The following is a 121,896-nucleotide window of genomic DNA, read 5'->3' as shown; positions in this document are numbered from 1 at the left end:
TTTCATTAATTTTCATGCTATCCGCAAAGAGTGAAAAAAACTCAGTGACGTTCAGGCTGTAATGTGATTGGATATCAAGGCATACATGATCTAAGTAAACTATTGTGCTTTCTCCAATAGTGTCATGGTCCCTTGTATCTTCCAATGCTAGAAACTTCCAGGCAGGTGTTTTGGAGCTAAACTGCAGGACAGTGGCCTTCCAGTAGTGGAGTTTGACACATGTGATGTAGTGGAACATTTCTAGAGTTATCTATGAATCTTAGAAAACGTTAACTGATGTCAAAAATATTGTCTTTGTAAACTTTCTCTCATCTCACTGGAGCACCAAACAGAATTATTTTCATGTCATGGCAAATAAATAAATAAAAACTGGTTTTGATCATCATATATTTTGTTTATTGCATGAATCTTAGCATGACATTAACTGCTTATTGAATCTCTAGTCAGGTTAGCAGTGCTCAGCTCTTCTGGACAGACGGGTAGCTGGCAAAGACGGTAGTCCAGTAGTAAACCTTGCGCGTTCTCAACATCTGCTTCACACTGTTCTTGTTCATATTGCCGTGGATGTCTAGGTACTTATGGCCAGTGCTGGCAAAGTCGGGCCAGGCTACAGGAACACTGGACTCACCATTGTTAGGGTCACTGTGAGGGAGAGAGAAAGAGACACTTTAGCTATCATTATGCACCACAAGTGCACAAGGGTTATTATACTTAACTAAAACCATTCAAGAATATTTTTGTTACTTACAAATGTTCATATATTAAAAAATATATATTTCATGTAGTTCAACTTGATCTATTAATAACAAACTAATTGTAAAACTGAAATAAATATTACGCAAAAGTTTTTTAATATATTTTTTCCTCTTATCCATTTTTTTTTAACCACCATATCCTTTAGAGGCTTTATAAAAATTACTAAAAATATAACGGAAATTAAAACGAAATTAAAAAAAAAAACAACAACAACTATAATAGTATTTTCATTCTCCAATATTCAATATTGGCACCAAATGGAATTGCACAACTATAGAAAAGCCTTGTACTATAGTACTCTTATATATATTTTAATTATTATAGTTGCTTCTACACATGAAAGTATTTGTAATTATTTTTATGTTTTTATACCCAGTTCGAGCAAAATTGGTCCAGTAGGCAATCATGTATCTGGAGACGTCACGGTGGCGAGGAAAGTAGCCCAAAGGAGTCTCGAACGGCTTCCCAAACACAAATTGCAGGTCTTCAGAGTGATCGGCACCCATCCAGAGTGGGAAGACAGGCATGCGAGAAGGCTCTGTGAACAGGTAGGAGTAGGTTCGTGCAGATCTAATGGAGAAAAAAGGTTGTTTTAAGGTTTCCACTATTCAGTTCACACTTTAGAGGTCAGTATTAGAAGATGAAGTCCGCTTACTTGGCATGGTCAGTGTGGGGGTACAGGGCCGCTTGGGTTGGCACCAGGAAGATGTAGTCTGTCTCCATGTCCACAATTGTTTTCTTAATATCCTTATCACTAGGGTTACTACCCCAATTGACGGTGTACTCCTGATAAGTTGCGACACCGGCGTCTTGTCCTCTTGCTCCAGACAGTGAAATCGAGAGATCCCTGACATCTTGCCTGTTATAAATCAATAGCAGTTGTAAATGAAGTTGACTGCACCTAGACAGGTGCAGTTTTTTCTGCATAGGGCTCATCGGTTTAACCCTTTGTTGAAAGGCCAGTTGCCTTTAGCTTACATCACAATTTTTTCCAGAAAACAAAGACTGTCATTTTAAAATGTGTATATTCCCATACACTAAAACATACTGTATGTACTGTTTAAAAATTTGGAATCAGTACGATTTAAAATAAAATGTAATGCATCAGGAAAGATGCATTAAATTGATAAAATATGTCAATAAAGACACTTATAATATTACAAAAGATTTATTTTTCAAATAAATATTGTTCTTTTGAACTTTCTATTTTATCAGAGTCTTAAAAAAATATTAAGCTGCACAACTGTTTTTAACATTGATTTAGGGCTGTGAAACGATTAATCACGATTAATCGCATCCAAAATAAAAGTTTGTGTTTACATAATATATGTGTGTGTAGTGTGTATAATTATTTTGGATAATTACACACATATGCATGTATATATTTAAGAAAAATGTGTTATTAATATATCAAATATTTATGTATAATATTAATTTTGTATAAATATATATAAAGTATATACATGCAAATATTTCTTAAATATATATACATGTGTGTGTGTGTATTTATATACAAAATAATTATACACACTACACAAACATATATAATGTAAACACAAACTTTTATTTTGGATGCGATTAATCGCGATTAATCGTTTCACAGCCCTAATTTAGTTTCTTTCACAAATCAGCATATTTGAATGATTTCTGAAGGATCATGTGACACTGAAGACTGGAGTAATGATGCTGAAAATTCAGCTTTACCAAAATATAAAACTGTTATTTTAAGTTGTAATATTTTACAATATTACTGTTTTGCTATATTTTTATATATAAAAAAACTACCTCAGGGAGCAGAAGAGACGTCTTTCAAAGACATTTTACCGACCCCAAACAATACAAAATATTGAATAAAATAATCAAAAATATATTGCTAAAATAGATGCTAAAATATGTTTAAATACAAAATATGGTTACATAAACGCTTTAGTTACTTACATTTCCTCATATATATTTTATTTTTTATCTAAATATATAAATCTTTCCAAAAAACGCTACACATTATTTGTATTTTAATATTTGATTTGAAATATATTTTCTTGCACCTTAAAGTAAATTTTATATTTTTGTAATTTTACCACTTGAAGGTTTTAATGATTGTTTTCGAAAATATATTCCTTAAGCTATACATTTTACAGATATTAAGCAAATGTTTGAAATATATTGGGACACAAAAAAAAAAATGCAGTATGGGTCTTCTAAAGCTTACTTTTGCCAACTTTTTACTTTAAATAGTACATTAGCATGTAGATGGCCTCAAAGCTAACGTACATAAACCAAAGCCACAAAACTTGTTTATGGGGTCTTTAAAAATTCTCAAAATTATTCCAGATGATGAATAAATGTATGAATGTAAATGAAAAATGAATAAATGTAGCACACTTACACAGAGGTAGACACCAGAGCATTGTTGATAGAGGGGACATCAACGGTAGCAAAGAGGTGGCCGTCCATGTCATTGACTCCAGCGATGTAGTCAATGTCAGCAGCATTTTGGAAAAGGGTGTCAGGCTCACCAGGGAGAAATTCACCATCGATTACGGGGGACAGATCCAGTTTGTGCACAATTGGATCTGGAAAATCAGTCATATTGAGTCATATTTGATCTTTTGACTTTGTGCAAACCTGCATGACTTTTATACACTGACTTGTTCACTGGGATTCCCAGTAAAAGAGTCAAGTCCCCTTTATTTATATAGCGCTTTTTACAATTCAGATTGTGATAACATGAAAATAATACAACACAGATCAATAATATTGTTGAATATTTAATGTCCCCAACTAAGCAAGCCAAAAGCCAAGGCAACAGTGGCAAGGAACCAAAACTCAATCAAGGACAGAATGGAGAAAAAAAACCTATGTACAGATTTTATTCAGACAGTTCAACTATTGCTACAGAAAGCTAGCCTGGCTTAGCCTGACTTCATCATACTCATATTCTGGTCAGAATATGAGTCTGAGACCACTCCGTAGGGCTTTGATTATGAGGCGTGTCTTAACTGAACCAGGAAAAAAAAAAAACTCTGCACTCAATTGGATAGTCGGACAGACCTACAACTAATCAGAGCAACGCAGTAAGTCAAATACTTTGCATATCACAGTTGTCAACAAAAGAACTTACTTATTTTAGAAGTAAAATAACGAGTGTTGCTTCTTTCACTTGGTCCTTCATGAGTGCGACCAAAGGAGAAACCACAACGACCACATGCTTTTCATTACATCCCATCTTCGTCAGAGCCAGCTGATAAGTTACACTTTTGCCAAATATCTTTCCGATTGACAAATGCCTTGATGGCAGTTTTCTGTTTGTCTATTAAAATTAATGGGCTGTCGATTAATTTTAAAAACAGACGCGAAAGTGGAATCTATACATCTCAATTCTCCAGCTGCAGTCATCTCTGAGGGAATCCAGTTAGCGCTCTTTTGATGATTACGTCCCTGCAGATCATCTGTCCATCATCGTATAAAGCCCGCCCTGGCAATCTGATTGGCCCGAACATTTCTTGCCTGATCATAACTACTCCTCAATGGATCGAGTCCAGACCGAACTTCCCGACCAAAAAATGTTCTGGGCGGAGTTCGGGCTGGCATCCAGGCTAAGCCTGGCTAACAACAGACTACGTCTCATTGACATGGAGACGTGATCTTGGAGCCACATGTTCATTTTCTTGTATTTGAGGCGTGGTTTACGAATGCCCAGAGCCGTTTATTGGGTGCTACGCATTTCTATCATATGCGTCTGTACGTAGCTCATAGCCAATCATTTCAATTCTATCAGGCGACGTATGTAGAGCCAAAGAAATTAGATGAGGAAGAAGACGATGGGTCAGAGATGTATTTGCGTTCTTAACTCCTTAGAACAATATTCAAGGCTACATCGAAAGGTAATTTCACGTCTGCTGCCATGTTGGATCCATAGGTATAAAAAAACTGCTTCGGTGTGTTGCATAAACGTCGTCATCGTCTTGCTGCTCCCTCCCCATTCTGTGATTGGTCCCCTCGCTGAGGCGAAAATTTGGTCCATGGTATCCAGACTGCCTAGCAGCGTGAATAAAATCGCGCTGCGCAAGGGGAGTACGGGGAAACCCAGGGTAATAGAAAGCATGTAAGGGCTAAAACACAAGCAGCCACATTTGAATATTCTTACCACTTGCAGATGTACTTAGTTCCACATTTCCAGCAAGAGTAACAAGCTTTGGATCTGTCATCTTCAGACAAGCCACCATCCCACTATCAGTGGGACATCCAACCTTCTTTGCGATCTAAAGGTGCACACACATTTTTGTTGTGATATTTATTCATTAATTATTAACAAACCAAAATCATTGAAATGCCAGTCAGTATTTGAAACAGAGAAGGCGTCTTCACTTAATAAACACTTGCAAGTGTACAGTAAAGTGTTTTGAAAAAGGGTGGGAATGAGATGATGCAAATCCCCAAGGATTTTGGGTCCACTGTATATCAAATGCTAGTACTGTACACAATGTGCTAGGTCTGTTTTATAATGGGTATTCAGCATTGTGGGACATTCATGAAGACGATGCTCACCTTCTCAGCAGCTTGTCGTGGATTTCTGTTGACGGCCCAAGGACAGAGAGCAACACCACTCTGTGAGATGGCTCTGCGGACCAGGCCCTTGTTTTTAGGGGAAAGAATCTGTGCAGGATGGGACACACAACAGACCTTAGAAGCTTCGACCTTTATTACAGAGGACCTCTTATAGTTTTTATTCCCATAATAAGCCCTCACGCAGACCTGTTGCTATATTTAGTGAAATCATTATTTTGCCAAATTATGAGCCCTTAAAAATAAGGAGGGCCGCTTCAACAGTTTGCATTATTGTGAAGACATTTTCAAAAATGACCTCGTCCTAGCAAATATGGCCAGACCAGCACATGTACACCCACTCATTAAAATGTAATACATAAGCCTGCAAGCAGAATATATATATTTTTTAAAGGGTCATGAAACCCCAAACCAAATTTTCTGAGATTATAACAGAGGTATGTGTGTTGAACACCATTGAAGACAATGTTAGCATCTGTTAGATTTAATAATAAGGTTAAAATGGTTAAATTTGAGTTTTTCCCCGCTTTTTTCGTCTTCCGGGTTTAAAATCTACATCGGAGCGGGTGACGTGGCCATGTCTCATAATTATTAATGAGACTGAGTTTTCTTATCCAATGAGAAGACACGGCCTCTTAATTATTCATGACACCACGTGGATCTTTCCAACGACAGACATGTTAAACTATCGCGTACGCGTAGGCAATCATGGGATGCAAGTATTTATTTTAATGGTGCAAAGTCCAAGTGCGTTGAATATGTTCCCCGCGATATTGCCAGGGCTAGACTCTGACTCTGCACGGTTGGTTTGCCATCAACCACGGACACATCTAAAGATGATCTAAACTATAGAGTGTGCCGCAAACATTTTCTCGAGAGAGCTGCGAGAAGTGAAGAATGGTGGACTTCGCCTTGTTGACAACTAATCCAAGTGCGTCTTGCGACTGATGCAGTATCCCGAGGACTTTCCATCCCTTCAGAGGTGTGTGTGTGTGTGTGTCTAAAATGAGAATTCATCCACCTCCGCAGAGCCATCTTTATTATGTAGTTCAGAGGACACGTAGACAATACACAAAATGATTTTTTCAAAATTAATTTTTTTTTCTGAAATGTATTTATAGTGTCTATATAAACCACTATATATTTTATAATGACATTATAATTATGCATGTAGCCTACATTAATATGTTTTAAATATAATTACGATTACTGTAGGCTAATATATGTAGCAGGACATTCAGTTACTTTTGAAAGGACAATAATAAAGTGTCGGTGTATTTCATAAGACTTTAACTTTGCCAGCTACATATAAAAATCTAGCATTTCCTCACGTTTTACCATTGCTTTTTAGTGACAGTCGATATGCATGGAACAGTGACGTGATGGCCATACCACACCCTTCTTCTCACAGCTAGCCATGCCCATTTAAGTTGCATTTTTCAAAAAGATTTTGAGCTAGACTTGAGCTGAAAGACAGGGTTTCATGACCCTTTAATTAATTTTTTATGTAGCACCTGGAAGTTTACGCTGGCTCCACCTGCTGATTCACCAAAGAGAGTGATGTTGTCTGGATTACCACCGAAAGCTCTGATGTTCCTGTGTACCCAAGCGATAGCGGCATGCTGATCCCACAGGCCATAGTTTCCTATCGACCAGGACATGCTCAGATCATCATTTAAATACTACAATCAATTAACCAACCCATACATATGCATACAGTACATATACAATCTCTATACAGAGTAGTCAAGTCATGCTTAGCTTTTGTTCATGAACCTTTCGCATTCCCCTGAGAAACTTTGCCAATTTTTTGGAAGGAATGCTACGGAGCCCCTAAAGTGGCATGGTGAAGGAAAATGAGTTGGAGGAAAAATTATTTGCCAATTATCTCCCCCTAGAAACTTTGCGCTCCAAATTTTAGAAACGCAAAATTTCTTGGGAGAATGCAAAAGCATTGACTTAATATTTTTGCAAAAGTTTCGCAAGCTAATGCTTTTGTGTTCTCCTCCAAAAGTTTTGCTTTCCGCTGAGAAATGATATGTTCGCTCACACAACCTTTGCATTCCCTCGCAAAACTTTTGCATTCTTTTGCAAAGTTTTGCGAGCAAACGCATAGTTTGTACTGGGAACAAAAACATTTTGAAAGTGTTGACACTTTCAAACATTTTGAATCCCCATATTTATGACTTATATTCAATTAAAATTCACCAGGTGCGTCAGCATCTCCGCTGCTGAGGAATCCGAGGGCTCCGACACGGTAGTTGAACGTCACCACGATGACATTTCCTCTGTCTGCAATCTCCTTTCCATCATAAAGGTAGTTGTTCAAGAAGTTTGCACCCATCCCACCACCCATCAGGAAGCCACCACCATAGATGAACACCATAACAGGCAAATTGGTAGACACTGCAAAAATGAGGTTTAAGCCAGACATATTTGTTCAAATGTTATTCTCAAAGGGCTAGTTCATCAAAAATGAAAATTCTGTCAAAGTTTTCCCATCAAACACTGCAAAACACCTTTGGACCCAATTGACTTTCATTGTTTGGACAAAAATGTTTTGCGCAAGTCAAGTTTGGAATGACATGAGGTTGAGGAAATGATGTTAAGATTTTCATTTTTTTCTGGTAAACGATCCCTTTAACATACTTTTTTGTCTTGTGAATTAGAACAGATTTGCATTACCAGAACGTCCGTGGGGGACCCAGATGTTCAGGTAGAGACAGTCCTCACTGCCCAAGACGTCTTTACCGATAATATTTAGCTGCATACACCTATTTGCGTACTCAGTGGCTTTCAGGACGCCTGTGCAGGTAGAGTCAGCAAGAGTACGCTGTTAATACATTCACTCACTTATTTTAGACCCCAGCTGGGCCATAATCAGTGCCTTAAAAGGTCTAGACAAGCTTGCACGACAGACAGGTATACACACCATCCCAGCCTGGGTGAGGAACTGGCTTCGCCAATCTGCCAGGTTGAGCAGCGAAAGGAATTCCCTTGAACACGTCCACATAGCGGAAGAGTCCAACACTACGACTCTTTCCCTCTACCATCCATCCCTCCCTCCGTGTACACAGATCCCAGCTGCAACATGTTCACAATTAAAATTGGCTAGAAATTGTAGCATAGCATAGTATTTTGAGCATTTTAGCCAATTACTACCACAGTGTCAGCTTTAGATTTCCTGCATTTCTATTCTCTACTAAAACTTTTGCTTCGGCTCGCGAAACTGCATTGCAAATACAGAATTTCTCTAGGAGAAGTAAAAGTTTTTACTTTCCCCTTAGGGGCTACTTATTAAAGTTAAAATAGATTAAATTTTAATCAAAAGATTCATAATAAGACTTAGTATAATTTCTTCTGTATTAAAGGCACAATGTGTAATTTTCGCCGCTACAGGTCGCTTATTTAAAAAAGACGGCGTGATTTCGCAGAATCATGGGAGCTCCTCTACAGCCTGAGGAAAACAATCCGATGGGACTCGGGCAGAAATCATGGATGAGCTAATGTATTAAAGATTTATTAACGTTACTGTAGTTTGAAGCCGGACGGGGCTGAAAACCGTTGGAGCGATTGCTAAAGAGACACACGGCTCGAGAGCAGTGGAACTTTTATTATGCTGCACCACTTCCTCTTTTTCCTTTTTTTTTTGCTGCTATGTGGCTACTATGAGACACTTATTGCACACTGCAGTAAGCTAGATGATAAATATTAGGCATGGTACTCGTGGTAAATCAAGAAAACGCAATTTAAACATTAACACTGTGTTGAGCTATATAAAAATTATTAGTTTTCTGTCAATGATTGTATCCAAACAGTTGCTCACCTGTCTAATGAAACACATAAAAGAGTCTTTGGTGTGTCCTTGGCTTTAAAATAATAAAACTGGAAATCGAGGGTAACGCTGGTGTGATGTCATTGATAGGCGACGCACGGACATGGTCCCTGTCTTGGTTTAAATTACTTATTTCTCTGGATTCAAACATTCTTAGAAATATTGGGGATAATGTAAGTAGCCTACACAAGTCAACAAAATATATAACATTTTTTTTTGTGTGTTTTTTGGATATTTTAATCCAAAAATCGTACATATTGTGCCTTTAATATAATACTTCACAATAACTTCATTATTAAACTAAACTACTACACTAACTGTAAAGCATAAAAAGTTAAACATATACGCTCAAACATTTAATAATTATATATATTTTATATATTATATTTAACTCTTTAAATCCCCAAATTGACTATAAACCAATTAAATACAAAACTTTAATTGAATTCACTGTAACTTACAGAAGCTGCATTTGATGTCCCCAGGATGAGGGCAACAGAGATGAAAACTTGCATCGCCATCATTAGATAATGGCTGCAAGTGTGGCACTGAAGGGAATTCTGTCCGCTTTTATAAACTCAAACGCAAATCATATCTCTCTTTGTTCCCAGGTGTTACAAAGTCATATCTTACCAAGAGTACACAGTCCTTTCAAGTAACTGGACAACATGTGTGCAGTTGTGTTTAGGTCTCACACAAAATTTTTGTGTTCATTAAAGCTTTGTGTAATGACAAAAACACATTTTCTGTTCCATTTCAGAGAAATATTTAAGAATGATAAAAACATTTGAGCCATGCACCTTAAAGAATAATTGCACAAAGACGTTTGCAATAAACAAATCAATTCACCATCTGACAAAATGGGTAAATGCAATGCGGGCTATTAGCCACTTTTATTTTCTCTATTGACCATTTCTCAGGGTTGATTTATTTTTTAAATGTACTTTCCGTATAAAAAAAAAAGTGTTGGCTACAAATAAAATGAAAGAAAAAAAAGTTTAGGGTTGGTATGATTTAGACATTTTTTTTAAAGCAGTCTTTTGAAAAAAGGCTGCATTTATTTAATAAAAAATTACTAAAGAATACAAAGAGGAATATTGTAAAATATTATTGCAATGTAAAAGTTCATATAAATGTCATGTATTCCTGTGCATTGGAAGCATAATTACTTTAGTCTTTGGTTCTTCAGAAATCATTATACTATGCTGATTTTAAGTTGTGCTGCTTAATGTTTGTGGAAATCAGGATGCATTTTTTTTCTGAATTCTTTGATAAATAAAATGTTCAAAAGAAGCGCATTTAAAAAAAATAGAAATCTATTGTAATCATGTAAAAGTCTTTACTGTCAGTTTTGATCAATTTAATGCATCTTTGCTGACAAGTATTTAAAACAAACTCACCCCAAAATTTTGAAATATATATATATAAATAATGGCCAGTAATCAGAAGAAAGAAATAAAAAACTATGCATAAAAGTATCCGAAATATAGAAAGAACAATTGTGTGACTATTTTGATACTGTAAATGAACTATCAGTTAATCACAACTTCTCTTTTATTACTGTATGTCAGATACTTTTTTGAAGAATTTGCACAATCAGTTAATTTGACAAAACCATTTATTATCCAACTGGGGAAAAAAAAAACCCAAACAAACTATTTTCTATCAGTGTCCAAAGTTGTTTTTTACATTTACACATTCAATCCTTTATAAGAGCCAGACATAAAACTAAAGCAGAATTACATGTAATCTGCAATCTCAGTTTCCATTTCGTTGTCACTTCCATCAGAAGGCTTGTAATCTTCATCATCGTCATCTTCATCTTCCTCTTCACCACTCTCAACAGTTTTGGGTCTAGCTCTTGTAGGCTTTTGGGTGGATGATGCTAGATCAACAAAATATCACGCAATATAAGAAATAAAGCCATTTTTATTTAAGAAATATTACTTTGCTGTATTTAATAATTTAATAACAATGCAATAGTTTCTTTGTGTGTGTGTTTTACCTGGGCGGTTAGGTTGGACGTGTTGCTGGATCATTTGAGAAATGATATTCCTGAGATCGTCGGCCGTGTGGGGCACACACCAGCCATCTCTCTCATCACACACTTCCTCTTTTCCATCATTCTTATGAATGATATTCTTTATTCTTAAAAGAAGAAAAAAGACAAGTGCTGTAAAGGTCAGGAGGAGTGGGATGGGTCTTTAAAGTGGATAAATTATTGAAAAGAAAAATAATCAACGTTCCAACCTGATCTCACAGGAAAACAAAACTATGTTACAAGGTAGCGATTTCCAATCAGTGTTCTTTTAGTGTTATTGAGAAGTGATTATGTTTTTTATAAATATTTTTTTATTTTTATATTTTATTAGTTTAATTTTAGTTAAAGTATTAGACATTTTGTTATACATTTTTGTCATTTAAAAGGTATACTATGTAACTTTCTTTTATCTAAAATTAACAAAATTTAAATTAGTCAATGCATCATAAGTCTTCTTCCAAAACATGTTTTTGTCTTACCATGATTCACTATGGTAAGCCTATTATAAGTGTTTATATTTATGCAGCTTTAGGTATTTGGACGGAACCCCAACTGCATTGGCACATCAACTGCCTTGAGTTGCTTGCGCTGGGCCGCTTTAAATCGCCACCACTAGGCAGGCACGTACTGGTCCGAACGGATAGCACTGCGGCCCTTGCATACATCAACCATCAAGGTGGTCCATCCTGTCGCAACCTGCTCACCATCTCCTCCTATGGAGTCAGAAGCATCTGAAGTCACTTTGTGCAATTTATATATTGGGCGTGCTCAATCGTGCAGCCAAGGAGCTCTCTCGACAGCCTACCCTTCTGGGAGAGTGGAGACTCTAACCCCAGGCGGTCCATCTGATTTGGAGACGCTTCAGACTTGCACAGGTAGACCTGTTTGCCTCTCCAGACACATCCCACTGGCAGTTGTTTTACTCCCTTGACCCTTGGAATGGATGCACTGGTACACAGCTGGTCCTGGGACGTATGCAAGTATGGTTTCCCCCAGTGAGCCTACTTGCAGTGTCAGGTCTTTCTAGTGGCCCCTTATTGGCCCAACCGGACCTTGTCCCCAGAACTCTTCTTCACGAGAGCCCCTCCCTGGCACATTCCTCTGAGGAAGGAATTAATTTCTCAGAGAAGATTCTAGACCTCTGGAATCTCCACATATGGTCTCTAGATGGGACGCAGAGGACTTAGGTGATCTACCCCAGGTGGTGGTAGACTCAGTCCTAGCTTTGCTCTGTCCGATCCATGCTTTGCGCCTGTACATGGACCGAAAGCAGAGCTTCAGGACCTCAGACCAGCTCTTTGTCTGTTATAAAGGCCAGCAGAAGGGAAAGGCTGTTTCTAAGCAGAGGATTGCCCACGAAGTGGATGCCATCGTCTTGGCGTACCAAACCCAAGGTGTGCCGTGCCCTCTCGGGTTGAGAGCTCACTCTACCTAATTGTTGCTTCAACCTGGGCACTGGCGCCTCGCTGACGATATATGTAGAGCAGCGGACTGGGCGACACCCAGCACGTTTGCCAGATTCTAAAATCTGCGTGTTGAGCCAGTGTCCTCCCGTGTACTCACCCCAAGTGGCCAGTGAACGCCGGGTAACCACACTGTGTCTCACTTGCTGCGCTATTCACCACCTATTGACTGAATATGTGCGCTTATTTTTGCTTTTCATGCCAGTTCCCCAAACCGGCGAACACTGTTGAGTTCCTCCACCACCCTCGGCAATCGAACGTGGCAGAGTATCCACACTCTAAAGTAACTAATGTGTATTCTTTCAAGGTAAGAAAGAACCTTCTTTACCTTGTCTTTACCTTGGCAGAGTCTGCTCTGCCGAATGTTGCCAATTGGCTGTATTTTTTTTCAAAAGACAATTTTTTTTAATTGTTTTAGTTTTAGTTAACTATAAAACTATAACATATGATGTTAATAGTACAGAAATGTATGATTAGAAACCAAAATTAAGGCCCCTAAACACACTCATTACTGGGGTGTTAGCAGATCATACGAAAACGTACTTACAAATGAGATTGTACGAATTAGCCACAAATTCATACGAATTAGCCACAAATTCACCAAAATACTTATGAATTGCAATGAGATTGTGTTGAAAGTTCTTACTTTTCTACGTCCAGATCACACAGCTGGTAGAACATCTGCCGGTATGGAGGGAGCATTCCCTCCCGGAAAATGTAGACTGATTCCTTGAGAGAAAGTTCCACAAAACTGGTTTAAAACGCTTCCTCGATATTAGCTGCTGATGAAGCCAAAATCCACTGTGATATAACATTTAAATTAAAAATGTAAAAACTGAAAATACCTTTAGTATGTACTTGGCAGCAGCAGGTTTGGGTCCTGAAGATGAAGAACTCTCCTGGGTGATGTCAGATACGCTCGCAGGTTGAGGAGCTAAAGAAGTGAACGAAACAACCATACACTACTATCATTTACATTTAAAAAGTTTAATACTACGCTACTATTCAAAAGTTTGGGCCCAGTACATGCTTTCATTTTTTTTTTAAATACTTTTATTCAGAAAGGATACATTAAATTAATCAAATGTGACAGTGAATATATTTATAATATGAAAGATTTCTATTTTAAATAAAAGCTGTACTTTCTATAATCCAGAATAAAATATAAAAATTTCCACAAAAATAGTAAGCAGAAAAACTGTTTTCAACATTGATAATAATAAATGATTCTTGAGCAGCAAATCAGCATATCATAACGATTTCTAAAGGATCATGTGACTCTGAAGACTTAATGATGCCTTCAAACATATTCAAATAGAAAACAGTTATTTTAAATTGTAAAAATATTTCACAATATTTTCCAGTGTTTACTGTATTTTTCCTCAAATAAATGCAGCCTTGGTAAAGTTAAAATACTTCTTTACAAAACATTACAACATTTTTAACGACCCCAAACTTTTAAATAGACATTAATCTCTTGAAGTTTTAGAACCCAAAACCTCTTGGATTTTAAAGGTCATAGAAGAAAAATTAAGTAATTATATAATGAACACCTTAAGGGGGACACTGTGTGCCAGAACATTTGTATCTGTGTTTTTGTACCTGTCTTGTTGATAGTGGTTGGGCGGCTGTAATGATAAGCGCTTCTCTTGGATTTCACTGGCATGTCATTGACACCAAATCCTACAGAGACAGAAAATTACAGGAATTATGCGTGTATTGTCCTTTGTACTCACATCTGGTGTCAAAAAAGTTTCTGCACTCTTATGGACAGTTTTGTATAGCAGTCTTGGCATGTTTAAGTCAAGGAATAAATCATACTTAGGACTGTTATGAATGTGTTTTGGATGATCTCTCACCATTTTTCATTCCGTAGCGGATCCTGAAGTCTAGAACCTGGTAGATTTTTGCTTCAGGTCTTTTTCGAGGATCGTATCCAAACCTGACCCACAAACTCCTCCACGGCCCTGTTAACTACACGTAAAAACTATTTTCATGTGAGGTTGTAAGATAAAGTTGCCATCAAAATTATTCACCCCCCATTGAAAATATTTGGTGGAAAACCACAGATTATCAGTGATCTGGAAGCTTTTTCAAGCAAGGAATGGGTCAAGATTGCAGTGGAAAGGTGAAAGAAGCTTCTAAGCACTTACAGGTTTATTGGAGGTTCTAAAGAATAAAAGATTTTGCACAAAGTTTTTGACTTTTGGGGGTTTAATAATAATGTAAATGGATATTTTTTTTACCCCATTAACTTTACATTCTCAGAATCACTCAAATGTGTATTAATACACTTTCTATTGTTGAATTGTTTTCATAAAATGTTATTGCAGGTCGAGGGGGTTGAATAATTTTGATTGCAACTGTATATAGTGTGGCCCACACCGAAAATATGGGAATCAAAATGCAATGCCTAGAAATAAACATTTTATGATTTTGAAAAACATGGAATTTAGGGTTACTTCTGAATAGCTTCTTGAACTTTAGTTCAGACAAACAGATTTTCCCAGCACAATCTCACACCATTGGTTGAACCAATGTTGCTATAACAGGCCACACTAACAAACAGAAAAGTTGATAGTGCCACTTAAAAAGTGTTTGTGCACCACTAATGGCTTCGATGGGTTAGAGACAGTATTTTAACACACTGCAAATAATACCACATTATATTTAAGTTTATTAAACGTCTAGTTGTCTCTACTCACCATGTAGTACGCCACATAAGGGAGGAGGTGCTTCATCTTCTCAGGGTGAACGTTGACGTTGGCCTTGACGGCATTGCGAGACCATATGGGTCTTTTCTCGAAAAGCTGCGGATGAATCATATTAATCAGTAGTATTTTCAAATGAAACCGCATTGGAGCACAGGTGGGATTATGATAAGATAAGGATATTTTCCCATAATATATACCCAGAGTTGTTGTCCAATAGTTGCTTAAGTTGACAACTTTTTTTTTTTTTTTTAAACAACTTATAGTTTTAACCTGTCACCTAGTTGTCAAACATCCATTCCCACGAAGCACTGAGAATTACGTAAACAAGTCTCATAACATACTGTATATGCACTCTTGTTCAAAAGTTTGGGGTCAGAAAGATTGTTTTAAATGTTTTTGAAAGAATTCTCTTATGCTTACCAAGACTGTATTTATTTGATCATAAATACAATTAAAACAGTTATATTGTGTGATTATATTAATACAATTTAAGCTGTTTGATATTTTAATGTATTCAAAAATGTCCTTTATTCCAATTAATTTACTTGAAATAGAAATAATTTGTAAAATTATAATGTCTTTACTGTCTCCTACTGACCACTAAACTTTTGAATGGTAATGTATCTGATTATTCTTTTTCTTTAATACTATATATATTATATAGAATATATTTCTTTAATACTATAATCAATTAGTACAAAAAAGTAATTTTTTTTTTTTAAATGTCGTCAGCTTCTTCATCATATGATTTTTAGTTTAGCCCCTCATATAATATTAAAAAAATATTTATTTTTTTTGCTTCAAATCAAATGTTCTGATCATCTTGGAGATGGTTGCTGTATTTAACACATTGAAAACAAGTAGAACTATTTTACCAACCTGTTTGAGTTGCTGCTCTACCTTTACATCGCTAGGATGGACGCAGACCTTTTTCCAGCTGGTCACTGCAGCTTCTAGAGGTCCTGATGGAACGGTCTTGTCATCAAAGTTGACAAAAATGGCATTGTTTGGTCGGCGAGCCCGATTCGGGGCAATTAGATGATCTTTGAGGAGAACAGACTGCATTGCAGTCTCCCTGCTGTTTATTGGGAAGCAGACAAATTATGTAATCAACAAATCAAACCACCAAAAACATACATACAACTGAACTTAGAACAGTTCAGATCATTTGCAGTTGTAACCAGTCAACTTTTCAGGTCCTACCAGTGCAATACATCTGGACGATAGTAATAATCCACAGCCGTGTCCAGGCGAGAGAAAATGGGAGGAGGAAGGAAAAGTGGCACAGGACTGTCATAGAATTCCTTCTTCTCAGGTTTGCGCAAAATGATCTTGTCATACAAAGACACCTGGCTGCCATCTGGATCACTGTGAGATGCCAGGTACTGGAAGTCAGCCATTCCTAAAGAATCAAGGTCAAAAATGTGTGAGTATCAAATGGATAGTCCACCCAAAAATGAAAACTTTGCCATTCGTTTACTCACCCCTATGTCATTCAAAATGATCAAAATGAATGAATCTTTTCCAGAGTCAACTCGTTCATTTCATTCGTTGAATGAACCAAATGACACACCAAAAAGATTTGTTCATTTTGATAAACGAGTTTGAACAGGAGAGTCACGAACACGCATCACAGAACAGAGCAAGGCAAGCATTTGAGCTTATAAAACCTAAACTTTGTTATTTTTTTTTTTTAAATGAGCGATCGTTTCGCTTGATAAGACCCTTATTCATCGTCTGGTGTCGTTTAAAGCCATTTGAACAGTTTGCAGTTTGCACTGAAACTGTCTTTTGGACCTTGAACCGTTTGGTTCCCATTGAAGTGCATTATATGGAGAAAAATCCTGGAATGTTTTCATCAAAAATCTTAATTTCTTTTTGACTGAAGAAAGAATGACATGGACATCTTGGGTGACATGGGGGTGAGTAAATTATCAGCAAAAGTTTTTTTTTTTTTTAAAGTGAACTACTCCTTTAACGTTTGTCTGTGATGCTTTTGATGTTTAACGGTGCCAGTGATAGACAGGTTAAATACTCTACAAGTCTTATTGTACAAAAGTTTTGACCCCCTCATTAAAAGCCTGAGACTTTTTGTAGTTTTGATGTTAGAAGAAAATAGTTGGATCAGTTTGAAAAAATATATACATATATATCTTGCCAAATCAAGTGTGGTTTCATTCTGATTAATCGTGAAGCCCTAATAAAAACTGTATTCATGTAGCATATAATTTAAAATAAAAAAATATCAAGAATAATAATATATATTTAAGTTGTGGTAGAAATTTCTTAAATTTATTTTTAAAATATGAATTCAATTATTTTCGAAAATACTAGCTGGTGAATGTAGACTTTTATACCTTGAAATTTATATGTGGTTCCTATAAGTCCCACTATCTCCATGCTGATTTGGGTCTCTGAACTGTTTCCTTTACGGGTTCTGCGGCGCACTCTGAGCAGTAGGTTGGTGGAGGAGTAGCGGTTTCCATAAGCTGGATGGCAGAAAGGATCTTTCGGCCGAAAGCGGAGTTCAAGTCTTTTAGAAGAATCTGAGTATGTCTGTCAAAAAAATAAAAATAAATAAATAAAAATAAATAAATCCCAGATTTAAATACATTCTAGAATACACATTTATTACCACTAATATATCCTCATCCAATAAAATTGGCTAAATTAAATGGAATAATTTGCTAATACAATTGAAAATCTTGTTAAATCTGACATATTTCTCTAGGTAAATATGTCCCAGATATCATATGATTTTTACATAATGTATAAAACACATCTGCTATGTTATTATTATTATTGTTATGTAGGGAGAGGTGTAATTAATCAAATATTGTTTAAAATCAGACCGAATAAAATACAATGACACAAAAAAGCAGTCAAAGAAATACATCTAAAAGACGTATTCCTTATGCCGTATTTTTAAACAAGGAGTCTTTTCTCCTTGGCTGTCATTTATATCAGCCATGTAAAAGATTAATGTAAGTCACAAGGACTGTTCTAGAAATCAGTAACACTTCTGAAATACAGCAACAAAAATTCAGATTCAGCCTAAATGAACACAGTCTAAAAGCATGTGTCTTTTTCATTTAAAGCATCAATGCAATATGATCACCTTGGACACTCCCTCTTCACCGCCAATGCTGTCCAGCATTCTGTCCACATTGTTTACGACTCCCGGGTATTCAACACACAATAGATTAGTGTCAGACAGAACAAGTGTTGCTGAATTTCCTGACACAGAAGCTGTATCTTTGCTTTCTCCTTCTGTGCGTGGGGAAGCCGGATTGTTTGTAGTCGTATGGTCCATTTTCACACAATTTTTGTTCGACGCTTATGCATACCGAAACCCCATCTTTTCAATGGTGTATTTCTATTAAAGTGTGTCTTGGTAAACAGTTAAAAGTGAGTGTACATGAACCTCTATGACATGAACGTGTCCGTTTGTGAAATTCATCCGGGTAGAACTTCAGGCCAGGAGAAGGAACGTTTGTTCCGGGCTCTCTGTGCGCATGCGCAGTAACAATCAGCAAGCATGGAGGACGTGAGCCGCTGAAGATTTTTACAATTAAAATCACCCTGGACTGAACCGCCAAATAAAGTAAGATTTTTGAAATTGCCTCATTTTTAAACGTATAGTGGTGTTGTAAAATGCAGTGTTGCTCTAATTAAGCGGCAAGCTTATGTTAATGGACATTGTTGGACACGACCCCCTCAATGACCAGTTGGAAAAAAAAAAAAACATTAAAAAAAAAATGTGTCGAAAACCAAAGAGCCATTTGTTTCGAGTATCTGGAAATTAAATATTTGTGCATCGCTATGATAATCAAATATATAGTTGCACGTAAACGTTTGGGAAAGAATTACACTGATGCAATCACTCGTAAACATCACTAGAGGTAACGTTAGTTAGTTGACACATTGAACTTTGTTAACGTTACTTGTTTTTGATTTATTGCCCAATGAGACATACATTAGCATTGTAAGAACCCCAGAAAGGTTTTAGTTAAAATGACTAATGTCTTATTGTAAATCATAATATAATAATAATGTCATATTATATATGGTCACACTATATGGTACAATAAGGTTCATTATTTGCCATTAGTTAATTTAATCTATTAACTAACATGAACTAACTATAAGCAATACATTTGTTATTGTATTTATTGATCTTTGTTAACATTAGTTAATATAAATTCAGCTGTTCATTGTTTGTTCATGTTAGTTCACAGTGCATTAACTAATGTTAACAAATACAACCTTTGATTTTAATTGCATATTAGTAAATGTTTAATTTAGGTTAATAAATGCTGTCGAAGTGTTGTGCATTCAACTAAGGTAGTTAACTAATGTTAACTTGTGAACTTTATTGTAAAGTGTTACCATATATATTATAAAATGATTACACAGATAGAGATGGTGCGCAGATCGAGAATTAGCATAGTATACTTCTATTGATATATTATTAAATTATTATACTTTATGTATGTTTATTTAACATGTATGTATGTAAGTGGTCAAATCGATTAATCAAGATAATCACATCTAACATAAAAGTTTGAATATACACACAAACACACACACACACACACATGCATAAATAAATATTTTTTTCCTTTAAACAGAGAAGGATGATGCGCAGATCGAGAATTAGCGTCCGCCCCAATGTGAAGCCCACAGGCCGAGCTCCGGTTGCTTCTCAAGATAATGTTCAGCCTCCCCAGGGTCCTGCTGACTCTGCTCCTTCTGAGAGGTCAGAGGTCATGCCTGAGAAGTTGAAGACTGACCCACCTATCGCATTGGGGCGGAGTAATGAGGAAGCCTCTCAGAGCAGGAGCTCTAATAACCAGTTGGAGGCCATTAGCCATGGAGCGTGAGTCTGAAACTAGTCTTATAAATATCAATCTAATTATGTCTATTAAACCGCAATTTTGTAAATCTGAATGTGTAAAATTTTTAGACTTTTACGATCATTTAATTGGAGTAAAGACTTACAGTATGAGACATATTTTAACTTTACATTTTGAAATGAAAATGTACATGCCAGGGACACACGACTAGCTGAAACATTCTAAGAACACGCTTACGGACCGAACACACTGAAGTTGTTAAGTGTGTCCTCAAAAATATAGATATTTTGATATGCATCAATACTGAAATACCGGTTCCAATCCTCCTTTCATGCAGTATCGATATTCAGAAATTCCAGTATCATGACAACACTGATGGTATTATTTTTGGTCCTGTGACTAATCAGTATTTCCATTATGGTTTTCACCAACTTTAACCATTTAAAATGATCTTTCAATGTGGGAAATACATTGTTTAAAGTTCAAATATCCCATTAATGTAGGTCTATAAACATGTTGGTTAATTACTTATTAGAGACAATACATTTTAGTTGTAGCAATTATCATAGGATACTGCTAAAGCTGCTTTAAAAAGTGTGATGTTCCTCAGAATTTTCTTTGTTAGGTTAGTTACTACTTGGACTAGATTTTGTTATGTCATGACTTTATGCAAGAGAGATTGACAGTTTTATCACTGATTCTTTGCTTTACAACAGGGATGTAGCATCTAAAAGTTCTGATGCCCAGGATTCAGCAAGCACCTCTGTGACTTCTGGCCCTCAGAGGAGGAAACGCTTCACAGCCCTGCCCAACTTAGCCAAACCACGAGCTTCTCCAGCCTCTTCTAGGACTCCTAAATCACCATCCAAGTCCCCTGTAAAACCAGTAACACTCAGTGAGACTGAAACATCAACCCCCACTGCAGAGACATCCATTCAGATACCTGAGCCTGGCCACAACTCCAGTGCACCTGGAATATGGAGACCTCCTGGAAGGAGCAGACAGGCCAAAGCACAGCCCATTCCTGAAGCCCCATTGTGGAATGACCAAGAGACAGAGACTCAAGAGGATGGCGGATTGGAAGACACTGTTGTACCGTTGACCGTCCAGCAAGGGGAGTCCCAACGTCCCCTTAGAACTTCCAAACCTGATACTATTTTGGTTCATGAAAACCCTCCAGAGTGTCCGGTTCCTCCTGCTGTGGAAGACATGGTCACACAGCAGGAGAGTGTTTCTGAGCCATCTCTGGGACAAAGCCAAACTGATGTGTTAAAAGAGAGACTTAAAGAACTTCAGCCATTGAAAATTCTTAATTCGTTAACAACTCTGAACGACCCGGCAGACATGGTCAGGTTAGCTCAGGCACGGAAACTTCGGGAGCTTCTTAAAAAAGAAATGAACAAAAACAAGGTGTGTATGTGCTTTACATTAGTTTGTGTTTAATCTGGGAAAAAGCTTTTGATATTCATAATATGTGTGTAAATATATATATATATATATATATATATATATATATATATATATATACACTACCGGTCAAAAGTTTTAGATTAGTAAGATTTTTTTATGTTTTTAAATAAAGTCTCTTCTGCTCGCCAAGGGTGCTTTATTTGAAAAATAGTATGACAATTTAAAATGACTGTTTTCTATTTTAATATATTTTAAAATGTAATTTGAAAGCTGAATTTTCAACATCATTACTGTTGCTGCTGATTACACATCAGTTTTCAGTGTCACATGATCCTTTAGAAATCATTCTAATATGCTGATTTTATGCTCAAAAAACATAAATTATTATTTTCAATGTTGAAAACAGTCGTGTACCATTTTTCCCCCCAAAATTCTATGATGAATAGAAAGTTCAAAAGAACAGCATTTATTTAAAATATAATCTTTTCTAACATTATAAATGTCTTTACTGTAACTTTTGATCAATTTAACTCATCCTTGATGAATAAAAGTATTTTCTAATTTCTTTCCCCCAAAAATAAAATATAAATTCCTACTGACCCCAAACTTTTGAATGGTAGTGATTAATGTAACAAAAGCTTTCCATTTCAGATCAATTCTGTTCTTTTGAACTTTCTATTCATCAAAGAATCCTGAAATAAAAATGTAAAAAACTGTTTTCAACATGGATGATAATCATAAATGTTTCTTGAGCATCATATTATAATAATTTCTGTAGGATCATGTGACACTGCAGAAGACTGGAGTAATGATGCTGTAAAATCAGCTTCGATCACAGGAATAAATTACACTTCACTATATATTCACATAGAAAAACACTGTTTTAAATTGTAATAATATTTCACAATATTACTGTTTTTTTTTTTGTTTGTTTTTTTTTTTTAGCAAATAATTGCAGCCTTGGTGAGCAGAAGAGACTTCTTTTAAAAACATAAAAAAATCTTACCGATCTTACCGAACTTTTGACCGGTAGTGTATGTATATTATTAATTGGTAAATAATGAACAAAAATAGTCAAGGCATGTTTTCCCTTAACTGATTTTCTTATGCTCCATTATATGACAATAAATACAGACATTGTAGTGAGTGACAATATTTACCTATTTACACTATCGTTCAAAAGTTTTTAAAATGTTTTTTTTTTTTAAGAAACCTGTTCTACTCACCAATGCTGCATTTATTTCAACAAAAATATAGTAAAAATTGTAATATTGTAAAATATTATTACAACTGCTTTCTATTTTAAAATATAATTTATTCCTGTAATGGCAAAGCTGAATTTTTTTAGCGTCATTACTTAATTTATTGTCACATGATCCTTCAGAAATCATTCTAATATGCCTATTAGCTGCTCAAGAAACATTTCTTATTAGTGTCTGTGTTGAAAACTTAATATGTGTATACATTAAGTTTTGTCCCAGGCTAAATAGGATTTTCATTGAATCACAACTGAATCAGTAGTGTAACCATGGCATATTTTGGGATTTATTTCAATGCTTTTAAAATGCTACTCCGACCTCTCCATTGACACTTGAATCTAGGAAGAAAAGAAGAAACCAAAGTTGGGAATCAAAGAACGCAAGGCACCTAAAGATCACACCAAAATGACCATGAGAGAGCTTATCTATTACCTGCCTGTTTCCAACCCGATGAAGTACGTGCTGTTCTTAATTCCTTTGTGTGTTTAGGAAGTTCATGTGAATGCAAGTGTTGATATTGGATTTGTGGTGCATGTAATGGCGTGTGCAGGGATTAAGACAAACTGATTATTGACACAGTGTTTCCTAGTTTTCAATGCCTTGTTTTTCTGCACAGGTCTTTCACTGATGAAGAGCAAAAAGCATCAGAGACAGAATTAGATGACTCTCCTACACCAACGTAAGCCTAATCACCCTGTCAATTTCCAAATAGTGCACATATGCCATTAAGATGTCTATTCAATGCTGGTGTTGTATTATTATTTGCTTTGCATAGAGGGCTATTTTAAAGGCTCCTAATTTTGTTTTGAAGGTCTCCTGCAATAGGTTTACATGCCTCCAAGTAAAAAAAAAACACTTTGATTTTCTCATAATATACATTGCAGAATCATCTTTTTTTTTCATTGTCTGAAACGCTTCGATTAAATGATTTGGTCTCTAAACCCCTCCTTTCCAAGAACCTACTCTGCTCTGATTGGTCAGACGGCCCAGTCTGTTGTGATTGGTTTTCCGCTTACAACTTTGCAGACCTATTTCATTCACAAACATCTTAATACTGTTATATGAATGGTCAAATCTGGAAAAGGTGTAAATGAGGGCACTGTATTAAAAATATGGCATTAAGTTTAAACCCTCATCAGAAATTCTTGTTTCTCTTTAGTTCTTCTAAGACTCCAGCTGTTCCATCGGTTCAGGAGACGGTGGAAGAAGATGCTGGTAATGAGGAAGATGAGGAGAGAGTGGACGAAACTCAGCCGGAGGAGGAAGAACCTATGGTAGTTCCCAGGGTGAAGGTGGCGGAGGATGGATCTCTGATTATAGATGAGGAGAGGTCAGTGACGTTCCTTTTTATTCTGAGCTGCTGTTCATGGAGAAGTGCAGTCCAGGAATTAGTAACGGTGAAGTGTGCAGTCTTTCCAATGTTAAAAGTTCTGTTGTGTGGGTTTGTTTAGTTTAACAGTCCAGGTGTCAAGGGCAAAAGGACCCAATCCGGCAGAAGACAGAGATCCCATATTTGAACGTGGTTCTACCACCACTTACTCCAGCTTTAGGAAGGGCACCTACACCAAACCCTGGTCAAGTGGAGGTCTGAAGTCACACACAGTGCAACTCTTAATTTAAAGTGTGTCGTCTATATTTAATTTATATATATATTTTTTTATGTCTATTCCAGAGACTGAATTGTTTTTCTTGGCCATAAGCATGGTGGGGACGGACTTCTCCATGATTGGTCAGCTGTTTCCACACAGATGTCGACTGGAGATTAAGGTGGTCACAATATATTTTGTGTTTTGTGATCTTGTATGTGTGTATTCATATCATGCCTGATAAAGTCATTGATTTCAAACTATTGTCCAAATGTTTTCAGTTGAAAAGTTACATTTTGTTTTTAAAGAAATCTCTTATGCTCATCAAGGCTGCATTTATTTAATCAAAAATAAGCAAAAACATTAAGATTCTGAAATGTTATTATAATTTAAACTAAATCTTTTCTATTTTACTAAATTTTAAAAATGTCAGTAATTCCTGTAATGGCAAATCAGAATTGCATAATATTTATTTGGAGACTGTGATATGTTTTGTATATGTTTGAATAGAAAGCTTAAAAGAACAGCATTTATTTAAATAGAAGTCTTTTGCAACATTATAAATGTTCTTCTTGAATGTGTGCCATAATAATACAAGCTCATCTTTAAGAGCCTCAATCACCATATACTTTGGTGTTCTCTTAATCCCCCAGAACAAGTTCAAGAAAGAGGAGAGAAATAACTCATGGAGAATAGATAAATCTTTCAGTAAGTGACCTTTAGTAGTTAACCTACCATCTAAAAAAAGAAAAATGAAATTGGATTCCTTATGGAATTGAGTATTGAGACAGTTGGCTGAAAATGAAGTAAACTGAAGTTCATTTTCAGAGGAGAAGCGACGTCTGGATCTAGATTTCTTTCAAAAATTGATGGAGCAGGTCCTAAAAGCTGAGGAAAATAAGAAAAATAAAAACAAAGAGCTCACCAAGTTGGCTAAAGCACAGAGTAGAGTCCACAGGACAGTAAAAGGTCAGTTTATTTTAACTTTTAATCTATTTAAAATGTAGGTTTTTTTTGGGCAAATTCGTATGTACACTTAAACTATTTTCTGATGCAGCGAAAAGAAAAAGAAAGGAAATAGACACTTCAGAGGATTCGGACAGTGACGTGGTTGCTGGAGAAAAGGAGAATGAGGACCTCTCAAATGATGGAGGAAGTGATACCACTTCAAAGAAACACAGGGGAAAAGGGACAAACACTCCACAGAGGAGAATCAAGAGGACAAATGGAGAGGGTATGCTTTAAGCCACAATGGGAAATATATTTTGTAATAGACCAAGGCCTGGTTTTGATTAAGCCAGGAATAGACCTTAGATCAATTAGGACACTTAAGTAGCTTTTATAAATGTGACTTTGAAAAACACTTTACTGGTCTTCATACTGAGACAAAACAATGGCACTGACATATTTTAAGTTATGTCACGGCAAGTCAGTTATAAAACAGCTCAAATATGCATTTTAGTCTGGAACTAGGCTTAACCCTTGCCTGTGATTTCTGGGGGAAGATTCTTCAAATCTCTGAAAAATATCTTGAGTTGGTTCAAAGTATATCTTCCAATTGAAATCACAGCCTGTGCATAGTAAATCTTACTGGCTGTCTTTTTTAGATTGTTTTTCACATTATTATTTATATAATTCTTTATGGCATTGATTATTGATTATTTTTATTGGTTAACATTTGATATATTTCATTGGATTGTTGCAGCAATAGATGAACCCGAGGACTGTGAAAATGCCACTTCTGATGGTCAGTCACAAGATGACAGGTAAGAATTAACCAAAATATAAGATTCAATCCTAACATTATTATTCATGCTTTTATTCATTTTTTTTCCTATTAAATGTGAGGTGTAGACTATCATTCAAATGTTTAGGGCCATGCTAATATGCTGATTTTGTGCTCAAGAAACATTTCTTATTATTATCAATGATGAAAATGTGAAAAATTGTGGAAACTGATACATTTTCTTTTAGGATTCTTTGAATAGAAGACTAACATTTATTTAAAATATAACTTTTCTGTAACATTATACATGTTTTTACTGTCACTGTGGATCTGATTAATCGATCCTTTCAGAATGAAGTATTAATTTCTTTCTGAATGATGACTATTATCTGAACGATGATGTAATTTCTGCACTACTCGTGTAATTTATGTAGGGGGTTGAAAATGATTCTCTTTCTAGCAGGTTAAGGGAAGCTGATTCTTCAGAGAATATAAACAAGAGTCCTGCTATTAAAGCAGCTCAGCTCAAGGGTCGATCCCAGAGACCGATCCAGAACTTTAGCCGAAGATGGGGAAACAGGCGTCCTGAGCCCAAAAGCAATACCCGGGAGGGTGGGACCTCAGTCAGTCAGGTAACGTTTTCAGCTGTTTAATGTAAGATTCAACCTGTGTATTACTGTACAAAGGCAGTTTTTTTGTGACCGTCTATTTTATCTGTCATTGTATGATTCACTCTTTTTAGGTGCCTTCAGAATTGATACAAGAGGAGAAGAATAAGCAGTCAAAAATTTTCCTTGAATCGGAAGATTTAGAGGAAGAACCTGACCTTAATTCTGTACATGAACAGATATTTAATAAACCAACCAGGTAAGCGTGACAATATTTAGAATATTTCAGTCATAACCCGGTTAGGGTTCTTAATACAATTTTCTAAAAATTATTTAATAATATTATAGTATTTATTTCTATTTTGAATTGACTTATATTTTTATATTTTTAGTTTTTATTTGAAATTTTCTTTTTGCAATTGTACAGTGTGTTCGTCATTTAAATTTTTTATATTTCTATTTAGCTTTAAAATAAATTCTGTTTAGTTTTAGTAATTTTAGTACTTCAGCTTAAACATATTTAATTTTAGTTAGTTGCCTAGGCAAGATTTCTTCAGTTTAATTGTTCATCTAATATTTGTGTTTTACTGCAAAACAAAATTATTTTAATTGCTTAATTTTAATTAACAATACTGTAATGCAGATAAAATTGTGAATAGATTTAGAATCTTGATAAATTATTGTGTTGGATGTAGAGCTGCTCTATTAATCTTTAAAAGATTGCTCGATTCAAATACCCACGTAACCTTATTCCTGGTTTTCCTCTCCTCCTGATTGATCAACTTGAGACCAATCAGCCCGTTCAACCACACACACCCCACAAATTGAGAGCTCGGGAGGTGCTTGATTCTTCAAATAAAGAAGATTGTATATAAATTATATCGCTATTCGTCATTCATTAAAGAGATTGTTCAAAAACTATGATTCATCCAGCAATCAAACAAGTGAAGTCTCTGAGTGAGCCATTAAATATTCATTCAAACTGATTTTAAGAAAACAGTTCTAATGAATTTATTTTATTTTTGATGATAATTTTTTTTTATTTTTTAGGCTTTGTTCTCCGGTCTTGTTTTTAGTTTTGCTAGTCATGCTAATAATTATTTCTCTTTTATTTAGGTCAGGAAGGATCCCTAAGCTCTCTCTGCATGTGATGCAGGCAGCGGCAGAGGAAGAGGAAGATGAGGAAGAGCTCTCTGAACCACCTGTGTCTTCCAAAACTCAGGGCATCAAGGCACCCGGCCGGAGGGCTAAATTAAAACCAGGCCCCACATTGAAACAGGGCATGCACAGGAGAGGGAAATCTAGACTGGTGACCTTACGGGCCTCTGGAGCTGAAGATGATGATGAAGAGGACGAGGACGTAGAAGATTGTGTCCTGAGCCAAGTGGACTTTCCTTCATACCCTGAAGAGGAAAACCAGGCATTTGTGCCAATGAGTCTACGCCCTCTACTGCCCGTTAATTCAGAGGTGGTAGAAACAATGGAAGAGGTTTGTTTTTGTATTATCTTAAAGGACCTTAGTGGAACACCCTTCGTCTCATATCAGTGTGGCTTTCTCTGTTCAAAAACTCCCCTGTTTGAATCTGATGATTTTCTTTTTTTGCATAAATTATGTTGTTATGGTTACTAGTATTCAAAGAATAAGGCCAGAAACATATTTTACACCAGGTGCCATAGTATTCTTGGAAAAAAAGTTGCAGAATTTTATATTATAATTAAAAATTATTTTGCTTTCTAAACACTAACCATGATTATTTTATTCCATTATCAGTTTGTTAGAATGAAAAGAAATCTGAATATAATTTGGTGGGGAAAATGTATTACTTGCTTAGAATGTGTTTCTGACCAAAGTGATGTTCAGTTTCGTTACACCATTTCTTTCATATTTATTTCTGCATGTCATATCAAAAACTCACAACCTTCCTACCTTTCATTGTCCTTCCCCTTTTTTTCTGTCACTCATTCCCATTGTCTCCCAGCTGGACATTTCTGTGAATGTGCCTGATATCCTTGGCACATCCCAGAATGCTTTGTGCCCTGAGATTTCATATGAGCAGGCGGCATTACCCGCTGGTCCTGTTACTTATGAACACCAGTTGGACCTGCTTGCTGTAAGTCTCCCCTGCGTCATTAATGCCCCTGTTTACTGTTGTGGTGTCCATTATGAACACACAATTTATTTGTCAGCTGAGTAGTTTGTTTTGTTTGTTGTAGTCTCTAATGAATTGGTACTAATTTGTGTCTGACTTGTTTTTAAGGATGTCATTGAGTTTCTTGACCCAGACCACATGGAAGGTAAGGTGAAACTCTCTCAAGCTCTCTTTCCACCATCTGAATGAACTACCAGAGGAGTTGTTATTATCTATATTAACTATGCATTTATGCCATATGTAGTCAAAAAGGTCTCCAATATGCAATGACATGTTATATTCCAACATCAAATTATTTGGGCAAAAAATGCACAGATACAAGCGTTTTCTGTTTAGATAAAAAAAAAAATTTACTTTACATAATTGTTCAAATAAAAATTCAAATAATTCTAACATTAAATATAGAAGAAATCAAATACGCCTAGTTTTCGGTTTCAATATTTTTATTTATTTATGACAAATTTGTTTAACTTAAGTTGACAGTCGTTTAAAACTGTTATAATATTGGGCCAAAAATAAGCTGATAGTAATCTAGTTTTCTTTTTGGATAATTCTCTTTTGTTTATGTTGCATTTATTCATTCATTTATTTATGATACATTTGTTTTATTACAATTTACATAATTGTTGAAATAATCTTAATAATGATAATAAAATACATCCTTTAATGTATGTATGATTTATGTGATATGATTTAATGATTTAAATGATACATACTTATATTATAAAATATATATTCTTTATATATACTTGATATACTGTAACAGGTATATGACGATAGTCATAAATTTTACTATAAATTAAATATCTTTATTTTTTTCCCAGTTGTTTTTGAATTACTTTTCCATAACAATTTGTATATGTGCCATCGACCAAACTTTTAAGAATGTTGTATGATATTGTGTGTCTTTTACCCAAAAGCTTTAATATTCTGGTGGTTCATAATGTGTACATCTTTCTTTCAGAATGTAAGGAGATCAACAATGAAGCTGCTCAGACTCTTCTGACCATCGGGAACTCGGCTCAGATGACCCAGACATCCGAAATACCCTGCACAGGTAAGAATAGCTTCATAATGCAACCCTCTTATTTGCCTGAATCCAAATGGGCACTGAAATTCGAAATCTTCATTAGAAGCGTGATTTAATTAAATCTTTTTCAGGTGAAAATGATATTCTTGGACAGTCAAGCATTGTACATGAAGAGGTGGTCCATGAAGAAGTTATCACAGAAACAGTCGGTCCTTCTGTAAGTTGCGAGTCAGAGTTGAAAGATGATGTCGAATTTTCAAGCTGTAAAACTCATATTCCAGAACTTTCTGCTGAAGAAACAAAAGAGGAGCCAGTCAAATCACAGTCAACTGATGCTCATCTTGATCCCATTCAACATGAGACACCGGATTTGGCTTGTTCCAATAGTGTTCCACCGCCTAAAATAGGCCGTTTCTCCAAACCCAATATTGGTAAAGGCCTGAGAACCAGACGAGCTCCACAGCAGAAAATCTATCCAGAACTTGTTACAGATTCTGTGGAGCGCTCTAAGGGTCCATCTGTCACGGAAAAGGATACAAATGCAACACAACCCATGCAAGAAGATTCAGTTCCCGTGGTTCCTACTTACCCTGAGGTACTACAGCTAGAAAAATCATCTGAAATAAGAGAAGATGGTCTCAATGTTGTTCCTGAAAGAGTGACTGAAGAGGATAATGGATCTGTGTCATCTCTGAAGAGAAAGAATGATGATAAAATCACAGAGGAAAAAATAAAAGCACAAGAAGAGGCGGGAGAATCACAACTGACTAATAGGTATTGAAACTGTAGTATATGGTCCATTTATTTATTTGATTCATTTAATTTCACTGATGCACTTAGTCAGTGATCTATCTTTTGTGATTTAACATTTAATTTAATTATTTTTGTAAACAAATACAATAAAATCAGTTAAAATGGTTCTTTGAATAGCTAAAAATGAATGCTTCCAATGGTGACGGTTCTATTCCCATGTTGTGAGACTGATATTCATGTGTCTAAAACATGAGTAGTCACAAATATTGTCTATATGTTGTGTGTTTCAGTGCGAGTGAGTCTCAGAGCACATCAGATGAGCCTGCTAAACCTGTCAGGAGGTCCCGTGGACCCAAACCTAAACCCAACCTGACTCAGACATCCAGACACACACGAACACAGACACAACACAAAACAGGTATTATAATTCAAATCAACAAGCCACTATTATCTAAAATGTGAACAGGCTCTAAACGTGTGAATCTCACAAAAATATATATTTATATTTAATAAATATTATATTTTACATAGTTAAAATAATCAAATTTTTGTAACTGTAATAGATCTTTTTTTTATTTTAAATAAAAACAGACAGTGATTAAATGTAATAAAACATACTTTCATGGTTGTAAAAAATGTTTTAATGTTTCTATAATAAATATTTTTTCTAATTACAGCAGGGATTTTATTTCTTCTTGCGATTTTTATTTTTAAAACGTGCATTATTGATGTAAAGAATTGACTAAAATTTTTTCCTAAAAACCATTCCGAGTTTTATTATACAAGATTTAATAAGATTTTAATTTTATTATGCAAGATTTAATTTAAATTATTTTTATTTATTAATATATGTGAAATCACATTTATGTTTAGGTTTCATGAGAATCACCCTTAGACAGAACAAATGTAAAAAAAAATCAAAACAAAAGTGCAAATATGATTTTTTTATGTTTGCATTTGTTTACTCAGTTATAAATGAGAAACTGCCTGCTGCCGAGTCTTCCACAAGCACTTTCACTAAAAGTCCTGACGAGGGTGCTGTAGTTTCCTCAGAATCGGATGTTTCCCAAAGTGCAGCACAAGAGGTTGCATCGAGCACTGTATCAGCACAGGTAAAATATCAGTTAAAACGGATATGACAAGTAGAATAATTACAATAAGGACATCGGAATAATAAATATCATGTGTTATGTCTCTTTAATTTAGGCTGTCAAAGATGTCACACCACTAGTTGTTTCTGAAGATGAGTCCAGGAAGAAAACTGTGGTCATGCTGGATGAGAACAAAAAGACCAGTCCAGTAAAAGTTTTTGAAGACAGCACTGTAAAGCATTTTGGATGTGAATCCGAAGAGATATCTGCAGAAGCCACTCCTGAGGAACCTTTGTTTATACTTTCTCTCACTGAAATCCCATCCACTTTAGATGAGGGGTTGGCCTTTAGGACAGAGCCCCTCCCAGTGACAGCGGCATCCGAGCTGCATTCTCACGGTCAAAGGTATAGTTTGCTTTAAACTGTTATCTGATGCTGTAAAACACTAAGACAATGCACCAAGTCATCAACAAATATATTGTGAGATGTCCTGGTTTCACCTAGTTGACAATTTGTTAACCAAATAAATGGAGTGTATATATATATATATATATATATATATATATATATTTTTTTTTTTTTTGTAAGACTGGCTTTCTGTGTTCTCAAATGTCAGTGTTTAAAACAGATTTAATTCATATATTTGCAAATGGTACCATATCCTTTTCCTTGTATTTATTTATTTTTTCCACATTCTGATTAATTTCAGTGCTAATGAGAGCAGGGAGGTTTCTCACCTTCTGATCACAGATGCTTTAGTTCCTGTGTCAGAGGATGAGGAAAAGAAAAGTGGAGATGGGGATGTGGACAAATGGAGGAAAGGAGGATTGAAACGCAAGACACCCGCCTCAGTATCTCAGGGGGTAATACATACATTTTGACTTTCTGTACTATTGATCCTTGATAAGTAGTCTAATAAGTGGCTAATAGTGAGGTCATTTCCTTTCCTAGAGTACCGAAGGTGAGAGTCTGGCTGAACATCATGGTGAGAACATTTTCAGATCTTTATGATTAAAAAATAAATGTATGGTATCATCTGTCAGCATGTTGTAATATCTGTTCATGAATTGCACATTTTCTTTATGACTTAGTAGTGGAATTATTGGGAAGCCCTGTGGCAGAGGGGACTAAAGATGAGAAGGAACATCTGGAGAAGAAGAGAAAACTACCTGAGAGAACCAGGAGAGGTAAGGGAGCTGAAATGACACTACCAATTTTTTTATGTTTTTGAAAGAAGTCTCTCTAAGGCTTCATTTATTTGATACGGTAAAAACTATAATACTTTGAAATATTATCATAATATAATATAACTGTTACTGTAATATATTTTGAAATGTGATTTATTCTGAATTTTCTGTATCATTACACCAGTCTTCAGTGTCACATGATCCTTCATCCTTTGTTCTAAAATGCTGATCTGGTGCTCAATTTGGAAAACGTGCTGCTTAATATTTATTTATTTATTTTATTTTTGTGGAAAGCATGATGCACATTTTTCAGTATTCTTGGTGAATATAAATTCAAAAGAAAAAGCATTTATTAGAAACAGAAATTATAATTATTTTTGTTGCATTACAAAACTCTTTGATGTAACGCATTATTGCTGAATAAAAGTATTAATAATGAAAAATAAATAGTAATACAATAAGTAATATATGTAATATATATATATATATATATATATATATATATATATATATATATATATATATATATATATATTAGGGCTGTGCAAAAATTAATTGCAATTAATCGCATCCAAAATAAAAGTCTGTGTTTACATAATATATTTGTGTGTGCTGTATATAATTATTTTGTATATATAAATACACACATGCATGCATATATTTAAGAAAATGTGTTATTCATATATAAAATATTTATATTTATGTAATATAGATTATGTATTTATATATATATATATATATATATATATATATATATACAGAATTTAAGCGCAAATAATTCTTAAATATATACCTGCATGCATAGGTATTTATATATACAAAATAATTATATACATCACACACAAATATATTATGTAAACACAGACTTTTATTTTGGATGCGATTAATCGCAATTAATTTTTGCACAGCCCTAATATATATATATATATATATATATATATATATATATATATATATATATATAATTATTATACAATACCATTTAAATATATTATAATATATTAATATATTTTAAAGTTTCAAAATATATTAATACTTTTATTCAGCAATAATGCATTACATCTATATATATATATATATATATATAAAATCAATAAAATTACTTAACATAAAAAGTTACTATTGTCACTACAGGATCAGTTATTGTTAAAAAAAACTCGCATTTGTTCACGTTTTCATCATTATTCGACACTCCACATTATCTACTTGTTAACAAATTATTAACTATGACATTTTTAAAAAAATCCTTTAAAAAATCCTTTAATTATATACAGTGTATGTCAAAGATTACATCTCATAAAATATGGGTTTCACCAATGACCTCTTCTGTGTTTAGCAAAGCTGCAGGTGAAACCCATCCCCATTTCAAGGCGAAATGCACGAGGTGTGGATGCTGAAGAGGAAACAGCAGCGCTCTCTTTAAAAGAGACTACCCCATTACCCATTTCAACACGAGAGACAAGATCAGTGCCAGAGCAAACTGTGCCTGCTGACGTTTCAACAACGGACAACTCGACATCAGCCACAATCTCAGACAGAGAAGCAAACACAGACCTCATCGCGACCAGCGATAGTTCTCGTTCACCTCAGCGAGAAAATGATCCTCAAGAATCTTCCCAGAAGGGTCCCTCGCAAGGCATCATGGGACAGGTGGAGCTCCCAGGCAAAGAGACAGTTGAGTTAGCTACTGGACCAAACTCCCAAAGTGTCAGTCAGATCACACCCATTGCCACGAGTGGGTCACTTACAAGGTGGCTGGCTCTTTTACAATGTCTTGATTTTGTTTTGAGGGTCTACTAGAATGTTTTTGTGATTTAAATTCATTATTGCAGCACCTCTCTTCCCAGTCTGGCTGTAACACTCTGTTTAGTTCCTGTTCAACCCCTTTGAGCACTTTTGGAAATGTCACAGATCTTACCATAACATTAAACGCATAAGTACTTTTTTATATATTGGCTTTGATTTCATCCCTAACGAATACAACGTTACAATATATATTTTATTTTTATTCTTCTTTAGACCTGGCAGAAGACCAAAGGGGTTCCTGTCCTTCATTTCTTCTAAGAGTACACAAGGACCCCCTACAGCTCATCGAGGGGCCAAACCAGTTCCCCAAAAACCAACAGTCAACACCACACGACCTGAGAGAAAACGGATAGCAGCCGGCCCTGTTACCATGGCAAAAAACCCTAATGTAAAGGGACCGTCACCAACCTCTGCTTGCACCACTGCATCTGTCATTGAGGTATCATACACTCTGATATTCCAGTACTTCTATTGCCACATTGTATATTGGTATTAATAGAATTGGATTTCATCTTTCTATGCTCAGCAGAACTCAGAAGAAGAACCCACCAGTGTCTCCAAGTACTTTTTCAGTGACATCTTTACTGAAGTTGATGAGCTAGAAGACCTGGATTGAGGTTGGAATAACGAGCCAGGAACAACCAAGCAAGTAGTGCAAATATAGATTGACATCAGTAGGGTGTATAGATGTGAATATGAAGTTTTTACCAAGAAGAACCACAACTGAAGATATGCAGTGAAAATGTACCTCAATAACTTGAAATATTTACAATGTCTTTTATTTTATTATATTTTTTCAAGGATAAGTACTAATTCACATTGTTAAACCAAATATGGTTTTGATACAGTTGCACTCTTCGTGATGTAAAGTTAACTGTGCCTAACTGTGTATTATTTGATCGTTGGTCTTAACCTTTTGCATTTTATTTCCAGTTATGAACTGGCAACATGTTCATTTCTCTCAGCCAATTCCTTAACATAATTTGGTTATACTTGTCTTTTTTCCCTTTGTCTTTAGGAAAGACCCTTTTTATTTTTTTTGTAAGTTACTTTATCATTTATTTATTTCAAGAGAAGTTTTGAAACAAACCTCCATTTTAAATAAGCACTGTCCTTTTTCTCCCAACTCTATCCTGTTTTGTGTGTGTTGGATTTTAGCATTTTCAACATATTAGCATATATTTTTTTTTAATCTTCAGCTTTTAGTCACAAAGCCTAGCCTTTGGTCAGTTTTATGCTGTTCATATTCGATTTTCATATTGTGTTCAAATGTTCTATAGGAAATGTTTTACTTGTATGTATTTGTAAATATGTTAATAAAAATGTTGTTATAAAGGTTGAAATTCAAGTATTGTCAGAATCTGTCTGAATATGGACATTTTTAAATATATACAATGTATTTTATAATGCGTATGTAGTTCAATAAGAACGTTGTAGCCGGAGATACTTCTCTCTGTTTTTGTTTTCGACGATAGTCCGAATATAAACACCATAGCCTGTAGGTGTGTAAGTAGTAATTTGGGATAAGACTGAAACACGGTTTGGAAAATGGATTTATGGTGTAGGCTACTCGCTTATTTAGTGCTTAATTTGTTTGTTGTTATAGGTTGTTGGTGGGAGTTTCGATTTGTAACGTTAGATGTCAGCAATATTCAGAATCAGTAGATTCAAATGAAGATTGGTTAGCGTGTAGATGTTTCTAAATTCTAAACTATGTCATGGAATTTGAATGGGTTTAATGGAGGATTCGTTTTTTGAGCCGTCAATCGCCCCCTGGCGGAATAAAAAGTCTGTGCCATTGGACAACTTAATTCACTACTAAACAACAACAATGGCGGCGCTGTTTCATTGTGTTTCAGTCCACAGTCTGTTTTCAGTGTGTTCACAACTCTAGGCGCCACCCATACCACGAACTGGTGAAGAAAAACACCCCGTTTTCCATAGTTGTTTCCACATGTCCAGCGGGATTTTAGAACAAATATACTAATGACGCATTTAAAGTATATATTTATACATTTGGGACGGAATTTATCTTTATTTTTAATTTAACAGTTTCACTTAGTAAACACTCGGTCGCTTTGGATGGTTGCTTGAGTTGGATTTTCAACATAGAGCAATAATGTTCTGCAGGAACCAAACTTCCAGAGCCACTGTGGCCCGCGGATCCGCGATGGAGATGGAGGTGAAGAGAGGCCGGTTCCGCATGAGTGTGCTGGAGGATTCCGCACAGGTGAGCGATCGCAGCAGCACACCTGCGCATGTGCAGAACCACAACAAACTCATCACAACACCACCGAAAAAACTCGATTTTAATGCGCAGGCGTTGCTCATTCATATCCCAGGTACGCGTACCCACATCTGGTACGCGTAGAATCCACATGGTCTGATCTGGGCCCATAGTTGCTGTCTGGGGACTTTGTTGAGTTAGTTCTTATTGGTATGTGTAGGCTATAAATTAGGATTATGGCTAAGATGGGCAACATTTTGCATTGGATTTCAGTCTAGTATATTTGGTAAGATCTCATTTTAGTGTGCAGGATTTTGTTGGAGGTTGGATTCAATATCGTAGTATAATTGTGTAGGCTAATTATTTATAACATGAAGTCCCCTATTCATCTAATAAAACATGGATCAGACTGCGCTACACCATATTGTTAAGGGATAGTTCACCCAAAAATTAAAATTGCATCACCATTTACTCACTCTAAAATTGTTCCAAACCTGTATGAATATCTTTGTTCTGTTGAACACAAATAAGCTATTTTAAAAAATGTCGAAAGCCAAACAGTAGCCTACTCCTTTGACTTCCATATGGAGAAAAAAAGTAAATAGGGTCCATCAACCATTTTTCAAAATAAATTATTTTGTGTTCAGCAGAAGAAAGAAAATCATACAGGTTTGGAACAATGTGAGGGTGAGTAAATAATGACAGAATTTTGATTTTTGGGTGAACTAACCCTTTAGGCTAAATCATGTATTCACTGACAGTACAAAGCATACTGTGGATTTGTTAGATTTGTTGTTGTTGTACAATCTCTGTTTTTTGGACTGATTTAAAGACTGACTTTTTTATTTGATAGCCTTGTGTTTTTAAGAATCGCTTTAATGTTTTTTTCCTCCTCGGCAGTAATCTCACACGTGCCTAGAGCTAGTTTCAGAAAAGTAACACTTCAATACACAACATTTCTCAGAGATCAAGTTATCTGAGCAGTGCTATCCACACTCATTTTGTAGCAACACTTGTCTCATTTGTACTAACTGTTGGCAAAAAGAAAAATGAGCAGCAGCAAGATTGAACATACTAGTCAGGGAAAAATCTTTAAGAGCAATTACACGTGCCCTATTCTTTGGAAGTGTGCCGAGATCAATCTTCAGTAAGTGCTTTTGTGTAACTGAATACTTTTAACCGCCCTCATGTCACTCTAAATCTGTATGGCTTTCTTTCTTTATTCTGTAGAACAGAAAAAGAGAATTTCGAAAGAATATTTTGAACACTTATAATAAAAGTGAACAAGGAGTGTGCCGTGAACCTCCTAATTAGAAGTAATTTAGTAAATATACAAGATATTTCAAGTCATTTGAACTTGACTTGAGGTCATATGGCATGCAGTAGAAATGCATCAATGCATCAAATGATGACAATTTTCATCTATAAATGAACGATTCCTTTAAATGCACAATTAGGAACTAGCCCTCATTAATATGAATACAATATAAATCATACTTCATAAATCACAATGACATTATTATTTGAGTCTTGTAACTTCATAATTAAACATAAAAGATAAAAGATTCCCTTATACTCAGAAGTATTGAAACTCATGAAGTTACCAGCTGTCTGAAATTATTCACAGTCATAGCAGAAACATTATCAGTTTACAGTCCATATCAACCCTTGTACACATTATCTAGGCCTAATCTTTTTTTTTTCTTCTTCAGATCCTTTGACACATATTCAGTTGTGGTTTGAGTACAGTGTGGATTGATAATTACATTGGTAAATTCCTTTAATTTGTTTGATTTTAATGCATAAATAATTTGTTTGGATTTATAAACCCTCAGATTTATTATTACCATAAATATGCAGTTTTTTGTGGTGATGAGAACACACACTTATATCACTCCATTTCAACTCTTACGTAACTGTGGCTCTTTACGTCACATTTGAGAGGATGTGAACAGATTAAAGAGGTATTTTACTGGCTCACTCACTGTATGTAGACCATAAACTTAGAATGAGTACAGAAATAGAAAACAAACAAAGGGTTTTTGTTTTAGCGCCGTTTAGCTTTTTGTGTTTCTTGCAGGCTGAATGTTTTCTGGGGCCAGTTGCATAAACATAGCCATTATGTTAAGACAGTGTCTTAAGGACTAGTATGGTCAACTAGCAGTTAGTTGGGGGTAATCAGTCTTACTGTTCGGTATCAAATTAGACCAATGTACATTTATGTAACTAACTTAAAAAAAGTCATGAACAGTCTTGAAGAAAAAAATGGATGACTAACTTGTAAAACTAGTCTTAGTAGTCTATGCAAATCACCCCAGAGCTCTCGGCTGTGTTTTTTTTTGGCACATTAGGAAAAATCTCAGTGCCGTGTTATTTTAGTATTTCTTTATGTACTATTAGAGTATTCGTATTTTAAATTCGCTTTTTATTTTTATATTTTCAGTTTTAATTTTGGCTTTAGTAATTTTGATAAATGCTTTTGTCATTTTAAATAGTTTTTGTTGTTTTTAATTATTTCTATTTAATTTTAGCTTTTAATTTATATTTTTTTTTTGCGGTTTTAGTGCTTCAACTCCAACTTAATTAATTTAAATTAGTTGTCAAGGCAACATTTCTTATTTTGCTAAGTTTTAAAGCTTAAGTTTTTAATCTGATGTTTATATTTTATTTTATTTTATTTTATTTCAATCAGGTTTATTTCAATTAACGAAAACTGACTTTAATTATAACATTATAACAGCACTAAGTTGTTAAATATACGCTAAGAAAGTAATTGCTACAAATATTATTTATATTTAAACTGACAGTTTATTCAAATGCAACTAATACACTGTAAAAAAATATATTCAAGATTTGTTATTACAACATTTTTTTCTTTTGTCAAATCAACTTAAATAATTTATTTAGTTCAGATAACTTATTATTTTGAGTTTCTGATGATCTCCTTCATTGTATTCACTCACTTTTTCCAGTTCAATCAACTTAAAATTTTAAGGCAACCAGGTTACTTAATTTTTTAAGTTAAACCAACAATATTTTTTTACAGTGTAAGTTTCATTTTTGGTCAATTCCACAAGCGAGTAAGCTGAGGCATGTGACAAAAGTATCTTGCTAATCTATACAATGGCTTAAAATTCATAAAAAATAACCCTGAATTGCACTTTCTGGAGGTAAAGATAAATATCCATACAGATTGCTTCATGAGACAAAAGACGTGCTTTTGGGGTTCAGGGCTTAGTCTTAGATCATGGCTTATCCAAGCTTAAACCCACTGAAAGCGCTGTCGGTATGTGTGTAGCTTAGGAGGATCATTTACTGGAGATAAAGAGAGTTCAAAAAGTAAAGTAGGTCTTTGACCATATGGCATAATCATAGTGTCATAATAATCATATAGCAAATAATAATAATATGTATATATATGTATATATATATATATATATATATATTTATATAGTTAACGTATAGGCCTATATATGTGTGTGTGTGTATATATATATTTATATATATCTGTGTGTGTATAGGCCTATACATCATTAACTAAAACTAAAATCACTAAAAACTTTTCTGAAAACTTTCTTATTTGATATAAACCTACAATAAAATACAAACATTAGGTAAAAAAAACTTAATCCCAACAAAAAATTATTTACTGGAATTAAATAAAAACTGAAAAAAAACTTAAATGAATAAAATGACAAAAGCAGATTACGTAATAACTAAAAATTAAACTAAAATTTAAAACCTAAAATAAATAAATAAATCTATAAAATGCCACTGATGTATCAGCCAACTTCTGCCATTTATTTGTTTGTTTGTTTGCTTTAATATGCATCAGACGCCGGTCAGGTAATGGTTTGGGTTAACTGTGGTTATGACTACTCTTGTGTCTTTCTCCATCAATCTGCAGGACTCAGAGGTTCAGAGGCAGATCGAGAGGGAGGTGAGGATCAGAGAAGGGACCTGTAAGCTTTTAGCTGCATGTTCTCAGAGAGAACAGGCTCTGGAGGCTTCCAAGACTCTCCTCACATCCAACAGCCGCATACTGGCCCTCATGACCCAGCTGCAGCGCATGAAGGAAGCCCAGGCTATGCAGAGAGCAGGACGAAGGTATATTCTTTAGGCTGGGGTATTGATGCATAGCGAGTTGGAGTAAAGTTGGACGGATAGATGATGCCTACCTTTGATCCATTTATTGAATGGTTTTTTAGGTCATCTGGTGGAGGGTCTGAGCGATTGCCTTGTACTGGAAAAGTAGCCATTTCAGGTGCGGTTACACACAGAGAAAAACAGAACATCTCACCATATGTAGGCTATATTTATTTACTTGGATTTTTTTAATTTGCTTATCCTTAGATATTCGTATTCCTCTCATGTGGAAAGACTCCGAGTATTTCAAAAACAAAAAAGGTGAGTTTGACAAATATATATGCCCACAAAGTCATTTTTGTCTTTATTTTTTCCACACGTTTTCTGTCTTTGTGTCCCTCTTGTCTCTGTTCAGAGCTGCACCAGTGTGCGGTGTTCTGTCTGCTGCAGGTGGGCCCAGAGATTCACGATACAGATCTCGTAATAGTGGACAGGACGCTCACAGACATCTGTTTCAATGAACCAGTGATATTGTGAGATGTGTTTCCTTTTATTTCCTATTATTTCTCCAGAATGAATGGATGACTTGTTAATTTTTTACTTTTTTTCATGTCAAAAATGTCTTTTAAATTGTCAATATCTCATCATGTCATATTTATTAGTGGCAATGCTTGATTAGTGTAGTCTTTAAATTGTATCTGACAAAAAAAATTCCCAATAGTTAAATAAATTATTATATATATAAATAATAAAGATATTTCAAGTCAAATGTCCTCTCTGAGTACTCATATAATGTTTTCATAGCACTGACGCACCTCCAGGCTTTGACCTGCGGGTGGAGCTCTACAGCTGCTGTGTGGAGGAGGAGTTCAGCGTGGGCTTATCCACTCGGAGACTGAGCCGGCTGGGAAGTGCCTCCAGTAAGAAGTTCTTGGCAACTTTGGAGACAGCAGCTTCCTGTAGTTCCCATGGTAGTAGAACCGTTTCGGGAGGAGGGAGTTCATCGGGAGGAGCGAGTTCACCCGGTGGCGAATCACCGGTTCTGTTGCCCACTCTGTCTGTACGGTGAGGTGGCAGTATATATGCAATCACCTAGAGAAATATCTCATATACCGTATATGTGTACAGTGTCTCACACATGGGGCTGCATCCGCCAAAACCAGTTTACAAACATAAACAGATGCATCTGTAATGACTGGCAGTACAGACAGACACACCTTGACTTATTTCCTTTCTCAACATTCAGTCTGTCTGAGATGAGGGCTAAAAAAGCAAAGCAGAGAAAAAGAAAGAGATGGATGGAGAGAGATGTTGAAACCAGTTAAATATTTTTAGGGTAAATCTCATAAAGCCTGCCAAGAACATGTCTGGATCTTTTTTCACATTTCAAAACATTTTTTTTTTAAATTTTTAATATAAAAATGAAATGTTGTTAAGTTATTTTCATGAGAATAAAGGACCACTTAAAATAATTATCTCTTTTCATTCTTATTATTTCATTATTTTAATTGTGATTATACATAATTATATTTGTATTTATTTTACCGTTTTTTTATTGCGTTACAGAATCATTACTGACAAAATTGGAAATTACAAACAAACTTAAAATTAAAAATGTAAATATATGCAAAATATGTACATTTTTAGTGAAAATTCTTTTACATTTTTTCTTGAAATGCCTCCTATAAGGTTGCACTTGATTAAAAATACAAGTTTTTATGATTTTTTTTATGTACTTCAACTCAAAAAATGTATTACTGTCCGTTCTAAATGTTTCAGTTTTATCAGAACTGAATATTTTGTTCTTTTAAAATCTTAATAAATGTGGTGTTCACCCTCAATACCACCTCTTGTCCTCAGGGGCCCTAAATATCACCTCCTGGCCCATACATCTCTGACCCTGTGCCACGTACAGAACTCTTTCCGAACCCATGACCTGACTATATCAGACGCAGGTAAGAAAACCCTTGATATTAATGTTCACAGAACCCATTAAATATGTGTTTTATGTATAACGTGGTCCAAAAGTCTGAGAATACAATTAAAATCTATGATCTGTAAAAAAAAAAAAAAAAAAATCTCTAACCGTCATCTGTTGTTCATGATCTATTCTCGTTTTGTTATCTGTTTTCATCTGTATTTCAGAGGACTCTTCGTTCTGGTTGCCTCTCTATGGTAATGTGTGCTGTCAGCTTGTGGCTCAGCCTCACTGTATGACTCAAGATGTCATGTGTGGAAAACTCAGAATTCGGGTATAAAAAAATAATTTATTATTGTAATTATTGTAATAAACGAACATTATTTTCCAATTCCCTATTCATTCAGGTTATGTATTTTTGTACCCTAGTCAGAGACCAATCCTGAGGACTGGAGAGACGTCTACGGGGTCCTGAATGGATCTGATTTGAAGTGTTACCAGCAGCAAAATGATACAGATTCTTTAGAGACACCCCTGTTTACTATTCCCATTAATAAGGTGAGGATTATCAATGCAGCAGTTGTAGTGGCATCTTTTAGTCAACAGAGGGGATTTAGATCATGTTATGTTATGTGAGTTATTCCAGGAAAAGGCTGTGAAACGTGCTGCATATGTCTTTCAGTCCAGTATTACAACATACATGGTTTTAAAAGTTGTTTACTACATGGTCCTACATGCTACTGCTTATGAAATGCAGAATTTGCAGAAACCAAGTGTGTGCATACTTTCTTTAGGAAACTCGTGTGCGTGCCACAGAGAGAGATCCGGCTTTACATACTCAAAGTATCACCATAACCAACCAGTGTGGCGAAAAAAACACGTATACAATTGTCACGCGCACACCTGAAGACACACATAGCTGGATGGAAGCCTTCTGGCAGCATTTCTATGACATGAGTAAGTACCACAGCTTCCTAGAATGGTAATAAAGCAAGAAAGATATTAAAGCAAAGATCAGTGCTACAAAATGACTAAAAAATATAACGAAATCTGCAGATATCTATCTATCTATCCATCCATCATAAAATCATAGCTCTGTCCCTCATCACTATCACTAAATCATTCATCACAAAATGTGTTTTTGTCACGTTTTGCAAACAACACCCTGTCTCTGTCACTCAACACAGTGTTTGCTGCAGACACAGATACTCTCACTCTTAAAGGGATAGTTCACTTTGAAATTAAGTTTTGATATGTTTTAGCTTACCTCAAGGGCATGTAGGTGTCTTTGTTTCCACAGTATTTTTGGTCAAACCGTTGTTGTCTTTCAGTCATACACTGGAGGCTAAGGGGGTCCACCAAAAAGCATGCACAGAGAAGTCAAAATTAAACATGATTTAATGACTCGTGAATGTAAGTACACACTGATGGCCTAAGACACGAAACGAGCGGTTTTTGTGAGAAAACGAACAGTATTTATATTGTTTTTACCTTGTGTAATCACAGTGACGTCCAAGTGATCTGAATCAGTTGTGCAATGTCCAACTGAACCGAACTGAATCAGTTCAATTTTACGCCGGAAGTGATCGCTTGCGTGTGACGTCACTCAATATTTACACGGAGATTTCGGAAGTTTTACCTTTTACTAAACATATTTAGATGTATCGAAATCGTCTTCCATTGCGGTTTCCCGTATATCTGAATATGTTTAGTGAAAGGTAAAACTTCCGAAATCTCTGTATAAACAAAGAGTGACGTAGGCGCGCAAGCGATCACTTCCGGCGCATGCGCAGACCGAAGCACCCGTGCAGTCAGATCATTTTGTCATGGTTATGATTACAAGTGGTAAAAACTATATAAATTCTGTTCGTTTTCTCACACAAACCGCTCGTTTCGTGTCTTAGGCCATCAATGTGTACTTACATTTATGAGTCATTAAATCATGTTTAATTTTGACTTCTCTGTGCATGCTTTTCTGTGCCCCTTACCCTCCAGTGTATGACTGATAGACAACAACGGTTTGACTGAAAAATGTCAAAATTGAAAATACTGTGGAAACAAAGACACCTACATCTTGGATGCCCTTGAGGTAAGCTAAAACATATAAAAACTTAATTTCAAAGTGAACTATCCTTTTAAAGGGGTCATCGGGTGCAAAATTCACATTATACTTTTAGTGTATACTTTTTATATAGTCTTATGTAATTGCATAATGCTAAATAATTTTCTGTATTTATGGTAAGTTCAATCAAAAGTTCAATTTGCAAGGCTTGTTTACCTTCTTATTAAGGCAATTTTATTTTAATATTAATTTAGAAATGTATTAATTTTGCTGGAGGGGCCTCTGTATTTTACCAGAGAAACACAAATGAGAAGAAGTCTCACTTATTGAGTATACAATTAGTGAAAGTTTAAAATGTATTGCACATGCAAGAATTTTAACATGCGACTTTGAACTTTGAAAGGAATACAGGCTTGTTTTCTTAGAGTGTGATTGAATGGTGCTCTGGCGACATATTTTTGAGACCAGTTAGGCCTGACTTTTCTATTGTGAAATCTGCATTTCTGGGAAGGTGAAGTCTAGAATGACTAGACTTATTTTTACATAACCACTTTTTGAAGTTTTTTTAAGTAAAGAGCAAAGAGTGTGAACACAATACAACTTCATTGTTATAGGCACAGTGACTACGACAATTAGATATGGTTTCAGTTTTATAACAGTTTGGCCTGAGAAAATGATAATGGAATAAAAAAGTAAAACAGGGGTCTTTTTTAGGGGTAATAAACAGATTGTAATTGCATAAATGTAAACGTGCAATTGCACGTGTTTGCATTTTTACTTACATGACCACTTTTTTGGGAATGAGGAACTGATACACTTGAAGGACAAGTGTTATCATCACTGACATAGAAAAAAACCTACCAAACTGGATTTTTCCAGAGATTTTTAAAGTACAACAAACTGTAAATAAGTAGGATCAACTGTCATGCATTTAAAAAAGTGTGCTGAACTTAGTTAAACTGAGGAAACCAAATTGAAATTCTTTAGTGTTCCACAGAAAAATAACAGTACTTGAGGTATCATGAGATAAATAAAATCAAAATGTATTTTCGGGGGGGTGGGGGGGGGGGTGGGTTAGGGGCACGTGATGCAGGCAGTGAAGATAGACGTACTTTATTGAGCTCCTTTGATTGGCTATATTATTCGTAGAAAATCCTTAATTAATTTCCCTGACTGGAAGAATTTTGAGGAAATGTGTTATTGTTTATGGCAGAACACAGTTTACGCCGAAAAGAACGTAAAACACAACCAATTAGCAATAACTCTCCTGAAGCTAACGACCCTCGACACGCTAACCAGTAATTGGCGAAGATGTGGAAGGTGAAGTATAGTTACAGACTCTAGTCCAAAAAAATGACAGGATGACCATTGACATTCAGGTCAAATTGACCCGTATCGAAACCTCTGTGACAACATTATCTGAACAGATGGTCCAGATGGAAGCTATTTGCTAATTGACCAAATTGCTTGCTCTATAATTACTAAAATAATACATCTAGATCAGACAGGATTTGTTAAAGGGTTAGTTCACCCAAAAATGAAAATTAAGTCATTAATTACTCACCCCCATGCTGTTCCAACCCCGTAAGACCTTCGTTCATCTTCGGAACACAAATAAAGATATTTTTGGTTGAATCTGAGGGCTGGATCACTCTTCCATAGACTGCATAAGGGACTGGCTCTTGACGGCCCATAAAGTCATTAAAGAAAAGGTTTAAATATTCCATGTGCCTACAGCGGCTCAATTATAAGTTTATCAAGCGACGAGACTACTTTTTGTGCGAAAAAAACATAAATAACGACTTTATTCAACTATTCTATTACTTCCTTATGGGCGCATGCGCGAGAACTGAGACGAGGACGTTCTCATTCGTCTACTTCTTGTTACCGGCTGCTCACCGCTTAGGAGTTTTACCGCCACCTACCGTATAAGATGATGTGCTGATATAGCTGGAAGCGCAAAACTTTCTGTTTACAAGCAGAGGAAGATGCGCGCTGTACATACGCTTTTCAATTTGCGTATTTTCCGCACTATAAGGTGCACTTAAAAGCCTTTAATCTTCTCAAAAAACGACAGTGTTCCTTATAATCCGGAGTGCCTTATATATGGATCATCATTTTATACGGTAGGTGGCGGTAAAACTCCTAAGCGGTGAGCAGCCGGTAACAAGAAGTAGACGAATGAGAACGTCCTCGTCTCAGTTCTCGCGCATGCGCCCATAAGGAAGTAATGGAATAGTGGAATAAAGTCGTTATTTATGTTTTTTTCGCACAAAAAGTAGTCTCGTCGCTTGATAAACTTATAATTGAGCCGCTGTAGGCACATGGAATATTTAAACCTTTTCTTTAATGACTTTCTGGGCCGTCAAGAGCCAGTCCCTTAGGCAGTCTATGAAGGAGTGATCCAGCTCTCAGATTCAATCAAAAATATCTTTATTTGTGTTCCGAAGATGAACGAAGGTCTTACGGGGTTGGAACAGCATGGGGGTGAGTAATTAATGACTTAATTTTCATTTTTGGGTGAACTATAACCCTTTAAGAATAGACAAGGCTCTGATAATATTAGAAGGCTATTAATTGATGTTGCTCAAAAGCAGAAATGATCAATGTTTATTTTGTCTGGATGCCGAAAAGGCTTTTGACAGAATTGAGCCTTGAATTGAGCAACCCTAGAAACCATGAAACTTTAAAAACTATTTTTTAATTCCCCTAAAGCACAACATGGTATTATGTTAAGCACCTTTACATTGTCTAGAGGTGGGATGCCCTATATCTCCCTTATTATTTGCCATGGCTGTCAAATATCTGGCTATAAATTGAGCTATTTTTTTTTCACCAGAGTGAAGCATTTCCTACTAATATACCAGATGAGTTGATGTATGTATAGTTAAACCACTAACACTGTGCGCTAATGGATTTGGATTATTGATTTAACACTTGATGACATGTTCAAAAAAATGACTCCATACTTCTTGAAAGAGTAAAAGATGATGTGCTAAAATGGAAATAATTACTATTATCATTAATTGGCAGAGACAATGTTATAAAAATGAACATTTGACCTAAATATATGTATAAATTTCAGTGTTTCCTCTTGAACATTCCCAAGTCTTATTCCTAAATAAAGTGCTTTCAGGCTTTTTTATGGAAAGGCAAAAACCCTACAGTAAAACTTCTTAAACTTCAAGCACCATATAAGAAAGGCGGGCTAAACCTTTCCAATTTTAGACATTACTACTTAACTTCACAATTTCAGCCTATATGGATCTGGATGCATCCTGAAGAGGTTGATACTAGCTGAATAGTGATAGAACAGTAGGAGATGAGTTCCATCTCACTAAAGGTTACTCCTTTTTGGAGTCAAAAAGTTTATCTACATTCACTAAAAATGTGTGAATACTTAATACATTTTCTGCATGGATGGAGTCACATAATCTGCAGCCTTAGGCTTCCTCCACACTGCTGCGTTTTCGTTTAAAAACAGAGACCTACCTTTTTTTTTAGTGTGACTTGACCTGTCATATACCCTGTTTAAATCCTTTGTCTGTTGTTAAGCCTCAGGTGAAGATATTTCCAATTTGTCAAAGTAGTGTGAGGGTTTTAAACTTGACAAGGAATGTTACTGAATGTTGTAAATGTTAGATTCCCAGTGGCTACTAAAATCAGGTGTCACTAATTTTGACAATCACCTGAATTCTTTTTTTACATATATTTCAGCAATGCCTGATGTATTGGCTGCATTGTTGCTGTAGGTGACCTCAACTTTACAGAATGTTCCAGCTCATAGTTTCATTTGGGGGTGTTTACTTAGGTGTTTAGTGTTGCTACCACATAGTTTCGGTCATGCGTTTATTTAAAAAGTTGTAACACTTTATTTTGATGGTCCACATTAGACCATAAGCAATTTTGCAACTACAGTACACAATACACATCAACTAACTCTCATTAGAGTAGTCAGGACGTGACATTTACACCCGCCAATCCACCAAATGCAGATGGATTTCAGCAGTGACGTATAACGCAGTCACTGAATTTTATGAACTATATTTAGCCTTTTAAAAAGGCATCTGAAATAATAAACTAAGAGCAATATTGTCAAAAATATCGATTTTGAAATATCTGCTTCCAATACTTATTTTTTCGCAGAATAGACGCACAATGCCAGCTGTACTTTCTCGCTCTCTCATAACTCTGTGAGCGAGTTGACACACAAACCCGCCTCCCTTCACTCACTTGTTTCGTTTGCTCTGGAGGAATATTTTTGGTGTTACAGGGTTTGAATTTTAAAATAGGATTGTTTATATTGCACATCATTTTAAAGGGTAACTTAACCCCTGGTCAGAGCCTGACTCCACCCACTGGCAATATTTGAAAAATGCTGAAAAATTGGGCAGACCCCAGCGGAGAGAGGGGACGTAATAGATGCTAAAACACTCTATCCTGATCATTTTCAATACTTGCAATTCCAACTCCTGACTCGCTATTAGTGGTTTTGACGAAACAAGCTGGTTTTTGTACTGCCGAAGGGCGTAGCTGGTACTAAGAGCGTGGTGAGCTGAAACCTGCGTACGTCACGAAGTGCGGAACATCCAATAGGAAAATTCAACTGCAGTAGCCACCGTTCAACCTGAAGAGGGCAGCACTAAGACGTTTTTACACCATATATTGTAGAAATAAAAGACTACACAAATGTCAAAGTTACTCGAATCAATAGCTGGTATTAATAAAGATCCATTCTTACAGATCATTAACTAAAAAAAGTTGGTTTAGGGTTTAGTTACTCTTTAAGTGCGTACACGTAGCTTTGACTCGATACTAAATCGAGTTCTTTTTCGCTGCAAATAATGTAATTTCGCAAAATAATGTCAAAATGCCGGTCAATTTGTGTTTATTGTGCTTATGTTTTAAGTAAACATAAACAGTTGAGAAAGAAGATACATGTGTGTGCAACAGTATAATGCATCTGTGCTTGAGGTCTTACTTTGCGTTCATACCGGACGCGAATAGCGCGTCAAATTCGCGTCTACCGCGTCTAGTTTAACGCTTGACCACTTTGTGTTAATTTGCGCGTCAAGAGTGAAACTGACGCGCGTAAAAACAAAAGTTTGAAGCGAAATTTATGCTCGTCGCGATCGAAACAGTATCTTTTTATGTTGATCGAGCATTAATCGAGAGAGTCCGCTCTGTTTTTATTCTGGATAGCAGAACAGCAGCGTGGGGATCATCGTCGCCGTATGTGTGTCCTCCGGACCCTTCGGAGGTGAACCGTTTGTTTGACGAGTTTCACCATTTGCTCGCTCCAGGAGCTGCGCCGCGCCCAGTTTGATGACCTGTTGTCCCGCATCGGAGCGAGGATCACCCTCGCCCTCATCCATCTAATCTCTCATTTGTTTTGATGATAAATAGAGCTAAAAGTTGATGATAAATAGAGCTAAAAGTTATTAACCTGTCCTGTGATTTTTTTCTCTCACGTTCAGACACGAACTTATGTATATTGGTTGTCTTTACATCATAATAATATTTCATATTCTAGATATGGAATGAATAGCATTCAATACAAAATAAACGTGTATAGAAATAAAGTTTTAAGTGATAAAATATTTGCTTTGTTATGCATTAGAACAACACCAGGCATTTAGTCATATTACAAAATAATTTTTTGAAGCATCCAGATACTTCACCACGTTGGCAAGCACCAGGCTCCTGATTGGTTAACGCGGCGCGAATTGACGCCAAAGTTCAGATATTTCAACTCGGGCGGCCGACGTGAATTCGTGTCAAATGTGTGAATGCACAAATAGCACTAACTAAATCATTCGCGCTTAATGCGCCAGATGCTCAATTTGTCCCATTTGCACGAACTTGACGTGCGAATGAGGTGTATTCGCGTCTACCGCGCCGCAGGATTTTTTTTTACGCCGTGTAACGTGTCTTTGTATTATTAGATTGTCTGCTTAATATCTGCTAACACTTTATTTTGATGCTCCTCCAACAGGCATTCAACTGACAACTTTGTAACTACATGTAAACTTATTCTACTAACCCAAACCTTAAGCTAAAAGTTTACTACTGTCTACTAATACTCTGATGAGAGTTAGTTGACATGTAGTTGAAGAGTTCAGATGCAAAAGCCTCTAAATGCCATTTTAAATTTTCTTCTTTAATGATGACTTTTGTCAAACTTGTATATTTAAGTTCAGTAATTTCACTTAAATAACAATTAATAGGTAATTATCATTGCCATTTAAGTGAAATCACTGAACTTAAATATACAAGCTTAATAAAAATTATCAAGAAAATTTCAAATGGCACTTAGAGGCTTTTGCATCTGAACTCTTCAGTTGCAAAGTAACTTCTAGTAGAACGTCTAAAGTGGACAATCGAAATAAAGGGTAAACTTTTCACCTCATGATCATAGAATGAAAATGAGTTATTGCCTTATAACTCTGCCTCTCCCCCTTCAGATATGCATGAAACTGTACTAGATAAGTTAGCAAGACTTGTTTTTCAAATATCAAGAATTGCCTGTGAAACAATGGAGCATTAATCCATCCCATAATTTAAATTGATCAAATAATGAAACAGAATTAACTATTTTGCTTCACAGAAAATCAATTTCAACTTTCAAGTTTAGTTTATTTATATAGTACTATTAAAACTGCAACAGCAGTTTGGATGCATTAAAACCTATTATTAAAACATTGCAACAGTAATGATGCTAACACAGAAGTAATATGAGTGGCCCATTACTTGTTGACGCATATTGGACCAACTAGAGACAGGCCAAGGAAGTGGAGTTCATTTCTCAGTTCAGTGGTCTAAGCATGATGATATAAAAACATGAATTACTCTTGCAAAGTCTTAAAAAGAGAGAAAAGGCTCGATTTTAGAAAGAAAGAATGAATGATTCCATTAAATAATTGTGATGGACAATATCTGAAAAGAATAAGCATAAGCGATTATGAAATGGATTCATTATTCGTTGGCTGTCAATATATGAATTTTATTCAGGAACTGCATTCATAAGAAATCTTCCCCAAAACTAATGCCAAGACCTAAAACAAAGAACAATGGCATACTTGTTCAGCACTGCTTTGCATTCCTGAATGTATAAGTCACTTGAAATATAAGAGTGCAATACAAACAATGAGTGATCTAGAATTTGGAGTGTTACTTCTAAATCACAAAATCAGATTAAGTTTTATACAAATAAAAAAAGTGTTGTCAATCAATTAGATAATTTCATAGCAATCCATTTTGCGTGTCTATTCTTTTCAAATATCGTCAATTGATTATTTAATGGAGTTATTCATAAAAGTCATATTTTAAGATTATTGCTGTTGTATCACAAGGAATCAAATGAATTCTTTTCAATTCTAACACTCTTAGAGATTCACTTTTGAACTTTCCTTTTGATTCCAAATACCATTTCGCCCACAATGATTTCACTATTGCCACATTCAAAAAGAAACAAACATATTGCCAGTTAGCCAACCGTGCAATGTGACCCTTCACTCAACAGATTTTGGCATCTTGGAAACCAAGTTATATTCTTGAACAAAAGAGAAACACAGATAGATGTGGGTGGATGTATTAAAATGTTTGATCAACGGAGATAATTCATCATTAGACGTAAACCGGTTTTAGTAGTACACTACTGGAATAACACAATTTTACAAGGAAGTTTTCAAGGAAATAGTCCAATGAAAAGTCAAGTGAAAGTCATTAAACAAGTTCAATGAAAACAAACTAAACAGAAAACAACTGTGACACATATTAGGACATATAAACTTTGGTTTGCGAGAAATTCGCAAGATTATTTTCTCACCGTTGCGAGCTTATATATCACAATTCTGACTTTATTTCTCGCAGTTGTGAGTTTATAAGTCAAAATTCTGAGAATTGTTGTCTGAATTGCATGATATATACTCACAATTGCAAGAAATAGAATCAGAATTGTGAGTAAAGTTGCAATTACCTGTTTTATTTTATTTAATTTTGTGGTGGAAACAAAAATTAATTTTAGTCCTAAAGGGGGTATTTAGCTAGTTGTGCTGCTATATTCCATCCTGTACATTATAAGATGACTGTTTAATTAATTATTTAATATATTTTTTAAACAATAAATGTTAAAAACAAAGATTTTTTGTGAGTACATTGTCAGATTTTCACTGTAGGTTATATGAAATTCATAATTCTTCCTTCAAAAGTCCAATTTTGTACTGTATTTTAAAGTATAGTATATATTTTATATACACATAGGTTAAGGTTAAGCAGTTACTTTTTTTACTGTAGCATTTTTTTTTACATTCTTTTTACATTACTTAAAAATATGACAAACATGTATACTATTTGTGTATTTCTACCTCAGTTTGGCCTGTATTTCCTAACTCAATTCATAGATAGATTTATCACAGAATCAGGTCACAGAGAACAACACTTTCTTTGTTCCCATTTGACAGTAGTTGATAGAAATGGGTGGGTTTGTTAACATTGTTTCACTAAACAATAGAAATGAAGACAAGCAGAATTAAACACATGCCTTATTGTATAACTTCCGAAGTATTATGTGTGATTCATTAAAAAAATATAATTATTATTTATTTACACACTATGTATGTAACATTTGTAAATTCACATGACACACCCCTAGTGAATAATAACGCCTTTTTGAATGTGGAAAATATTTTCCTCTGACATTCATGTTCAAAAGACTTCCTTTGCACTGAATTCCAACATTGAATATGATTATTGTTTGTTTAATAAACTGGAATAGGTACATTGCACGTTCTGCATATTGTATTTATATCTGATTGTTTTAAGAGGTGTTACACAACTGCCATGTTTTGAAAAGAGAAGGATGTGTACGTTACAGCAGTTAATCTGTCTGGTTTCTGTACAGTCAGCTTTGGTTTCTCTGCAATGATGTCAGGAGATTGTTATTGTTTGCCGAAAGAAGTCCTTTCTGCATTGTTTTTTTTTGCCCCGTTTTATATCCTTGTCTAGTGGCTTATGTGTCATCAGTTTGGAAAGCAGATCTGGAAAGTCTGTTTGGTGTGAAGTCACGATAAATATAAGGTGTTCTGTTCTTACTCTAAGTTAACATATTGTTCCTGAATGCTTGAAATACAATACATATCTTACACAAATATGTAGACACAAGCAGGTACCTCTCAAAAAGCATCTATGCAAACTTCTGCATTTTTTAAGCACTTTCATGCTAGGTATTTATTACATGGCGTGCAAGAATGTTTTTTTTATGAGCCGTTTTATGACTTTTTGTATGTTTTCAGTTACACTAGAACCCTTATTTACTTTAAGCATCCTCGAGCATTTAAAATAATGCACTCACAGTCAAACGAAATAACTAAAAACCTGTACTGTTCTATGTAGGTCAGTGGAAACACTGCTGTGATGAGCTCATGAAGATCGAGGAACCGTCTGCAAAGAAAACTGTGGCCGTGACTCTAAAACAAGGCTACCATGAAATGGGTAAGAGCCGTGAATGTCAGAAGTCAATAAGGTTTTTTATCATCCCTTATTCTAAGATATTGTCCATATGTTATATTTTGAAAATAATTTTTTTTTGTATAATTCTTGTATATTTGGGTTTGCTGACATTGGCTCTGTTTCAGGAAGAAAGCGTCTTAGAGAGCTGTATGTTATGATTAAAGCCATTTTTAGCAGCATCGTTTCAAAAATATGCAGGCATAAACTGTAATTTGGAAAAAAAAAAAAATTAGTTTGCTGACTAGATCCAAACAACTCCAAACAAAAGATTGAGTAAACATTTATTTAAAAATCCCACGACACTGTAACCAAAAATAATTTAATGGTAAAATGACATTTTCAATTTTGCATTATTATTGTTAATATTTACAATCAAACGAATCATATTTTACATAATACATACAAATATTAAAGAAAAATTGAGACTGCTGGCTAATAGCACATGTATTATTATTAAAATAAATTATTGCCATTGCAAAATAATTTAATGCTCCAGAATCGTTCATTGCAAAAAGTATGTATTGTAAACAGTTTGATAATGTTGGACTAACTGTATAATTTTAATCTAAAGCCTTATGCTTCATATTATTTTATTTATTTTTTTTTTACTTAATTTCCTTTCTGCCAATAATATAATTTAATTATTTTGAAGAGCTATTATTCACTCTAAAATGTATATTTTAAACACAAATGGAGACACACTAGGTGATGCAATCAAGATGTGGCTGCACATTTTGATTGAATCTTCTGTTATGCATAACACACGTCCTGAAAATACATATACTACCTTTCTTTTGAATTTAGCAGACATATTATGTCACTAATTTAAGCATAGTGCACATTCGCTGCAATCACCCCACCTTGTAGGGTGGAGATCCTTTTCAGAGGTGTAAGTTGACCGACAGGTAAATCGAGCGCGAAGCCAGACGTGCCGTCAGGCTATTCATTTCATATTGCTTGTGTGGCTTACAAAGCCATTGAAGTGAGAGACAATATGTTGTGTATGTCATATTATCAATAGCATCTTTAGACTGTCGTTCTGTGATCATACCACAACAGAAAGAGCCTAGAGACAAAGGGAAAGCAATGTGTGTGGATCATGATGGGTTGACTGATTAATAAAGCCTAAATCCACAACACCTATATAAAAAAGGCAATAATGTGTTCAATAACTGCCTATGTTAGTGCCCTTATGACATCCATATGACTTTCTTACTTCTGCAAAACAAAATATTCTCAAACAAGAAAATGTTTTGAGGGCATGTGAGTTTAAAAAAAAAGTGCCTGGATAAATTTATAATAAACGCTGCAATATGCCATAAAACATATAACACTATATTTATTATCATTATTTTTAATATTTACTTATGTTTATTAATATATTTTAGATGTTTTCATGTAAAGAAATATATATATATATATTTGACAAAATAAAATATTTGCACATCTTAATATTTTTATGAACAATTTTCACAATATCTCTCAAGCTAACAGAACTGTAAAATGTACATTGAAGGTTCAATGACAAAATGACAAAAATGCAATATAAGATCCATAACTATGTTTTCAGTAGTGTATAAAGACCTTACTCAATGAACCGTAATGTTTTTATTACCTTAGAATGAGACATTTATATCTACATAACCGCGGGCACCCCCTTCTATGAAGGTCGACATATTGTGACGTCATGTTTCTACCGTAGCCGACAGCGAACAAACAACGCTACAGAATGTGTTTCGTTCATACCTTGAAAGAGCTAGAAGCTAGTCATAGACACCGTGAGTAGTGACTTTGTCCTTGTCAGTGGTGTACAATAAGTAGTTGGATTGTTTCATGTAACTTAATTTTTCTCCCTCGCTGTGTTATGGCTTTGACAAGCAGCTGATTAGGACTATTGACTGTAAAATAGTATTGTTAACGTTACAGTAGTCACCAACCCCTCTCAACCCCAAACCAATCTTGGAAGCATTTAAGTCGATCACGAAGAGTTTACAAAGCCAGTGAAAAAAATATAAAAACAATATTTTTATTCATGTTACGTTCCAGCCCCCAAAAAGGGAGGGGAACCTGATAACCCCCTGCTCAGACCCACAAATGCCAGCAAAAGAGGAATGGAGTCGTGGTGCGAGAAAAGGAGACAAATTCCAAATACCGTACAAACTGTGTTTTTATTTTTGTCACGGTAATAATGTAAATGATAAACAAATTTAAGGGAGAAAGGGGAGAGCTGGACGAACCAAAGAAAAGAAATAAACAAAAATACCCCACCCCTAACCTACACTAATTATACACATCACCTATCTGGCACACGATCAAGGCGCCCTAACCAAAATTATGTATTATTAAATATTTAATGCCAACTTGCAACTTGCCATACAAAATTAAATATTATTATTTATTAATTTGTGTGTAGTTAAAGGTGTCTAGCGGATTCAGAGGTGCGTGCTGTTAAAATCATGTCATTTTTGCCGTGTGCACCTTTACGCTCATGCCAACACGTCGAGTATAAACAAGGCTTTACACTTTAACCAGCTCAGCCACAGCCTTATAGCATAACAGTTCATAGCAACAGCAAAGTCGCTGAATACGTGGTTTCTTAAAAGTGTTCTTTGTCTACTTTTTTTAATACAGTTATGCCGTCATCCACCCAGACCAGAAACCTTCTGCTGCCTCTGACTAGACCGGATTCTTCTGAGGTCCAAAGCCTGCTGTCTACCTATTATAATGACAGGTGATACAGATTCAGACAACTGTCACACACGCACATAAAACAATGCATGTTTAATGCCCTCATGTGCACTCTGAAGGCATGTGTGTTGTAGAACAACACGCACAAAGGCATGTACCAAATACCCTCAAATCAGATAAAGCATGCATTGTGCCGGTACACTGTGTACCTGTAACTCCTGAACAAGTTCTTGGCATTCGTGTTAATTTTAATGCCCGGGAGTGGCTTCCCTAGCAGCTAGGGATGTGTAATTAATCGTAACTGATAACAAGATAATAAAGGTCAAACAAGTATTTGTTTTCTGCTGCATTATATCCTGCACACCTTGCTTTCTTTCACATTAGTGTGCTTTCGTTCCTCCCTAAAAGCCTGAACTTTTCACACATCCAAATCAGGCAAATAAGTGAGTGTTGTGAAATGCAGTCTTTTGTTGCTAAACCTGAGGAAGTGGTTGATATTAAATCAAATTAAAGCACATTAATCCCCAAAAGAAACACTGGTCACCAGGTGGCTTTCTGTGTGCGCACCGAAACGGAGCCGAACGCTCATATGCAAAGTATTAGGATGCATGCCTAAACGGTCTAATAGCCAACACACAAAAAGTCAAAGTGCCGTTTGGGGTTTTGACTTAAGGGAACATACAGTTTATTTTATTTATACTGTTATTTAAATAGGGACAGTACTAAAAAACAAACAAAAAATGGAAAATAAGCCAAATTTAAATTTGTGTCTCGAGTCTCAAGAAAGGTTTTTCTAAAAAAAAAAAAAAAAATACAAATATAAAACTACTAATCATAGAAAAAAGCTAAAACAGCATGTCATTTATACACATACAAATACAAACCTAAATGACTTTAAGGATGCTCCCAACCCTGGCATGAATACCATAACTAATTAAAACAAACATATTTAAATATACACTCACCTAAATGATTATTAGGAACACCCGTTAAATTTCTCTGTAATGCAATTATCTAATCAACCAATCACATGGCAGGTGCTTCAATGCATTTAGGGGTGTGGTCCTGGTCAAGACAATCTCCTGAACTCCAAACTGAATGTCAGAATGGGAAAGAAAGGTGATTTAAGACATTTTGAGTGTGGCATGGTTGTTGGTGCCAGACGGGCCGGTCTAAGTAATTTATTTTATTATTTTATCTGCTCAGTTACTGGGATTTTCAAGCACAACCATTTCTAGGGTATCACAAAGAATGGTGTAAAAAAGGAAAAATATCCAGTATACGGCAGTCCTGTGGGCGAAAATTCCTTGTTGATGCTGGTCAGAGGAGAATGGGCCGACTGATTCAAGCTGATAGAAGAGCAACTTTGACTGAAATAACCACTCGTTACAACCGAGGTATGCAGCAAAGCATTTGTGAAGCCACAACACGCACAACCTTGAGGCGGATGGGCTACAACAGCAGAAGACCCCACCGGGTACCACTCATCTCCACTACAAATAGGGAAAAGAGGCTACAATTTGCAAGAGCTCACCAAAATTGGACAGTTGAAGACTGGAAAAATGTTGCCTGGTCTGATGAGTCTCGATTTCTGTTGAGACATTCAGATGGTAGAGTCAGAATTTGGCGTAAACAGAATGAGAACATGGATCCATCATGCCTTGTTAACACTGTGCAGGCTGGTGGTGGTGGTGTAATGGTGTGGGGGATGTTTTCTTGGCACACTTTAGGCCTCTTAGTGCCATTTGGGCATTGTTTAAATGCCACAGCCTACCTGAGCCTTGTTTCTGACCATGTCCATCCCTTTATGGCCACCATGTACCCATCCTCTGATGGCTACTTCCAGCAGGATAATGCACCATGTCACAAAGCTTGAATCATTTCAAATTGGTTTCTTGAACATGACAATGAGTTCACTGTACTAAAATGGCCCCCACAGTCACCAGATCTCAACCCAATAGAGCATCTTTGGGATGTGGTGGAACAGGAGCTTCGTGCCCTGGATGTGCATCCCACAAATCTCCATCAACTGCAAGATGTTATCCTATCAGTATGGGCCAACATTTCTAAAGAATGCTTTCAGCACCTTAATGAATCAATGCCACGTAGAATTAGGCAGTTCTGAGCCGAAAGGTCAAACACAGTATTAGTATGGTGTTCCTAATAATCCTTTAGGTGAGTGTACGTGCTGTTCTGGTTTTCACATTTCACATACTGCTTTAAACTCATTTGGCAACATGTTCCAGAATGGAAAGTAGAAAGAAAGTTAAGAAAGAAAACACGCATTTAACAGTTTATATTGTATCCTGATATTCGGTCTTAAAGTGACAACAGTCTAATAAACCTGTTGATAATCAAACAACAAAAGACAAAGGAAAGTCCTTCACTCATCTTGACTAAATAAATTAAGTAGCTTTAATAAGGTTTAGTCAGTATTTAATTATACAGTAAGAAAATGCAGTGTTATTTGACATTCGATTTATTCAGGCTATTACTTATCTGAACACCACAGTTAGTACATCTTCCTGAAAGAATAATACACGATTTAGTTGCTTTGTTCTTATTGTATTGTTGAATGTTTTTACTTGTCTTCTGTTTTGAGGACTTACTTTCAATTAACATAGTAGTAGTTTTTAATGAAGTATCGATAACTGTGACATTTCACTGATATTTAAAATTTCTCATACCTTGAAATAAGACTGATCATATCGCCCACCAATAATCATGTAAAATAATCGTGATTTCAATATTGACCAAAATATTAGTGATTATGATTTTACGACTAGCTGCTCGATTATACAGTATAACATGATTAGACATGATTAAACTATACAACTAGTGAGGGTGTGGTGTCACTGTCACACATGCCAAACTCAATGATATTTAAATCTTGATGAGTGATGATTTATGGGTTTAAATATCCTCATACTTGATGGGGCAGTTGACAATATACAAGTCTGAAAGGTGTTCAAAAAAAAGGTGTTCATTGGCTGTTAAATGTGTTAGTATATCATAAATATTTTTATTTTAATTTTAATACCCCTTTTGTATTGTATGAGTGTGGTGGGGTGTTTATTGTAGGTCTTTTTTAAATTACATGATTTTATTGCTGTTACAATGCAGAGCAGGAAGCAAAAAGCAGGATCCAAGCAATGTTTCCCTCTAATTATAATTTTTCTATTGGGCGGACATTTTTCGTCACGTGAGCAAAAATATTCTTTATACCTGACCTGTACCGCATACGTAGAAACACAATGGTTTCAACATTCAGTTGTAACTTTTATATTGTATCTTAAATTGTCATTTCTATTTTATTTGCCCCTTGATGTAACTTATTGGTATTAAATCGTATTTTTGAAAAATAGCCAGTTAATTAAGAAATCACTAAATGAAGCACATTTAAGGTTACCTGATATATTGTTTTTACAGTGCTGTTAACTGTACAGTCTTTACCAAGTAAGACGTCTTGGTAAAAAAGGGGGTTTCAAACTTTTTAATGGCAATGACCCGTAAACAATACCCTTGTGAGATTCTTTGTTTAGGCTTATAATATAATAAAATATAGGCTCAATATAATATAAAAAAACGAATTGAAGTATTTTAAGTGATACAATATATCAGTTTAAATGCTTCAAATTGTTTATTATGTTATTATAATATGAAAACAAACTGAAGTATTTAAATAGATCTAATAGCGAAATATTTTCAGGGAAAGTGAATATGTGAACTCTTTTATAGTAGCTATGACTGAAACTCCCACACACACAAAAACATCTATTTAAACTAGTGATGTATTTTGAGTTTGCACATGGGTGGGTGTCTAATTGTTACCGTTCTGTGCCCGTCAACCGTTATTTCCACCACTTTAATCAACACGTCTTTGTGTTTCTCGTCGCCTCTCGTATTGAGCTTTGGTCCGCACACACGTGCTCACCAATCCCACGTGCTCACATCATTCTCTTTCTATGAAACCTGTAAACAGCGGTTGACCAGAGCACTGAAATTATTTCTCACTTAAACTACAATCAAGTGGATTTCGCAACACATTTCGCGTCACTCATTGCGTGGCATTTTATTATTTTCTGCGCAGCCGCGCGTAGCTTAGATTAGGAATTACGTCACGATGTAACAGCCAATGACTCGTTTCAAAAACAATTCATTTCATAGACTCAGAGTCGACTCTCACTTTTGAAAGACAATAACTTTATATACGGTGCACTTTCAGATATAAATCTTTGCAGGATGTTTTCATTCCCTTAGAGCTACTGTATATTCCACACCATATGAACAGTCATTTTTAAAAATCCATGATAGGGGCTCTTTAAAAAAGCATTCCATAGTTTATTGCAGCCCAGAGGTGGCATTAATGCATTTACACTGCAATTACAATTAAAAAATGACATGAGATTAATGATGGGTAATAAAGGGTTAGTTCTGTTATGACGTTTCAAACCTGTATGACTTTCTTCTGTGGAACATAAAAGGTAATTTGAGAAACGCCTCATTATTTTTATTCATAGTCAAAATAGTTCGGTTACCAACATTCTTCAAAATGTATTATTTTATATTCCACAAAACAAAAAAAGGTCATAAATAATTAGCAGTCTTGTCATGCGCCTTTTCATGTCAAATGACAACCATTCTTTCTTGAGGTGAGACAGAGAAGTTGGATGCAAGTACCAGCTGCATCTGTATTGAATAAATGTGCTAGTGCAGATGGGTGACATTCCAGTGGCCACCTGCTCTGTTTTAATTATATGTACGGTGTGTGGGTGTTTCTGCTTGTGTGTGGGTTTCTGCTTCACACGTCTACACACGTGGGTTTTCATTTCCCCGTAAAATCCGAGTCAGTGTCGCTGTGGACTTTTATGTACTATAGCATGAGGAAGTTATGGAAAAATCAAAGCTGACCCTGGTTTTTGTTGATCCTCATGTTGGGCATACCTGATCTAATTATGGAATTGTTGTGAGTGTTTCTAAGCTGCGACAATGCACATTTGTTTGCGTTTTTATTTTTGTGTTACTGTGTACACTACCATTCAAAAGTTCGGGGTCAATACGCTTTTAAGATTAAGTTGATCGGAAGTGACAGTAAAGACATTTATAATGGTATAAAATACTTTCTATTCATCAAAAATCCTAAAAATTATAATAATATATAATAATAATAATAATAAATAATAAATTATAATAATATATAACAATAATAATGATTATTGTATTATAAAGATATATTATTAATATTAGAAATGTTGGTAACACTTTATAATAACTACACGCTAATAATCATTAAGCATGAGTAAACCATTAATTCATCATTCATAAAGCATTAATAGACATTAATAAGCAGTTCATAAATACAGCTATAAATGCTTTCTTCTTGATTTTAAAGCATATCTATAATTTGTTTAATAATTGTATTTTCATCCTTTATTAATGATCAATTTATCATTTCTAAATGAAGAATTGCATTTTTTATGAACCAGTTATTTAAGAGTTTTCAGTGGCTCATACGATTACTTAGAGCGAGTAAGTAAATGATTAATAAACTATTTAAATGTACATTCATACATCTTATTATTCAGACATATAGTGATGGTTACTTAATGTGTTAATAAATGCTTTATTAACATGTATTAATGCTGTAATTAAGGGTTAATTTGGGTAGTTAAAAAGCATTTAGTAGTGGTCAGTTAACTATGTTCGTGAGCTCATCTAAAGTGAGGACTAGTCATGCCTTGTAAAGCATTTTTAAAGGCTGTTAAATATTTCCATGTTCTGTATCACTGCTTTGTGTTTGTTACATTTTACTGTTTAGAAGATTGACGAGTCTTTAAATCACCTTTATAAATGCTTTACAAAGCATGAATAGTCCTCACTTTAGATTAGCTCACAAAAATAGTTAACTGACCACTACTAAATGCTTTATAACTACCTGTATTTACTACATTTACTTACACTTTCAAAGTGATCTTATGAATGTCTGACAACTCTTAAGCAACTGGTTTGTAAATAATGCTATACTTCATTTAGAAATTATTAATTGATCATTAACAAAGTATGAAAATACAATCATTAAACGCATTATACACTGTCAGAAAAAAAGGTACAAAATCTGTCACTGGGGCGGTACCTTTTCAAAAAGGTACACTTATGTACCTAAAGGGTGCATATTGGTACCATAATTGTACAAATATGTACCATGAAGGTACCAATATGCACGCTTTAGGTACAAAAGTGTACCATGAAGGTTCCAATATGCACCCTTTAGGTACAAAAGTGTACTTTTTGAAAAGGTACCGCCCCAGTGACAGCTTTGGCACCTTTTTTTCTGAGAGTGTAGATATGCTTATAAATCAAGAAAAAAGCATGTATAGCTATATTTATAAACTGCATATTAATGTCTATTAATGTTTTATAAATGATGAATTAACGGTTTACTCATGCTTAACTAATGATTAATAGCGTGCAGTTATTATAAAGTGTTACCTAAAATTCTTTTACAGACCCCAAAAGAGTTAAGCTTCCTCAGTAAGTATATTCTTTGGTTTACACTCTTAATAATGCTATCAGTGTTCTCACTGAATTTCAGTTGTGAGTCAAACACTGTGCCCAAGTACTTGTATGTTTGAACTATTTGAACCTTATCATTGTGTACTACACTTGATTTCGGTTCTTCACTATGCTTCCTAAAATCTATGATTACTTCTTTAGTTTTTGACACATTTAAGTCAAGGAAGCTATCCTCACACCATCTGACAAATTCCATGAGGCCATTATTGTGATCAGATTGGTTGCCCTGTAATAGGGACAACAGGGCTGTGTCGTCTGAGAACTTTACCAAATAGCTGTTCTCCCAAGATGACCTGCAGTAGTCGGTGTATAATATAAACAGCGAGGGTGAAAGCACACAGCCCTGAGGAGAGCCTGTGCTTGACACGATGACAGATGACATTTTACCATTTACATATACCTGCTGCCTTCTATTTGTTAAAAAATGTAAAACTAATAATAAGATCTGCTCGGGTAACTTAAAATGTGAGGCTAATCGTTCGATTAGGATATGGGGCTGCATTTTGTTAAAAGCTGAACTAAAGTCAGCAAATAAAATTCTTACATGTGAGGCAGGTTTCTCAAGATGTTTACACACCCTGTCAAGAATGAAAAGCTTTGCATCCTACCCCCTTGCCCTCTTAATATGCAAATAAGTAAATAAGTGTGCAAGGAGAACCAGCTTGTTCACGTTGGTCGGGAAAAGGGCGCTCCTTGATTAATTGGCAATGAAACACGCCTTTGAAAAAAACCTCTCTGCTTGTGTTACAACATACTTTTAGTTTTAATTGTAAAACAAACAAAAAACAGCAAGACCGTGAGACATTAACGAATGAAAAACGTAAGGCTAAGTTACCTGTTCATGGTCAGTCAATAGCCGCGTGTGGTGTTTGTAAATAAAGACTAGCGTCTGATATATTTGTATAGCGATTTATTTTACAGGAGTGCGGTGAGTCATGATTTTCGGGTCTCTGTGCTCGCCCTGGCCAGTGGAAAAGTGGCTAATTGTAATATAAATTCAACCACATCAAGTTAATCCAATTAACTGAACCAAATATTCATAATTAATAATAAGAAGTTATTATTGATTATTAATATTCCAAAGAGCTGATTCGTTTCAAAATATTTTATGTCTTCAGAATAAGTTAAGCTGAAAAATGATCCACAACATCAGGGACGTAAAAAGTAAATAAAGTAAATAAGTTCAAGTGCCAAGTTCAAAAGCTGTTAATCATCAAACTTAACATATATGTAACAAAATTATATTGGTCGACCTCTATCAGAGAATTTAACTTACTTAATTCGTTTTCACTATGGAAGATTGTGGGACCCTAGGCGAGAAAATGAACCAGAGTTATTGTTATTAGGGGTGTTATTAGCTTGTTTCATTGCCAATAAATCAAGGAGCGCCCTTTTCCCGACCAACGTGAACAAGCTGGTTCTCCTTGCACACTTATTTACTTATTTGCATATTAAGAGGGCAAGGGGGTAGAGAATGCAAAGCTTTTCATTCTTGACAGGGTGTATAAACATCTTGAGAAACCTGCCTCAAATGTAAGAATTTTATTTGCTGACTTTAGTTCAACTTTTAACAGAAAGGAACCCCCATATCCTAATCGAACGATTAGCCTCACATTTTAAGTTACCCGAGCAGATCTTATTATTAGTTTTATATTTTTTAACAAATAGAAGGCAGCAGGTACATGTAAATGGTAAAAAGTCATCTGTCATCGTGTCAAGCACAGGCTCTCCTCAGGGCTGTGTGCTTTCACCCTCGCTGTTTATATTATACACCGACTACTGCAGGTCATCTTGGGAGAACAGCTATTTGGTAAAGTTCTCAGACGACACAGCCCTGTTGTCCCTATTACAGGGCAACCAATCTGATCACAATAATGCCCTCATGGAATTTGTCAGATCCACGAGACATATTGTCACTATCCACGACACGTATTGTTACATTTTTGTATTGCGATATATTGTGGCACGATACAGTGATGTGAATAGGTTTGGACACCCATGCTAAAGTTGCCTAAAAAGAGGAATAAAAATCATCTTTTGGATATTGATCTTAATGCCTTAATTAGAAAAATGAGGAAAACTCCAACCTTTATGGACACAAATTTTCTTTGTGAATGAATAATGTATCATAAATAAATAAATGTGTTTTCCTTAAAATACAGGGTGCATAAGTCAGGACACCCCTATGGTAAATTCCCATAGAGTCAGGCAGATTTTTATTTTTAAAAGCCAGTTATTTCATGGATCCAGGATAATATGTATCATGATAAAGTTCCCTTGGCCTTTGGAATTAAAATATCCCCACATCATCACACACCTTCCACCACACCTAGAGATTGGCATGGTTTTACTTCAGTTAGCCTAATAGCTGGTTTGATTTGCATTGAAAGATGATCTTATGGAAAGTACCCCATGCCAATCTCTAGGTGTGGTGGAAGGTGTGTGATGACGTGGGTCTATTTTAATTCCAAAGGCCAAGGGAACTTTATCAGGATGCATATTATCCTGGATCCATGAAATAACTGGCTTTTAAAAATAAAAATCTGCCTGACTCTATGGGAATTTAACATAGGGGTGTCCTGAGTTATGCACCCTTTATTTTAAGGAAAAACATTTATTTGTTTATTTATGATCCATTATTCATTCACAAAGAAAATTTGTGTCCTTAAAGGTTGGAGTTTTCCTCATTTTTCTAATTAAGGCATTAAGATCAATATCCAAAAGATGATTTTTTCTTCCTCTTTTTAGGCAACTTTAGCATGGGTGTCCAAACTTATTCACATCACTGTATCGTGCCACAATATATCGCAATCAGTGTTGGGAGTAACGCATTACAAAAGTAATACATTACAGTAACATATTAGTTTTTGCTGTAACGCAGTAGTGTAAGGCATTACTAATCATTTTTCAGTAATATTTTACTCGTTACATGTTCAGTGGGGCTTGTATTACAGTTGTATTACAGTGTATTGTCTGCTTTTACTTCTTAAAGGCAACAGACTATGTGAAAGTTTTAAAGCAGTCTTTTAGTGCCAGTTCAGAGCGGTCGCGTCTGTAACATTGTTTTTTCCTCATAAATGCGAACACGAACACGAAAACTAAAATAAAATGAATATTTTAAGTTCTATGGAGACTTGAGAGCCAACCCTTCCTCATCCGATTTGCGCAGTGTAATTAACAGAATTACAAAAAATATATTTTGCCTCCTATTTTTTTGTCATGCATGAATGTGTGTCTTTTCCCTAATATTAAAAATAAAACTGATATTTGTCTAATGTCTGGAGTCCTTTAAGGAAGGAGCCTATATACGTTTCAATACATGTATTTTCTGAGAATTTTTATTTCAAGTTTTGACTGCAAATGTCATCATGTCCATAATGCTGGACTTCCCCAATTTTAAATAATTTATCCTCAACTAGTTTTGTGGTGTAGGTCTACGTATTTTATAATGTTAACTTCAAATAATACTAATAGCATAATTTAAAGATAAGGCAGCATTGGATATGGACGGTAAGGAGAATAACGCTGGAGTTGGAAGAGGTGTGTCGCGATTCTGTAGGTTCGTGGATCTGAGTCGTGTGGCGAATCGCGATTTCGGTTTCATATTACATATCGTTACAGCCCAAAGTTAAGTTCTACTTAGTTATTTTGGTGAAAGTAACTCAAAAGTAATACATGAGTAATGTAACGCATTACAATTCTGAGACAGTAATATTGTAAGGTAATGAATTACTTTTAAATAACAGTAACAAGTAATACCTAATGTATTACAGTTTGGAAGTAACTTGCACAACACTGATCGCAATACAAAAATGTAACAATACGTGTCGTGGATAGTGACAATATGTCTCGTGGATAGTTCCCCCAAAATAGAAATTACTGTGTGTGAGAAAAAAATTCAAGTTTTCAGAGTTTTAGTGTCATTACTACATTAAACTACTATATAACTTTGAATATAATGTATAATAATGCAATGGGGGAATATTTGTGCAATGGGTCCTGATAATGCCAAATATCTTATGTTACCTGTAAAAAGTGGCCAACATTATTTTAAATATATCTTGTCAGTGACCGATTTTTAGCTTCAGAATCATGAATATTGTTATTCTGGTGTCACCATTGTCCTTGTCCAAAACCTATTCATTAAAATCCACATTGTAATATCAAATTTAGTATTTTAATCAACAGTACATTTTTTGTTAACCTTTTATCATATGTCTTGGAGTATCGCAATAATATCGTATCATGATATGTATCGAATCGTGACATAAGGGTATCGTTACACCCCTAATTGATATTGTGCATTATTGTGGCCACAATGTTCGTGTAAGGAAAATCTGACAGCCCCATCTCTCGTAATTCCACCTGAAAACACTCCCATAAATACACAATGCCAGCATAAATTACAGAGGTTATGAAGAAGGGGTAAATTTTGGCTCTTGGCATACATTGAAAGCCTTTGCCAATAAAAGCCTTTAAAGCTTGTGAAATGCTTATCATTGTTTGCCAGCATACCATAGAAAGGTGTGGAAAAATAATTTCCAAATACCGAAGCAGCAAACTTGTGATTAACTTGTGATTGCAATTCATCCTCAAGTGACTTTATCTGGGGTTTAATTATGAGTCATTATCAGAAAAATGTATGTTGAGTTATATTTTAAAACATATTATGGATTAAATGTATTCACAAACACTAACATACACGTTGGAGCCATAGTCCTCTGGGCCCCTCACATCTCCCCTATGCCTTCCTGTCTCCTAAATCTAATGAACGTGAAAATGCCCCAAAACATAATTAAAAACAAACAAACATGCATGTACATGATTTATTTCTCAAAGAGTGACTTTTCCAGTTTAAATTTTCCCGTAATTCAAGATGTGTGCATGACCACACAATTTCTTCAATATAATTAATTTGTTTAGTCCACTCACTCTCTCTCTCTACTTCTTTGTTTCAGTTACTGAAAGGACTGAACAGGAATAAAGGAAAAACCTGTTTTGTGCACAGCTCAACACACCCCAATACAACAGATTTTGTTTTGTTGAAATTTCATAGGCCTGTTTATTTGTCCAAATTCAAAATGCACACAGAAGTTCTTCATAACCAGATACCTTATTGGCCTAATACTGTTTGTCATGTTCACAGAATTAAAGGAGTAGTTGAAAAAACGTTTGCTGATTATTTACTCACCCCCATGTAATCCAAGATATCCATGTCTTTCTTTCTTCAGTCAAAAAGAAATGAAGGTTTTTCATGAAAACATTCCAGGATTTTTCACCTTATAATGCACTTCAGTGGGAACCAAGTGGTTCAAGGTCCAAAAGACAGTTTCAGTACAAACTGCAAACTGTTCAAAGGGCTTTAAAGGGCTTATCAAGTGAAACGATCGCTCATTTAATAAATAAATGACAAAGTTTACGTTTTATAAGCTCAAATGCCTGCCTTGCTCTGTTCTGTGATGCACGTTTGTGACTCTCCTGTTCAAACTCGTTCACCAAAATGAACAAATCTTTTTCGGAGTCAATTGGTTCATACAACGAACGAATTGACTCAGAAAAATATTCGAAAAGAACGAACGAAAAGAGTCGTTCATTTTGATGAACGAGTTCGAATAAGAGAGTCACAAACGTGCGTCACAGAATAGAGCAAGGCAAGCATTTCAGCTTATAAAACGTAAAACTTTTTTATTTATTTTTCAAATGAGCGATCGTTTCGCTTGATAAGACCCTTATTCATCATCTGGAATTGTTTAAAGCCCTTTGAAAAGTTTGCAGTTTGTACTGAAAGTGTCTTTTGGACCTTGAACCATTTCCCATTGAAGTGCATTATATGGAGAACAATGCTGGAATGGTTTCATCAAAAACCTTCATTTCTTTTCGACTGAAGAAAGAATGACGTGGACATCTTGGATGACATGGGGGTGTGTAAATAATCAGCAAAAGTTTTTTGAAAAGTGAACTACTCCTTTAACCCTAATATTAGATGACTCTCGCGACTTACAAAAATCAATCAATCAGTGAATTTATCAATATCAATCAATCAATCAATCAATTAGTTCTTTAAAAAGCTAACTTTGATGTTTGATTTTGAATTTATTATTGTGGAGTGTTACAACAGAGAGGAAATTGTTGGGGGAAAAAATAAGAAGTTATTTGAAGTAGGTTTATGTTATAAAAGTTTTTTAAATGTTTTTTTTTCTGATGTAGTTATTTCTCAGTTTAAAATTGTTAAGGTCTGAAAAAAATGGTGTACATGTACTGCATCATATTTTTAGTGCAAATATTTTAAAGAGCCAGACCATTACTGAGCACTGTTTAAATCTACAGCCCTTTAACTTTCCATTACATGTTTTGCTGGATTAAAATCACTCACCATCCTGTAGAATTTGCTGAAAACAGTTTTACTTGCTACAAGCTATGTAAATCCTACATGACAAGAGTTTGACAGATTAAAGTGTTTGTTTGTTTTTTACTAGTAATTATTGAATCACCCAAGGCCCAGTATAGAGAATTGAGCAACCAAATGTCACGTACTGTAAATCCTTTGTTTGACAGGTAGCAAATTAAAAAAAAAATCTATGTTAGGAGCATGACTTTTACTTCCTTAATGTCAAATCAACCTACTCAACAACGTTTCAAATCAATTTGAACATGACCCCACTAAATCTTACTGGATTTTAATTTTGGATTCATCAAGATTAATAACAGGTAATCAATGATAGCTGGAAAGATAGGCTCTATTGACAATAGGTATGATGAATCTGTTTTTTCTTTATGTATATGACAATTGTGGTCTCAAATTGTGTTGATAGTGCCATGATAATAAAATGAATGTTTGAAAAACCCAACGCTTTTTGTGGCTGTGTGTTTGGATGTATTTTTTTATTTTTAATTTTTTTGCTTATGTGTGAAGGAAGTTATGTGTGAAGGGGGATATGCATGTTTCAAGAGCTGAGTGTATGATATTCTAGTAGGTTCCTGTGCAACCAGTAAAACAACTTGTGTATGATAAATTCCTAGAAATTCAGAGTTGTTGTATCTCAAGAGTTTCATATTCAGTACAAAAATAATGGAGACAATCACAACACCTAATCTAAATGGTTCATTCTGTTTGCTTCTTGGAAATCATTTGGATATCTCAACTGGAACAGTATATTATAGTGATGTAATTCTCTTATTTATTCAGGAGCAAATTTTATGTAATATTGTACTGTACTTTTTTTTTAATTATTGTTTTTCCATTAAAGAAATAGCAAGAATTGCAAAATAAAATGACAAAATCAAATGATCAGGGTTATATGTACATTTAAAAAAAAATACAATATAAAAAAATAACTTCAAAACAGCTCTACGCTTTGCTGCCAGTATCAGTGCTTCTTCATAAAGACTTGCTAAAAAGTTTTTTAAAAATGTAACTTTGCTTATTTGAACAGTCTTACAAATCAAGGGTATTTACAGGGACTTTTTTCCCTGAGCTGACCCTTTTCATATAGATCTATATACATTTTATACAAAAGGTTTAATCACTGCAAAACATCCGTCAAGTCCATCCTCAACATTTCTCTTTTCAGTTCATCGTTTCAGAAATCCTTGACTTGAGTGATGCAACGCAAGTGTCCGATTAGGCAAGATTTTGACGTTGGCCAAGGTTAAAATGTCTGCCCCCTTTCCAGTCTATAGGGCAGGTTTGCCAGAAGAAATTTGAGGTGCTCTGATGTCAAAGCTGGTGAAGTCAAGATATCCTTTGTCACAATGTTAGATGTTTCCATAACTTTCTCTGACTTTCTTCCAGGTTTTATGGTCAAAGAGAATGGAGTATCTTCACTGTAACTGTGGGGTCTGGGGTTCATGCTTTCATGGTTGTATGTCAAAGGAGCTTGTGTCTGTTTAGGTTGAGAGGGCTTGTGTATATCCCTATCCAGAGAGTGCTTGAGAGAGTTGTTTACATAATAAGAGCTCATCATCTGGGCCTTTGATTCTGCTGAGATGCCATTGCCGCTGACGAGTCGGTGCTTCTTTATACCGTTATCTTGAGGGATAGTATCTGAAAGGTTTCTGAAAGGGCTCTTCAGTCTCAAATTGGTTGGCTCCTCGCATGTGGTGGAACTCTCAGATGCATCTGAGCTTGATCGCATGTATATCTTGTGCTCAGGTTGTGCTTCAGCTTTGGTTGGGCATTGAGAAACAGACCCGTTGGAAACCAGTCCTCTCCTAATGAGCTCATTTAGAAGCTTTAGAGGAATCTGGATCTCCATTTTGCCGTTGGAATCAAGGGGTGGGTGTCCAAGCGTACTGCTTTGGTTTAAGATCCCTCCTAACTTAGGTGTTGGTGCACCAGAAGACTCTTCTTTCAACCAGTCCGCGTAGTGGTCTCGTTCCTGTGCTTTCATAGAGAACACTTCGGAGTAGCTCACTCTACGATTGAAAAGATTCACTGAAGGAGGACTTGCTCTACGTGGGACTGGATTGGCTTTGGAAGAGGATGTGAGATCAATGACCTCAGACATCACCGGGCTCGGTCCTGCTCGGACATTCCCTGGTTCTCCTTCTCCTGAGGAAGTTTCTTCCCCTTGTTCTGCTCCTTCTTCGGGCGTCAAACCCCTTGGAGTGTAAAGAGGAGAGGCTTCGTTGAGGAACTTGGGCTTTTTAGAGGGAGGTGGGCCGAAAGATGATGGTGTGTGACTCAGTGTCTCAAGACTGTTTTCTTTCCGACTGAGGTTAAGGGGTTCCTCCAAACCGGTTGATGACTTGTACTCTTTAGCCAGGTGGCGTAGCCTATCAAGTGACTGATCGCAGATATGAACTTCCATAGAGGACGCGCCCAAGTTTGAGACAGGCCTACGGGGAAGGTCTTGAGAAGGATTGAAGCTTAGGTGGGGCCGTGTAGATTCTCGAAGAGCGATATAATTGGGCAGATGTGTACTTCCGTGTGGGAAGTATGGAGCAACATTCAAAGGCATGTTAAAAATCGGTCTCTGATGCTCCATTAACATGTTCGGAGAGGCCTTAAGAGGAAAAATAAACGAGTAGAGTTTGAATAATGCTATCATAAAACCCTTTCCATTGCTAGAAGGCTGTTGTGAGAAAAACGTTTAATATATTATGCTTTTTAGATGTCATACCTGAGGGAATGCCGGTAGGTGTCGGAAATCTGCCCGTTTGCCAGTCCTGGGGTATTCATGCTCAAAGTCGTTGAAACTGCTGGGTTGGAAGTGCTTTTGTAATCGAGGCGTCCTGAAGACAATGTCGTCCCTGTATCCACTTTGGTGACACTCAAAAGGTAGAAGTAGCCTGGTTGGAGAAGGAGAGGTGTGTGACTAAAATGTTTTTGAATAAGTATCTTATTAATGTTATTTTTACTATTGAAAATGTAAGCAGGTGCTGTCTAAAGGCCAATTCACACTGGCGGCAGTCACCAGATTACTGCATGTCACTTCTCAGGCTTTCTATGAGTGGCAAACGACGTTTCCACATGTTCAAACCTGACAAATTGTCTGTGTGTGAATTGGCCTTAAGGCTACATGCACTTACTTTTCATAGTGTCTGCGAGTGCAGGTGGCTGCACTGGTGCTGCGTGGGTTTCCTCCAAGTATGTTGTAAACTTTCTTCCACAACTGCTGTGTAGTAACCTGGAGATCACACACACACACAGGACGTGTTTATTTATTGTTGGCACATAAAAGTCAACAAATACACTTTGGAGTTATCTGAAGTTGTTCATTGTAATGCTATTTGAAGTATGCAATCGGTTACTTAAAATAAAAGAAATCACATGATGGAAGATGCTGTAAGGAAGCAAAAAATAATTAAATAGCCGATGGGGTTTTTGCTTAAACAAAGACATGGGAAAATAAACGATCTAAAAATTCTCATGAATTTTGTATATGAAAGTCCAAGGGCTCTATCTTGCACCCGGCGCAAATGACTTTGTACGCTGGCGCATGTCTCATTCCTATTTTGCACCCACGCAAAGCGGGCTTTTTCCCTCCACAGACACACGTCAGTAAACTAGGGAATGAACTTGCGCTCCCTGGGCGGATCGGCGCAAAAAGGAGGCGTGTTTCGGCGCAAACATTCCCTGGTGCTATTTTGCAGTTCCAGAAAACAATTGCGCCACTGACCAGAAAAAAAACGGGTCTAAAGTCACATTGCGCTTTGTTCATAATGCTAATTTAAGCTCGCATGCTTGGCCATAATGTAGTGCACAACGCGCATACACTTTGATTCTCTCATCAACACAGATGCAGCAGTTTTTATTTTTGCAAATCATACATTAACAAGGAAAAATATGAACACATGAGGGAAATCATTGTGGTTTACATGTAGATGAAAAAAACTCAATTACCCAATTTTTTTAAGGCTAATTGTAGTACTGAAGGATCAGACCTGTTTACCCAATAGTGGCAAGAAACATATAATGTTTAACCGACGCTGATTTGGGTGGTTTCTCCCTTCCCCATGCATACAACGTCACATCTCTGTCTTTCACTGAACGTCGGTCTCAACGGCTGTGAACACTCCTGGCGCGCGCCTGGTAAACCCGCCCGTATATTAACAATCCGTCATGCAACATGCGCCCCTGCTCTTAAAGGGTATGTTGGATGAGGCTCTGATTGGTTTATTTCACAAATCAAATAGCAACAGCGCCCAAGACCCGCCCCCAAAGTTGATACTTGTGTTTCGGATAGTTAAAATAGGGCCCCAAGATGAAGTTGTCTTCAATGTAAATATCTACAGTATTTACCTGTTGATAGCCTCCCAGCTCCTTCACTGTCTTGTACATTAGGAACATATCGACTGAAAAGGGAAAGAAAAGCCGATTTTAATACTCTGAAATAAGCTTGTTTTAGAGATAAGTTCACTGCGCTACGTTCACTTGTCTCTCTCACTCACTCTGTTTGAAGCCGAGATGAGGTATTCTCTCAATTGGTGTGTCTCTCTGTTTCATAAAGAGGTAGAGGTCTTTGAGGAATCTCTCTTCTGTCATCTCCTCTCCCAGTTCTGAGCTCCTCTCCTGCAGGCCGTCCCGTTCCATCATGCTAACCTGGCAATACAGTATCAGCATGCTTAATATTATCCAGATAGACTACCAGTGAAAAGTTTGGACACACTTTTTACTTTATTATTATGCTCCACAATTTAGCTGTCAGGGGGTATGGTGCAGGAGAACAGGAGTGCAGACGGAAGGAATAGGAGGAGTCCAGGTTCACACGGAAGGTAACATTTATTTCAGGATACAGGCAAGGATTCAGGTAACACGGGGTAACATTCGACATCGACCGACAACCATTGAGTAAAACAGAGGGAACTAAATACACAGAATAATCAAACATAATGGGGTGAGAACAGGTGAAACAGATGATGATGACGAGGAACAGGTGGCTGATGAGGGAGTGAACACGGGATAGGGTGACGAGAGGATCCTGGGAAGTGTAGTGCTGAAGACAAGACAGACTGGTGCAGACGGAGGACTGTGACAGAACTCCCCCCTCCCGGGAGGCGTGACCTCACGCCGCGGAACAGAGGAAGGAGGGGGGACGAACTGGGGCCTGAGAGGGGCGTGGCCAGGGCGGAGCAGGCTGAGGGCGTGGCCAGGGCGGAGCAGGCTGAGGGCGTGGCCAGGGCGGAGCAGGCTGAGGGCGTGGCCAGGGCGGAACAGGCTGAGGGCGAGACCAGGGCGAAGCAGGCTGAGGGCGTGGCCAGGGCGGAGCAGGCTGAGGGCGTGGCCAGGGCGGAGCAGGCTGAGGGCGTGGCCAGGGCGGAGCAGGCTGAGGGCGTGGCCAGGGCGGAACAGGCTGAGGGCGTGGCCAGGGCGGAGCAGGCTGATGGCGTGGCCAGGGCGAAGCAGGCTGAGGGCGAGACCAGGGCGAAGCAGGCTGAGGGCGTGGCCAGGGCGGAGCAGGCTGAGGGTGAGACCAGGGCGAAGCAGACTGAGGACGTGGCCAGGGCGGAGCAGGCTGAGAGCGTGGCCAGGGCGGAGCAGGCTGAGCGGCCTCTGGCGCTGGCTGGACGGTCTCTGGGGCTGGACTGGTTGGGCCCAGCGAAGAAGAGAGCTCGGGCTCGGAGGAACTGGACGGAACCAGCAGTGAAGAGCGTTCAGTCTCTGGAGGACTGGACGGAACCAGCAGTGAAGAGCGTTCAGTCTCTGGAGGGCTGGACGGAACCAGCAGTGAAGAGCATACAGTCTCTGGATGGCTGGACGGAACCAGCAGTGAAGAGCATACAGTCTCTGGAGGGCTGGACGGAACCAGCAGTGAAGAGCATTCAGTCTCTGGATGGCTGGACGGAACCAGTAGTGAAGAGCATACAGTCTCTGGAGGGCTGGACGGAACCAGCAGTGAAGAGCATTCAGTCTCTGGAGGGCTGGACGGAACCAGCAGTGAAGAGCATTCAGTCTCTGGATGGCTGGACGGAACCAGCAGTGAAGAGCATTCAGTCTCTGGATGGCTGGACGGAACCAGTAGTGAAGAGCATACAGTCTCTGGAGGGCTGGACGGAACCAGCAGTGAAGAGCATACAGTCTCTGGAGGGCTGGACGGAACCAGCAGTGAAGAGCATTCAGTCTCTGGATGGCTGGACGGAACCAGCAGTGATGAGCATACAGTCTCTGGAGGGCTGGACGGAACCAGCAGTGAAGAGCATTCAGTCTCTGGATGGCTGGACGGAACCAGCAGTGAAGAGCATTCAGTCTCTGGAGGGCTGGACGGAACCAGCAGTGAAGAGCATTCATTCTCTGGAGGGCTGGACGGAACCAGCAGTGAAGAGCATACAGTCTTTAGAGGGCTGGACGGAACCAGCGGTGGAGAGCATACTGTCTCTGGAGGGCTGGACGGAACCAGCAGTGAAGAGCATTCATTCTCTGGTGAGTGGGACGGAACCAGCAGTGAAGAACATTCATTCTCTGGTGAGTGGGACGGAACCAGCAGTGAAGAGCACTCATTCTCTGGTGAGTGGGACGGAACCAGCAGTGAAGAGCATTCATTCTCTGGAGGGCTGGACGGAACCAGCTGGGAAGAGTATTCAGTCTCTGGAGGGCTGGGCGGAACCAGCAGTGAAGAGCATTCAGTCTCTGGTGAGTGGGACGGAACCAGCAGTGAAGAGCATTCATTCTCTGGTGAGTGGGACGGAGCCAGCAGTGAAGAGCATTCATTCTCTGGAGGGCTGGACGGAACCAGCAGTGAAGAGCATACAGTCTCTGGTGAGCTGGACGGAACCAGCAGTGAAGAGCATTCAGTCTCTGGTGGGCTGGACGGAACCAGCAGTGAAGAGCATTCATTCTCTGATGATCTGGACGGAACCAGCAGTGAAGAGCATTCATTCTCTGGTGAGCTGGACGGAACCAGCAGTGAAGAGCATTCAGTCTCTGGTGAGCTGGACGGAACCAGCAGTGAAGAGCATTCAGTCTCTGGTGGGCTGGACGGAACCAGCAGTGAAGAACATTCATTCTCTGATGATCTGGACGGATCCAGCAGTGAAGAGCATTCATTCTCTGGTGAGCTGAACGGAACCAGCAGTGAAGAGCATTCATTCTCTGGTGAACTGGACGGACCCAGCAGTGAAGAGCATTCAATCTCTGGAGAGCTGGACGGAACCAGCGGTGAAGAGCATTCAATCTCTGGAGAGCTGGACGGAACCAGCGGTGAAGAGCATTCAATCTCTGGAGAGCTGGACGGAACCAGCGGTGAAGAGCATTCAATCTCTGGAGAGCTGGACGGAACCAGCGGTGAAGAGCATTCAATCTCTGGAGAGCTGGACGGAACCAGCGGTGAAGAGGATTCAATCTCTGGAGAGCTGGACGGAACCAGCGGGGAAGAGCATTCAGTCTCTGGAGAGCTGGACGGAACCAGCGGTGAAGAACATTCAATCTCTGGAGAGCTGGACGGGACCAGCGGCGAAGAGCATTCAGACTCTGGAGAGCTGGACGGAACCAGCGGCGAAGAGCATTCCATCTCTGGAGAGCTGGACGGAACCAGCGGGGAAGAGCATTCAGTCTCTGGAGAGCTGGACGGAACCAGCGGTGAAGAGCATTCGATCTCTGGAGAGCTGGACGGAACCAGCGGTGAAGAGCATTCAATCTCTGGAGAGCTGGACGGAACCAGCGGTGAAGAGCATTCAATCTCTGGAGAGCTGGACGGAACCAGCGGAGAAGAGTATTCAGTCTCTGGAGAGCTGGACGGAACCAGCGGTGAAGAGCATTCAATCTCTGGAGAGCTGGACGGAACCAGCGGTGAAGAGCATTCAATCTCTGGAGAGCTGGACGGAACCAGCGGTGAAGAGCATTCAATCTCTGGAGAGCTGGACGGAACCAGCGGTGAAGAGGATTCAATCTCTGGAGAGCTGGACGGAACCAGCGGGGAAGAGCATTCAGTCTCTGGAGAGCTGGACGGAACCAGCGGTGAAGAGCATTCAATCTCTGGAGAGCTGGACGGAACCAGCGGTGAAGAGCATTCAATCTCTGGAGAGCTGGACGGAACCAGCGGGGAAGAGTATTCAGTCTCTGGAGAGCTGGACGGAACCAGCGGTGAAGAGCATTCAATCTCTGGAGAGCTGGACGGAACCAGCGGGGAAGAGTATTCAGTCTCTGGAGAGCTGGACGGAACCAGCAGTGAAGAGCATTCAGACTCTAGAGAGCTGGACGGGACCAGCAGTGAAGAGCATTCAGTCTCTGGAGAGCTGGACGGAACCAGCGGTGAAGAGCATTCAATCTCTGGAGAGCTGGACGGAACCAGCGGTGAAGAGCATTCAATCTCTGGAGAGCTGGACGGAACCAGCGGTGAAGAGCATTCAATCTCTGGAGAGCTGGACGGAACCAGCGGGGAAGACTCGGGCTCGGCAGGGCTGACTGTGAGCGCAGGCTCGGCAGGGCTGACGGTGCGCGCAGGCTCGGCAGGGCTGACGGTGCGCGCAGGCTCGGCAGGGCTGACGGTGAGCGCAGGCTCGGCAGGGCTGACGGTGAGCGCAGGCTTTCTGGGGACAAGTATCCAACGGGGCCGGCGGATCGGGGGTAGAATCCCCGGGAAGCTCCCGGCGTCCATGTTGCTTTAGGTGGTCGGTCGATCTGTCAGGGGGTATGGTGCAGGAGAACAGGAGTGCAGACGGAAGGAATAGGAGGAGTCCAGGTTCACACGGAAGGTAACATTTATTTCAGGATACAGGCAAGGATTCAGGTAACACGGGGTAACATTCGACATCGACCGACAACCATTGAGTAAAACAGAGGGAACTAAATACACAGAATAATCAAACATAATGGGGTGAGAACAGGTGAAACAGATGATGATGACGAGGAACAGGTGGCTGATGAGGGAGTGAACACGGGATAGGGTGACGAGAGGATCCTGGGAAGTGTAGTGCTGAAGACAAGACAGACTGGTGCAGACGGAGGACTGTGACATTAGCATAGTATTAATGCAATCAAAGCAATGAAATCACACAAGCATTGTCATTATGTTCTAATTCAAACTTAATTTTTAACAGTATTGAAGAAGTTTGCATGTATGCTTCAAATCATCCAATCAAACAAATTTATAATAATCAAAATAATAATAAAACATAGTTTTGCAACGAAATTCTAAAGTGGACACATTTTATGTCTGTAAAGCTAGTTTTAAACATTTAATGTTAAGCTTTACGATTGAGAGGTTTTTAATTTCATGAGAAACAAATTCAGCAAATCCAAACTTTAGTGTATATTTAGAGACAAACTATATATTTGACTATATTTTTGTGTTATTTTTAATGCCTTCAATTACGGAATTATAATAGGCCTGTTTCTTAAAATTTGTCTTAATCAAACTTGATGTATGCCTAATTATCAGTCTAGTTAATTTCACCAAATTATTTTGTGTAAATGATGCAAGTAAAAGATGCAGAGTTAACCTGTTAACTCTTAACTCGTTTTAGGATACCCTTTAAAGTCAGTTAGATGACGATCATGGGGCGTCATCCAGCTGACGCTTTACCTCTAACGTCAGTTAGATGACGTAGGTAGGTTTAGGTCTGGGGTAGGGTTAGGATTACATAGAGTTAAAGGGTACCCTAAAACGGCGATGAGATATAATCAATGTAATGTTTTTATTTGATCAAACCTTCCACTGGCCTAAGATTTTTGTGCCCAACTCAAGTCGACAGATTAATATCTTAATTATGACAGATCTACACTTTATTTAGAGGTGACGTAGTTGCACGTTACTACATGTGCTTAATAGTATTAACAGTAAATGATGCATAATTAAGTAACTTAAATTCCTGCTGATTGCAATGTAGCAAAAATATTTATTTTTAAGGAACAAATGGATATAGCAAGAAACTCCCCATGAAAATAAATAAATATGCAGAGCAGAATTTTCTCATTTCTTTCTCTGATCCTGATTAGCAACGTAAGACAATGAAATGATTGGCAGTAAATCTTTAAGCTGCTTCCTGGCAGCATCTTTTTGCAAAACTCGTTTACAACAGTTTCCACATTTTTTTTTTTTTCTGTTCCATCCTAAGTTTTATGTGCCCAACTCAAGTTGACAGATTGATCTCTTAATTGTGACAGATCTAGATACACCTAGACTATCTCAAGCACTCTGTGTACCATGACTTGTTACTGACAGTATCTAATCTAAACTCTGACGCACATGATGCTTATCCGCACACGAGAAGAAAAGGCGGCTTGACAGCAATATTAAATCTCTTTGTGTTGACACTTGTTCTCATATTTCCTTCATCTTTGATTTTATCCCTATTTCTTGAGGCATGTTTGGAAAGCGTTGAAAGTTAACACGCACAAGTACAGTCTTCTTTCTTGCTCATAATCTTTACTGTAATCTCATGTTAAAAAAAACAACAACTCTAAACCAGTGATGGATTTAGTAAAATTGTGATAATTTAAGTGTTTGTTTCTGATCCCTACGATGTGATGCATAAGCTCCAAACATTGTCAGGCCTTTAAATGGTGTGCATGAACAAAGCTGTGGAAGCAATTACTTAACTCAAGAAATGTGTTTGTCACATTAGCAACGCGCTAATCTGACACTGACAGTGACTGATTAGCATTCAATCTGAGCAGATTCTTACATACTATTCATCTTTAATCATAATGTAAACAGTTGAAGACAATCAATTGTGATTTTGTTCATTGTATTACCAATGTATATGATCTTTTCAGAGATTTAAAAGAACCAGTACTTGCAGTAATTTGCTTTTGTTCATACAATGAAAGTCAATGGGGTCCAAAACAACAAGAGAGAGTGAGTGAGAGAGAGAGTAAACTTGACCTGTAGCTGCAGCACTCTTAGAAAAAAAAGGTTCTATACAACCTTAAAAGGTTCTATCAGCGCTATGTATTTGGAACCCCTAAAAGGTTCTATACACTCTTAAAAAAGGGTTCCTCTATAGAACCCTGGGGTTCCATACTTGGCCAATAGAACCTTTTACCAAAAAAGTTCCATATATGAAGCGGGTATGGAACCATTTCTGGTTCTAAATAGAACCATTTCTTCTAAGAGTGTACGTGACCCTTCATTCATCCACTTTGTCTTACCTGTATCTCTTTAGATTTGTGTCAGTTGTATGATGGATTACTGGATAGTTCCTTAGCAGAGAGGAAATTAGAATCCAGAGGAAGTTTATCCAAGGTTTTTGGCCCTTAGCAAACTAAGCGAGCGGTTTGTTTCACACAAGCGCTTCGTGATGCCTACATGCCGTTTCTCTACACCAGAATGAAATCATGGTCACATAGCACTGAGATGTCATTTCAACCGTCTTCCTGTTTGGAATGTTAAGTTGAACAGGTTCTTCCTGTTCTGAAGACAAATGCCAACTTAAGTTTAAATATCGCTGACAATTACTCTGAGATTATTACGTTAATATATTCGGCATCAAGATTTGTTTTTCCCAGGAGAAATTTGTCATCATTTTTCTCACTAATTACTTTATCTTTTTAACACCACATGAAATGATGTCCCCACCCTGACATTGTCCGAGTTTTAATGACATTGCATTCCACAGTAATGTGGAGTTTTATATCAATAAAATTAACACTTATTCTTAGTCAGATTTACAGTGAAACTTAAATGACCTTTTTTTAATGATATAAATTTCCTTTTAGATGACCATTGTTCAGTTTTATACATCATATATAACTGGTCTTGCTCACGTGTTGCTTTTTAATGTGTAGCTCGGGACAATTTCTCAAGTAACAACTTAGTCTGGTAAAATTATAAAAAAATAAATATAGTAAGTGTAGGCTACATTCATTTTGGAATGCATGCTGAGCTCCTATTTTTTTACATTTTGAAATCTTTTCATAGAAGACTTTGGTATCACGGCACTTCTGAGCATATATAGTTTGAGACAAAAAAATAGAAAAATATGGAAATTGAAAAAGATTTGTTTTGATTATTTTTTAAGTCAATGGAGCCGAGATGTATAAAGTACTAGAAACCCGGACTTGAGTTAAAGTACAAGTGCTCTATCAAAAAAACAAATGACTTAAGTAGAAGTTGAAGTGCTCTTTAAGCACCACACTTAAGTAGAAGTACTTAAGTATTCAATATTTTTGTACTTAAGTATTGCAAGTAGTTTATTTTAAAATTCACTACTTAAGTACTAAAAGTACAAGTATTGTGTCATGTAATTATTAAAGAAAGCAGTCAAAAGTTTGAACTAGAAATCAAATAAGGTGCTTTGGCAGGATAAAAATTTGCTTTGGCGACCACCAAAAAAATGTCATTGCAGGAAAACATGGCATCATGACTTTGCGTAAACATACACGACACTTTCAAGTCAAGTGGTGTGTTACCTATACGCATTTTGAGCTATCCGCGTGTATGTCTACGCCAGTGATTCCGCGCATATATACACGCTGTTAAATGTCTGAGCGAAACGAAGCAAAATGTAGATCTACATCTTGGGAACGATATTTTTTTTTCCTAGGACGAGGTTGGGGTAGGTCATATATTTATACAGTAATGTAACGTTAAGTCAACTGCGTTCATAAACTCGCTGAAAAGCGATTATGCATGTTGATAGCACGCCAAAAATAGAAATACAAATTGGTGTGTCATAATACGGCATTTCATGAGATCAGTCTGCTGCATTAGTTGTCAATGTCTGTGTCAATCAATACCATTACCCTAAAACGGGCGTGTGATTTAAGCAGCATGAAAGCCAACTTCATCGAACCTAATAATAGAGCCATCTACCGCTCTGGCAACAATAATGCGGGTTTGGAAGGATTCGTAACATTTTTGTAACAACACAATTGTAACGAGTAACTAGCAAAACATAAAAAAAAAATATCAAAGTAGAAGTATTAAACTCAGCGAAAATATCTACTGAAGTAAAAGTAGAAGTATGAGAAAAAAAACAATACTCTAGTAGAGTACAGATACAGTCTTTTTCATTACTTAAGTACAGTAGTAAAGTTTGTATTTGTGTTTGCAATGACATTAGAGTGAGTAAGAGATTTTCAATGGTTTTAATTTTTGGGTGAACAACCACATTTACGGAGGTAAAAATGTAAGAAGTCTGAGACTTACGCAAGCGTCTCCTTTTGATCTCTCATTGTAGTCTGAATGAAACAATTCTTCTTATGTGTAATGGCTAGACAATACAGTTTTGTTGGACAGATAGAAGTTCTTGTGGTTTATGGCAGACTTAAACTTGGCCGCCTTTCTTACTTACTTACATGTACGTCACTGGCCGCCGTCTAGTCGTGAGGCTTCATCTTCAGTTGGCAATTGGGATTATTTTTCTCATTTGCAGATCATTAAAAAAACACCTCAAATAGAACCTGTTCTCCCCTTTCTTCCCTCCTTAATAGTAACCTGAGTGGAAAATATGTCACTAAATAGAAACAGAGACAGCTTGGAATGGAATTATGTCTCGACTTTCGCATGTTTAACCCTATTATCTGTCAACTTCTTGAAAGGAATGCTGAAAACAGTGTTAAAATGAGCCCATTCATCATGTTTAAAAGCATTCATTTTTAGTGATGCTTGTCAGACTTAACACCTGAAGTGCGACAGTGTTGACATGTTTTTGTCAGTAGACTATTGTGTTGTTTTTCCACACTTTACCATATATTTAAGGGTATGCACTACAATAATACCAAAATTTTCTTGTCTTGAAAAACCTGTTTTGTTTTCTTATTGAAAACAAAAACACCGGCTGCTGGAAACTCTATAACCATAGGCTCCAGAAAGTATTTTAAGTAAAGTAAAGGCTCCGTAATGCAAACTTAATAAGGTATAAAGGTTTTAAATCAAATTTATTATGATACTGAGATATTACACACTTTTTAAGCCAAACATGTCACAGATATAAGCTTATGTTTTAAATGATACAAAATAGATATGTTTTTCAAAAGGAAGACAAAATACCACAGTACATTCACTAAAATCACCTTTTAGCAGCTGGTAAGAAGTCGGTGTTATCGGTAACACTTTATTTAGAGGTGACGTAGTTGCACGTTACTACATTAATTAAAAGGAAATGATGCATAATTAAGGAACTAAATTACTTAGATTCCTGCTGATTGCAATGTACCAAAACTATTTACGTTTGAGGAACTTATATAGATTTGACAAGAAACTCCCCTTGAAAATAAATAAACATGCAGAGCAGAATTTCCTCATTTCTTTCTCTGATCCTGATTAGCAACGTGAGAAAATTACATGATTGACAGTAAATCTTAAACCTGCTTCCTGGCAGCATCTTTTTCCAAAACTCGTTTACAACAGTTTCCTATGGACGCTTGTTTCCGCCACTGAATATAAAAATAAAATAAATAATTGTGACTTTTTATCTCACAATTCTCATAAATGCATGATATAAAGCCAGAATTGCGTGATATAAAGTCAGAATTGCTAAATATAAAGTCAGAATTGCGTGATATAAAGTCAGAATTGCGAGATATAAAGTCAGATTTGCTAAATATAAAGTCAGAATTGCGAGATATAAAGTCAGAATTGCGAGTTATAAAGTCAGAATTGGGTGATATAAAGTCGCAATTCTGAGAAAAAAAGACAGAAGTGCGACTTTTTATCTCACAATTATGACTTTTTCCTCACAATTGTGAGTTTACATCTCGCAATTCTGACTTTATAACACATAATTGCGAGTTTATATGTCGAAATTCTGACATCTTTTCTCAGAATTGTGAGATATAAACTCATATAAACCCCCTCAGAATAGTTTATATCTCATAATTCTGACTTTATATCTCACAATTCTGACTTTATAACACACAATTGCGACTTTATATCCAGCAATTCTGACTTTATATCTCGCAATTCTGACTTTATATCTCACAATTCTGACTTTATATCACGCAATTCTGACTTTCCATCTCGTAATTCTGAGAAATAATGTCAGAATTGTGAGAAGTAAACTCGCAATTGTGAGAAAAAAAGGTCAGAATTGTGAGATAAAAAGTCGCAATTACCTTTTATATTTTTCATTCTATGGTAGAAACAAGCTTCCGCCACTGACTAAAAAAAAGAAAAAAATAATTGCGACTTTTTATCTCACAATTGCGTGTTATAAAGTCAGAATAGCAAGATATAAAGTCAGAATTGCATGATATAAAGTCAGAATTGCGTGATGGAAAGTCGCAATTCTGAGAAAAAGATACAGAAGTGCGACTTTTTATCTCACAATTCTGACTTTATAATTGCGATTGCGAGTTATCTGGCTAATTCTAAAGGGAAAAAAAGACTAACTTTTTCCCCCTCAGAATAGTTTAAATCTCACAATTCTGACTTTATATCATGCATTTCTGACTTTATAACACGTAATTGTGACTTTATATCTAGCAATCATGACTTTATATCTCGCAATTCTGACTATTTCACTTAATTCTGACTTTATTTCACGCAATTCTGACTTTAAGTCTTGCAATTCTGACTTTTTAACACACAATTGCGAATTTATATCACGCAATTCTGACTTTATAACACGCAATTGCGATTTTATATCATGCAATTCTGACTTTATATCTCACAATTCTGACTTTATAACACGCAATTGCGACTTTATATAATGCAATTCTGACTTTATATCTCACAATTCTGACTTTATAATACGCAATTGCGACTTTATATCATGCAATTCTGACTTTATATCTCACAATTCTGACTTTATATCTCGCAATTCTGACTTTATCTTGCAATTCTGACTTTACATCTCGCAATTCTGAGAAATAAAGTTAGAATTGTGAGAAGTAAACTCGCAATTGTGAGAAAAAAAGTCAGAATTGTGAGATAAAAGTCGCAATTACCTTTTTTATTTTTCATTCTATGGCAGAAACAAGCTTCCATAGTTTCCTTCTGGTCCATTCCACATTTTTTTTTACATTGATCATATGTACATGCTCAAAAACATGTGCCGTGCATCCTTGCATAGGGACATTTACATACCGTAAACTTTTTTGCCCTTTTTGCGATGACCAATTGTGTATTTTACATTGCAATTGGGATGTATGCCAGAGGATATAAAAAAAACTGTCAATGTCATTTGAATATGCCACATTTACTTCAGCAGCTGGTGCCACAATGACTCCAGAGCTTTATTATGTCAGTCTTTATTTGTAAATGATTTTACATCACAAACACTTTTCAAAGCCATAAAGATCATATTATATTATTTATACATAATCAGATTAATATTCTTGACACATGCATGCCACCACACCCTCCTTGAACAAATAACTCAAATAATTGTCTGACAGTTTTCAGTAAATGACGTAGGTGTCCAAAGCATTTCAAATATGCTATCGAAAGGTTCTCATAATTAGCAGTATCAGATTAACAAAATTGTGACAAGATCTGTTTTCAAAGCCGAATACCAATGAATTTTACAATGCCTGTGGTGAATTTTAAGCCTGCATCAACATTACAGTACTTGTAGTGAACGTGTTCTTGGATTTGATTTTTCTAGCAATATGAGAGAACGTTGTAAAGTTTGCACTATTGCACTGTAATCCATTTGTTAATTGGTGTAATTCAATTTTCATTTCAGTCATATGAACAGCTGACAGGATGACTCAAAAAACATATTCATTTCTTGTATTCTTTTGGAAATAGATCCATCTTAAGTTCTAAACATACAGATCAATCGCATGAATATGCCTTGCACAACATATTTAGATACCTTCAACATAGTTCATTAAAAGGAATAATTAATAGTAAATACAAATATGCTATGAAACTATACATAACCTACACTGAAGTCCACTTGTAATTTTTTTCCTTTCTAATGTAGTGAACTCTTTTTTTTTCAGTTAAAATGATATTAGCAATATAGCAATTTGAGTGAAAATCTGAATAGAAAACATGAATTTGTGATGACTTAGTATATAGATATGTCTTTTTACTTCAATAGATTTCAACACCCTCTTGCATAGTTTGAGAAATGTGTCTTTAGGTAACGCTTTATTTTAATGGACCACTTTAGACATATTTGCTAACTATAAGTAACTTTGCAACTATGTCAATGAACTCTAAATAGAGAATTAGTAGACTGTCTTAATATCAGGGATGGCATGAGGTTGAGTAAACATTTTGGAGTGAACTATCCCTTTAAAACTGGTCTGAGACTTTTGAACCCTATTGTATATTAAGTGCATATGTGGACACAGTTCTGAACATGTGCTATACAGTATATTGCAATATTGTGAGCATATGAGAATAATTGTGAGTAAATCACTGAAAGGCCCCCAGTGATTGGCTGAGAGAAACATCTATTGGTCATCTGTCTCTTCTATGATTCGTGCACAGTCCCAGTATGTGCTGCATGAAAGAGATGGAGAGAATTATGATCAGTTGCAAAAATGATATATGAAAAAATATGCAATGGATAAATTAATAAGAAAAATAAAAGAAACAAGAAACAACACAGTTAAAAAGTTTGGGTTCTGTAATATATTTGAATGTTTTTTTGTTTTTTTTTTTAGGCTCTTATGCTCACCAAAGCGGCATTTTTTTTAAATTTATTTTTTAATTGTTTTTTTTAATCTGAATTTGCAGCATAACTCCTCCAGTCTTCAGTGTCACATGATCCTTCAGAAATCATTCTGTTAATTTGCTGTTTAAGAAACAATTATTGTTATCAATTATCAGTTGGTCTTATATTTTTGAGGAAAGTTTTTTCTCTATTTGCTACATTCCAAGCTAAATAAAATTTCTTTGTATCAACATAAAGGTCTGGGTGTTACATAAGACCATTTCCGATGCCTTTACTGTCAGAGACATCTTAGAAATGTTACAATTCAAGTTCACGGCTATAGTTAGACTACATTTGCTTTAAGAGCTTTAGTTTAAGTACATTTTTTGATGTATTACAGAAACTGCAATTAATCTTTCATCTTCATCAGCAAGAACTGATACTAAACAAAAAATACACAACTAATTCCTAAACTGAATGTTTTTTTAAGAATATATTCTTTATATTATTTGTAATTGCAATTATTTTGCATTCACTATTGATTGAATACAATAGCAATGATTGACCTGTGAACGTATAAACGCACAACACACAGTATATATGTTTAAAAAAAACCATATGTTAGAGCTGAACTTTTAGCGTAGTTGAAAAGGATTATGCTGTTTTTTCAGGATGCTTTGATGAACAGAAATCTTTTGAAACAAACATTTTTCTGTAATTTTTTAACATACAGTACCACTTTAGTATGGGGAACATATTCTCTATTAACCATGACTATTGCCTCAATAAACTCCTAATTACTGCTTATTAATAGTTAATAAGGTCATTTTTGTAGCGTTGAAGTTTAGGTATTGAGTTGGATTAAGGGATGTAGAATATGGTCATGCAGAATAGGGCATTAATATGTGCTTTATAAGTACTAATAAACAGCCAATATCCTAGTAATATGTATGCTAATCATAACGAGAATTTAGTTTTTGGAAGCTAAGTTAGCAGGCTCTTGTTCAGTGGAGAATGCTGAGTAGTAGCGGTTAGCATCCTCTTTTTCCTGAACATGTCTGGTGTTATGACGATTCATGCTACCCACTGAGTTTTGCTACTTACATGGTTGTGCGCATGTGCAGACTTACAGTTTGTTTTTTGTTTTTTTAAAACAATAGTACACATTTTCATGTGTTACAATGTAATTTCCCTTTTATAAATGCTAAATATGAATATTTGTACGGTCAGCCAGCCGATCAAGAATAACTGAAAGTTTCAGTAACTAAGGAAAGGTCTGTTTGACAAGTTAAAGATGAATATTTGATGATAATTTTTACTTTACAGAATACAGTAGCTATTATAACTTAGAATTGTATTATAATTGTACAGCTTTTGCTTTCTGCAGTCAGCATGAATTCATTCCGATTGGTGAATCTGAATGTAGTCTAATAGGTGAACCTGAAAATGTTGAGTACACCAAAATTTTATTGCAGAAATGTGAAGTATGGGTCCCCAGCATACAGAAACTGCCGGATGCTACTTTGCATATGTTGAGAAATTTGCATAATTAGCATTATTGGTTTAATCGTCCATTTTGACCAGATGTGTTTCACTGTATGGCCAATTTCTACAATTTGTGAAAGGTTTTCAATGTTTTAGAGGATGCTGATTTCATGTCTGGCATTTTCAGGTTTCAAAGATCTAATTTTATTGCATATTTTGATTTATTTAGGCAAATTTTGATTACTTTCAGGCATAATTTTAGGTTATTTTACAAAATAATCTTACATTTCAGAATCATGAGTGCCCTTGTGAATGTTTATGCATTGTTTTCAGGGTGTAGTGAGGCTGGATCCCCTCCTGACATTTCTGGCATTTTCAGGTTTCAAAGAGCTACTGTAATTTTGTTGCATATTTTGATATGCAAAATATTATATATCATATTTGCCCAAGTACTGTCCCAATACGCAGGTTTGCATTTTGGCAAGAATGGTTAAAAATACCATTTTACCAAGGATGCTTAGGTTGGTAACTTGTGTGAACTTGACGGCAAAAATATCCCAACATTCAATTCGCCATTCGAGGCCAGTTAATACAGCAATTTGTTCTTCTACAATTACGTACGCTATTTCATCACTAAATTCACTTCTGTGAACATTTGATGCGAGAAATCAACTGTGTAGATTTCAAATATTGGCATTTTTACGTAAATTTATGGCGAATCAAAAATGTGCTCAGACGTTTTCGGAAGTGAGAATCTCCAAAAGCGCCTGCGGGTGTTAGGCCTAAGTTAGCTAGCGAGGCAACCGGCCAGTTTGCTCACAGACTCGTTTTACCCCACAGTGAAGAGACAACGAGAAGCAATGCAGCCTGGCTGTTATCATCAATAATTCTTGTTATGTTTGTGTACTGCAGACGTGCGGGGGTATTATTGCGCAATACCAGCAAGAACACATCGTCTCAAACCGTCAGCAGCGTTCTGTGTGCTCGTCACCTTGTGAGTTAATTCTTCCAAGAACAACTAGCAAGAGCGTTCTCCCCAAGAACACAAGTCCGTTCTTTGCATTCTTGGTTTTGAGAAACACCCACATTTTCTGGCTTTTCTCAGTCTATAAATAATTTCATATTTCTTCTTTCCAAAGGTTAAGTTTCCCTTTAAGATTAGTAGGAAAAATTAGAAACCTGAAATTTTTAATAATACAAATGTATATATATATATAGCCTATATATATATATATATATATATAGCCTATATACCTATATATATATATATATATATGAAGAGTTCAGATGCAAAAGCCTCTAAATGCCATTTGAAATTTTCTTCTTTAATGATGATTTTTATCAAACTTGTATATTTAAGTTCAGTAATTTCACTTAAATAACAATTAATAGGTAATTATTATTGGCATTTAAGTGAAATCACTGAACTTAAATATACAAGCTTGATAAAAATGATCATTCTAGAAGAAAATTTCAAATGGCACTTAGAGGCTTTTGCATCTGAACTCTTCATATATATATATATATATATATATATATATATGTTTTTTATATACAAAGTATATATATATAGGTATATAGGCTATATATATATTTGTAAAAAAAAACATTTTACAAAAATGTTTTTTTAGTTTCGGTTAATGGTTTCACTGTAGATTTAACAAAAGTTTTAACAATATAACGTATTCACTGCGGTAAGTCAACTAATATTTCAGTTCCTCAATAAATCTATTGCGTCACAGCTTATCTAGTCTGACATGTCAAGCAGCCATAGGGTTACCTTGTATTTTTTTCATTTTTTTTGACATTCTTGTCTGCTTACAAAATGGCAGCATTTGTCCGTAAGGAGGGGGAACGTTCCTACTGTCAGAATAATTTTGAAAGCGGCAATGATTTGAATGGAAACATGGATCTCGCTAAGCCAGGTCTCATCAAACATAGCAGCCAGAGGTGTGGCTAACTCCATATGCTACAACGCTAACACCTTTCTCTAGCCTTAGTTTGCTTGCACTCTAGGTAAACATGGCATTCATCTATTTCAAGAATTAGAAATTCTTTATTAAAAAACAAAGATGCTGATATAGAACTCAGGCTTTTTTACCTGCAATTAAAACAGGCTGTTTGCTACTTTATCTTTAAGACTTATGATTGGCTGTCATGATTGGTTAATCTCCAGTATTTTTTCGTTTATTTGTTTATTTATTTATTTAGCTAATGCTAATTTTCAAGTTCTGTCCCTGATTGGGCTTTTCTAAGCACATTATAAAACATTTACATTTCTTCAAACATATTACTCACTCACTCACACACACACACACACACACACACACTCACTCACACAAACTTTAGCTTTAGCTTTAAGTCAGTTTAATGCAATTTAAGTTGAAATGTCTTAAACATCCAAGTTGATTGTACTTAAAAATTGAAGACAGACGTTTTATTTTTTCAATTTTTTTTACAGTGTACACAGATTTATTTGTAATTTATTTTGTCCAATGAAATGCTCACTTTTTATAGTTCTTTATCACATAACACTAAACCACAACAACAGAAAACCGGTATGTTGTTGCATGCCTAATATGTTTGGCAGGAGAATGATGTGACGAGAGGTGAGTAACAGCATTTGAACTCGGTGTACTTGATAAAAAATGTCTCCTCTTTGTCTGTCTGTTTACGATTGACTTTGTCTTATCTATCCCAGAATCCTTTGCTGTTCATGGGTTACTGCGAAAGTTTACATTTTCTGTTTTTTTTTTTTAAGAAATTAATTTAAGGTTGAGGAGTTAAGTAGACTTTGGTAGAAAATTATAGTGTTATATTTCCTTCTAGTAAAAGCACTTTTGAGATTTACTCTAATGATGAGATTTTCTCTAAATCCCAAAATTGGGGTAATTATCTATAGCTGTTTTATTGAATTCTAGGATATCACAATCTGAGACTTGGTACATGACAACGATGTACTAAAAATGGAAATGTTTTTCCTTCGCGTTTTGCACGTACAGACGAAAACCTTGTCAAAACGATTTCCGTTCACACGGATCTGCGAAAACTATTAAAAACCCTGCATTATGCATGCCAGGCCAGCCAGTAGTTGGTGATGTCACTTTGTAAACAAACTACGCGCCTATAGACTGAACGGAATGACGTCACCGTTTACACAAATTCACATTTTCGTAGTTTGCACAGACAATAACAGTAACTTGCACTTTGAAACCTGTTTTCAAAATTCTGTTTTCAGACTCCCAAAACGCATAAAAAGTGTTCAGTTTTTAGTTGAAAACGGTGTCGTGTAAACACCCCCTCAGACAAAAACAATCTACCTGGTGTGAAATGACAACAAATCTGCAATTAATACAGAATTACCTTCCACACCTTGAGGTTGAATAATTAATGCCAATCAAAACCAGAAACAGCATTCTTTGATAGAATGATCTGTTCTGAGATAACAGCTCACACCTACCGATTATCTCCAAATGTTCCTCATTTATGATCTTATCATTCATGTTTCAGGGTGTTTCCGTGGTTTTACAATCCTGCAGAAATTTGTGTTTTAAGTCTTCCTTCTCGTGATCAGAATCACATTTTAAGATCTGCTCCACTTCTGTGTCCCTGACAATGAGTGATATAGCCTCCTCTCCCTCTTCAACGTCACTTATATCATTGGTCAGATCCAGCTGATGAGTACAATGATTTAGGCCTATTGCAGTGTCTTCAACGTAACAAAAAAAGGTTACACTTTATTTCAATTGTCCACTTTAGACATTCTACTAACTTAAAGTGATGCTGCAACTACTTGTCAACTAACTCTCAGAGTATTAGTAGACTGTAATAGACTGTTACATAAGTTTTGCAGTAGAATATACAGTAGTTGCAAAGTTACTTATCGTTAAAAGAGTATAAAGTGGAGCATCGAGTGTTACCAAAAAATGTCTCATCAACCAAGACACTGCATTTTACATTTCTTATTCAAACATAAAATGTGTTTTATTATTTTGGTAACACTTCACAATAAGGTTTGTTAGTTGATTTAACTACCTTAGTTAACCTGTACTAAGAACAGAACTGTTATCTTAAAACCTAAAAACATTTTTCGTGACATAAATCTAAAGTGGGACCTGTCACAAAACATCCTCATATTTGTCATATTTGGAAGAAAACGGTTGGCATCCACAACAAACTCTATGACCCCAACACATATTTTGAGTTTAATGCTCTGAAGTCTAAGTTTTATCAGTTTTTTATCTTTCTTTTCAAAACTAGGAAGATTTGTTTCACTATTGGCTGTCAGAAAGAAATGTATAAGAAAATTGAGCGTTTAAACTATACATATATTTCACAGAATTAGAGTATTTATCTGAACTAGAGTATAGTATTTAGACTTCTTTAAGAAGTCTCTTCTGCACCAATGGCTGCAAGTGTGTAGCCTATTTGAGCAAAAATATTATAGTAAAACCATAACATTGTGAAATATTACTACCATTTTAAACAACTGTTTTCTATTTGAATATATTTTAAAATATAATTTATTCCTGTGATGCAAAGCTGAATTTTCAGCATCAGTAGTCTACTCCAGTTTTCATTGTCACACGATCCTTCAGAAATCATTAATATGTTTTCAGGATTATGAAATACAAATATTTTTTTTTAAGATTATGTTATAAACAAACTTAATGTGTCCTTAAAAAAAGTGTTAAAAAGATGTTTTACTGCCCCTAAACTTTTGAAGAGTAATGTACATTTAAATAAGGCATCTAGTAAGTTATTTGAAGATGTTGACTAAAGAACCATCTATCCAGTCCACCATCATCATTACCTTGGTCTTGGAGGAAATGACTGACAGCTACATGCCCCTCCCTCTCATCTGACTGTCCAATCCTGGCTTGATTCTCAGATAAAGGTGATTTCTCGCACCCAGTATTGAGCCCGTCAGCCAAACCACTGGTGCCGTCCACAATTTTAGCCTCTGGATCAGTCTGTTCATCCTTCACTGTAACGTGTGTTTCTGTCTTAGGAACCCGTTCAACGGACGAGGCGTTTGGGCTGTTTTTGGAGGAAGCTTGAGAGTTAACAGATTCATATGTCTTCTCTTTCATGTCATCTGAATCTCTTTGAATGCTCAGGTTGGAAAGATCTGTCTTTATCTGAATAGTTGGTAAGTTTATTTGGTGTGATGAGCTCATCTGTGGCTCAATTTTATCTTGAGTGCTTAAAATACTTTCAGGAATTGATGTGTCATTGCATTGAGGAGGCTCTGTTGCACAGGATTCTGGGAACAGTGGTGAATGCTGGGAGAATGCACTGGATTCTTCTGTGTGGATTAAAGGTGTGTTCATCTCTTCCTTCTCATTTCCATGGTCACTCTTCACCTGTTCAACAGCTTCGTCTGTAGACACATCCCTCTTTATAATCTCTGTATATGATTCCTCCTCCCTGAGCACAGTCACATTCACTGTTCTGTCTACATCCACACGTGACATTCGTTTATTGTCTTGGATCTGTCGCTTTTCCATCATCCCACCTTGTCCCTTTTCCCTTTCATGTTCTTCCATGATGTTCCCATATTCTTCGGTCATTTTCCAATTCAGTTCTTTGGGTTCTTCCAGACTTTTTCTGCCTTCATGGCTTTCCCCAATTTTACAATCTTGCTCTTTTTCTCTCATATATTCTAACATCCTATTTGTATTTTGTATTTTTTCACTCTCAAGCTCTTCCATAATTTCCCAATCCTGTTCATCCAACCTTTTACCATCTTGGTCTTCATCATCATGTGATTGTATAATTTTCAAATCTTGTACTTTTTCAGTCTCATATTCTTCCTCACATTTTTCTACAATTTTTCTATTTTGCTCATGTTCTTGTCCACAGTCCTCCATAATTTTCACATATTTAATTCTTTCAGTTTCAAATACTTGTTCTTCTATGATGTCTCCATCTTGTATTTGTTTTTGTACTTTGTCTTCTATCATTTTCCAATCCTGCTTTTTTTCACTCTCGTGTTCTGGACTTTTCCCATCTTCATGTTTTACTACAATTTTCCCATCTTGTTCTTTTTCATTGCCATGTTCTTTTTCACATTTTTCTACAATTTTTCCATCTTGCGTATCCTCTTGGCCATATTTTTCCATAATTTTCACATATTGTATATTTTCAGTCTCAAATACTTCCATGATTGTCCTATTTTGGTCTTTTTCGCTGTCAAACGTATCAACAATTTTCCTATTTTGTTTTTCTTCACTTCCATGTTTTCCCACTATTTTTCCATCATTTTCCCAACCTTGTTCCTTTTCACCGTCATGTTCATCCTCACGTTTTTCTCCAATTTCCCTATCTTGCTCATTTTCTTGCCCACATTCTTCCATTCTTTTCACATATTGTGTTTGCGCAGTCTTAAATACTTCCATGCTTTTCCTGTCTTGTTCTAGTTTACTGTCAAATGCCTCCACATTTATCCCATCTTGCTCTTTTCCTCCCATTTGTTCTAGCAGTATTTTTGCATCCAATTCATCAATCATTTTACAATCTTGTTCCTTTTCACACTCATGTTCTTCCAATATTTTCCCATCTTGGTCTTTTCCACTCTCATGTTCTTCCAACATTTTCCCATCTTGGTCTTTTCCACTCTCATGTTCCTCCAACATTTTCTCATCTTGGTCTTTTCCACTCTCATGCTCTTCCAACATTTTCCCATTTTTTTCTTTTCCACTCTCGTGTTCTTCCAACATTTTCCCATCTTGGTCTTTTCCACTCTCATGTTCTTCCAACATTTTCTCATCTTGTTCTTTACCACTGTCATGTTCTTCCAACATTTTCCCATCTTGGTCTTTACTACTCTCATGTTCTTCTAACATTTTCCCATCTTGGTCTTTTCCACTCTCACATTCTTCCAACATTTTCTCATCTTGTTCTTTTCCACTCTCATGTTCTTCTAACATTTTCCCATCTTGGTCTTTTCCACTCTCACATTCTTCCAACATTTTCCCATCTTGGTCTTTTCTCTCACATTCTTCCAACATTTTCTCATCTTGTTCTTTTCCACTCTCATGTTCTTCCAACATTTTCTCATCTTGGTATTTTCCTCTCTCACATTCTTCCAACATTTTCCCATCTTGGTCTTTTCCACTCTCACATTCTTCCAACATTTTCCCATCTTGGTCTTTTCTCTCACATTCTTCCAACATTTTCTCATCTTGTTCTTTTCCACTCTCATGTTCTTCCAACATTTTCTCATCTTGGTATTTTCCTCTCTCACATTCTTCCAACATTTTCCCATCTTGGTCTTTTCCACTCTCATGTTCTTCCAACATTTTCCCATCTTGGTCTTTTCCACTCTGATGTTCTTCCAACTTTTTCTCATCTTGTTCTTTTCCACTCTCATGTTCTTCTAACATATTTCCATCTTGTTCTTTTCCACTCTCCTGTTCTTCCAACATTTTCCCATCTTGTTCTTTTCCACTCACCCATTCTTCCAATATTTTCCCATCTTGTTCTTTACCACTCACCCGTTCTTCCAATATTTTCCCATCTTGTTCTTTTCCACTCACCCATTCTTCCAATATTTTCCCATCTTGTTCTTTACCACTCTCATGTTTTTCAATCATTTTACCATTAGATTCGTTTTCACTTTCATGTTTTCCCATAATCATCCCATCATGTTCCTCCTCCTCTTTTTGACCTTCCTTCCACTTTTCCTGACCCCTTCTCTCTCCATCCTTCCCTGGCACATCTTTCCCCTCTTCTTTAATCTCCCTTTCCTCATTATTTTCCTCCACATCTTCCTCAACCGTAGGAATAACAGATGCCCGAGCAGTAAAATCTCTCCCCAGTTCCAGGTCTTTCAGCATTCGTGGGGCAACAGGCAGCGCAGGAAGCGGTCTGGCGGGGGGCTCAGGTACCAAAAGATTTGATGGAGCAAGAGATGACATAGGGGTGTCTAATGGGTCAACAAGTCTCTCAGTCTGGTTCACAACCAGTTCTGGTGAATTCTCAAAACTAGAGGGAGGTGGAGGAAACTCATCCACCATCTCTGATTCCGCAGTTTTGAGCTGCTCAGCAGTTACTGGAGGTGGATAAAAGACCAGACTATCTAGTATATCACCAATAGGAGTTTCTGTTTCAGATTTATCAGCATCAGTTGAAGAGGGTTGAGTTTGGAGGAGTGGCGTGGGGCCAGTGGCAGTTATGGCACATGACTCCATTATCTTACTTGAAGACAGGTGGGTCTGGCTTTTTGTAGATACCGTTGCACAATTCTGCAATGAGGAAGCTGTGGGGTTAGTGAAAAGAGTTGGGTTCTGGGATGTGGGAATCGACTGAAAGTAAGGAGATGATCTGTACGGGGATGCAGTTTCATTGAAATTGAAGATAATGTCCGTCTGACTGCGATGCAGTTGTCTGTAGAGGCCCCTGACTGCAAAAAATGAGAAAGAGATTTCAAAACAGATGGAACTAAAATATAAAAATTACAGTTGCAAACTAAACTAGACTACCGACATTCTAATCAGTAAATCAGTCAACACGTCAAGTAGCAGGCAACAAGCACATTCAGTTACCAAACACCCTGTTTTTGGATCTATTTTTATATACAACTCAAATGTGTCAGTTGATTACTATGAATTCACTATACCTAACTGGTAACACTTTACATTAAATTTTTGTTTATTAGTTAATACATTATAATACATGATTAACTAAAAATTGTAAAATTCAATTTTTATTGTTTTATTTTGAAAGATGTTCACCAAGTCTGCATTTATTTGATCAAAATACAGTAAATACTGTAATAAATGTTCTATTTTAATATATTTTAAAATGCAAATTATTCCTATGATGTCAACACTGAATTTTCAGCATCATTAATCCAGTCTTCAATGTCACATGATCCTTCAAAAATCATAATATGCTGATGTATGCTCAAGAAAATTTCCCTATTATCAATGTTGAAAACAGTTGTGCGGCTTTTTGTGAAAACCTTGATACAATATTTTAGGATTCTTTGTTGTAGACAGTTTAAAAGAACAGCGTTTATTTGAAATATTAATCTTTTGTATTAATGAAAAAATATTTACTGTCACTTTTGACCAATTTAATGTTGAATTAAAGTAATAATTTCCTAAATACATGGACTGCAAATTTTTAATCAGTAGTGTAGAAATAATGTATGTACACTATACAAAGTTGCTGCCTTAATTTATTAAGTGCAATCAATTTTCAATCATTTCAACTAAAATTATATTAAACTATCTTTAAAAAATGAATTGAATCTTGTATAACTAATTATTTTTAAGTTAAAGCAATGTAAAAACATATGTTGTCAACTTACTGATCATATAACTTTTTTTTACACTGCAGAAACATTAACCTAGATTAATAAATGTAGCAAATGTACTGTTCTGTGTCTAATATAATAACAATTTGAACACTTCTGATCATAGCATCAATGCTGCTTGTGCTGGCATAAAAATGCAAATAAATTACTTTGGATTTTAAAATAAGTTCTCAAATGTAAGACAGATTTGTTTGTGTTTCTCTATTTTATTACACTTTACCTGTACATGGTGAGCTGGGACTGGAGGCTGTGTGGACACTTGTGGAGGACAGTTGTCTGAAAAACTCTCTGGTGTTTGCAACACGCTGAGACACAAGAGCTGCTGCCTCCTGCTGGCCATAAACATTATTATGTCACAGAATTGAATTCATAGGCCATGTACAGAATTTAAGCGAGGCGTTAAGTGCAGGTTTAAGTGTGATTGACAGAACTCACCGAACATTTTTCCTCTGATTCAGAGCGGAAATATCTAGCTCTCATTTCCTCTTCTTCACGCTCCCTTTCCTGGTGCTCCTGAGATATATATATATATATATAAATATATATATATATATGTATGTATGTATGTATACAGTAGATATATAACTTTAAACATGTGCATGTAAACACACGCAGAAACACATTATTCATACCCATTTTAATTTCTCTTGTTTGTGGGCCTCTGCATCCATTTTGGCCTGTATTCTCCTATAAAAAAAAAAATAATAATTAAAAAAAAAAAAGATTTTAAAAGTTTTGGCCCTTGGGGGAATGTTTGACCGACCTCTGCTCCTTTATTTTCTGTTCCTTTTCATTCAACCTCCTATCTCTCTCCATTGTCTCTCTCTTTTCTTGAAGCAATCGCCCTCTCTCTCTCTGCCTCCTGTCCTCTGCTGCCCTCCGCTGTTCCTCCTTTTTCCTTTCCTCCTCTTCTCTCTGTAAAAAAATATAGTAAGAAACCGACCTCTGACTATTATTGTATTGCGTGCGACTTTTAGAGAAAAGGTTGGGTAAGCCTTGGACTTGCTGACATAAATTAGCTAGCTGTCAATTACATTTACATTTATTCATTTAGCTGACGCTTTTATCCAAAGTGACTTACAATTGCTATATATGTCAGAGGTTGCATGCCTCTGAAGCAAATAGGGGTTAAGTGTCTTGCTCAGGAACACATTGGTGTCTCACAGTGGATTCGAACCTGGGTCTCTCACACCAAAGGCATGTGTCTTACCCACTACGCCATCACCACTCCACAATTATTATTTTTTTATTTTTATTTTTTTTTGATAGTATTAGTTCACCCAAATTTTTTTATTCTGTCATTTATCACTCACCCTCATGTCATTCCAAACCCGTAAGACATTAGTTTGACAAGATTCATACGACAATCTGTCCCTCCATTGACAGTCTACGCAACTTCCACTTTCAAGCCCCAGAATGGTAATAAAGGCATCATCATAGTAATCCATGTGACTCTAAGATTTTTTTGCACAAACAAAGCACTTGCACTGGCTTCATAAATGTTGGGTTAAACCACTTTAGCCACATGGATTACTTTTATGATGCCTTTACTACCTTTCTGGGGCTTGAAAGGCGTGGTAGTTGCATAGACTGTCAATGGAAGGACAGAAAGCTCACTGATTTCATTAAAATATCTTCATTTGTGTGTGTTTTAAGGATAAATCCTTGAAGTCTAATGGGGTTGGAACGTCATGAGGGTGAGTAATTAATGACAGAATTTTATTTTTAAGAATTTTAATAAACATTTATAGAAAAAAATAAATGTGTCTAAATAAAAGTTCAGAAATCCAATATAAAAATGTGCCAATGGTTAATAATTAAAAGGAAGAAGAATACACAAAATATTCAACAACAAAATTGTATTTCATTTTATTTTTCTTATGTTAATTGTAAACTGTGATTTATTACCAATTAGACATGAAATAAGCGCTACCAGGATTTACTTTTGTGACATAACAGTTTATTTATTTATGTTGGAGGTGTATTGGTAATGTGGAGATCATTTGGAGATCTGGGGAGTTATTCTTTTCTTGCCATAATATTCAGAATTGATAATATCAACCGTGTAAAGAATAATAGGCAACAAAGAAAAAGAAAATGTAAAATCTCACACCGTACCTCTGCTTGTGCCCAGAAAGAATCCCTCTGGATTCTCTGGATCTCTGCGGCTGCGATTGTTCGCTTGTAATTAGTGCCCTGGAAATGTTGAGGAGTCAGTTTGATTTGTTTACAATTTTCCTGATTTTAATAGAGTTTAATTGCCTGACTATACTTTTCAAAACAACTTCATCACTCAGGATTCATAAAACCTTCCCTTTTGTGGTAAGAAATAGTCATGTTGTCATACCACAATGGCCTGTCTCTCTTCCACCCGGCGTCCGGGTCTCCCTCTCGGCCCCTTCGTGACCACTGCAGCATTATGGGCCAGTGTACAGATCCGCTCTTCTGTGATTTCATCCAAAGTGTGGGCGGGAAGAAAGATGTGAACTTCCTGAAGCACCAGAAAGACAAAGATAGCAATTTTTTAAAGATAGTCTTTATCTTTTTATTTTAAACATAATTCATCCTGACAAGAAATAGATTCAGTCTAAAAAGACTTCTAAAAAGAAAAAAAAAATCGAATTTAAGACCTACATGCTCATGATCACAAAACAAGAAAGAATATTATGTTCCCTAATTCGAATTATATCTTGGCTACATACCAATATAGCAAAAAAAAAAAAAGACTGAAAAAAAAATTAAACAGCTTTTAACTGAGGTAGAATCCTTAAAGGCACACTATCCCCACTCTGATGTTTTTGTGAAACAGCGACCCCTAGAGCCGCTGTGACGTACTTGCACTGTCGTAAATATGTGGTACACTTGCACTGTCGGCCAATCAACTGTTTGATTATCCATATTCTTCAAAATATCTTCTTTTGTGTTCAGCAAAAGAAAAAAAAAACTCATACAGTTTTGCAACAACATTAGGGTGAATAAATTATGACACAATTTTCAATTTTGGGAGAACTATCCCGGCGCCCAGTGACAAGCTTTAGAACCCCTTAAAATATAACGTGTAAAAAAAAAAAAAAAAAAAAAAAAAAACTTGAGTCTGTTCTAAATTTAATACAATTAAAGCCGACATTGTCCCATAATCCCTCCCTTTACCTTAAAGAAGTTCCTGATCGCTGGTACATGACTCGCACACTCAGCTTTGCGGTACTCGTCCACTTCATTTCCTACCTGAGAGCCCACAAACACTGGTTAAGGAGGAATAAAGTGTTTTACATTACACAGTGAATCGTGTGGAGGATGAACTAACCCATAATATCATAACGATGCAGGGTTGCGCTGTGCCCACTCTGCACATCCCGTAAAGTGGCCGTATGGGGTGGAGTTTCGTCGACAATTCTTTCAATCCACCTACTATAAAAAATTGCATAAAACAAGCTCCAAAACATAAAACATTATTTAAAAGGCTTTCTGTGTGCACTTACCTCCAGAATCAGCCAGTTTGAGCCGGTTCATTATTCCATCATAGGCAAATAAAGCCCTGTACACAGAGAATAAAATGGCCACAAGGAATATTAAGGTTTGTATAATTTCATTAGGATGGATAACTCAATAACAAAGATTAATGTATTTTAAGTTCTCTGACATTTTAACAGAATGCTTTGCACTGATGTTTGAGTTTTGGTTGTATATATCTGTATGATCTATTGATAGATTTCACTCTTTTAGTGTGTAAAGCAAAAGAAATATAACAAAATTATCAGTCCAGTATTGACTGTGTTTATACAGATTTTAATAAGATAGTAAGATTTTAATGAAGTCTCTTTACTGTATGTTCACACGGCTGCATTTATTTGATTTTAAATACAAAAACAGTAATATTCTGATATATTTTTACAATGTAAAATATAACTTTTTTCTATTTAAATATATTGTAAAATGCAATATATTCCTGTGATCAGAGCTGAAATTTCAGCACCATTACTCCAGTCCAGTGTCACATGATCATTTAGAAATCATTCTTATGCTAATTTGCTGCTCAAGAAACATTTATTACTATGATCAATGTTGAAAACTGCCCCCCCCCCAGATTATTTGAAGAATATAAAATTTCAAAAGAACAGCACTTTTGTAACATTATAAATGTCTTGTCTGTATTTTTTTATAACAATATAAAATGAAACCCCAAACTTTTGAACAGTAGTGTACAATGTTAAAAAAAAAATGCTTTCTATTTCTATCTATCACTGTTGATTGTCCTGATGTGTTTGAACACAGTTAAATGGAATGCGACATTTAGTTTTTATATGCCCTGAGGATTGTTTTTTGACCAAAAGCTTGGCTATTAAATTTGCTTAAAGGATTCAAGTGTGCGGACAGTTTATTTATTTTTTTAGAAAAGCTTTCTATTAAAAGTATTTAAAAATCAGAGTGATCTAAATCTTGGTAGTGTATAGTGTATCGCAACGACCCCATTTCCTTTGAATGACGCCCATAAACAGGACCCGGATCCCTAGGGTCTTCAGTAAAACAAACCCAAAAAACAAAAGGGCCGTTTTCCCATATTCTCATGACAACAATAAGCCGTTTTCTCAAAATTCGCTTTTTGTTCAGTAACACTTATAGTACATACATTAAATGCGACAGTTTTATTGTTATCTTTATTTTCAATTTTTTTTTACTGGATAATAAATAATCTGTTGACATGGAGAATTTATATTGGCAGTATTTTCTGATTTATGGAATGGAAAAAGGAGATATCAATAATCCCCTCTGTAAAAAAAAACAAAAAAAAACTTTAATATTTTAACAAAATGAAATAAGAATTTATAAAATGGCTTTATCCAATGTTCAGATTTGAGTGCTCATTTGCATATTTCAACAAGTGTTCAGAAAGTTTGCAATACAAAACAATTGTCTTAATGTACTGTCATCTTGGGAAAATGGTGATATCTATTAGTTAATAGTTTTTTATTAGTTTTCACCTTATTCATCTGCAGTATCTTACCTTAAATTTACTGTATAATACATTATGCTTTACTATACGTGAATTCTATCAAAGGGAGAGGAAATGACAGAGACAGGAAGGTTATGAAGATGCAGTGTCCTGCTTTTTCAGACGTCCGTGTTTAGACTAGCACCTTGATAAGCCAACTGACACTTTCTATCTCTGTTTGTGTGCTTGAAGCCATTATTGCTATAGACATTGAATGACTTTTGATACAGCTATAATGTCTGAACTACAATATCTGAACTACAAGATCAAATTAGGGTTGGCCTATGGTTTGAATAATGTAATGAGGCTTTGGTTTAAAAACATCTTAGAGTTTAACATCAAATCAAATCTGGCAGTATGAATGTCAGGAACGAATTCCAAAAGGTGTCTCTTATCAGGAACAAACTGACTGAATAAAGTTCCTTCATAAAAAGAACAGAATTATACTTTTTTTTTTTTAGCTCTCAAACAATAAAGTTATTTCAGTGGCGACATTCTCCTTTTTAAAACGCTTCCTGTGACAACAGTAGCCAAAACAACAGGAACTGCTCTGCTCCATGAATATGTCCCCAGCATGGTAAACAATCTCTCACACACTCATGCCTAAGACCCCCAAACACTCCTCCTTGATGTCAGATTGTTGCATAGTTTTGTCATACAGGGTGCTTTTGCAGATAAACAGACTAATTAAGATAAGCAGGGGTATTTGCAGAGGAAATTGGGGGGGGGGGGGGGGGTTAGTGATTAAGATAAGACAGACATTTTGAAATATTATGTCCATCAGATCAAGACGACACCACTGCTTGAGCCATACAGCTTCAGTTGACAAAATGACAACAACAACAACAACAAAAAATTAAGAAACAAAAAATTATGTCATGGAACACAAAAGTGTAAATACTTTTAGTGGAATGTGCCCTAATTCTTCTAAATATAAGATGAAGAGTTGTTGTCCTATTCATTGGGGTCGTTCTACCTTCACTGACGAACACATACTGTAACACACACAGCCATCTGTGTAATTGAACAGTCGTTCATTATTTACTTTCTTTACAAGGAATTCCAGCTTGAGTGTTGTGTTTTATGTTGTTGTCGGCGTTTATGAATAAGTAATGCATTTAAACAGCTAAATAAGAGCAACGGAAACAATCTTTTGTTCAACTGCCAAGAGCGTGTTCACGGCACACATGCAAGCAGAGTGGCGCAGCGGAAGCGTGCTGGGCCCATAACCCAGAGGTCGATGGATCGAAACCATCCTCTGCTAGAAAATTTTTTTCTTTTACAATTAAGAATTTCACACTGATTAAATATTATAATGTATTTTTATTCGTTGTAATTATTGTTGTTATTTTAAATGCATGTCAGGGGTATTATAATTTAAACTAAAACCAAATCACTTTCGATACTTCTTTTCAAAGCAACATATCTCATTTTTATTTTGTAAAGTAACTATTTAAACAATAACTAATAAATATGACAAAAACATAAAACAAAATTAGCCTACTAAAACGTACTAAAATTAAAATGAAAAAGGAAAATACAAAATCATTTAAAATATTTACAAACACTCAATGATACTAAAGTAACACTGATTTGTTTTAGCTATTTCATTAATAACATATGATCAGAAACATTTATTGGTATTTATTTTTTAGGATTGTGAAAACGTTTTCAATTTTAATAAACTTAACATGCCACATTTAGGCTATGGGTTTAAAAAAATAAAAAAAGAATAAAAATAAAAATAAGCATAAATCGTCACCATACCAGTTTGTTGACGATCGTGGATTCAGGATATCTTCTTTTGCCGTAAGTAGAGATAAACTGTATGTATCCAGATTTACTTCCCTCATTGATTTCATGATGGTGTTAGTTTTTTTAAATAATTATTTCCAATAGATGCAGAAGCTCATACAGCAGATCTGGTTATGGCAGCAGCTAAGCCTCCTGAAAGTTTAAAATAGCCAGCATTTGTCAATTGTGTGCAATCTCTTAGGAAGCTTAGAAAAAAAACACAAGCCACTCCTGCTCAGAATAGCGGTTTGCATTGTTTCAAAGGTTAACGACAGACGAATCCCACCCATTCAATTTAAATTAATACAACAATACTGACTTATTGCTTTATTTTGCATGAACAATAAATCAAATATTTTAAACTAATGTTTATATAAGCATTTCACGATCATGTAATCAATCTATGCGATTAATGTATGTGTTTATGCTCACAAACAGCCTATCAGATGGGTGGTATGGAACATATTCAGAAATGTTAATTTATTCTTAAAAGTTATTGTATCCTTGCTGTATTTTGTCAATGCAAACACACACAAAAATTGAAATTACTAAAAAACAGAATTTATATGAAAAAAGTAATAGCCAACTCTCAGCCAATAGCAGCGCTCCTCGTGTGTGACGTTAATTTCATGCGCCGCAGATCCACACACGACACCGGCTTCGTGTGATTTTTCTGTCGAGTGTAAATATGTCATCTGTCCAAGAAATTGATGAATAAGCTAGTTTATCCTTTGTAATAATGTCTCATTTTTATTATATTTAGTGTGATAATAGGTTGTAGCGTTGTTATAGTTTTATTTCACGACCCACGTGGGTACATTGATGACATTTCGTGTGTGCTGTAGTTAAATGACAGTGGTCTTCAAAGGATAGCCTTTACAGTTTGTGTAAGATATTCTTCAAGTCCGAGTCAGGATGAAGTGTCACTATGAAGTGCTAGGCGTTAAAAAAGACGCTTCGGACGACGAACTGAAAAAGGCTTATAGGAAATTAGCCTTGAAATGGCACCCAGGTATTTGATTTCATTTTATCTTTTCCGTAATTGCCCCATTTTATAATAAGGGTGTTGGTGTCGCCTCCTATTTCTAACGTTACATGTTCTCAAACAATTAGTCAGCGACGACCTGTCAAAAGTGCTGTTAATTAGCGTTATAGCTGGACGTCAGTTTAATAATGACATTATGTAAGAATGTATCATATCTTTTATTCTGATTCTAGACAAGAACTTGGATAACGCAGATGAGGCTGCAGAGCTGTTCAAACTGATCCAGGCTGCATATGATGTTCTGAGTGATCCACAGGAGAGAGCCTGGTAAGACCTATATCAAACCTGGGAAATCAACACCACCACTGTGGCCTGGTTTCACAGACAGTGCTTAGATTAAGCCATGATTAGGCCTTAGTTCAACTATTACATTTAAGTAGCTTTTATAAATGTTCCTTAGGTAAGAAAACAACATTACTGGTGTGAATCTTGAGACAAAACAATGGCACTGACATTTTAAGATATGTCACTGAAAGTTGCTTTCAGTTAAAACCGCTCAAACATGCATTTTAGTCTGGGTTTGGTCTGGTCACCAAATTAGGGCCCTGTGAAATTTAGTTAATTTTCTTTCTCTAGTTCCGGTTTACTTTTTTTGGACTCAGATTTAATGGTTAAATTACATATTAGTAATCATGTATAATTAATTGAAATCATGAAACCTATACAGTTAAAAATGTAACAAAAAATGTTAGGGTCCTATGAAATACATTTTTGTTTTACGTTTTTTTTTTTTTTAGAAATACTGTATTTTTTTTTTTTAAGTCAAGAATATTTATATAGTGCTTTTCAAAACATATCGTATCAAAGCAGCTTCACAGTATCAATCAAAAGTATAATAACAATATACATTTCTTAGTGGAAAAACATCCACGTTTGGTTGAGCTGATCAATGGTATTAATGATTGGTTTAAATAATTTGAATATCCCCAACTGTGCAAGCCAAAGGCAACCAAAGTGTTCTGGACTTTTGATTTAAAACATATTATCAAATAAAAGTATGAAACATTAACAATTTGTTTATTCTTTTAAAATGTAAGCAAATGAAAACAAAACAATTTCTGTTTTTTTAGGCAAACAAAATTATGCACAACAGGGGTTAAACTCCCTTGTGTGAAAAAAAATTCAGAAATGCGGGATAAAATATCATAGGCTCCAGAGTTATGATCCAAAATGCAAATTGCCTTATTATAGTGTCAGGGACTGAGAATTTGCAAGTAACAAGTAAATGAATAAATCCAGCTGTTGGAATCCATTCCCACCCACCCCCATAGTGAGAGTTGCTGATTCTAATGGGGATCTTAACCAGTATCAGTTTGGTAAATATTAGAACTTCCTTGTACAAGAAACATGGTGTGCACAGAATCAGATGGTGAGAAAATGTCCAGTTTTCCATGAGTAATTCATTCCAGTGTGTGTTTAGCTTCAAAGCCACAATCTCTCTCATATTCAGTTATTGACTTTGAGCAGCGCGACCTTCACCACTGTTCTGTGTCGTGTGAAATACTTTTATACTTCCGTTTTTTTTTTTTCTCTCTCAAACTTAAACCGGAACATTTATCTTGGTTTTATCTTTGTTTGTCTTAATATCAGTATGTGTTTGTGTGTTTGTTCACTACTCACTGATCTGTGTGTGTTTGCACAAACTTGAATAAATGCAGAGGACAAAATCCGAGTTTGGGTGGCCATAGCCATACTTGGCCTTCGGCGTCACATCATAAGGATTACTCTATTTGAGCTTCTCTTAAACTGATCATCCAGGAACATCCACCTGGAGGGAAAAACAAGGAAAAACTTTCCTCTGCTGCCCGCCAGTCATTTTGATCACTTTTTTATTAAGTACTAAGATCGTAATATTGAAAGACCAAATTCAATACACCTTGACCTTACTGATGAGGATCCGTACTTTGTACAGGCAAGCACAACACAGACTATAAATGCAACACACGATTTCTTGTTAAGCGTTTTTATTTATTTTTATTTTATTTTATCGAAAACCATTATAAAGAAAACATGTTGCATTCATATTCTAGGCTCATTTGCACAGATTTCACAGGTCAGAATCTAATCCCTAATTTGTTAATTAAGAGGTGGTGCAACAAAACTTGATTTAAAATTTAACCCAGATCAACAAATCCTTGATTTGCTATAAACTTGGCTTAATTCAATCCTTAAGTGTTTCATGTTAAGCATTTTAGAATATTCTGCTGTTTTTATTGGTTGAAATACTGCAGCAGGTGTTGTATATGGATCACAAGTAGATAAAACTTGCATCTTGTTTACATATTTTTGTTTTGTGCTGCAGTTCTGTGGCTGTTTTGGCCCCCAGGGCTCCACGACAAACACATGACTAAAATCTATAAATTCTCACATGGTCTTTTTAAAAGACCAAAGCTCTTTTATTTTGAGTATGTCATTTTCGGCTTGTGGGGGTGCTAGTTAAAGGGTTAAGGGAATAGTTTACCCCAACGTTAACATTTTGTCATTCTTAAATTCTCATCGGATGTTTTTCCAAACCATGTTTTTTCCAATGAACACAAAAAGTTTTAAATGGCTATTTTCCATATGGTGGTATGGATTAACTACTTTTGTGAAGCTTTTTGACAGAAGTGGCTGCTGCTTTTAATTCTCCTTTGTGTTCTATGGAAAAAATAACAGCATATGGGCTTGGAATGACAGAGAGAAGTATGTATTGTTATCTGCATGGTCTAGCTGTCTAATAGAAATGAGGATTTCGTTTGCACAAGTATTGGATGCATGTGGAATGGGTTGGAAATTGCAAATAAATCAGGAATATAATATGAATAACAAATAAATTAAATATACATTAAAAAAATTAGACTTGCAGCGTATATGCCATTGCTGAATTTATAGCCATTGTTTCTTTATGAATTCCAAAACTATTGCAAATATATGGCAATAGTAATTTGTTACATAGTCAATGTTATAACGTATATCAATAAAAATTATTGTTGTTTTCTGACACGTTATCTCTATAAAGTGTGGTAGAGTACCAGTAATACTAATCTGTTTTTGCCCGTTTATATACTAAAAAGGCTTATTCAAATGAACAGTCTTCATTATACATACATTAATGTTTAATTATTGATATGGCTGTTACTTTTGTTTTAAGGTATGATAACCACCGAGAGGCGCTGCTGAAAGGAGGAGTCAGCGGAGAGTACCAGGACGACAGCATTGATCTCGTGCAGTTCTTCACTGTCACCTGTTACTCGGGTTACGGAGATGACGAACAGGTGAATATTAAAATGTATTTTTAGTTGGTCAATAGCCTCATACCTAGATGTCCGTTCATCCTTTTTTCATTGAAAATGTTGCATTGTCCATTTAGCTATTTTTAATGTATAGTTCATATGTATGGTAGCTTGTTTCCACCACAGAATGAAAAAGTAAAAAAACGTAATTGTTACTTTTATCTCACAATTCTGACCTTTCATACTATATCTTTCAAATCAGACTTCATAAGGTGAAATTGCAAGTTTACATCTCAATTCTGGCGTGTTTTTTATCTCACAATTGCGAGTATATATTTTGCAATTCTGACTTTTTCAGACTGGCAATGTGAGTTAAAATTTTTGAATTGTGAGGTTTTTTTTAGATAAGCTTGAAATTGCGAGATAAAAAACGTCAGTATTGAGATATAAACTTGCAATTTCACATTATAAAGTCTGAGTTGAAAGATATAGAGTTCGAAATAGAAAAAATGTCCGATTTTTATTTTATTTTTTTATTCTGTGGGGGAAACAAGCATCCATACATATGCCTGCCTGCCATTGATATTAAAGAAAAAAAAAAACTAAACTAGTTAATTTACTTTTTAAAGGGGTCATGAACTGGCTTTTTAAAAAAAATTGATATTGTTGTCTGAGGTCAACTTATGGCGTTTTCTTGGTTTTTACATTAAACAAAACATCAAAATTAATAAGTATAGGCTGTTTTCAGTTCTGAAACTTACAGGATATTCTTATAAATATGATAACCACTTAGATGTCAAAAGCTCAAGGAAAATTTGCTTTCTCAGTTCATCACCCCTTTAACATTTACAATTTGTAAAGTGGACAACATCATGTACCACTGGAGGGCAGTAGAAGTTCATGTTGAAACTCTTGCTTTCAGTTTGGAGTGATTGAGATTATTAATTGTAGAAATGTATGTGTTATGTGTTTTTAATTGTGTCTCTGTAGGGCTTTTACACTGTATACAGGAACCTGTTTGAGTCTATTGTAAAGGAGGAGATGGAGCACAGCAAAGATGAGGAAGACGAGGAGGATGAGTTTCCCTCATTTGGAGACTCTCAAAGTGACTATGACACTGTATGTTGACACTAGCACACATTATTACGGCTTTTACTGTTACGTCTTGACAAAGTTTGGGTGAGAGGCATGAGATAATTATGGTTTGAGCAGGAGAGAGATATGGTAAAAAGGACATGTTTATCCACCCTATGATTCATTACAGAATGGGTAGACCTTTAACAGAGGGTTTGCTTTTATCAAAATGTCCCTCCAGCAATTAGTTGTTCATTGTTTCAGATGGGTGTTCCTTAGTGCCTTTAAAAAAATCAATATACTTGAAACTACTAGTTTCCATTAGGTTCTTGGCATCAGCAGTGCAGGTGGAACAGCACACTCAAATACTTAGTATTTCATGCATTCTAATAATCTACAGATACAAAGCAGAAGTTTGGAGTTTGGATCTTGCATTCTGAATTTGAATTAAATTTGATGATTGGATGTTGCAAAATAATGCAAAAATAATAAATAGAAAATATAACCATCTATTGGGATGAACTTGCCGGTTACACACGCATCAAAAACACAGTGTCACCACCAGTGTGACTTATACTACTGTTGAAAAGTTTGAGGTCAAAAGACAGTGAAGACATTTATAAAGTTACAAAAAGATTTCTATTGGATTTTGAACTTTCTGTTCATCAAAGAATCCTGAAAAAACTGTTTCAACATTTATAGTATTACAAAAAAAATGTTTCTTGAGTAGCAAATCGGCATATCAGAATGATTTCTGAAGGATCATGTGACACTGAAGACTGCGTAATGATGCTGAAAATTCAGCTTTGCATCACAGGAAGAAATTAAACTTGGAAATATATGAAAATTGAAAACATTTATTTTGTATTGAAATAATATTTCACAATGTTACTGTTTTTACTGTATTTTTGATCTAAAAGATACAACCTTGGTGAACAGAAGAGATATCTTTAAAAAAAAAAAAACAACCCCAAACGTTTAAATGGTGCTGTACATGATTCTGACTCTTTTGAGCTGGCTATTTTTAGTGAATCAGTCAAAAATAATTCTGTTATCAGTTTGAATCAGTCTAAAGACACAAACTTTTTCAAGTACTTGTACAATTGTTAATGGAATCTTTAAAAGAATTGGAATCGGAACCAGAATCGTTAGAAAACGGAACAAATCTTGAGACAGAATTGAAAGACATTTTTTTGATGAATTGTTTAAAAAAGATGATTTGAGATGGTTTGTTCGAGAGATATGTATAGATTGTACCAAGAAAACACTGGATTGGCAAAACATGGCATCAGAGAGAGTTCTTCAGGGGGTCTAGTGCATTTTAGACCTTTCAGCCAAATGAGACTGTGGATTATTAATTTAGATAAATGGAACACGAAAGCATTCCCATCTAAATACTTGTCCAAATAAGCTAGTACAGGTAACAGTAGGACGTCAGTATTTCGTATCTGAAAATACATTTCAGATTGTTCGACAAAAGAGGGGGAAAATCTTGACTGAAGACTTCACATTTGGTTCAAGCTATCCATCGAGAATATTTTCTCCAGGGTCTGAACAATGAAATTCACCCACTCCAGTTAGACCTGAAGGCTCTTAAGTGATCTAAACCATTTCCCTTTCCGGTGTGGCCCATTCCTGCACTTTACCTAATGGAGGTTTTGTAGTCATTTGCCATTAGTGGAGGCCTTCAAGAAGCAGATGAAATGAGGATGACTGTACAGGCCTCTTCATATTTTTGTTAAAAGGATAAAGCATCCAGGACGTTTATCAATAAAATCTAGTTATATAGTATTATAGGTTCTCTTCACATTTGGCTCTGGTTTTCTCTCAATTTTGTTTCCCTGGTTTCCCTCTCAGGTGGTGCATTTATTCTACGGCTACTGGCAGAGCTTCTGTACGCGCAAAAACTTTGCGTGGAAGGAGGAATACGACACGCGACAGGCCTCCAACCGCTGGGAGAAGAGAGCCATGGAGAAAGAGAACAAGAAAACCAGGGACAAGGCCAGGAAAGAGCACAGCGAGCTGGTGCGGTCACTGGTGGCCTTTGTCCGAAAACGTGACAAGCGCGTTCAGGCCCATAAGAAACTAGTGGAAGAGCAGAATGCGGAGAAGGCCAAGAAAGCTGAAGAACTGAGGAGAAAACAAAAGCTCGACCAGGCCAAGTGAGTGAGATTAGCCCATGGACTGGGTGATATGGCGGCATGTTTTGACCATACAGTGGTACAAATGTGTCAACTAGGAGAGATATTTAGCTTTATATAAATAGCTATATAGATATATTGAAATATCAGAGCTTTTGAGTTAAACAAATAAAATAAAAATCTTAGTTCACCAAAGCATTTATTTGATCAGCCATTACTCCAGTCTTCAGTTTCACGCGACCTTTCAGATATACACACACATATACAGTATATGCTGTATATATACAGTACTGTGCAGAAGTCTTAGGCACACTAGTATTTTAGTAAAGAACTAGTAAAGAAATTAAGGTTTTAGATGAAAACATTCCAGGATTTTTCTCCATATAATGGACTTCAATGGGAACCAAACGGTCCAAAAGACAGTTTCAGTGCAAACTGCAAACTGTTCAATGGGCTTTAAATGATTCCAGACGATGAATAAGGGTCTTATCAAGCGAAATGATCGCTCATTTAAAAAAATAAATAAATAAAGTTTACGTTTGATAAGCTCAAATGGTCGCCTTGCTATGTTCTGTGATGTGCGTTCGTGACTCTCCTGTTCGAACTCGTTTATCAAAATGAACAAATCTTTTTTCGTGTCATTTGGTTCATTCAACGAACGAAATGAACGAGTTGACTCGGGAAAAGATTCGACCTTAAACCGTTTGGTTCCCATTGAAGTCCATTATATGGAGAAAAATCCTGGAATGCTTTCATCAAAAACCTTAATTTCTTTTCGACTGAAGAAAGAATGACATGGACATCTTGGATGACATGGGGGTGAGTAAATTATCAGCAAAAGTTTTTTTTTTTTTTTTAAGTGAACTACTCCTTTAAAGTGACTAATAACCCTACTGGTGTCTGTGTCATTATGTTAACCAAAGAACAAAAGACAAAAAGAAAATGACTCACTGCTCTTGACACTTTTATAGCTTTAATAAGGATTAATCTGTTTGTTTATTCAGTTTCTGTACATTTACCTGTTAAGAATGTGTGGTTTATCTATCAATCAGATGTGTGTGAAAGTTGTTTCTATATTAACAAGAATAAATGAACAGTAATTATTCCTGAAATGGCAAAGCTGAATTTTCAACATCATTACTCCAGTCTTCAGTGTCACAAGATCTTTCAGAATCATTCTAATATGCCGATATATGTGCCATTAGGCTGGCGGAAGACTATAAGGAACAGAGTTGGGCTGCCATGTCAGAGCTGGAGAAAGAACTGCAGCAGATGGAAGCCGAGTACGGTCTAGAGTTTGGTGACGTATCAGAGAGTGAAGAGGACGAGGAGGTGGAAAACGGGCAGGAGAGGGCAAACATAGACAGGGGAGGTGAGTTCTGATGACGTACATGTATACTTGAGTGGATTCTGAGTACAGGAGGTCACAGGTTCAGGGACACATTATGATTTTGAGACTGAACAAAGTTTTGAAGGATCACAAACAGTCCTGCAACACCTGCAAAAAAAAAAAAAAAAAAAAAAAAAACTGTTGTAAGCACACCCTCTCAACCACGTCACGCCATGACAAGTTGTTTTGGTATTTTACATCTATTTAGTGACTTTTAAGTGTGACATCAGTGTCCAAATAAGTGTAGAGGTCACTATATAAATAGACAGGACAAGAACAGTCATCTGTGATTCATATATAATGCGATGATACACAGAGCGTCACCAAGTCATGAAAAATACCTTAATCATACTGTAAAACATTGGTGAGTAATGGACGGAACGTTTTCTAACAGCTGCTTGACCTTTGTCAGATGCGGTGCAGGCAGATGGTGCCGTGGAAATGGACGACTATTATGATGACCTGTATTGCCCTGCCTGTGACAAATCTTTCAAATCCGATAAAGCGTGAGTGAACGGAGCAGAGAGAACACGCGCACTGCTGTCGCACACCCCTCATCACCTCACTGATCAAAAATGTGGATTTCAGTTTTTAGAGCTCACATTTTTTCAGTCGTCGACTTCACAAATTAATAAACATTATGTCATTTTTTAATTCAGTTCTCTAGTTGGTTTACATTTATAAAGTATAAAAATTGACACTACCATTCTACAGATGGTTAATTTTAATCTCTTCTGCTGACCAAGGCTGCATTTATTAGATCACAACTGCAGTAGAAACAGCAATATTGTGAAATATTAATAGAATTTAAAATTTAAAAACCTGTTATGTATTTGAAAGTGTAATTTATTCCTGTGACGCAAAGCTTAATTTTCAGTATCATTACTCCAGTTTTTAGTGTCACATGATCCTTCACATATCATTCTAATATGCTGATTTGGTGCTCAGGTAATATTTATTATTATTCTTATTATTATTACCAATGTTGAAAACAGTTGTGCTGTTTAATATATATTTTTGAAAACCATGATACATTTTTTCAGTTTTCTTTGATAAATAGAAAGTTCAACTGAACAGCATTTCAATAGAAATGCTTTAAGAATAAATCTTTTGTAGCATTCATACTGTAACCTGTGATCAATTTAATAAAAACATTTTTTTTTTCTTTTTTAATTCCAAATGTTTGAATGGTAATGTAAATGGACAACACTAACATTAGTGTAGATATTTATTTATTTAGAATTTTTTTTTCCTTAGGTGTTGTTTGTCTACTTTAGCCTACATGTTTTATTAATTAATTTAATAAACACAAACAAATAGCATGTTTTGAACTAATTTGCATTACATGCATTTAATTTAGCAGTATAATCTGCTTTTCTCACATCAGCATGAAAAACCATGAGAAGTCCAAAAAACACAGAGAGATGGTGGCATTGCTACGGCAACAGCTGGAGAAGGAAGACAAGTCGCTGAGTCAGAACTCTGCGGAGAGAGAGGAGGAAGAGGACGATGACGATGATGATGATAGTGATGAACTTGGTGGCACACCGAGACAAAAGTAAACCATAGCACTAGAGATGTGCTCTCGGAATAAAATTTTATTTGTTTCGCTATTATAGTATTTGACAATATATGCCTGTTTTATAAGCGACTACTATGAGCATTAGTCAAATGTTAATGTAAAAAGGTGATTAATTATATTAATGTTAAAATCAATAGGATTGATCATGCACTACTGACATAATGTCAGTCCTGAATCAAAAATTCTAATACTTTATTTATTAGTTATTTAATATTCGTTTTCATATTGTCTAAAATTGTAATAAATAAAGGAGTTTGTAGAATACCTATAAGTTTGTGTACTTAAACGAGGCATCTGGTGGCATTGCTGGCTGTTCTTGTCCACTGATTGGTTCATTTGATTACAGATTATCTAAAAGGCAGAAGAAAAAGAAACGGCAGCAGAAAACTGTAAATGTAAGTCACTGAAATCTAACCTCAGAAGTATTTGAATTGGCTAGACTTGATCCAGTAAAATGTCATTTTTCTAATACGGTTGTTCTGTAGAATCTCCCAGAAGAGCCTGAGATGGACAGTCCAGTCCAGCGGCCCACAGAAGAGCGTCCCCCACCTGCACCTGATTCGGGCAACAGCGAGGAAGCCCCTGTCCCCTCTGAGGACCCAGATGAGAATCTGCTTGTAAAACCAGAGGGATGTGAACCAAGAGACCAAAAAAGGTGCCTCTCGTATGCCTGTTTAACAATCACCGGTTCAAAAAAGTTCAGTTGTTATAAGGTTCTCTGTATATTGATATGAACTGAGATTAACTCTTAATGTCACTTTATACAGCTCTGAAAAGTCAAAAGGGAAGAAAGGTGGAAAAGACTCTAAAAAGAATGGCAAACCAAATGGCGGTGTAGAAGTTGCTCAAGAGGTGTGTACAGTACAGTTACGTTTGTGTGTGTGTACATGTGAGCAAGCAGCCATTCTAGTGGCCTTATAGCTGTTTTATAATCATCATCCAGTTATATACAAGTTCATATGACTTATTATAACATGGTTTTCTATAATCATCTATAATTGAATAAAATCATAGATGCCAGCTTTGTTGATTCTCATTCTGATTGGTGAAATGAAGTAGTTCTACACACTGTTGAGTATAAATGAAATAATTCTTCCCATGCTTGTAATGAGAAGTGCTTATCAATCAAAAGAAAAGCTTTAAATGCTCCCTGCAGTTTTTCATCAAAATAAAATTTGATGGTTTGATGAGGAAATCAAGACCCATAAAAATTTGATTTGTATTATAGATTTACATTTGTAATGTAAAATAATAGTGTAATAATTTTTCTTAAATACTTGAGAAATACTGTTTTATTTTACAGGGAAATATTATAGTACTATTTCTTTAGTTTTTTTAGTCATTTTAATATTTTTATTTAGTAATATATATATATATCAACATGGTTATAAAATACAACTACCAATAATTTTATATATAAAAATAATATAAGCAAGCACAGCAGATTTGTTTTAATTGCATTTTAATCACAATTTTTATCAGTAATTTTATCCCAAATGTTACAGCCCTAGCTTGGAGTTATTTATCACTCTCAGAAATGAGGAAAAAACAATTAGTGGCAATAAAGTTTAATGTATCTTTTTCTCAATGTTTTTTTCTGCTCCTTATAGAAGGAAACCATCTTGCGCTGTGTGACCTGTCAGTATGAATTTGCCACCAGGAACAAACTTTTCGATCACCTGAAGACCACAGGCCACGCCACTGCCCTCTACTCTAGTAACGCTGCACAAACGTGCAAGAAAAAGAAGGACATCAGGAAGAACAGATAACTGAAAGGCAGACAAAGACTTAAGCCCCTCTGACTGTCCACTTGTCAGTGTGTGCAGTTGTGCAACCATCAGGGAGTGCGTTTATGGGCCTGCGTGTCTTTGTCCCTCTGAGAATGAATTTGTGCCCTGTGGGCTGACATTTCTTTTGTAATGCACCATATGCCAAAAGATTTCCCTAGAACTGCCATTTATTCCTACCATATTTGATGCATAATCTGGTGCGTCAGAGCGGTCCTGTAGGACAATGAGGCTTCTATTGAGTAGACTGTGCAAATGTCGTGTTTTTTTTAGGAAGTTAAGAGTAATTATGATGGCACGTTTAATGTCACATTTTCACAGTGACAATTCCAAAGAGGTAAACTGTAAAAGGCAACGTGAGGAATAAAACTCCACTGGATGTTTTGAACATGGATTTCATTTTATTGGAAATGTTTCTGTTTGGAAAAATAAGCTATGAACCGCAAAATCTCTCAACAGTGTTATTATTGGTAATAAGACCATTGGGTTTAAGATCATAAAGAGGTAAAGGCTAAACATTCAAATATGTTTAATGTACTATGTGTGTAACAGGTCAGCTGCAATATATAAAGGCTTGGTGTTATGCAAAACAATACCAGTGGATTTCCACGAAAGGATCTCAAAAAGTACTAGAAAAAAACAAAACAACGGATGCTTATTTAATAAACAGTTGCTGTCTTTGCAGGACAGAAATCTCCTTCTCTTCATATAACGTTTTAAGAGGCAGCAGATTTATTTATGACCTTGCGTGCCTTAATGGTATAAGCTATGAATGTCACTTGAACTGGGTCAGGTTTGAATTTAATCCCCTCAAAAAGCTCCTAACATGTTTTATGTATTTATAACAGTGTGGTTTTAGACAAGACCCTGTGGTTGATGTATATGTAAAAGTCTACAAATGTGTATAGTCGTTATTTAGCATTGCAAGAAATCTTTTTTTTTTTTCAATCCTGAAAGAAATTCTCTTATTGAAAAGGTAGTTTGTACCAGATTATGAGTTTGTTTGAAACTTAGTAAGATGTATCTGTACCAGTAAAACAATACAATCCTGTTATACGGGGTATATCATGGTGTATTGTTAGAAAATAATGTTAAGATGACAATAGTGTCAAATATATAATTAAATAATTTTAATGAACCAAATAATTGTTAAAATACTGTATTACATGAAGGTAAGATTACTAGAATTATTCATGTTTTTCTCCATGTCTCCAAAAAGGTAGAACTGGGAGTAGAACTGGTCCCAGTTGTTGAAACTTCTTGAAATATCTGGTTTTAGATGGTCAGTCAAGTGCTTATAAGTACTTATTGAAAGTGCTATGTTTCTGAAGTATAGTGTACTCAAATCAGCTACTGATAACAATTGTTCTTGACGCATACATTAAGGAAGGTGTGAAGAATGTGTTAGTTGCAATTTTACATATAAAATGTGAGCCAATGTTATGTGTCTTCTTCATGCTCTGCATGTCTTATCTTCTCTCCAGGTAGTTGAGCACTGCCTGGTTGAATACAGCGAGGAAGAAGTCTGCGTCGTCTTTAGTTATGCACATAGGAGGCTTGATCCTGAAAGTCTGGAAAAGAACAGGTGAGAGGTGGTGGGTTTGAGAAAAAGTATCATGCGTAAGATTAAAATAAAGCGTGCTACACAAATGTTGTCAGATTTAGCCACAAAGGTGCATAATGTTCCCAAATTGACCTAAACAAGCATCTAGTGAAATTCTATTAATTGTATACATACACAACCATTCAAAAGTTTGGTGTCAATATTTAAAAAAAAAAAAAAAAAAAGTTTTATTCAGCAAGAATGCATTAAATGAATTAAAAGTGACAGTAAAGACATTTATAATGGTACAAAAGATTTTAAATAAATGTTTCCACAAGAATATTAAGCAGCACATTTGTTTTCAATGTTGATATTAATAATTGATGTGGCAAATCAGCATATTAGAATGATTAAAATTCAGCTTTGCATCACAGGTAGAAATGTATTTTAAAATGTATAAATAGAAATTTCACAATATTTCAGTTTTTATTGTAGTATTTTACATTAGAATATAATGTTAATAAAAAGTATAATAAAAATCTATTATAATTACATTATTTATAGATATAATTTGATTCAAATGTGTGTGTGTGTGTGTATATATATATATAGCCTGTGCAAAAATTAATTGCGATTTAATCGCATCCAAAATAAAAGTCTGTGTTTACATAATATATTTGTGTGTGCTGTATATAATTATTTTGTATATATAAATACACACACATGCATGTATATATTTAAGAAAATGTGTTATTCATATATAAAATATTTATATAATATAGATTATGTATTTATATATATACAGAATTTAAGCGCAAATAATTCTTAAATATATACTGTACATGCATGCATAGGTATTTATATGTACAAAATAATTATATACAGCACACACAAATATATTAAGTAAACACAGACTTTTATTTTGGATGCGATTAATCGCAATTAATTTTTGCACAGCCCTTATATATATATATTTAGAGAATGTTCTTTTTGGGGTGAACTGTTCCTTTAAGTGTACATTCATTGCTTGCTGTGACTATTTCTATAAGTTCAGACAAGCAGGATTCCTGAGGTATTTTAGCGACCACAGGACCGAAGTGAATCCCTGGAATACCTTTTCCATTGCACAACATCCCCAGCGATAAACCTCAGGCATTCATGTCTATCTCCGCAAGAATCACTTTACAGATAGACCCTGTCACCTCGCCTACCTGTCCGTACAGTCCTCCTTTTCCAATCAGCACGCCCATGTCTTTAATGTCTTCGAAGATCTCAGCCATGGCCTCTCGTGGGAGCGGGTTTCTGGTGACCTAGACATAGTTTTGAGAGAAATGTCAAAGTGGGTTTTAAGAGAGCGATTTCAGGTATGCTGCTTGATTAAACATGTTTTTGGTTAGAAAATGTAATAGTTTTCCCAAAAGTGGAATTTCAGTCATTTAATCACCCTATATGTCATTCCAAACTTATGCAGCTTTGATTTTCAGCACAATATCTCCTCTCATGTTTGATGAAAGAAAGACAAATAGGTTTTAAAAAAAGAAGAAAGTGAGTAAATTCTTTTTTAAGAACTTCTTCCACTGTGAATTTCCATTTTAATAGCACATAAATCTGCTGAAAGGTCACTGAAGCGTTCTTAGCGTGTTTGTAATATCTTTCTAGACACACATCCTCACACAGTTTCCAGTAAATAACCATAGGTAAGAGAGGTTCACTGGGTGTTTTTAACTCCAGCAGACAGCTGAGTGTATTTCTGAGAATGTTCAAACATGCTGTCTCATTGCTATCTGCTCAAGTTAATGACTAACAAGTTTTGTAGCTCATTGCCTGTGAGGAAAATGACTTACACTCACAACAAACACTCTGAATCATTAACTATTCCATCTGGAGCTAAAGTAACTCGTTCATTCGACTATTCTTGTACCTCAAGGTCAAGACACCATTATTGCTCTACAAATAAAGTTTAATGAAGTGGATGCACAATCACAAAGCTTGAGGATTTTCACTTTGATTTCTGAAGCGAGCAAAGGCCTGAGGTGTCATTGGGATTAACATTCACAAAACAAGGTGGTTTAAGACATTTAAAGCTGAATCGTGTCATTTTTTTACTATTGCATCTGCATTTGTCTCTTCATTCATTTTATTCTGAGCTCCTTTTAGAAGAAAAGCTGCAGTAGTTTGTGCTTAATGCACTCAGATGAGAGGCAGTTTCCATCATTAAAGCTGTACACAGTGGGACACGTGCACCGCCAGATGTCTTTGTGTATTCAAGGCATGAGTTCAGGTGGAACGAAATGTCTTTACTAAAGATCCTTCAGCTGACAAATACGTACTCCATGCTTTTTTCGTAAGCTGGGGAGTTTGTACTTACGGATACTTGCTGACATTTGGCAGAATGTTAGTCAGGCTAGTTTCTATAACAAATAAATGTAGACTCGCTTCATTCAATCTTTTTAAGACAAAGTAACATATAAAGATAATAATAAATAGTTTGTATCCTTACAAATTATTAATCCATACACATTTATTGTAGATCATTTTTTTATTGGATGTCTGTGAAGAAGACTGTAACTTTCATTCATTCACCTTGTCTTTGACCATCTCCACCCCGATTTGAAGACCTTTTCCCCTCACATCGCCGATAATATTGTACTTGTCCCGGAGCTTGGCCAGTTCGGTCAGTAGGTATGTCCCTA

The 121,896-nt window shown here is 35.9% G+C and overlaps 8 protein-coding genes across 17 annotated transcripts in view; 3 read left to right on the top strand and 5 right to left on the bottom strand.

The window, feature by feature from the left end:
• Nucleotides 1-373: 373 nt before the first annotated feature.
• On the bottom strand, nt 374-9,709 carry LOC120490652 (bile salt-activated lipase). Of its 2 annotated transcripts, XM_039687976.2 has the most exons (11): nt 9,619-9,709; nt 8,255-8,406; nt 8,008-8,127; nt 7,531-7,728; nt 6,837-6,967; nt 5,305-5,412; nt 4,904-5,018; nt 3,143-3,329; nt 1,412-1,615; nt 1,129-1,326; nt 374-642 (listed from the first exon to the last, which is right to left on the bottom strand). In XM_039687976.2, the coding sequence occupies exons 1-11, from the start codon at nt 9,627-9,629 to the stop codon at nt 459-461; spliced, it is 1,608 nt and encodes a 535-aa protein (XP_039543910.2). In that variant the 5' UTR covers nt 9,630-9,709; the 3' UTR covers nt 374-458. The 2 variants fall into 2 exon arrangements, with proteins under 2 accessions (XP_039543910.2, XP_088979608.1); XM_089123482.1 differs by lacking the exon at nt 9,619-9,709 and having other exon boundaries at nt 8,255-8,374.
• A 1,048-nt stretch (nt 9,710-10,757) lies between these two features.
• On the bottom strand, nt 10,758-18,688 carry gtf3c5 (general transcription factor IIIC, polypeptide 5). Its single transcript, XM_039687978.2, has 11 exons — nt 18,494-18,688; nt 17,733-17,931; nt 16,579-16,777; nt 16,255-16,453; nt 15,367-15,471; nt 14,521-14,635; nt 14,264-14,344; nt 13,507-13,595; nt 13,308-13,390; nt 11,163-11,305; nt 10,758-11,042 (listed from the first exon to the last, which is right to left on the bottom strand). Exons 1-11 carry the CDS (start codon nt 18,686-18,688, stop codon nt 10,897-10,899), a joined length of 1,554 nt encoding a protein of 517 aa, XP_039543912.1. The 3' UTR covers nt 10,758-10,896.
• On the top strand, nt 16,715-36,160 carry LOC120490647 (uncharacterized). 6 transcript variants are annotated; one of them, XM_089123479.1, is made up of 28 exons: nt 16,715-16,801; nt 20,007-20,254; nt 20,948-21,641; nt 23,243-23,355; nt 23,517-23,579; nt 24,060-24,230; nt 24,352-24,485; nt 24,573-24,667; nt 25,140-25,194; nt 25,315-25,455; nt 25,544-25,720; nt 26,192-26,252; nt 26,676-26,844; nt 26,955-27,079; nt 27,937-28,309; nt 28,800-28,931; nt 29,079-29,115; nt 29,935-30,027; nt 30,132-30,774; nt 31,044-31,171; nt 31,723-31,865; nt 31,960-32,249; nt 32,554-32,707; nt 32,796-32,829; nt 32,936-33,031; nt 34,368-34,782; nt 35,051-35,276; nt 35,364-36,160. In XM_089123479.1, the coding sequence occupies exons 1-28, from the start codon at nt 16,751-16,753 to the stop codon at nt 35,451-35,453; spliced, it is 5,151 nt and encodes a 1,716-aa protein (XP_088979605.1). In that variant the 5' UTR covers nt 16,715-16,750; the 3' UTR covers nt 35,454-36,160. The 6 variants fall into 6 exon arrangements, with proteins under 6 accessions (XP_088979605.1, XP_088979606.1, XP_088979604.1 ...); XM_089123480.1 differs by having other exon boundaries at nt 26,673-26,844; nt 32,939-33,031; XM_089123478.1 differs by having other exon boundaries at nt 26,673-26,844; nt 35,367-36,160.
• Nucleotides 36,161-36,710: 550 nt separating this feature from the next.
• rtknb (rhotekin b) lies at nt 36,711-69,142 on the top strand. Of its 2 annotated transcripts, XM_039688357.2 has the most exons (13): nt 36,713-37,067; nt 40,972-41,171; nt 41,273-41,328; nt 41,418-41,471; nt 41,566-41,683; nt 41,955-42,215; nt 43,011-43,105; nt 43,296-43,402; nt 43,498-43,626; nt 43,863-44,025; nt 54,524-54,622; nt 57,272-57,371; nt 68,860-69,142. In XM_039688357.2, the coding sequence occupies exons 1-13, from the start codon at nt 36,957-36,959 to the stop codon at nt 68,864-68,866; spliced, it is 1,500 nt and encodes a 499-aa protein (XP_039544291.2). In that variant the 5' UTR covers nt 36,713-36,956; the 3' UTR covers nt 68,867-69,142. The 2 variants fall into 2 exon arrangements, with proteins under 2 accessions (XP_088979788.1, XP_039544291.2); XM_089123662.1 differs by lacking the exons at nt 54,524-54,622; nt 57,272-57,371; nt 68,860-69,142 and adding an exon at nt 50,333-50,402 and having other exon boundaries at nt 36,711-37,067.
• A 1,937-nt stretch (nt 69,143-71,079) lies between these two features.
• Nucleotides 71,080-81,595, bottom strand: arid6 (AT-rich interaction domain 6). The gene is made up of 6 exons (XM_039687930.2): nt 81,432-81,595; nt 74,795-74,945; nt 74,646-74,698; nt 73,433-73,530; nt 73,024-73,192; nt 71,080-72,906 (listed from the first exon to the last, which is right to left on the bottom strand). Exons 2-6 carry the CDS (start codon nt 74,937-74,939, stop codon nt 71,551-71,553), a joined length of 1,821 nt encoding a protein of 606 aa, XP_039543864.2. The 5' UTR covers nt 74,940-74,945; nt 81,432-81,595; the 3' UTR covers nt 71,080-71,550.
• Nucleotides 81,596-86,179: 4,584 nt separating this feature from the next.
• Nucleotides 86,180-105,584, bottom strand: LOC120490798 (uncharacterized). Of its 3 annotated transcripts, none has more exons than XM_039688231.2 (13): nt 105,403-105,583; nt 102,125-102,180; nt 101,950-102,053; nt 101,796-101,870; nt 100,993-101,136; nt 100,764-100,841; nt 99,409-99,560; nt 99,278-99,332; nt 99,081-99,158; nt 98,866-98,977; nt 94,134-97,727; nt 92,781-93,029; nt 86,180-87,681 (listed from the first exon to the last, which is right to left on the bottom strand). In XM_039688231.2, the coding sequence occupies exons 1-12, from the start codon at nt 105,495-105,497 to the stop codon at nt 92,827-92,829; spliced, it is 4,746 nt and encodes a 1,581-aa protein (XP_039544165.2). In that variant the 5' UTR covers nt 105,498-105,583; the 3' UTR covers nt 86,180-87,681; nt 92,781-92,826. The 3 variants fall into 3 exon arrangements, with proteins under 3 accessions (XP_039544165.2, XP_039544166.2, XP_039544169.2); XM_039688232.2 differs by having other exon boundaries at nt 98,866-98,974; XM_039688235.2 differs by lacking the exon at nt 92,781-93,029 and having other exon boundaries at nt 105,403-105,584.
• Nucleotides 105,585-106,050: 466 nt separating this feature from the next.
• dnajc21 (DnaJ heat shock protein family (Hsp40) member C21) lies at nt 106,051-118,048 on the top strand. Its single transcript, XM_039688266.2, has 12 exons — nt 106,051-106,441; nt 106,648-106,741; nt 109,605-109,728; nt 110,677-110,805; nt 112,618-112,922; nt 114,107-114,273; nt 114,704-114,797; nt 115,679-115,849; nt 116,220-116,268; nt 116,359-116,528; nt 116,641-116,725; nt 117,484-118,048. The coding sequence occupies exons 1-12, from the start codon at nt 106,345-106,347 to the stop codon at nt 117,640-117,642; spliced, it is 1,644 nt and encodes a 547-aa protein (XP_039544200.2). The 5' UTR covers nt 106,051-106,344; the 3' UTR covers nt 117,643-118,048.
• The window catches only part of agxt2 (alanine--glyoxylate aminotransferase 2), a 14,989-nt gene continuing 11,132 nt past the window's right edge, over nt 118,040-121,896 (bottom strand). Inside the window, exons 12-14 of the mRNA XM_039688156.2 lie at nt 121,787-121,896; nt 120,415-120,513; nt 118,040-119,231 (exon numbers count right to left, since the gene is read on the bottom strand). The exon at nt 121,787-121,896 is cut by the window's right edge and continues 40 nt beyond it. Coding sequence (XP_039544090.2) covers nt 119,130-119,231; nt 120,415-120,513; nt 121,787-121,896 — 311 coding nt within the window. The 3' untranslated portion in view covers nt 118,040-119,129. The remainder of the gene's footprint in view (nt 119,232-120,414; nt 120,514-121,786) is intronic.

This window comes from Pimephales promelas, chromosome 19 (genome assembly GCF_988280905.1).
Source record: "Pimephales promelas chromosome 19, fPimPro1.hap1.1, whole genome shotgun sequence".
Classification (NCBI taxonomy): Eukaryota; Metazoa; Chordata; class Actinopteri; order Cypriniformes; family Leuciscidae; genus Pimephales; species Pimephales promelas.
The sequence above is the reverse complement of the archived record's forward strand: the minus strand, read 5'-3'. Positions and strand labels throughout refer to the sequence as shown.

What these genes read in the sequence shown, in the direction of transcription:
- LOC120490652 (XM_039687976.2), bottom strand. An exon ending in GAGCCAGCGTAAACTTCCAG is followed by an intron (nt 5,413 to 6,836) that starts GTGCTACATAAA and finishes CATCCTGCACAG; the next exon opens with ATTCTTTCCCCTAAAAACAA. An exon ending in GCTCTGGTGTCTACCTCTGT is followed by an intron (nt 1,616 to 3,142) that starts GTAAGTGTGCTA and finishes GATTTATAACAG; the next exon opens with GCAAGATGTCAGGGATCTCT.
- rtknb (XM_039688357.2), top strand. Translation starts at nt 36,957, where the DNA reads ATGTTCTGCAGGAACCAAACTTCCAGAGCCACTGTGGCCCGCGGATCC. An exon ending in TGGAAAAGTAGCCATTTCAG is followed by an intron (nt 41,329 to 41,417) that starts GTGCGGTTACAC and finishes GCTTATCCTTAG; the next exon opens with ATATTCGTATTCCTCTCATG. An exon ending in GCAGCATTTCTATGACATGA is followed by an intron (nt 44,026 to 54,523) that starts GTAAGTACCACA and finishes TGTTCTATGTAG; the next exon opens with GTCAGTGGAAACACTGCTGT.
- gtf3c5 (XM_039687978.2), bottom strand. Translation starts at nt 18,688, where the DNA reads ATGGACCATACGACTACAAACAATCCGGCTTCCCCACGCACAGAAGGA. An exon ending in CGTCCAGATGTATTGCACTG is followed by an intron (nt 16,454 to 16,578) that starts GTAGGACCTGAA and finishes CCCAATAAACAG; the next exon opens with CAGGGAGACTGCAATGCAGT. An exon ending in TAGAGCAGCAACTCAAACAG is followed by an intron (nt 15,472 to 16,254) that starts GTTGGTAAAATA and finishes ATTCATCCGCAG; the next exon opens with CTTTTCGAGAAAAGACCCAT.
- LOC120490647 (XM_089123477.1), top strand. Translation starts at nt 16,751, where the DNA reads ATGCCAGGTACTGGAAGTCAGCCATTCCTAAAGAATCAAGGTCAAAAA. An exon ending in CTGATTATAGATGAGGAGAG is followed by an intron (nt 24,231 to 24,351) that starts GTCAGTGACGTT and finishes GGGTTTGTTTAG; the next exon opens with TTTAACAGTCCAGGTGTCAA. An exon ending in GAGAATAGATAAATCTTTCA is followed by an intron (nt 25,195 to 25,314) that starts GTAAGTGACCTT and finishes GTTCATTTTCAG; the next exon opens with AGGAGAAGCGACGTCTGGAT.
- LOC120490798 (XM_039688231.2), bottom strand. Translation starts at nt 105,497, where the DNA reads ATGAAATCAATGAGGGAAGTAAATCTGGATACATACAGTTTATCTCTA. An exon ending in CCACGATCGTCAACAAACTG is followed by an intron (nt 102,181 to 105,402) that starts GTATGGTGACGA and finishes CTCTGTGTACAG; the next exon opens with GGCTTTATTTGCCTATGATG. An exon ending in CGATCAGGAACTTCTTTAAG is followed by an intron (nt 101,137 to 101,795) that starts GTAAAGGGAGGG and finishes CTGGTGCTTCAG; the next exon opens with GAAGTTCACATCTTTCTTCC.
- arid6 (XM_039687930.2), bottom strand. Translation starts at nt 74,939, where the DNA reads ATGATGGAACGGGACGGCCTGCAGGAGAGGAGCTCAGAACTGGGAGAG. An exon ending in TCATCTCGGCTTCAAACAGA is followed by an intron (nt 74,699 to 74,794) that starts GTGAGTGAGAGA and finishes TTCCCTTTTCAG; the next exon opens with TCGATATGTTCCTAATGTAC. An exon ending in ACTCGCAGACACTATGAAAA is followed by an intron (nt 73,193 to 73,432) that starts GTAAGTGCATGT and finishes TTCTCCAACCAG; the next exon opens with GCTACTTCTACCTTTTGAGT.
- dnajc21 (XM_039688266.2), top strand. Translation starts at nt 106,345, where the DNA reads ATGAAGTGTCACTATGAAGTGCTAGGCGTTAAAAAAGACGCTTCGGAC. An exon ending in CAAAAGCTCGACCAGGCCAA is followed by an intron (nt 112,923 to 114,106) that starts GTGAGTGAGATT and finishes ATGTGCCATTAG; the next exon opens with GCTGGCGGAAGACTATAAGG. An exon ending in GGCAAACATAGACAGGGGAG is followed by an intron (nt 114,274 to 114,703) that starts GTGAGTTCTGAT and finishes GACCTTTGTCAG; the next exon opens with ATGCGGTGCAGGCAGATGGT.